This window comes from Ambystoma mexicanum, chromosome 12 (genome assembly GCF_040938575.1).
Source record: "Ambystoma mexicanum isolate Mex_15411 chromosome 12, UKY_AmexF1_1, whole genome shotgun sequence".
Lineage (NCBI taxonomy): Eukaryota > Metazoa > Chordata > Amphibia > Caudata > Ambystomatidae > Ambystoma > Ambystoma mexicanum.
This window is the reverse complement of record NC_090936.1, coordinates 912,584,202-912,728,380: the sequence shown is the minus strand read 5'-3', so window position 1 is coordinate 912,728,380 and position 144,179 is coordinate 912,584,202.

Below are 144,179 nucleotides of genomic sequence, written 5' to 3'. Positions count from 1 at the left end.
GTGGGGGTGCATGGGGACATGAGTTGGGACCTGCCGGCAGGTGCCCGTCACTGCTGGGTGGGTGGGGGTGCAGGGGGACATGATTCTGGGCTTGCTGGCAGGTGGCCATCACTGCTGGGTGGGTGGGGGTGCAGGGGGACATGAGTCTGGGCCTGCTGGCAGGTGCCCATCACTGCTGGGTGCGTGGGGGTGCAGGGGGACATGTGTCGGGGCCTGCGGGCAGGTGCCCGTCACTGCTGGGTGGGTGGGGGCACAGGCGGACATGAGTCGGGCTTGCTGGCAGGTGCCTGTCACTGCTGAGTGGGTGGGGGTGCAGGGGGACATGAGTTGGGACCTGCCGGCAGGTGCCCGTCACTGCTGGGTGGGTGGGGGTGCAGGGGGACATGAGTCGGGGCTTGCTGGCAGGTGGCCATCAATGGTGGGTGGGACATGTGTTGGGGCTCACAAATGCATGGTGCCATGTTGGCAGCCTGCAGGGCATGCCGAGGGTGGATGGGCTGCCTGCCGGGCATACCCGGGGTGGATGGGCTGCCTGCAGGGCATGACCAGGGGTGTAGGGTAGTCCCCTGTGGTGTGGGCTACATGCAGGGCCTGGGGAGGGGGAGGGGCACATCCGGGAAAACCCACACTGCCAAATTGCGTGTAATACTCCAAGCACACCCCTGTAATACAATAACCCCTCTTGCGCTAGCGAAATCGTGTGTAAAACTCCCTGCGCACCCCTCAGAATACACGTACCCCTCTCGTGCTAGCGAAAATGTGTGTAAAACTCCCTGCGCACACCTCAGAATACACGTACCACTCTCGCGCTAGCGAAAACGAGTGTAAAACTCCCCGCGCACCCCTCAGAATACACGTATCCCGCTTGTGCTAGTGAAAACGCATGTGATACTCTCCACGCACCCCTCAGGATACACACATGCAGCCCATCCGCCCTCCCCCTGCCCCACAGGCAGCCCATCACCCCAGTGCATGCCCCACATGCAGCACACACCACAGGAGGGACTTTTCCCACGCATTTTCGCTAGCGCGAGAGTGGTACGTGTATTCTGATGGGTGCACGGGGAGTTTTAGACGCGATTTTGCTGGCGCAAGGGGGGTACGTGTATTCTGAGGGGTGTGCAGGGAGTTTTACACGCAATTTCGCTAGCACGAGAGGGGTAGGTGTATTCTGAGGGGTGCGCTGGGGGTTTTACACACGTTTTCAGTAGCGCAAGAGGGGTACGTGTATTCTGAGGGGTGCGCAGGGAGTTTTAAATGTGTTTTTGCTAGCGCGAGAGGGGTACGTGTATTCTGAGGGGTGCGTCGGGAGTTTTACATGCGTTTTTGCTAGTGCCAGAGGGGTACGTGTATTCTGAGGGGTGCACAGGCAGTTTTACATGCGTTTTCGCTAGCGCCAGAGGGATACGTGTATTCTGAGGGGTGCGCGTGGAGTTTTACATGCATTTTCATGGTTGGTGGGCTGTATGCTGGTCCACTGGCCTTTGTGCCATGTACTGGATTTGTGCAATGTTTATGGCGCACGGGGCGGGGTTGGGGGCGTAACTGGCGCTTCTGCAGGATCGCTGCGCCACTCTGTGCCACGGCTGGTTCTGGATGTTGAAATCCATGAATACGCTGTGCGCTGAAATGGGTTTTGGCGCACGTGGATGGGCAGGCTGCCGCACGCGCACACTGTGCGCCCGCCGTATGCGCCACTTGTGCGCTGATTTCAATTAATTACCCTCTTAGTTTTTCTAATGTATGCATCACCAAACTCCAACACATGTTTTTAACAACTTGAGCTGCGAAGATGAGTGGCCAAGTACCTAATTTGAAGGCTATGCTGAAATTCTGGCTTCGCCACTTAACCAAAATGTATGATCCTGAATAAATCATTTAGGGGGTAATTCATGGAATTAAGCGCAGAAGTGGAGCACACGGCTGGCGCACAGAGTGCGCATGCGGCAGCTTGCACCAGCCGCGTGCACCAAAACCCATTTTGACGCACAGCGTATTCATGGATTTATACATCCATAACCAGCCGTGACACAGAGCGAGCCTGCAGTAGCGCCAGTTACGCCCCCATCCCTGCCCATGTGCCAAAAACATCACACAAATCCCCTACATGGCGCAAAGGCCAGGGAACCAGTATACAGCCCCCCAACCATGAAAACACGCTAAAAACGCCACTCAGCCCTCACATGCCAGCGAAATCGGTTCTAAAACTCCCAGCGCACCCCTCAGAATACACGCACCCCGCTCGAGCCAGCGAAATCGCGTGTAAAACTCCCCGCGCACCCCTCGGAATACACGTACCCCACTCGCGCTAGCTAAATCGTGTGTAATACTCCCTGTGCACCCCCCGGAATATGCGTAGCCCGCTCGCGCCAGCGAAATTGCGTGTAAAACTCCCTGTGCACCCATCGGAATACACGTACGCCACTCGCGCTAGCTAAATCGCATGTAAAACTCCCAGCGCACCCCTCGGAATACGCGTACCCTGCTCGCGCCAGCTAAATCACATGTAAAACTCCCCGCGCACCCCTCGGAATATGCGTACCCCACTCGCGCCATCTAAATCACATGTAAAACTCCCTGCGCACCCCTCGGAAAATGTGTAACCCGCTTGCGCTAGCTATATTGCATGTAAAACTCCCAGCGCACCCCTCGAAATACGCGTACCCCGCTCGCGCTAGCTAAATTGCATGTAAAACTCCCAGCGCACCCGTCGGAATACGTGTACCCCGCTCACGTCAGATAAATTGCATGGAAATAGTACCCCCTGTGGTGTGGGCTGCCTGTGGGGCATGGGGAAGGTGAATGGGCTGCCTGCGGGGCATGCCCAGGGGTGATGGGCTGCCTGCGGGGCATGCCCAGGGGTGATGGGCTGCCTGCGGGGCATGCCCAGGGTGGATGTGCTGCCTGCGGGGCATGGGCAGGGTGAATGGGCTGGCTGCGGGGCATGCCCAAGGGTGATGGCCTGCCTGTGGGGCATGCCCAGGGGTGATGGGCTGCCTGTGGGGTATGCCCAGGGTGGATGGGCTGCCTGTGGGGCATGGGGAGGGTGAATGGGCTGCCTGTGGGGCATGCCCAGGGGTGATGGTCTGCCTGCGGGGCATGCACAGGGTGTCTGGGCTGCCTGCAGGGCATGGGGAGGGTGAATGGGCTGCCTGTAGGACATGCCCAGGGGTAGTGGGCTGCCTGCAGGGCATGGGGAAGGTGAATGGGCTGCCTGCGGGCCATGCCCAGGAGTGATGGGCTGTCTGCGGGGTATGCCCAGGGGTGATAGGCTGCCTGCAGGGCATGCAGAGGGTGGATGGGCTGCCTGCGGAGCATGGGGAGGGTGAATGGGCTGCCTGTGGGGCAGGCCCAGGAGTGATGGGCTGTCTGCGGGGCATGGACTGGGGTGATGGGCTGCCTGCGGGGTAGTCATGGTGGATGGGCTGCCTGCGGGCCATGGCCAGGGGTGATGGGCTGCCTGCGGGGCATGCCCAGGGGTGGATGGGCTGCCAGTGGGGCATGGTCTGGGATGATGGGCTGCCTGCGGGGCATACCCAGGGGTGATGGGCTGCCTGTGGGGCATGCCCAGGGGTGATTGGCTGCCTGCGGGCATGGACTGGGGTGATGGACTGCTTGTGAGACATGGTCATGGTGGATGGGCTGCCTGTGGGTCATGGTCAGGGGTGATGGGCTGCCTTCGGGACATGCCCAGGAGTGGATGGGCTGCCTGTGGGGCATGCCCAAGGACATAAGTGATGTGACGCGTGGGGGCGTTTCCCTCGGCACTGGTTAAAGGTGAGCGGGTCCCGGCAGTTCGCTGTACGTGCCTTTCGTGGAGACCGACGCATGTGTTGCTACTTCTGGTTGTTTCACATTGGATCAAGGACTGTCTCTTCTTTTGGCGGGGGTATTGGCTAGGCGTGTTTTTCATTACCACGCTAGTCAGACAGTGAGTCGCGCACGCTATTTTTCCCACTGCGGTTCCCCCTGTGTATCGCGTACCCGTTTTCGAGATCATAGTAGTTTGCATATGTGTTTTTCGTGTCCCTGGGTGCCACTGGATGCTGCGGGAGGTTAATTCCACACATGTGGTCTACCGGGGTTGCGTGCACGGTTTTACTGCAGTTTTGGGGTGCCTGAGCATTGCGTGACCCGTCACTTCATCACCGGGGTCACATACAGCCTTGCAGGTGCACAGGGGTGCTGTCAACATCTAGTATCCCACCCGTTTCACCCCAATTGCCCAGGACAATTGTTGTGTACACCTCCCATTGGCACTACTACATCTGTGCTGGCACTGCTACATCTGTGCCATGGTTGGGAGGCCACAAAAGGAGAGGGGCGCCTCAGCTGGGCGTATTCCACCTGGCGCGCAGGTTCAGGGACATGGCCGGGGTGTCCAGGGTGGCTGCAGAGGGGGAAGAGGCAGGGGTGTGCGCCACTTTGGCACAAGGTTGTGCCACGTGTTGGTGCAGTCATGCCACCACCCCCTGTGGTTCCCGGAGATGCAGCTCTTGCATTTGGCACTGGCGCCCATGTGACCCGGCAGTCCGTTTCATCGACTGACACGGGTCCAAGGGTAGTGGTAGCTGCAGGAGCAGCTGTGGACACCTCCACCCAGGCTCAGGGTCGGCCAGCGCATGCTGCGTTGGCACCTGAAGAGTCCCAGGATGATTTCCAAGAGGTCAGGAGGCACACGGTAAGTGCACGCAGGGCTGCCCTGACCGAGGCACAAGCCCCTGGGGCAGTATTGTCATCTGCTTCCCCGAGCAGCCGGGTGTTGGCAAGTGCATGTGCAGATGCAGCCGACACCACCCCGGCTGTGAGTCTACCATCCAGGACAGACCCGATCAATGACCTTGGCACAGTGGATGTTGCTGCGCAGGGTCCAGTCAAGGGCACCATCAGCCACCAACGCAAGTCAGGGCTTCCGTCCTTGTTCCACCTGCCACTCCCTCGGTTCAAGTCACAAGCGCCACTGCCCCTACTGATCAGGGCGGCATTTGCCAGTCAGGGTCTGGATCACTACCCAAGAGGAGGAAGGTTGCACCTGCACAAGAAGCTGGGACCCTACACACGGCTACAGGCACCGGCACATCGAGGAAGAAGCCTTTCTGCAAGCAGGAACTGGACTTCCTTGTGGACTACATGTCGGGACGCAACCGTGATATACTAGTGGGCCCGAATTGTCACACTACGGCTGCCGAGCGTTTGTCCCACTGGAAGCATGTTGCAGAGGGTGTCGGTGCATTCGGACATGAGGTGCGCACAGCTCAGGAGTGCAAAAAGCTTTGGAATGACCTCCAACGCTGTGCTAAACTGAAGCGTGCCTCCAATTATGCCATGCCTCAGGTGACTGGCAGTGGGTCACCACCTGAGGAGGAAGATCTCACTTCGCACAAGTTGATTGCTGTGGAGTTCGTACCGGCAGAATTGTACGAAGGATTGGGATAGATGCTGTACTTTGATACCCTGTCCATTGAGTGTTGTCACGTGTTTGTCCAGCCCATGTGTGGTTTGCTTGTGTGATGTGTTGTGCTTGACTGCCACTACATGCTATGTGTACATGGTTCTCATGTGCAAGTCATGCAATGCTTCACTGATGTGTGCCTGCTGTGCAGCATGCTGAACATGTAGAGCAGACGGGGACTGTCCTCCTCACCACACTTGCACCCTACTCACATGCTAGTCACCCGGCTGCCCCTCCATGTTCCAGCTCACAGGCCCTTCTGCATGTAGCCTGGGGTGTCTTTCCACTGAGCACTGGGACTATGTCATCGCATGACTGATGTGCATATGTGTTCTGCCTGCATGTGGGTACTCCACGTAGGCATGCTCCCTTGCCCCTCCACCCCCCTGCACCCTAATTTCACCATGGCACTGGTGGGTATCATGTTGGACTACTGCAATGGCCTGTTCAATGCTCCTGTGTACATGCACACTTCCCCCTGCCAACCTGCCAGACACATACATCCTTTGTCCTTTATGCAGGGTGTCTCACTCAAACTGGCAGATGGTAGATGCTTCGCAGGGACATGAGTGCCCATTCATGCTCCATGTGCATTCAATGCATGCCCCTATGTGTCCTTGCCAGGATGATCATTGTAGTATGTGTCCAGGATGACATACATTTAATGGCATTTGATCATCCATTCCATGCCCACTCAGTCCTGCATCACGCACATGTTTAGGCTGTCATAGTGTGTGTGGGGAAAAGGCCTCCCCCTGTTTCAGGCCCCCTGACTCTGTTCAACTGGTGTAGTGTCTTCTGCACAAATAAGTGTACTACTGAGGGTTCATCATGTGTCCTGCTTACTGTCCCATTATCTTCTGCTGTGTTGTCAGTTGACTCAGATGATGCAATTGACTCTAGTCAACACTGTCTGCCAACACATAGTTCTCTGGTCAACCTTTCACTGCCATGCAATGCCTCCCTGCATTTTCACTAAGGGGGTGGGGTGTTGCCTGTAGCCATACAACCCATTGCATGCACATTGCACGTGATGCCTGAACTTGCCTTTACACTGCCTTCATGTTTATTGATTGACATCATAATGTACTTGTTCATGTAGATAGTGGGTAACGTACAGATGTTCTGCACTGCACCAACCCACTTCTGAGCCATGTTACACCATTCTACATGCCTACTCAATAGTGCAATGTCAAAGTGACCTGGCATGTATGGTCAGATTGTCATCCCTTCACTATTATGAAAGCCACTGGCACAGGTGCATCCTGTGACACATGTACTCAGTATTGAACACACTAGTGGGTGTTTAGCAAAGTTGATTGGTCAATCTGCGGCCTTTACCAACTTGTATAGGCCGCAGATTGATTGTAGCCTGCCAATCGGGTTGTAATGACTGTGGAGCTGTGTACACTTTCACATACATCGAAGCAAGCAGCATTGTAGCTGCTTGTTTTGCTCTATAGGTTGCTGTTCATAATCACCATACGGGTGTATGTGGACACAGGTGTTCTTGAACACTTTCACATGTACATATGCAAGCAGCTTCAACGTTGTCTAGTGCAACATTGCAGCTACTCACTCATGTGTGTGTGAAGGTGCTCATTTACACATGTGTTCTCTCCAGCTTTTTTGTTGAATGACTAACATGTAGTTGATTAACGTTAGTGCTGCTGCGATTTCAGCATTGTGTCCGTTATGTTCAACTGGCACAATCCTGAAGGTGCACTATGGTGCAGTTTGTGTACGCCCAGGCCCACTTAGCTAATCTGGTGGGGCCTGGCTGTGATGATTTGACACACTGAATAATGTTTTAGGGCACAATCAATGCACAATGTGCTCAATCAGGCCCTGAGGGGTGTTCTGGAGGCTTCATGGCCGGCAGCTCGGACCGTACTGTGCGTTTTGGTCCCTCATGGCTGGTTGCAGGCCCTCTCTTTGCTTGTTAAATTCACTATGTCTACATGGCCCATGAGGCTCGGTACGGGCCGAGCTGCAGATGGATGAAGCTATATTGGTGATGATGGTTTAGTGATGCATGTGTACATGCATATTACGTGTGTCATTGTGTGTTTGGATTCACTTGCAGCTGTGGCCATTTTGCAGTTCAGACATGCTTATGGTATGTGCCATCTCTTTGTTGCCATCTGTCTTTTCTGCCTGTGACATGTGCCTGACAGAGGCGGTGTGTGATGGAGGTGATATACTACATTCTGTAACATGTGTATGCTTTGTTATTTAGACACATCCATTTCTGCTTTTGGGATGAGTTTGCATATCAATGCCACTGGATGCATGCCGGATTTTCATTTTTGTGTGACATGTCTGCTTCATGTGTTGGCTGTCGATGTGATGTCTATGTGTGTGTGGGTTATGTGCTTCTGACATGTGTACTCATGTTTGTTTTTTCCACATTGCAGATGATGACGCAATGGAGCCAGAGGATGGTGATGTCATTCCAGACACAGGGCTGCTATTACATCAGCAATCCGGCACAAGTGGGGGTCGTTGGGTGGTAGGCCACGAGAACCCACTTGTGCTCCAGACCATCGTGTCTGGGTCTGGCAATGAGTCTAGCCTGGATGATCACTCTGATGACAATGTTGAGTTGGATGTGCGTCATGTCCATTCGTCGACGGTGAGTGATTCTGATGCGGACGATCTTCTGTCCGCGACACCTGCACTGAGGGGCCAGACAGTGGTGGAACCTCCACCTGTGGTGGATCGGGACGCATGGTCACACTCCACACAAGTTGATGATGTGCCTGGGGCATCACGTCAACGGAGGGATGTAGTCCTGCAGCCGCGGGCAGTGCCAACCCAGCAAGGACCGCGGCTCCTAAGGCCCCTGGGTTTCAAGCCCGGCAACATGATGGCCACCGGGGTACACTGAGTGGGAGCGACCCATGTGTGCCAATTCAGAACAACAGTGGGCAGCAATTGATAAGATCACTCAGAGCATGGAACGTGTGGCCCAATCTGTGCTCCCCCTGCCAGGCAGGTGGAGCTCCAGCAGCAGGCAGCACAGTCCATGGCCCGCTCACTCAGGCTGGGCATGGCGGCCTCAGAGACGGCACGCCGGGCTGAAATGATGTCTCTGCATCAAGCACTTGCTGCTCATGCAGAGGTACACAGGGAGACCCTGAGGGATGACCATGATTCCCTCAGATCTACTCTGGGTGTGCCCTTGATGTCCCAGAGGCAGCGGACAGAGGAGAGGTTGGAGCAGCTTGAGAATACCATCTCGGCTGAGCTACGTGCATGCCAGGAGGTGCTCCAGATATAGTACCAGGCCATGCAGGAAGAACTCTGTGTTATACATGCTACCTTGAAAGAGGAAGCAAGAGTATCACGTGTGGTGCTGCATGCTGACCTACGTATCATCGCCGCACAGAACCAGGCTCACCAGTCCCGCAGACTTGCTGCTGATGAGAGGCAAGCTGCGCATAGGCGTGGTCAGGGTACTATGCGATGTCCACCCTTTGAGTCAGAGGGTGAGGAGGACGACACTTTTCTCACACACAGGTCGGGCCGTGCAGGCGTTGAGCCCATGGAGGTTTTTTTTTTATCTTAGCATCATCACATGTGGGTGTTGAGGTGCACCCTGTACCTCCCCCCTCCTGGGTGCCCCCCCTGGGTCGTATGTGGCCATTTTTTATTTTTATAGTTAGTTTAATTAGTTAATATAGTTTAAAATGGTTTGCCTATTGTTCATTCATGTGACAGTGTGGTGCTTTGTGGCTTTTGAAAGCATCCACTGTCTGTTCCAGCTTGGCCCATCAAGCTTGTCTCGTGTATGTGTTTGCGGCTTGGGGTCCTGACTCACATATGCCACTTCTGCTTCCCCTATCCATGGGCTCGCAAGGATTGTTCAGTGTTACAACCATTTACACAAGGACATTGGACTTTCGTCATATCTGTGGCCTGTCTGCTGCTGTACTACTTGTGTTAACACCCCTAGTGCGGATTATGGATGTTTTCTCCACGGCATGTCTGCAATCAATTTTGGTGAGTACATTATTGAAATGTCCATTTATTGATGTTGATTGTGATGTATGTTCTCTGCTTGCTGTATATGTGATTGATGCATTTCATCCTGTAGACAGTAGCCTGCACCGTTTGGCTGTCAAAGTCACACTGTTGGTGGGAGGGGGCCGGATGTTGACAATGTCAAGTTGGTACATGTTGAGTTCAGCCCCTGGGGATTGTGGCAAAGGAAGATGCATTAGGAATGTGACCCAAGAGGCACAAGTCACGGTCCAGTCCTCACCTGAGATGTTCGCCTATACTACTACTACGCTCCGTTCCTTTTGGACGGTACGTTGTGTCTGTCTTCCTTCTTGGACTTTGATGCTGCCTGAGAGTGCAGTTTTCCTACTGGACTACTGCTCTTTTACTTGTTTTTCACACTCTGGTGCCTTTAGTCCCTGTTCTTCTTCTTGCTACTGTCCTTGTTGCATATCTGTCCACCTGTATCTCGGGCTGTTATTTCCACATACTCTTGCACTGCCTCGGTATACCTCTGTATAATTCTGTTCAATAGCATCTTTCGGTTGCACCTCCTCTCTTTCATCTATTACATCCATGCCTTTATGTTGGCTGTTGGCTTTTACCAATGCTATTCAACTGTTGTGGCTCTTAACTTGCTGTCAGCTGTTTCCAGCTATCTCGCATTCTCTGTGCCTTTCAAGACTTCTGCTGTCTCTGCCTTTCTTTGTTCACACTATCAATGATTGATTGGGTTTCAGCTCAGCCATCCTGTTGTGCCAGCCTCCTTGGTTATTTTCGACTCAAGTTCCAGCTCTACCTGTCAGGGTACAGAACCTGGGGTTGTGGGGGAGGAGGTCGGATGTAGGTCTCAGACATGGCCCAGTGACAACCAGCATGAAGACACACACACAGGAAACTTTCCAGCCTTATTAAAAGCTTTTATGCCCTTTCTGCAGGAAAATGAGCCTCCAGAATACCTTTCCGAGCAGACACAGGGCCAAGAACTACAAAAACCTGGCCACGTTCGGTGGTGCACACGTGTGCAAGCAGAAGCACGGGGCTTGTGTTCAGATGTCTGACAGAAGCAGACGTGTTTCCAGGAGCTCCAAGCAAGGTGAGCCGCACAAGGGGCCACGCCCCAGCCAACCTTCTTCCAGGCCCCTTGCACATGCAAGCTAAGTAGCGCCAGTGCTGGTGAATTTAGCCAGGCATTTGGGAAGATGCTCACAGTACAGCTAAGCCGCACGGAGAAGCAAATGCCAGGAAGCTTTCACAGTTGTTGGGGCACACGCAGGGGGCATCGGCCATATCCTCGTGTCCCCTCTGATCCATAGAAGCTAAGTTATTAGCCACAAACTAATACAGCACAAGGGGGGGCACAAACTCGAGTGTAGTGCATATCATTAGCATATGCAATTAGCCCCGTGTGCTGCCTATAGAAAGCCGTGGGTGGCAGACCCCTACTTGTACTGAAGTTGCACCTCACCACATGTGTCTAGCAGCCATCCAAGGCACATTCTATCATGTGTGACTCTTAACACATGGTCTTTCGTTTAACGCGGGGCCACGTGCGGCTACCTTACCACATAAACAGTGTATTAACCATCACAGGGGCAAACAAAACTATACGAACAAAGCAGCAGACAAGAGTGCTTGTTTGGGGAGGAGTAACTAAGTTCGAGACATGACTGGTGTTATGTGTGTGTGGGAAAAGCACACACAGAATAGTAACTCAGGCTCTCTTTGCACCATTGAACTGCTCCTTTTACCAGATCTGAGAGTACGCAGGCAGGAGGCCAGCACTCACGCCAGAGATAAGTCTCTCTTTTGCTTGCCTTTGAGCCATATTGTACAATGTGCATGAAGTACATGGTATCTCTTATTGAGTATGTGTAATTGTCAATAGTTGTATTTCGTATTTTCACTTCTTTCCCTTGCCCATCCACCTCCCCTCTCCTGAGCCTATTTCCGGTTATCCTAAATACCTGTGCCTATCCAACCAACGGATCCCTAATCCTCTTTCCCCGCCAAGGTCTTGGAGGCCTGTGTAAGTTTTACCTTGCAGTTCGTGCCACTCCTGCACCTGGATTCTGGAGCTGTGAAACTAACCATCAGTTGTTGCATCCTCATTGATTATTGAGTACTGAAATTTCTACCCATCCTGTTGAGCCATTGTTAAGCTGTGCAACCTTGGTAGTTATTCTATCATTCTGCTTGGACATTTGCTTGGCCATATTCAGAGACTTCAAGTCATCTACTGGAGACTCTTCCAGGGTTTTTTGATGCCGACAGGCTTTTTCCCTGGTTTGGGGGTTTGGCTCCTTGGAGTTCGCTGCGATTTGGTCTTTTTACCAGTCAAGGTGGCCTCTGAGGGGGCTGGACCCTATTTACACAAAAGGTAGAACAAGGAAACCAAGGGGTAGGGGGATCCTGAAGCCAGGTAGACTAGAAGGAATAAGCCAACGGACCCCAGACACAGTTCTTCTGAAGGTCATGGTGATGAGTAAATGAGGGAGGGCCTTTTGTTGTCGGACAGTATGCTTGGGCTACAGTGTTTGGGCACTCTCTGACATTCTCATTGTGGGTACTATGTACATGATGTGTTCTGCTGGTCAATGGCTGTTCCTGTGTTGGGTTTACTTTTCAGGTGTCAGGAGATTGTTGTGGTTTGACATACTGGGGTGTACACATGGCCAATGTTCACATGTGATGTGTACAGGGCACTGAGGGTCGCTTGATTTCACAAGCATGTATTGAGTGCATGTCCCTACTGACACACACACACTTACACAATGCTCCACCACACATACAACCACCCTTCCATGCCCACACGTGCACACAGATTGCCTTCTCTGGCATGCTTTGTCCCTGCAGCGCATGATGACTTACCATTTGGGGATGGTGTACATGCATCAGTAGGTTATTTTTGTTGCTTGTCCTTTTTATATGATGCTCAAGGTGTATCCCCAACACAATGGCTGCTCACTGTGCTGTGTGCTGAGTGGTGTGTTGCAGGAGACACACACAGCACACAGGTTAGGGATTTGCGGATTTGGATTGTCCAATGTGCATGCCAGCAGGCATTCTGTCTTTTGTTGATGGTACCGCTGGTGGCATGCATTTGTGTGTGACTTTGTATGTGTGGGAGGTTGTTGGTCAGTCATTTTATTGATTCCATGTCAGGTGTGATTGTCTCAGCCCTATTTCCATTTATCATGTGTCACTTAGTATTTTTGGTGTGTGCGCTACATGGTGTGCGCTTTCGCTGTGCGCGTCGCGCACGACGTTCGGGATGTTGCAGTGACGTGTGCACCCATGTTTGCCACGCGCTGATTTGGTGCACATCCCAGGGAAAACACGCGCAGGGCCGTCCATGAATCACACGCATGCACGTGCACTTGCTTTTCCACGCTTGCGCCAGCTTGCGCCACTTATTTCGGCGCACATGTTCCATGAATCGGCCCCTTATCTCACTGTGCCTTACCTGCCAAAATGAGGGCCCCCCTAGAATAATCTATTCTAAAAAAAAGCCTCACTGATAGCACAGGGTGCAGGGTCTGCCAAGGAGACACACACACATCTTTCTTGGAAAAATATGTCTACATTTATTGGACAAAATTGCATCATTCAAAATCAAATCAAAGCAAACATATCAAAAACAATGTCATCATGGACAATTGCATATTACACACAGAATGTACTAGACAATGACATAAAGGCCGCCTCCTCCTTGCCAAGCCACATGTGAAGCAATACCAGGAGGACGGAAACCCCTCAACCTTCACCATCTGCCCCCTGATCCAGCACCACCGCCCTGGCTCTCTCACCTGCATTTTAGCACTCCCTTAGACCCTCAACTCAACTAATTGGTGCTGCAAAAATGCAACAAAAACAATTATGTGATTCAAAATGTCATTTATAATTATAATTACACACTTAAAACCCTGAGGTTTCTAAGCATGAATGCGGGTTTCAAACCAGTGTTTCACCGCGTCGTCTTGTTTCCAAGCCAAGCACGTTGCCCCTCAGCTTTCATTCCAAGATAATTTGTAAGTATTAAATGCCCTATTCCTCGCTTCAGTATTCTGAAGGAGTTCTGTCTTTCACAACAAGATGGCAGGATCACAATCACCACCTCCATTGCCTGCAGGGAGTAGCCGCAGTGTTCAAGGAGGCATTGTTGAGCATACACCATCAGAGATTGAATAAGTACTGGGAGCCTCATTGCTCAGCCCTGACAGAGGAGGAGGTGGCATTTTCCTCATTTCTCCCCAGCCAGGCCAAGAAGGCATGGTGAGAATATGCGGGAATCGTTGGGGGGGGGGTGATAGAAGGTGACTCGGGGTGAAAAGTGGAGGATCAGTGGATAGAATAGAGAGGGGAGAGCAGATGAGAAGGTAAGGGAAGCGAGGTACATTGATGTTGCCACACTATTTTGCTTGCTCCTCTTTTTTATATGCACTGTTTTATAGCTCATTTATAGCATTTTTTTTAAATAAGATGCACAACCTTTGTTCTTAGGACATGATTAATTGGGATTTACCCCTCAGGCAATTGTTCAGGGGTCTACACTAGAGACAGTTTATTATTTTGCAACAATGGAGTGAGAGGGGAGCAGAAGACTTTGGAAGGGTTACTGGAGAGCTTGTGATTATGGAAAGGATCAGCATATGGAGGGGGAGAGCAGATTTCACACTTGAACACATTGAGTGATCCTGGGCAACTCACATAATGTCAGGAAAAACTCTTAAGCATGGAACATGTGTCACACTTGTAAAAGCCATTAGCTACTATCAACCTAAGCTCCACCCACATTTGCCCATGAAGTCCTTTACCTTAAACATGATACTGAGTGCAATCCTAACAGGCATCCTGAGCAGATATTCAAGTAGTCTTAGGGATAAGTGTCTTGTACCTGGTCCTAAAAAACGATAATTGAATCCATGCTCCTGCACCTTTTTTCAAAGCAGATCTGCCTGAACCAGTTGATGGGTGCAAATGGATTTTTTCCAGATCTAGGAACATTTTTTTGCTGGATCACAGATCTGGGGAAGCTGGCTCAATGTGTTTAGGGTACTCATACACCCACTCCCAAAGCAGATTGACCCCTCTACCACCCTGATCACAAACCTGGCCCTCCCAAATGGAAACTCCGGGAGCTAAGGAGCTAAGGGTGAAAGCTTAGTGAAAGCATAGCACTGAGACAGTACACAACTCCACTCTTAGGATAATGCTGTACCACCTGAGTAGTTGGTAGCACAGACAGAGCAGCCAGGCATATCCTAGGAGGGAGAGAGGGCTGTAGGAAAGTATAAAGAACCTGTTGTATACCAAGGGTTCAACAGAAACACTTATAACCAGAAGTATTATACAAAAACAAAGGTTTATTATAAATACAGTTAGGCCAAATTAAGTCTTGGGTTAAGTACATTGTCATTGAGCCATAAACACATTATAAAAACACCACACAATACTTGTAAGGTACACAGATCAAAGACAAAAGCATAAACCTTGTTTAGAAATCTAACAGTATTTATATGCAAGTTAGACCTTATTAAACACATTTAGTATAGGACACACCTATTCATGGGGCTTAAAACCATCAGTTATTTTTATATTGCTTTCAGTAATACAGGCAGTAGTGCAGTGACACTCAGTTGAGAAATCACTTAGTAAACCAACTAGCAAGCATTTTGTTCTGAATAGTGGAGCACCAATTCAAGGAACAAGAGAAACCTATAACCACATTTAGTATAATACACAGTTATACTAGGTAAGACATTTTTGTGTAATATACACTTACAGTTGCTTTTCAGCTCAGTGGAACACATACTATGGTAAGCAAGAACACTCTACACTAATTTAGGATTGCACAATGCAGGCGAAGGTCAGCTAGACCTACAGAACACACTTTAAGCCATTCTAGGCAGGTACAACCTAATGTTGTGATATACTATTACAGTTGCTTTTCAGGTCAGTGGAACACAGACTAAGGTAAGCAATATCTCTTTAACTTATATTAGGATGGCACACAGCTATTTAAGATAAGTAAAACCCATATACTATTTAAAGGAGCTACCAGCAACCTAAAGGTAAGTATGAACCTAGGACAGTTTTAGATACTGTATAAAATAGAACAGCGAAAGCAAAACCCAGTTGGTGAACTTAGACAATAATATTCTGAAAGTGAAGACAACAACATTGCTTTTGGGAAGAGGCACCACCAATTCACAGGTGGGTAAAATAACCTTAAATATACTTTTCAGAATGGCACAACACACATTCAAGATAAGTACATACTTTTGTAAGTGCTCACTCTCAGAGTTACAGTTACCAACCAACTCGTTCACAAGTCTCGGGAGTATAGCTCTGCGGCAATGTGCTCTTCTTGGAAGCAAGATAATGTGAGCAACACAGGTCCCATCCCCGGGTCCGTGATTAGAAACCTCTGGGTATTAAGCATGTTATAAGTAACCAATCATAATTCTAAGTAAGCAACTTTTAAACACTTATTATACTTTTTAAGGAAGAATCCTTTTCTCATCCATTCCTTCCCTAGTCTATTGCATGAGTTCTCTCAGAGGCAGAAGGGGGACTCTAGTGGCCTAGGAGCCAGCGCTAGGCAGGGTGAGATAGGGTTCAGTTGGGAAAAAGAGTTCCTGTGAAAAACTGTTCAGACAAGAAAGTAATTCATTTTAAAGTTAGTTAGGGTCCAGGGACTTCTGAGAAGACACCATAGGAGGATTCCAGCAGTGGGCCTGGGTGAACTGGATGAGAGGACTCCCAATCACAAGAAACATTGCAAAGCTATAAAGAAATCACAAAAGCTTACGATCAGCAAATACCCTAGCCAATATAGTACCTCCGCACAGAAGAAGAGTTTTTAGCAGGGGAGACTTCGAGGCAATTAATTCCTTGTCATGAAGACTGAAGACAGTACTCTGGAAGGGATTGTGCAGTAGGGATCAATGGAAAATACTCCAGGCAGGAGTTTCTTTGTGGCTGGATGGGGCTATGTGGTTTTGGTGGCCTTTTGAGGAGCCAGAAGAAGACATAATATCTCTGATTGTATTTGCCTCACTAATATGGTCCAGCACTCTAGGCGGGGAAGGACTTCAAGGATTTGAATCATGTCTTTGGAGAATGCCACCAAAGTTTCAGCTCAATTCAGAATTTGGAAGACCATGCACCGCACAATGGCTCAAGGTCCCAGAGTATTGAGGTATTGCGGCCCTGCAAGGTCGCAACACAACATGGGATGGCTCAAAATGCTGGTCTCTTGAGTCTAGTGGATCTCACCAGGCTCTGGTTTATGGTTGTCATTTTCAGAGTCCCCAGGTTACTTGGAAGGAAGGGTAACTGCAGGCTCTGGTTACACAGCAGGATCTCTGGTCACTGAAAGTCATCTCAGCCGTGGTTTCTTGATCTTCATCTTCAGATTCAGGTACAGTGGTTGACTACCTCTTCAGTTTTCATGATCAGACTTTTATACAGGAACCCAGCCAATCAAACAGGCATGCAACATTTAAACCTTGGTGGTTGTCAGTCCTTAAAAGGACACTATGGAGACTCTTACAAATTACACCCATAAAAAGAGTATAAGGATCAGTGAGTGGAGAAAATGGTTCCTACTCACTGAGGTATAGGGAAAAATAATATAATCTACAAGTCCAGCAACAAGTTCTGGGGTTCTCACAGGTGAAGTAGATTTTGCACTAAACTCAACATACCATTGCTCACAAAGAAGTACAATTCTAAAATCCTATCAAATCAAAAATGCTAGCAGTATTTATAGGTAAGCATTTTCAAGTACATCCTCATTTGTTTCTATATTGTGTGAAACTTTGATTAACTTTGCTAGACATTTTGTGGTGCATATGAGCCCACTACAATCCCATTACATGTATGATTGAATTCATATGTTAGTTTCTTAACAAGTGGAGATGAGTTTATGAGGTTATTTTGCACCGGATGAATGCATCACCAAATGGATCATTTAACATTTTCTTCAGAGCATTTTCCTATTCATAGATTACTGCATCATCAAGGCACAGCTCAATGAGCTCAATGAGTCTTGTTTCTGGTGCTCCCATACCTAGGAATTAATTAAATATGACAATCCTTCACAAGATCTTTACACTGTGGTGTATATAAAATGAAAGTGATCAATCGATCGGTGTTAACTAAATTTAATTGTAAATCAAAATATAGCGCCAGGAAGATTATTATTTTACATCTTATTAGCAAATATGTAAAGAATTATAATGGGGAATGTTTGGAAAGGTTGAATGAGAGCAAGTTTGCATCGGATGTGATCATGCATTGAAGGTTCTCAATTGCTACTATGTGGCAGATTTGCAAAGGTTTGCACCAGGTGGTGAGCAACACATGTTGTACAGGGGAACTAAATGAACAGTCATCAGGTAGGACTGTTTTATATGACATTTTTTCAATGGGGAAATGTTTTTATTTATTTATTTTTATTTTGGTTGGTTAAATTAAATTAACCTTTCAAAACATTTTTTTTACATAAGTAGACAGTTAAGATAGAAGTATAAGATACGAGAAATTCATATTACATTTAAAAAAACACATTATGATTTTGGAAAGGGAAGCATAAGTACAAACCATCATCAAATTAGTAAACCAAAAAATAACATTCATTAGAATATTTAACTAACTGATATCATTCGTAAAACGACACATGGATTAAAAATTAAATTTGTGCAAATATAGTCATCTAAAAACTAAGGATGAGAAACACTATGCAAAACTAGTTAGAAGATCAAATTGTGTACAATACTGAATTTAAAAATTGCATAGTGGCTATTCTTAGATAAATTTTAGGTGTGGCAAATAATTCAAACCATAATTCATCACCATAATTCATCAGCAGAGCGGGTTATGTAGTGTAATTGAATTAACTTATGGAGGATAGTTTCCCTTTGCTTCTCCAATATGAAAGTGTTATTCCATTAAGGCGGAACGCTTTCCTTAAAAGCTTCACATTCTAACAAAGAAAGCATGTGGTGCATGGACATGAAAGCCTCAGCATTTGCATGTGTCTGATTTATGGCCTGACAACGGCTGTGGTAACCAATGCAAGGCAGGGGCTGAAGAGGTTTCTCTCCTGGCAGAGGCCTGCTTTTGGATGCCAAAAAAGAGGAGTTAACATGTAACTCCTGTTAGGTGCTGCTCACCTGCACTGCACATGTTTTCCATTTCTAAAAATAGCAATTCCCAGACTGCAGCACACCTTTTCTAAATTGCTGAAATGTTGAGGACCCTTTCACAAATCTAGAACATTGGCAGTCTGTAAAGAAATGCTTGCAGTGCCACTGGTGCACATGATTCTCACACAGCAAGATATTTTATCAGCTTTTACAGCTGGAAAGCACAACATCTCTCCTCCACCCGTCCACCCACCTCAGACTGGTGGTGATGGAAACTGGAGGGGAGAACGTCTGCTTTCCACACGACTTTCATCATAAGCTCAGAATCAGAACCTCAGTCATAAAGATGAAATACACATTTCTAGAGGGCCGCAGAAGCAGTACAACACAGTGCAATTCTGTTCCAGTGAGTATTTAAAACTCAAAGACAAGAGACAGATATTTAGATCAGTGGTGGCAGCTGCATTTTTAAATAGGTGGGGTGTAAAGGTTTTCAGGGACCTCATTTCGGGGTCACCAGAGGTAGCAAGTGCGACCTCTGAGGTCTCCCTTGCAACCTCTGTGGTCTCCCTTGCGATCTCTAAAAATAAAAAACTATTTTTGGGGTTATTTTGCAATGCAAGCTCCTGGGCTATGGCCAACACCATGTGGCTCTTTAATTCTGGAGTGGCTAGCTTTCTTGTTCAGGCCCCTTAAAAAAGAAGAAAAGAACATGAGGGCCACAAGTCTCACACTTTCAGCATTGAACCTAAATAAGAAAGAATAAGAATGCCATAAAATGTGTCTTTCTGGAATTCTATACAATAATTGCTAGAATCATTAAAGGTTTATTTCAGGCACACTTCAGGGGTTGAGTCACTGATTTAGTCTGCTCTCAAATGCCTCAACTCAGCCTTTCATCCTTCTGAGGTCGATAAATGGGTACCAACACAGGTTGGGTGATATTGGGTGTATATTTCTTCTATGTAAAGCGCTTAAGCTTAAGTGCTATATAATAACACACCATTATCATTTGGTCATGGACGTCTGCTTGCAATCACAGCAATTTGGTAATATTGGCCTATACACACTGATCTTAACGATACACATGGCGATCCATTCAGGTATGAAATGTACATCACATTATAGTGATATCGTAACCATATTTTTCGTAGTGTATAATGGTATGTGATGCCACTTCCTGTTTTGTCAACAGGTGAAAGGTCGTGTTCCATCGCTTCCCGCGATATCACTTTCGGGTGGGGTCAAATGACATCACTTTCTGTGATGTCATCAGGGGTTAAGGGTCGTGTGATGTCACTTCCGCTACCCCTGGCATTTTAGTGAAATTACGTCCCAGAAGGTTTTGTCTGAATTTGAGTAAGAATGTACGCTTTTAAAAAAGGTCAGGAAACACCCACCGTGATTTGGTTGGTTGTGGGATCTCACCCCAAGAAATCTTTTTTTAACACACTGGGTGCCGATTACAGACTTTGCACCAGTGCAAGTGCAAATGTGCATGTTTTTAGCAATAGGGTAAAGTTTGCCCTTGAACAAAACTCTTTTCTATAACGCATCGTTTGCCCTACTGTAATATGGAATGGAATTAGCGTTAGGGCAAACTTTGTCCAGGTGCAAAAATGCATTGACATATATGTGTGTTGACCTAGTGCAATTTTGACCATAGGGCTAATAATATGCAAAATTGCACTTGGTCATGGTGGAAGCTATTATAATATTGCCCCCAATGGGCCTGATTTAGAAAGCAAATTCCAATGTGATTGTGCCATTGTAAAACACTTTTGTAAATCATGCCCGATATATTTTGCAGTATGGCAAACTTTGCCCTACTGATAATACCGTGCACAATTGCACCATTGCAAAGTTTCTCTAATGTGGCCCAAGGTCGAAATGTTGCAATGTACAGCTCAATGTTCGGTGGATGAAATTGCATAACTTGCAAATGGTTTACTTTATTGCTTTGTTTCCTCCTGGAGAAGGCAAGACATATTTACACAGGTCAGGTTAACAGCAATACCCCTTAGCATTTAAACACAAAAACGCACGTATGTATGTGACAATCAATTTAAAAACACTCGATGGACAAAGAATTTCACTGAAGCAATGTATGATATAGTGTGCCACTGCCAATCGTAATTCATACACAATTAAACATTACCCATTTTGTAAATAATGTACAACTTGATGGATCATTTAATATGCATCACGGTTCTTGTGCTAACAATGCAAAAAGAAGTGACAGAACATACATTGCCATACACATGCGATGCAAATGTGCATCACAATTTTTAGGGGCAAGCAAGACACATCTATTTTGCATTTCGAAAATTGTTTTGCCAACTTAACTTTAAATGGCAAAGTTATTTCTCTGAAGCACACTTGCACAACCATGCCAATTTTGCGACAATATTAATATCAACACGTGCACCATGATACCATGACGCTGTGTTTTATTGAGACAACACTGGAAAGGCACAATTTGCTGAGGCATTGAAAACACAGCCATATCCCATGCACCTCCTAAAACGACCTTGGTACTCCATTGTATACCTTGAATTGCCCTGTGCTGCTTACATTGCCCCTTAACCATCACATGGGTTACCACATTGCCTCTGAATTCACCCACCTCATTTCCTAGACGCCAGAACTAATCCATGCTAAATGCCTTCACATCCTCAATTGTCCCCAGGTACTCACACTGCTCCAAACACTACTTGCAGTCATATTCAATTGCCCTTGCACAAAGTCACTCTCAGCACCCCCACAAGCCCCATCCCAGGATAATGGCTCCATGTCTCATCCCTTTGCCTCCATGCCTCATCCATTTGGCTCCTTTTTTAGTACTCACATTGCCCCCACAATTGCTCACTGACACATTGCTTTGTCCAATGGCACTGAAAATGTTGCCAGACATGCCACATTTCACATCACTTTGACCGCTGTGTTTCCTCCTTTCACTGTCATGGCCTCCACATCTATTCCATGCTTGATCTATCCCTCCTCCAATTTACCTCATATCCAACTACCTGTCCTTAAACATCTTCCACATTATTGCACACCATATGCAGGTGCAACCGCCCCTCTCCCTTTTTTAAAACACATCTTATCTGCAGCCAGGTTGCTCTTCTCAGCACGGCAACGTATGAACTATGGCTGATGTACCCTAGAAGATATACGTAAAGTAGAGAATGAGTTTTCACTGACCTCTTTCCATGTGTCATGCCCCCTCCTTGCACCAGAGAAAGCATTATGAGAGCGAGATCATAGCCTCAGGCATGTTCGTTTTGCACATCCCTGTTGAAGTATAACTCTGGTGCCCCCAATTCGTCCACCGAGAAAACTTCACAAGCCCACCCTGTGTTTGCACGTTCATCAACCTGCAAGCTACCATGAATTTATAAGCCTGCTTTGTGCTTGCGCGCTATGGGACTGCAGGTATATCCTCTGTGATTCCTGGTACAGGCTAGATGTCCTGGGCCATGCATGACAGCACTCTACAAACTTTGATAGCTGCTAGGTTTAGTGGTTGTCAGGCTTAACAGCTTGTCTTTTTCAATGCCGAAACATCCATTATAGGTGGTGAGAAAGGCCCTTTAACCCTGTGTGAGGAGTAACTTAAAAATGCATTGGTTCCTATAGTCACCGAAGGAGAATGGCTGGTGCTGATGACATCTGCACGTCCCACCGCTCCCAGACAAACCTTTGAGTATGGGAGTTCAGGGGCCAATCATGTGGAATAACAGAACATTGCTATTCAAAACTAAGGGATAGATATGTATTAGTAACACCATCAACTCTTCAGTGGCTCGTACATCAGTTGAGTGTGTGTCCCAGATAGCTATGTTCAGCCTGCAGGGCATAGATTTAAGACCTGCAGAGCAGAACTCCCCTTTAGCCATCTGAGATGTATATATTATGGCCCAATGCATAGAACAACTATAGAGTCCCAGCAAAGCACTCTGCACATAAACCCCTTTGCGCCTACCTGCACGCAAAATCATGTTTTGTGAGTTCTGCATATTCATGGAATTTGATCCGCAAAGTAACCCGAGGTGCAAGTAGCGTCCGGAATGCCCACGACACACCCCATCGCAAAACAAAACCAGCGACACATACCCTTTACGCCTACCTGATCCCCACCATCAAGCATGCCGGCAATACTGCAGGCCGCCCCACCTCAACCAGCACCCTGGTGACAAACCCCCATAGCCCAAAACTCCACCCCGATAATCTGCGTACCATTTAATGTAACTCAAGACAGCAGCCGGTAAACCTGCGTGTGAACCCCCGTAATTCAAGGCTGCACCCTACAGCATAAGCTCAGCTATGTGCTGTCACCAGTGGCTTATTTAGGGTTTCTGCTGCCCTGGGCCCAAATAAATACATGCACCCCGCCAAATTTTACTCTACCTCTGCCAGACTCTGCACCTTTACCAGATGCCACCCCTTCAACAAACTCTGTCCACATTGTCCAAATGGGGCCCTCCATAACACTATAAGGACGTTTTTAAGGTTGCAGGGATTAGTTGAAAGAGTGTCTTCCCAGGATTTTAGGTTTTAGATTTTAGAGAAGGCAGTGTGTTCTACAGTTGAGTGCATTAGAGGTAATTGTTATGGCTAATTGTCTACTTTTGGTTGGGTCCAAAAACAATATTTTAGAGGAAGCAATGAGAAAACTGGACACAAGTGAGAGAATGTTGGAATGAGGAATTTAGTTTTCAATGTGAATATCTGGTTTCTCTCACAAATTGCCTGCTGTCACTTTATGAGGAGTACCTAGACTGGTCTGTAATATTGATGTAACACAACAACACTTCTACATCCGCTATTGTCAAATGGTAAAGTTTACATATGAAATATATGCAAGTGGTACAGGCATATCTATAAAAGAACTTGATCCCTTTCTCATTGTTACAGCCCGGTGTTAGAAGGGCACAAAATGGAAATAAGGCAGGTTACCTGCTGCAGCCGATGTACCTCCAATCCATTAAGCAGGAACACCATTAAAATATGGCAAAATCACAAGTGAAGTTTGTAAACTCTTCCTGGGCATAAACACCTCAGTAGAGTAAAGACAGTTGGAGAACGTTCTTGGGATCTTTGGCTGTGCATTCTCACGCTGGAGTAATGGATAAGGGTGACCCTGAACATTCATGTGTGGGACGCAACAGCCTTCCTTGGAGCTGCACAATGCAGGCACCTTTTATAACAAATGAAGTGGTACATACTATTTACATCATTGCTGTTTGTGCATTTGTTCAAAACTCCCAACACTCCAAGAGTAAAATTGATCAATGGACTGGATGTTGCAGCACAATATTACCTTTGTGGGTGTGGTTTAGGCTATGGGTCTTGCAAGTTTGCATTTAAGGTAATTTAAAATCTTTGTTAACACTGTAGCATTGGTTGGATTGTACAATATATAGGAACATTTTTAAATTTGTGGGTATAGATATAGCTGTCCTGTCGTTTGAAATACTATTTCACAGTAAAAGACCTACCTTCAATCCAAATTATAATTAAAGTAAAGTTTACTTACACACATCACAGTTATGCATTGTGTGACATACTTTGCAGTTGGTTCTGCTGGTAGTACTGAACGTTCAGAAGAATGTCATCAAAGACACATGATACATGCAGCAGGGTTGCCATTTGCCTGTTTAGCACTGAGCAACTTCTGTAAAGATGGCTGAATGGATATCTTTATTGGACTCCTTTGCAGCTTTGAAACAGTGGGGGTTATTACAACCCTGGCGGTAGGGGGTTAATGGGGCCGGTAGAGCTGCTGGCCCCGTTTACCCCCTACCGCCTCATTAAGAGGTCCGTTCACGGGACCCGCTAAGGACGCCTGGTAAAACCAGGCGTCCTTAGCAGTTCCCGCGAGCGGCCAGCATGCTAATAACAGGCCTGTCATTAACAGGTCCGTTGTTAGCATGCTCCCCATTCCCATTGAGCCCTATGGGGGCTCAAATGGGAATGGGGATGCACAGGGTCTGGGTTCCCTGAATGGGGAAATACCAGGCCCTCCGAGGTCGGAATGGCCTGGTATTTCCCCATTCAGGGAACCTGGACCCGTTACCCGGTATGGAGGTAGCCATGCTGCTAAAAGCGGCATGGCTACCTCCATACTTGGAATGACCTCCACCGTGTACCTAGCCACACAACCACATAACCTTCTATGGTTTTGGGTATCCTTTCAGAGGTTTCTTGATGCACCTGTGCGTTCAGATTTACTCTTTGCCATTTCAACCTCTCTATGATCTATTCCTGTGGGTCCAGGGAGGGACATTAGTGCTTGCTTCTGAACATTAACATCATTTTTTTGCCACCCATGGGAACTCTGTGCATGACTTAAGCATAAGCATACATGTAATATTGTAAAATGATGCATCATTTTTTACCTTTACTTATCTGAAGGGAAACCCTCATTTTTGCAACGTTTAACAAATGCATGTCATGTATTTAAATATAAAAGTGATTGGTTAACACAGTTTCTATGTGTATTGATTAGAACAAACACCAACGATAATGTTAACTGGCACTAATAAAACCAATGGTGTTTTGGCTGTTTTGCATATTAAAGAGCATTTTGGGAAGATAAGAATGCCCAAAGAGCTTTACATCTGACTGGATCATTACATACCTAAAGCACACTGTCTTCGGTACTGTTTCCTTTTCTTTGTTTCTTTTTTTTTTAATAAACAAAAATCTTCCTAATAATAAAGCTTTAGTAAATATCAAGCATATTTACAAGTTTGGCCATCAAAAAACGTTATCTGTCAGAGTGCAAAGACTGCTTACAGCTCAAAACTACTCACAGTGTTGTGGATCAGCCAGACTTGGAGAAATAAAATTGGATTTACATTTGAAAATAACAACCAGTAAATTGAAAATAAACTGCAATAAATGCCACTCCTCTGGCAATCTGTCAGCCTAGGCCTCGGCCTAGCAGGCCATGTTGTAAATATCTCTAAGGCCTGCCATCACCCCTAAACTGCTTTGTAAACCGAACCATTGCGCGTTGGAATCTATGCGTCCAGTTTCATGTGGCGGTGAGTCCACGAGGTTTGCATGTAACTTTTCCCGACATGACATTGCACGTTGGGTTGCATGAATTTGGTTAGGTTTGCGCTTCACTAGACATGCAATTTCCCTACATGGCCCTTCCCTCAACACACCCACATTATTCCTAATTTTGCCGGGATTTAAGTGTTCTAAGAAAGTATTTACGTCACATAAAAGTATTTCAAAATGTTCTGTTACTATACAATTTGTGGTTGTACTGGCCAGTTATGGCCCTGAAACCACATCAAAGAATGCCAGTCACTTGTGCTTGGGCTGGCAATCTATGTATTACTCCCCCTGTTCACCCCAGAACACAGTTGTGGTCGCTATAAACTACAGTGGCTCTTGTGAACCATTCTAATTCATCCCAGGTGGCCCAGAAATTGTGAAAATGTCCTTTGACCACCTAAGACCTTGAACAGTCCTTTTCTTTATCTGTATGTATTATTGTCAAACTTAGGGGCAGTTCCATGATAAAACCAGGTTGTATGTCCTCGAGTGCCCACACCTGATGCTTTAGCTGAATATGTCTGGGAATATGTTATGCAGGCCTTACAATGGCTGCATGATATGCTTGATGATGTATGAATATGAAGTGCTGCTGTAGCTTAAATCTATAGTACAGAAAGGTGTTCTTGGTTTGTTGACTCATGCTTGTCCTTTATTACCATTGCGATGAAGTCCCATGCTTGGTGCTGGGTGCTACCATAGCAGTTGTTCTAGGGCAGCATTATTAAAACTGTGGGGAGTGACTCCCTGGGGGGCAGCAGCCTTATGTTCAGGGGGTCGCACACCCACTGTCTGAAAAGAAAATGTAAATGTACGTATTTATTTATTTTGAGTCCTTCATTTCTTGGAAAGATTACGTGTGTTATAAAAGATGAATGAATATGTAGCACTTGGTGCATTATAACACTTCAGATTAACTACTGCATATGATCAGACTTTTTGCTTAGGTAGAAGGAACATCTTTTGTCGCCTGTCAGCAGTGCATTATGTATGGAGGTTTACAATATACCAGGAAAGGGGTCATGTGTCCATCCTCCACCACCACACCCCAGAAAAGGTGCAATGCAAGGGGTTCTGCAGGCAGCATAGAACACCATTGGTAGTGACCATTGGATGGGTTTGAGGTGGCAGCAATTCCTTGTGTCTGTAATGAGGTTTAATTGTCAGTGTGAGTGCTTGAGTGCTAGAATCACAGAGCACTACAATGGGAACGAGAACAATACTACGAGAAATCTGATCCTTTGGTAAAATGGATGGGAGGTGGAGTGTATAAGAGTGAGGCAGGGCAGCACTCTACTAACATGACTCATATTGTTAAAGTTTTTAAATGTTGAGGGGGGCCTTTTGACTATCACGTGTGACAAACTGGCAGATAAAGACCTCTCCTGTAACATACGGTAGCCAGAAGATAATTCACACACATACATGTCAAGTGTCTTGAGTTCCACTTGACATGTATGTGTGCGATTTATGCCATTTGCGTGGTCTTCAGGCACACACTTGTATCTGAAAGGAGAAAGTGTGGGATTGTTTAGGGGAGGAAAGGGAAAAGACAAGGTGTTGTGCTTAACTGTTGGGGTGTATAGAACCAGGAGCAACTGTCGTCTATGTGAGTGTTTTTTCAAGGTGGAAAATTGCTTCAAACAGTTTCTGTACATGTAAATGATGGGGTACGAGTATAAGTTGGTGAAGCGAGGGGGCATTGTTGCTTGTTTCCTGTCATCATTATTATACCTGTGAACACTGCTTAAGTGCTTTCACAGAGCTATCAATGGTACCTCTTTTGATATGGACCAGGAGGTATCAGCTCTCAGAGTCTGGCAGGATAGGACCCTAGCGTTGGCTCTCATAAGGATAACACGATGTGGGCAAGCACCAAGTTCCAGGAGTTGAGTCTCCTGGCTGTTGGAGCATTAGTTTCTTAGGGGTCCAGCCTGCAGCACGTTTTAGTTACATATGATCCCATATGAAGTTTTCCCATTAAAGGTGTTTTAGGGTTATCCATGAAGGGACGACACTGTTATACCCAATGTCCAATTTCATAACACATTTAAGAAAAGGCTCGGGTGTAGGCTATGTTAACTCTGGCAATTACATTTGACAGGGGCAAGGATACTTGTTTTCTTGTTTTAGGTGTTGAGCAGAGTATATTGTTTATCAAATGAGTGTACCACATCCCAATGCATATATGGAGAGGACTTCTGTGTTCTGAATATGTGCCCTCATTGCACGTTCAGTACTGTCTCACTCTATCTGGATTTTCAGTCAGTAGTCTTGGGTAGTGACCTGAATTTGGCACTCCCAGAAACCACTCATCAGCAATGTGCTTTGTGTCCCCGCATAGGCGCGGCGCAGTTTACTCTCCTTTCTCCCACACTTGCACCAGCGCATGGTCCAGTCTGCCGCTGCGGCCTCAATGGAGCTCCACGCCTGCTCTTCTCTCCACCCACTTCACTCCTCGGAACACTGTGCCTGGCCACGCAGACCTCATGGCTATATACCCAATTTAGAAAAAAAAATTGTGCTCTAAAGTTCAGCATTTTAACCTATTACTTTTTTTTAAATCCTGACGGGAGAACCCCCCCCCGAACAACCCATTTCATTGGTTTAGGCTCCCTTGCGATGCTCAGACGCTTTGATATATCTGGGGGAAATCTTTATGACCCTTCACTTAAGCAATTCACCAGCCACCACTGGCCCTGGGACTGTGCTGGGAGCAGGGTGAGGGCAGCCCATAGACTTTAGTGGGAGCAGGGTGGGGAAAGCCTAGGATCTGTGGTGGGGTGGAGAGAGCCCAGGCACTGGGCTAGTAGTGGGATGAGGGAGTCAAGAGACTCTGATGGGAGCAGGTGGGTAAGCCCAGGGTCTATACTGGGAGTAGGATGCAATAATGGCACATGATAGTTCATAGCCATTTGGATTCACTGTCTCTTTGGCATTTTTTGGGGGGCCGGGCCAGCCCACATGTTTGCTCAGGGGGTACAGGGCAAAAATGTTTTAAGACCACTGTTCTAGGGCCCCGCCCCCATGCTTCACAATGGAGTCTGCAGATGTATAATTCATACATCTCCAACTGTGGCATGTAGTTGCCTCTCTCTGGGGCCAAAGATTGTGAAAAACGTCTGGAGAAATCATAGTCCTGCACCCACTAGTAACTAAATCCAGAATGAGATTATTCTGTTGTTGTTTACGTGCCTCGCAGCATTGTAATTCCTGCATCAATCCTTATCTTTCAGTTCTGCCGGCACTAGTAACTGTGTCCACGGGCGAGGCTATATGAAGTAAATCTCATGCTCCTAAAAAGGTCTGAGAAAGACCTGGTCCGGATGAAGAGATGGCACAATGGGCCTCATTCCGAGTTTGGAGGTAACCACGCCGCTATTTGTGGCATGGCTGCCTCCAAACTCTTTCAGATTCCGCCCTGGTGAATGGAGTAATTACCGGTCCATTCCAAGGTTCGAGGGACCAGTAATTCCCCATTTACCAGGGCCCTTCCCGATTCCCATTTGAGCCCCCATAGGGCTCAATGGGAATGGGGAATGCGCTAATAACGGTACCGTAAATTACGGTACCGTTATTAGCACTAAAGTCCCTTTGCGGGTCCCGTCCTTAACGCCTGCTAAAAGCAGGCGTTAAGGAAGGACCTGCAAAGGGAGCTCGTAGTAGGGCGGTAAGGGTTAACCGTCACCGGTAACGAGACCGGAATGAGGCCCATTGAGTTTTACCTGAATATGTCGAAACTAGCATAGTGCATGGAACAGCTGGCAGTTTTACAAAGTGAAGACAGACTGTTTTTTTGTCTCAGCTAGAATTCCACTGGCTATCTAGATTATAGATATGATAGTTTGCCTTGCAGATGATTCATTGAATTGTGTACAAATAATTATCAAATTGATTGTGAACTGTGTATTTATTGTTATTATTTTAGAGCACCTGTCACTTTATTATGGACTTTATTTTCAATACTCGTTTTAGTACTACACATTTGAATTATGCAGTTTGTTGTTATGAGTGTTCTTGCTCTATTGATATGAATAATTAAGTTAGCTTACGCATCATTTTTTAAATCATTTATAAATGTGGTGTGGAGAGTACTCTGAAGCTCCCATTGTTGGTTTAGAAAAACACTGACGCAGTTGGGGGCATGGTCATGGATGTCTTTTGGGAAGAATTTGTGCTGTGTGATGGTGTGGCAGAGCGAGTCTCACCCTATTTCGTTTGGTACGGGGGGCTGTGTATAGAGACAGAATGTGATGAGGGCCAACTCTACAGTACTTGCATCATTGTCCAGCTGTTGCTGGTTCTGGTGGACACTCGCCTCATGGACTGTGGACTTCTGTCCTCCGCAGCACCAGAGGAGGTTGCTGTATATCATCATGGGTGAGTTATATGCCAATGGTGAGATTTGTTATGTGACCTGCAACATTGTCTACCATTTAGGTCGGTATGATGAGGTTGTTACTGTTAATGGGGGTCATTACGAGTTGGACGGTAAGTACCGGTCATTACCGGCATGGTGCAACTACCGTGTCCGTGCTGGCAATAGACCGTTAAAAGCGGCCTATTACGAGTATGCGGGCACAAGCTTTGCGCCATGCCGGCAATGACCCCACCGCCATGCCGTAAAAGGGTGAAAAATCTCCCTTTCCGGCATAGTACGAAGTGCAAATAGCTCCACCGGCATTCAAGCCATCGGTCACCGCTAATAAAGGGAACCGGAAGTAGCATCATCGCACAGGAACAGGAAAGAGTACGGTGGCCATCTTTAAAAACACAATCCATTGCCATCCACCACAACCAGGAGCCATCTGACCCCCAGAACTTTACACACCTCCACCACTACCTGCTGCATCTTACCATGCCGAAAGCAGTTAAAAAAGCACAGATCGCCTGCGCAAGGAGCACTTCTCCCGAGAGGAGTTGACCATGCTGGCAGAGACACTGCAAGAACATGCAGATGTGGTGTTCTCCACCGACATGTCCTGACCTGCACTGCAGCGCAAGAAGCAGATTTGGGCGGAGGTTGCGCAGAAAGTAAGTGCCGTTGGCACCACACCCCGCACTCCTAAGGATGTCCATAAGCGCTGGGACAATCTGCGTTTACGCGTGCGTAGCATCCTCTCTGCCAACCGCAACCTGGGGATGGCAACAGGCGGAGGTGGGGACTCCCTCATCAAGTTGCAACCATGGGAGGAGATCTGCACCAGAACCATAGGGACGGAGTCAATTGATGGAGTGGGGGACATGGAGCGAGGAGCCCCGTCATCGGCTGATGCAGGTAGGTGTCCCAAATGAAACAATGCTAATACCAACACGATGATGTCCACCTGAACTGACAGTGCAATGATGTAGAGCAGGCTCCACCAGACACAGATGTACAAGACTGCCTACAGGCAGTGCACAGCATCATCTTGTCCACATGCATAATGCACCGCATATGTGTTTCAACCCAGATGCTTCCATGCATCACCCACCCAAAAGCCAAGCAACCCGTATGCCAAACCCCCAATGTCAATCAACTGCCATTCCATATGAATACAGCCACCCCAATGCATGACTGATACCTGTAGTCCCATCACTAACCCTCTCCCTCTATTGGTCCCCCACAGGCACGCATTCAGACAGTGGTGACGAGGACACTAGGGAGGATGATACCACACCACAAAAGAAGGCCAGGGGCAAGGAGGGAGAACACCGCCCCTCGACTTCAAGGGGTAGAGGACAACCTGCACCAGTGCGGAAGGGCAAGAAAACCCCAGAGGCCACAGCACCAATGTGCACTATGGCCCCCACAACAGCACCCACACCAGCCACCAGCACCCAGGAGCCAGTGGCAGAAGGCACTGCATTGGCTGCCAGCTGCCGTGTCGGACGATGAGGCAGATGTTCAGCCGCATGGCGCAACTACCGCCACAGACCCCCAGCATTCACCACAACGGTCCCCATGCAGCTTGCACAACAGCAGCATGCACGGGCTGTCTCCTGGGGATTCATGGCCCGGCTGTTTCATCCCCATGCCAACTGTGCCAGAGGAACAAACCATGTTGGAAACCCCTCACACATCCACCACTGTTCCAACCAGCCAAGAGGGGATCAGGGCTATTCATAAGCGTCAGGAGGAGCTCACAGGGCTGTTGACACAGCATATCAGGGAATGTGGCCGGGCAAGGGATGACATTAGGGAATGTGCTGCATCCCTGAAAACAGCAATTGAGACCACCTTGAAGGACATTTACAGCGAATTGGCAGCAGTGCGGCAGGTCCTCTCCGAAATAGTGGCAGCAATGCAGGCCATGCGTCGGCCACAGTTGCCAGAACAACCTGGGACATCTTCCAATGCAAGCTCAACTAGGACCAGCCCTGTGCGTAGGTCTGGCCGGAATCTGCGCAGATTGGACAGGGGTGCACCTGGTGCTGGAAGAGGGGGAGGGCTGTAGGTACAGCCAGGCATACTGGTCCCATGTGGACTAATGGTGCACGCCAGTGCACACCATGTGTAGGGAAGTCAAGGGGGAGGCGGAGGGGGAGAGGGTGTGTGGGGGAGTTCAGGGGGGAGGGGGAGAGGACGTGTGGGGGAGTTGAGGGGGGAGGGGGGAGAGGGTGTATGGGGGAGTTGAGGGGGAGGGGGAGAGGGTGTGTGGGGTGGAGGGCTTGTGCACTTTGTTATATTTCTTTAATACACCTATTGGGAAATCATAATTCACATGTGCGGACATTGCTTATTGTGTACGTGTGCTTTATTGGTGAACAGTCTACAGTGTCCATGTCCCTGACACACCCAGTGCCCTGAGTGCCACCGCCATGTCACACTCCCTGTCCATGTGTGCTAGAAACATTGGTTGATCAGAGTCTGATGCATGGCACGTCCCTCCTGTGCATCGCTGCCTCCCTGAAGTGCAGCCCCATCTCCAACCTCCTCATCCTCATCGTCAGGTGGTTGCAGTTCAGCGTCAGGGGGCAGAGGCACATTCCGTCTGATGCACATATTGTGTCGCATGAAACATGCCATGACGATCTTGGCCACCTTCTCATGGCCGTACAGGAGTGCCCCACCAGACCTGCTGAGGCAGCTAAACTGTGCCTTCTGTTAGGCGGAAACCTGTGCAGTTCCCTCTGGGACCACTGCAAAAGATTTAGGACTACAGGTGTTTGTCAGTAAACCCACTTGGTAGCAGTCTGTACCACACAGATTCACTTGGTAGCTATGGCTGAGCAGTCAGACTTCCCTCAAGAAGAGTTAGGCAGTATGTGGAGTATACAAAATAGGGCAATTTACACAGTAGAACAAGCAAACACGGAACAAGGCTTCGGTGTAAAGATATATAGTTATTTATTTATACACACACATCTATGAAAACACACTGGCACTAATACGGTAAACACTTCAAGCACAATTACTATAAGAAAAAAAAATCCCCCTAACAATAGTTCGACAAGTCTAGATTCAATGGCACCACTTATTTGCAGACAGAGGTGAATGCTTTAACCTAGATGGCACTCTAGTATTCGTTAGGACGGGAGAGAAAAGGCAGGGTATGAAATCAACTTGGTACCAACACTTTTACGAACAAATGCAAGGCAAGTAAGGCAGGGTCTACTGTAGATCGCAAAGTTCACAGGCCAGGCCCACTCGGAGAGAGGCAAGGCGATGTGTCCAAAAAAGTATCACAGTGGAAATGCACTTCGAGTCTTTGTCGCAAATTGTTATAGAAAGATTGGACCAGTTCAGAACAGAAAGATGAGAAAGCTTGGAGGCGACCCAATGGAGAGGCGAGGATTCAGACACCTCACACTAACCGACACAAGGGAAGCCAGGCGGACATGGTACCTTGTTTGTGGAGAGACAGCTCCGGCGGGGGCAGTTGTTCCTGGTGGTGGATGCCCATCGGGTCTTTGCCAAGAGAAGAGATGATCTCGTCGTCGAAGGAAAGTTGAAGATCGTTGCACCACCAGGGAAGAGACCAGCCGCGGAGTGCTCCGTCACAAGGCACCACCTTTTGGTCGCGGTACAGGGGTAGTGGCTATCCGGTTGCCGGGGTGCTCTGCACGGGCAATTCGACCACTACGTCCTGGAACGAAGAAAAAGCAAAGGGGACTGGTTGTTCCCACCAGTCAGGGGAAGAGACTCTCCGGCGGGGAGATCTCCTCTGTCGTCGGGAAGTGGTGAGCGATTCAGCAGGGCTCCACCGGAGGTGTCATCGTTGCAGGTCGGCTCAGCTTTACCCTCGTCGGATTCTTAGGTCCTGTGGCGACTTCTGAGGATCCAGTCCCAAAAGCCTTGCTTTTATGCAGAAAACCCCCATTCATTCAGCCTAGCGGTCACTCAAAACAAGCTAAGTGGTGAGCGGGGTGGCTCACCACTTGGGCCAATCACACCAGAGTGCGACTTGAGTTGGCAAGGCAACTCAGACCAGGGTGCCTAAACCCCCTCCCACACTCCCTGTGGTACCCAGACAGAATGGCACCACTTTGGAGGGCCTCTGTGTAGAGGCCCGCCAAAAGTGGAAGAAAGGGCTCAACCTTTGGTTTAGGAGTCATAGAGACGAACACAGACGCCATTTTACAAACCGAGTTCTGGCAGAAAATACCAACCGATAGATTTATTTAAGATAAATAAACCGGTGGTATGTTAGAGATTAACGAGAAAAAGTATTAACCTCCAACAATGGGAAGAATCCCATAGGGTTATATTCGGGGTCGAATATAACAAGTAGTTTCCACTGCCACCAGCCAAAACTTGACGAGGGGGGACGGGACAGTGCCCCCTCGAATAACAGACCCAGGAGTAATCGAATTACCCCTACTAGTATGTCCACAACAGGATGGTTTGTACTAGTTCTGTTAGTAAATTTAGGTCTAGTAAAGCCAATGGTGACTTTACATGCCCGGGGAGACAGTAGTCAGTCCCCGGGTATGGAGTCTATGATGGAGGTCCGCTAGGATGCCCCAGTGCTACGGCACGGAGGGTGCGGTGTAACACACATAGTAAAACATATGAGACCCTATGGAGTAAAAGACCCCATAACCCATAGAACACATTGACCTTCAAAGGAATTACACACATTCATGTCCAAGAGTGGGAGAAAAAGAGTCTCACTCTTGGCAGGATGGAAAAAAACAAACTCCAGAAATCCAGCAAAGCTGCTGGGGGACTCACTAGGTTAGGAAATTCAGCCTAAACAGAGAATTCTCCCTAACACTCACCCCCCCCCCAGACTAAGGGACAGGAGGATTTAATTCACTCCTGGATGAATCTCATACCTCTAGTCGATGACATACATCCTAGAGAGGCCATCAGCATTTTGGTGTTGACACCCTGACCTGTGCTCAATGGTGAAATCAAACCCTTGCAGGCAGATCGACCATCTCAGTAGTTTTGGGTTTTCCCCTTTCATTTGCATTAACCATCTCAAGGGTTGGTGGTCAGTCTGAATGACAAAAGTAGAACCATACAAGTATGGCCTAAACTTCTCCAGAGCCCACACAATAGCAAAGCACTCTCTTTCGATTGTTGCCCACCTTGTTTCAGGATCCTTTTGTTGCGGCTGATGAGGCAAACGGGGTGCTCCCTACCTTTCCCATCCAGTTGACTGAGTATGGCACCTATTCCTACATTTGAAGCATCTGTCTGCACAATGTAAGCTTGGCGGTAATCAGGAGCTCTGAGTACTGGGGCTTGGCAAAGAGCCCTTTTCAGGTTTTCAAAAGCCTGATTGCACTCCTCGTTCCATCTAATCTTTTTAGGAAATTTGGGCGAGGAGATGACATTCAGTCGAGAAGCTATGGTCTCATAGTTCTCGATGAAATTCCTGCAATACCCAGTGAGGCCTAGGAAGGCTCTCACCTGGGTCTGAGTAGTAGGTGTTGTCCAATTTTGCACAGCTTCAATCTTACTGAGCAATGGCCTTATTTCTCCGCCTCCTACCTCATGTCCAAGATAGACTACCTTACTCTGTCCAATTTGGCATTTACTCGCCTTTATAGTCAGATTGGCTCGTCCAAGAGCCTGCAAAACATCTCTCAAGTGGGTTACATGCTCTTCCCAGGAATTGCTGAACACTGCTATGTCATCCAAGTATGCCATACAGAAGTCCTCCATCCCATTCAGAACCTGATTTACCATCCGTTGAAATGTAGCAGGTGCATTCTTCAATCCGAAAGGCATTACCTTAAACTGGTATAAGCCAACGGGGGTAGAAAATGCAGTTTTCTCCTTGGCATGGTCTGTCAAGGCTATTTGCCAATAGCCTGACGTCAAGTCAAATGTGCTGAGGAACTTGGCTGCGCCAAGTTTGTCCACCATCTCATCTGTTCTTGGCAAAGGGTGGGCATCAGTCTTGGTGACTGCATTAAGAGCTCTATAATCCACGCAGAATCTAAGTTCTTAAGATCCAGCCTTTGGTACTAACACAACTGGGCTAGACCATGGACTAGTAGAGGGCTCTATTACCCCGAGATCGAGCATCTTGCTGACCTCACCTTTGATGTGGGTTTGTACATTTTCTGACATTCGGTATCCTCTGCTTTTGACTGGCAGACAGTCACCAGTGAGTATGTTATGCTGGCCCCAAGGGATCAAGCCTGGTGAAAGCGAGAACAGGGAGGCAAACTGATTCAACATAGATTTGCACTCTTCTCGTTGCTCGGGTGTCAGATTTGAAGAGAGATTTACTCCTTCAATTTTTTCGTCTAAAGATAAGCCTCTGAGGAGATCCGGAAGAGCTTCACTCTCTTCTTCTTCCTCGGATGATGCTAGAAGCAACGCTCCCACATCAGGTCATGAGACATACGCTTTGAGTCGGTTGGTGTGGAAGACTGTCAGAGCCTCCTTGGGATTGCCCAAGTCCACCAGATAGTTGACCTCTCCGAGTTTACCCACGACTCTGAAGGGTCCCATCCATTTGTATTGCAAGGCCCTCTGCCTTGTTGGGATCATAACGAGAACGAGCTGGTCTTGAGCGAACTCAACCATGTTAGCCTTTTGATCGTGCCAGTGCTTGACCAATGCTTGTCCAGCTTTCAAGTTATCGCTTGCTTCTGTCATCATGTGCGACATTCTCCTCCTGAGACCTATCATGTAGTCAGTCACTCTGACTGGCTTGGGGGAAGGAGCACTCTCCAACTCCTCCTTAATCAGGGCCAATGGACCTCTGACGGGATGACCATAGAGAAGCTTGAAGGGAGAATAACCTACTCCCTCCTGAGGGACTTCTCTATAAGCAAATAGAAGACATGGCAGTAGAAGGTCCCACTTACGCTTAAGGGGTTCCTCTAAAGCACCTATCATGCTCTTCATGGTTCGGTTGAACCGTTCAACCAACCCATTTGTTTGTGGGTGGTCAGCTGTTGAGAACTTGTAAGTAACTCCACAGGTTTTCCACATGGCGTTCATGTAGTGGAACATAAAGTTTGACCCCCTGTCAGAGATTACTTCCTTAGGAAACCCGACCCTTGTAAAAATACCAAGGAGGGCCTTAGCCACAGCCGGAGCTGTAACAGTCCTCATAGGAATTGCCTCAGGATACCTAGTAGCATGGTCTACTACAACAAGTATAAACCTGTTGCCTGAGGAGGTTGGAGGATCAAGGGGACCAACAATGTCAATCCCTATTCTCTCAAATGGGACTCCCACAACGGGGAGAGGCACTAAAGGTGCCACATTCTTGGAGCCAACCTTACCAGAGGTCTGGCAGGTGTGGCAGCTCCTGCAGTGTTTTTCTACTTCGGCCCCCATCTTCGGCCAATAAAAGTAGAGTGAGAGCCTTTCCTTAGTCTTCTTGAAACTCAATTGACCAGCCAAAGGAATCTCGTGGGCTAACTGCAAGAACTGTGGTCTGTTCTCTTGGGGTACTACAAGTCGTTTGTAGTCTCCAGGTGCAGACTTGGTCGGTTCACTGTAGAAGAGGCCATCTTCCCAGTGCAACCTGTATTTCCCAGGCTCTTGCCCTTCAGCCTGAACTTCTGCCTGGTTGCGAAGACCTTCCAGAGTTGGACATTCTCTCTGTCCCTTACAGAAGTCTGCCCTGCTGGGTCCACCTTCTGCCAGTAAAGACTGCAGCTCAGGATGGTCAACAGGATCCAGATCTCCAATGAGTTCCTGGCCTTCCATTAGCTCTTCGTCAGAGTCTAATTCTACCACACAGGGTTGTACCTCCCTCTCAGCCTCAGCTGGAGGTGGAGTTACGGGTGTAACTTTGGACAACCGCGGGGAAGTCCTTGTTGGCTGCACTGGAATGCTGGCGGCTGGTTTCGGGGTAGAAGTCTTAGGTTTCCCTTTCGCTTCTGATTTCTTCGAGACAGCGGCAGACAATTCCAGTGGAGCAGGAGTGATTTCTTTCTTCATCATCTCCTGGAGAGTACCGCGCATGGTCCTCTCTCTTGCAGGTCTGGTTAGCTCCTGTAACCGTTTACTAGGAGGTCTGGGGGTATGCGATACAACTCCTGTATGCTGACAGGGATCTTCACAGTCATGTCGTTACACTGGATGAGAACTGGTAATTGGGGAAACATCTGCACAGGCCCTCCAGCTAACTTGGTGAGGCGTTTGGGTGCCTTAGCATCATCCTCAGCCTGAAAAAACAATTTATCCACCACAGTTATGCTGGCCCCAGTGTCCCTAATGGCAGGAGTCTCCTGACCATTCACCTGGACACTTTCCTTATAATACTCTTTAGTATTATCGGGGATAGAATTATAGACGTCTAAATTCTGTTGTTCCCACAACCCCAGAGACACTAAAGAAACGCTGGCTGAGACTCCAATGAGTTCATCAGCTAGCAGTAGAAAGTTTCCACTTGCCATTTGGACTTCCTCCTCTGGAGCGAAGGCTAAGGAGACAAGCTGGACCCCTGAAGGTTTACCCTTACATCTGGGATCTCCTTTCACGTGGTCAGTCGAGCCACAAACAAAGCATTTACCGAATGCTTTCTGGAATGGTGACTTGTTCTGGCCTCCTTCCGGTTTGGCACAAGAAGACACACTATTCTGCTGCGGTTTTCCTTGTGGCTTAACCTTCTGGTTTTGTTTGGGGCCCTCTTTGGAATTTGAGTTATTTGAATTCTCTTTTGAGTCTTTCTTAGGCTGTTTTCCCTCATCCTTTTTCTGAGTTGCCCCAGAATCCTTATGAGGAGCCCTCTTGGCAACCCACAAGTCAGCAGCCTTAGCTAGCTTCCTGGAATCCAATTCCTTCGAATCAGCCAAGTGCTGTCTGAGCTCAGGAGAACAGGCATCATAAATAGACTCCAACATAAAATGATTCTTCATACCCTCATAAGTGTTCACTTTGTAACCCTTAATCCATCCCCCTAAGTTTTTCAACCCTTCACTCACCCAGGTAGCCCAAGGGGTATCATCATACTTTTTGAGGGTTCTAAACCTCTTAAGATACTGGGAAGGGGTCTTCCCGAATCTAGCTATCAAAGCTAGTTTCACACTTTCGTAATCCTTCTTATCTGCCTCCCCCAACTCCATTACCACATCAGTCGCAACAGGGGGGAGCCTAGAGAACAACCAGGGAAGTAGATCATTCCCGGTGAGGTCCTGGAGCCCATGATTGTACTCAAACAGTTTTAACCAATCCAAAACATCCAATCTCGGTTCATACATACCCACTAATTCCTTCGGCATCTGGGGTCTTTTGGGACTGGAGCTTCTGGAGGAACCAGAGGAGAGAGAAGCATTTTCCACAGACAACTTTTTCATCTCTAACTCGTGATTAAGTTCTATTTCTCTGAGTCTTAACTCAGCTTGCTTCTGCTCAGCATGGGCATTCATCCGTCTGAACTCGAGCTCTTGGTTTCTTTCAGATTGAGCCAAGAACCGTTTGTATTCTAATTCGAGCTTCATTTTTTCAAGTTCAAAATAAGCAGGGTTAAATGTAGGACCTGATATGGCCCCCTTAGATACAGTAGGTAAGGCAGACAGAGGCTCAGAGTGGCTAACTTCATTAGGTTCACTTTCCTCTTCTGACTCATTATCAAGACGTTGATTCAGATCAATACCATTACTGTTTTCTACATTCGCTGGAGAAGTTGGTTCCTCTGAACCAGTACCCAGACTTTGGTTTCCCAGCAATCTCGCTATCAGTTCCACTTTCTTTTACAGAAAGATTCTCTTGTCTGCAGAGGGCTCGTAAACTCTCAGTATTTTCACCTGACAAGGATTCTTGACTGTAAACTTCCATAGTAGACATGTTTTTGAAAGTTGCTTTTTAGTGCTAAGCTTTGTGGTTAGTTATCCTAAAGTGTTGAAAAGCACTCTAAACTGTATACTCGATACAAATCCCACCGCTGTACACCAGTGTTATGCAGAAACCTGTGCAGTTCCCTCTGGGACCACTGCAAAAGATTTAGGACTACAGGTGTTTGTCAGTAAACCCACTTGGTAGCAGTCTGTACCACACAGATTCACTTGGTAGCTGTGGCTGAGCAGTCAGACTTCCCTCAAGAAGAGTTAGGCAGTATGTGGAGTATACAAAATAGGGCAATTTACACAGTAGAACAAGCAAACACAGAACAAGGCTTCGGTGTAAAGATATATAGTTATTTATTTATACACACACATCTATGAAAACACACTGGCACTAATACGGTAAACACTTCAAGCACAATTACTATAAGAAAAATCAATCCCCCTAACAATAGTTCGACAAGCCGAGGTTCAACGGCACCACTTATTTGCAGACAGAGGTGAATGCTTTAACCTAGATGGCACTCTAGTATTCGTTAGGACCGGAGAGAAAAGGCAGGGTATGAAATCAACTCGGTACCAACACTTTTACAAACAAATGCAAGGCAAGTAAGGCAGGGTCTACTGTAGATCGCAAAGTTCAGAGGCCAGGCCCACTCGCAGAGAGGCAAGGCGATGTATCCAAAAAAGTATCACAGTGGAAATGCACTTCGAGTCTTTGTCGCAAATTGTTATAGAAAGATTGGACCAGTTCAGAACAGAAAGATGTGAAAGCTTCGAGGCGACCCATTGGAGAGACGAGGATTCAGACACCTCACACTAACCGACACAAGGGAAGCCAGGCAGACACGGTACCTTGTTTATGGAGAGACAGCTCCGGCGGGGGCAGTTGTTCCTGGTGGTGGATGCACGTCGGGTCTTTACCAAGAGAAGAGATGATCTCGTCGTCGAAGGAAAGTTGAAGATCGTTGCACCACAGCCCATAGCCCATAGAACACATTGACATTTAAAGGAATTACACACATCCAATGGAGACACACGATGTGACTGCTATGTGTGTATTCCTCTTATGGACAGGTGTGCGTGCCATCGTCTAGTGGGCGCAGGGGGGTCCTATTTCTTGTGAGTGCTCATGCACTGCGTTAGTTCTCGCTGGTTGTTCCAATGATCTGGCTGATGTGCAGTCATTTTTATGCTTTCATCCTGTCACCGTTGATGGCAGCCTCATGATGATCTCACTATGCACAACAAATGGTGTCATGCAGTTTTGTTGGACCTCTGTGTCAGTGTAGTGGTGTATTAATGTATTTGGCCCTTATGTGACTCCTTTGTACGCAGTCATGGAGGACTGTCCTTTCTGTTGGTGCTGTGTATTGGCCATACTATTTGCTTGTAGCTGCATTGTGTTGCGGGGGATACGGTCTGATTGAGTACAGTGCACATGTTGATGGCTATGGAATGGTTGTAACATTGCATCATTTACATGGTAGGGTAGCTTACATCTTGCATTATGTGGTCAGGTGTCAGGTCGGGTCTGGCCTGCTTTGGGGTATGAGCATGGTCCATTCTCTCAGGCACTCGCAGCCAGGTGAAGTATGCATCTCCCCCCCCATCTCAGCCAGGTGAAGTATGCATCTCCCCCCATCTCAGCCAGGTGAAGTATGCATCTCTCCCCCCCATCTCAGCCAGGTGAAGTATGCATCTCCCCCCCATCTCAGCCAGCTGAAGTATGCATCTCCCCCATCTCAGCCAGGTGAAGTATGCATCTCTCCCCCCATCTCAGCCAGGTGAAGTATGCATCTCTCCCCCCATCTCAGCCAGGTGAAGTATGCATCTCCCCCCCATCTCAGCCAGGTGAAGTATGCATATCTCCCCCCCCATCTCAGCCAGGTGAAGTATGCATCTCTCCCCCCCATCTCAGCCAGCTGAAGTATGCATCTCCCCCCCATCTCAGCCAGGTGAAGTATGCATCTCTCCCCCCATCTCAGCCAGGTGAAGTATGCATCTCTCCCCCCATCTCAGCCAGGTGAAGTATGCATCTCTCCCCCAATCACCTACCCACATCGCATTTCATGAGCCTAACATGCAACTCAACGAGAAGCCAGGATCTCTGCCTTGCATGTCGCTCCATGTAACGTGGTATCGTGGAGTTCCGCATGACCATTGAATCATGGGTTGATCTGGGGAATCGAGCACAACAATGTGTGATGATTTTGTTTGAGTCACATACCATTTGCACGTTGATGGAGTGGTATAATTTACGGTTGCGGTACCCTACCTCCATGGCATGTGGGACCACCAATTCCACCTGGGTGCAGTCGATAGAGCCAATGCAACCAGGGATACCGGCCAGTGAATGGAAACCAACTTTGGTGTTTGAGATCTCCTGGGCTGTCCGTGGTAAGGAAATGTGGTCGCCTGTGTGCTTCAGGAGGGCATCAAGCACTTGGTTCAACTTACGTGAGAATAATGGTTGTGATATGCCATGCATGTGCCCCACTGTGTGCTGGTAGGTGCCTGCGGCAAGGAAGTGGAGCACAGACACTACTTTCAGTAGGGCTGGGATGGCGGTGCATATTTCAATCAGGCTGACAATGTCGTCATGTATCATGTTCACAATGGTGGTGATGGTGTCCCGGACCAGACGGTACAGGGTGTGGATCTGCTCAGGGGTTAGGTTGTATGGACTGGCTCGGATGCGAGGGATTGGGGGCTGCCTGCGTGGTATCACTGGCTGCAATGGTGGGGCATGCAGGGCCTGCCTAACCCTCATTCTCCTCCTGCGTCTCCTCTGTGCTGCCTGATGTTGTTGTTGTTGTTGTTGTTGTTGTTGTTGTTGTTGTAGCTGGAGTTCCACTGCAATCATGTCCTCCAGCCCCAGCATTGCTAGTAGTATGGGAATCATTTTGGTGTGTGACTGGGTGTGGGAAGGGGTGGGGTGTGCTCCTTTTGTACTGGCCCACTCTATATGTCCTCCACCTGTGCTGATTGTGTGCACCTGTGGCAGTTGGGAAAACTGCACATGGCCGTTTACGGTGGTCCGCGATGCCAGTATTTACTCCATGGCGGTAAGGTACTTTTCGGCCTTCAGTGTTTAGTGGTCGCAGACGTTCTACTTTGGCATGTATGCTGTGTTGACTCTGAAAACATGTGTACATATGTGTCTGTCATGCTGTTCCTTAAGACAGTTGGGAGTGCTGATTTGTGGATAGGAATGCCATACCTCTGTGTGGAATTATTTTCCAATATGCTGTAAATGCTGGAGGTGATTCAAAATGCACATCACATCCCTTTAGTTGCACAATAACTGTGCCAGTGGCCTGCCAGCTCCACCTGCCCACCACACCTTGCTCACCTGCTAAAAGTCTTTAAAGCACGTCAACAGATACTTGTTTTTATTGGTTGAGAAAGACCCATTGGCCACTTCTTTCAGCGATACTTTGGCCCCAATCTGTTGACAATGCTGTTTCACATTTCAACACTGTTTGGTTCATTGCCATTGAATGGTGCCTGAACACCCACGTTTTAATGGGCTGGCTATGGGGGTGGTGCAAATTGGAGGAGAGTGTGAATAAGGCATCAATTCAAGCACATAGGAGTTCAGACATCATGCATGATAGCAGTGGTGGTAGTGGTGGCAGCTGTTAGATTTAACTGATTTGATCCATGCAATCAATTGGGGAGCGAGGGCTCAAGGCTGCTGCTCACCAGTGAATTGGAATAGCACCTCATACGTTGTGTGAGCAAAATCAATTGGTTGTAGTTCTTGATGAACCCCCATCATTTTAATTTTATTTTATGTTTACATACTTTTATGGCTAATTCCCACAGAAGGCCATAACATCATCATACGGATCAATTTCTGTACAATTGGTACAATATGTATTTGTTGTCAGTATGCTTACTTCATTGTTGGAGCTAGGATTTCTTGTGGGCCTTTTCCATGTAAAAGAGGGGAGATAGTGTACACTGCATATTGCACTTACTGAACAGTATTTTTTAGGAACCTTAATGTAAAGAATCCATGCTGTATGGTGGCAACGGCCACTTGCTACCGAAATGTAAATCCATATTGTAATTCATCTTCAGATGGTCAGGCACAACCCCATTTATTACTACTGTACATCCTAGTTGGGGGCATTGAAGCTCTTTGTTTTCATGGGCATCATCGCAAACAAATCCCCCAGCATTAATAAAACAGCATCATATAACCCGCATTATTATGACGGGCTCCACAAGAGTGGAGGGCAGCATGCTACTCTGTTTACTAGATGCTAATAAATGATCTCTTTCGTACGGCGAGTAATACATTCATACAGGAAACAAGAGCACAGAATGAATACTGTTTGCCTAAGATCACATCTTTGCACTGCACTGTATTCTTTCCACCCACCCATTGCTACTGTTAATACTTTCTCACAAATACAGAGAAGGGGGTCTTGGACTCTAGCCTTAAGTGGTATTTTGAAGATACTGATGCCGAACAGGCTCTGGAACAGCATGACATTAGAAGACTTCCCATCAGGGGGTGAACTAGGGCATGATAACACAGCTCCTGTAAACATCTGGAAGGTGCGCACAAGATGGACTGGTCGCTGTGGCCCCTCCAAATGTGCAGCCAGGAATCCTCCCTCTTCGCAGGGGAGTCTAGGATCACATTGGGGTCACAAATACTATAGGGTAACTCCACAACAAACAGACATAGAAAAAACAACCCACTAGGGAAAAAAGCTAGTGCACCCTTTTTCGAGAACTACAAGAGGTTTATTTTGCATACAAAAGCAAAATGTATACCGGGTATTATAATTCCACTGCCATAGAGCTCTTGCCTCTCATCAAAATAGAGTTCACCCTATAAACACAAAAATCATCATTCATGACGCAATCAATATACAGGGCCTCATTACGACCCAGGCGTTGGACCATGGTGCTAGTAGCACCATGGTCCATGCCGGTAACTTACCGACTCCGCCATGGCAGAATGGGGAATTACCACCCCATTCGAGGTTGGCGGGGCGGTAATTCCCCATGCCGCTATGGCCCTTCCCCATTCCCATTTTTGCCCCATAGTGCTCAATGGGAATGGGGAAGGCGCTAATTACGGCACCGTAAATTACGGTGCCGTAATTAGCTCCTAGGTCCCTTTGCGGGTTGGTTTTTTAACGCCTGCTAAAAGCAGGCGTTAAAGTGCAACCCGCAAAGGGACCTCGTAATCAGGCGTTAAGTGTTTAACGGCACCGACACCTTTTACGCTGCTGTTAACCCCTTAACGTCTGGGTTGTAATGAGGCCCACAGTGTTAAACCCCTACCCTCACTTGCTGCCGCATATTTACATGCTAATGGTTACATATAGACCCTTTGCTGATTGGTCATCTCGTCTTCTTCTCTACCTTCTCCACACGTGTGTAGCAAGCTCTTCACCTCGAAACACTGTAAGGAAATTGGTTAAGCTTAAAATACACCAATCTATCTTCGCTCCGAACCACGTGAGGTGCACCTGTTCATCAGCATGGACTCAGTGGATAACTTTGAGGTGACCATGTTCTTTACAAACAAAGCAACTCTGTTTCTCATCCCAAACATGTAGGCACCGCCATCATGCCTCTCTGCTGCATTCTATATAATTCTGCATCACCCTTTGCTTTCCAAGGTACAAATCATCGATCTTGTTCAGTTACCCCATCTGGAAAAAATACCTGGTGCCCCACTAATCCATCCAATTCATTGAAGGATTTAAGAGCCCTATTCCTGTACATCTGGTAGTTCAAATAGAATTACCATTCTTCTGGGGTGCGCTAGTGCTTAAAATCTCAATTCCTGTTTGGCAGCTTGAGACATCTGCCCCTGCTCCCATGAGTATGGCCTTTGTACTGGGCTGCAGCCCGTCTCCCATTCAACTTCTGACATTCCTACCTAATTGTTTAAGAGGCTAACTTGATATATTTATATGTGGGTGTACGTGCGTGTTCCTTGCCGCGCCTGGGAACGGGAATGCGATAATCAAGCAAGAGATGAGGCCTCGTTGTTCTCTGTCTCCAACATGGCCTCTGAGGATTCAGGCCTACTCCTAAATGCAGCACTAATTTGTGTTGTAAATGTCTCACACAAGCAAGGTATTCTAAGTGGCACTATTGCAAAGCAATGGCTAGTCTTCCCCTGTATACTGTATACCCCCCTGAAGTACATAGTTATCCCTTCAACTGCATCCATCTGTAGGTTCCTCCCTTTCCTCTACCCCACCCTTTCCGAAATATCCACGTTCTGATATATTTTCTGCAACCTGAATTGTTTGGGAAGGGCGGTGATCTGAACATGCATCCCAACAGGAGCATCATGGTGCTGACGATGGCTATAACCCTGACTCTAACTTTGAAACCCCATGCTTTCTCCCCACTGGACAGACCAGAGATCGCCCTTGCCCACCAAAATACACCCAACTTGTTCCACAGTGGTCCCAACATCGAGGTGGGCCACCACCATTCCTCCTTTTGGAGCCTTGTCTTCAAACCCATGGATGGGGGAGGGACTATAAAAGAATTGGCAAAGAGTTCTGTTGGGAGCTAAATTGCCTTCATAGGAAAATACTTTGACGATGAAGAGGGATGTAGAGGTAATTGAAAGTTAAAGCAGAGTATATTAATACGGATACATGTCTACAAGAAAGTACTTTATATACAATAATGACGAACATCATCAAAATAGATCACCCATCTGAAAATGAGAGAATGCTTGCTAGTATGGAAAAGTGGAGACAGTAAGTAGAATGAATTTGAAATATCAACAAAGGGTTAATTGAGAGACTATGGAAGGAATTTGGAAGGCTAACGATGAATGCATATGATCACGCACACACACACTGGGCCTCATTACACGGTAGGCGGTAACCATGGCGCTATTAGCGCCATGGTTGCCGCCGGTATTTTACCGTGTCCGCCTTGGTGGATGGCGGAATTACCACCCTACTCCAAGGTGAGCGGGGGCGGTAATTCCCCATTCACCAAGGCCCTTCCCCATTCCCATTTCTGCCCCCATGGAGCATAATGGGAATGGGGAAGGCGCTAATTACGGGACCGCAAATTGCGGTACCGTAATTAGCACCAAGGTCGCTTTGCGACACCCAACTTTAACGGTAAAACCAGCCGTTAAAGTCGGGTCCCGCAAAGGGAAGTCGTAGTAAGGCGGTAAGGGTTAACGGTCACCGGTAGCATTACCGGTGACCGTTAACCCTTACCGCCTTCCGTGTAATGAGGCCCAATGTCTGGTTAAAAAAGGAAAGTTGATTGCTTATGTTATTGTATTAATGTTGTGTATACATTTTAAACCTTGAACCTGCCAATCTTATAAGAAACATGACAGCCTTAAAAAAACGAAAAGATACAACGCTAGACATAGCAATGAAAGATTCCCGTTCTTTGTTTATATTTAAAATAATGAAGTCTAAGGTTACATAAAATAATGTTGCACTATGTTGTCCGTCACGTATGTTCATTCGTTTCGTATTTGTATTTAATGAAAAATGGTCATCAATATCAGGTTATTGTTTTCATCCCCTGCGTTAGAAATGAGCGCAATTTTCCTCACATGAAACATTTCCATTATGTGGAGTAAAATCACATAGTGGAACATCATCAAAAAAGGAAGTTGCGTGGAATAAGGATCTGTCAACAACTTAATTCTATTCAGTAATTCAGTTTATAAAGCAATAGCGAGCCCATGAACATGACGGGATGCTTCTAGAATCATGTACAGTATTTGCTTCCCTTCCCATAAGCTGGTCAGGACAGGGTAATTGTAGCTATTTGGGAATGGGCTCAGGCAGCATGATGAAATGATGAGAATCGACACAAACAGCAACTAATCTTGTAATTGGAGCCATTACAGCTCGTTCTATCCCCGGGATCTTCCTGTTGCGCATTTCTATTTTATTTTTCAGGCACACATTACACCGCCTGCTGTTTCCAGGGCGTTTTTTATTTTATTTTTTATACCGGAATTGAAGAATGATCTCTAGAAATAACGCGAGTATAAATGGAAAACACAGTAAATGAACAGTAAGGCTGACAGCTGTGGTAATGTGAGGGTGGCGAGGGCGTCAGGAGAGACTTTTTCGCCGTGGACTGGAGACGACGGAACTGTGCCTCTCATTTGGGAAGAGGCTGGTGTGAAGGAGAGTTAAAGCGAACAATTACTTTAAAATGAAAACACGTTCATTATGACTTAATTTCATTTTCATCGCTCGACTGTATTTTAAGAAGTCTTTTTGCTTATTGGAAACTGTTGAGTGGCGTTCTTCATTGTAGTGAGCATAACCTTATGTAACATTTGATCGCAGTTATTCCAAAACATTGTTTTTTTTAGTTGAGCTCTCCTCAGTGCAATGACGAACATCGGAAAAACTGTCCTGGCAAACACACTAGAGTGCAAGATAGCACTGCCATGAGAGCAGAATAAAACAATAATAATAATAAAGTTTAAGTTCATCTGCGGGTATTCAATAATTTAAATAATGTTTGGCTGGGGTGCTTTTGCCGGACTTGCCGGTTCATGCAAACTTTACAAGACCCTATGTAGAAGTTCACAAATATTTTAGCACATGACATATTGGCAAAATGTGGTTTTGAAGGTATTTAAATGTAAGCATGCACATACCATACTAGCTGAATTAAAGTTGCTGGAGAGGTGCAGATAGTTTCCCCCGTCCGCACACATCTGTAACCCAAGGAACCTGCCAAGCTATTAGTTATTTATGCATTATCTTTCAAATCCAGGAGGTCTGTGTGGAGAAATGTGCTTGCAAATCACATGTAGGCGAATGTAGTGGCTTTCAATGATCACAGGACCCGTGTGTGATAGAAAGTGGTGTTTATTTGACACCTGGTACATAAGAGTAACAATAGTGTTTGAGTCCAGGGGTGAGGATGGGGAAGTAGTCCCAGTTCAGTTCAGGTGCCCAGAGCAGTTGGCTTCACTGCATGGTAAGTGTGCTCAGCATTTAATATAGCCTGCTAACTAGAGCTCCAAGGATGCTGTCCTCAGCCCTGGTATTACGTTCCAGTTCTCAGGGGTCTGCAGCTGTGTCAGACTCCACAGGAGGGATGGATTCGCTCAATACAGATGAGCACCGAGGCACAACCTCTTCCTCTGCTTATCGCCTTCTTCTGGTGCAAATCTGAGCGTGTGAACTCTCGTGGGATCTCACTGTGAACAAGATCCCGTGTGATGAGTCCCCACACACCTCCTTTCGTGGGAAAATCTGGTTCCTAGTTCATGAAAGAATCTTTGAATCTGTTAGGCTTCCTTCTTTCCCGTTGGGGCTGGTTGTGGTCAGTGGCTGCATTGGGGATTGGGTGGTTATGCGAGAAGTGTTGCAGGTGGCTTGTACGGTTCCCTCGATCGAGGTGTGGAGCTCATGTGTACATGTTCATTATGAGTTCTTTCTTCCCTTATGTCCATCTCCTGTTGTTGAGGGTTGCTGGCTGAGTCCCATGGCTCATGTTTGTCAACTACTCCCATGGAGGAGCAGGTGGTGGGTGCTCTTTTCTTGTACACGGCAGACCTTTCCAGGTTCCTTTCCAGATTGCACCTTCTACCATCACTGGTGTGGACATGGTTGGTTCCTTTCCATGTGACTTTTATGGCCTCGCTATATTTGGAGCCTGTCGCTGTGTCTTTGTGTGGGAGGTGTATTTTCAGTAAGTATCCTTCATTGACTTCTGTGCAATATGTTGCTCTGCATTTGTCGCCCTGAGATTTCAGGATTTCTTTGTTCTTTTGCAATCTGAAGACAATGGCCCTCATTACGACCCTGGCGGAATCCGCGGTGCTAAATGCGCCGCGGAGCATGGCGGAAAGCCGCCGATAGCGCCATGGGGTTTGGCGGATTTACCACCCCATGCCGACCTTGGCGGAGCGGTAAATCCCCAATCCCCATTTTACCCTTCCCCATTCCCATTCTTGCCCCATAGGGTATAATGGGAGTGGGGAAGGAGTTAATTACGCCGCCGTAAAGTACGGCGGCGTAATTAACAACGAGGTCCCTTAGCGCCATGGTTTTCTCCGCCCGGTAAAGCCAGGCGGAGAAAACCTCCATGGCGCTAAGGGAACTCGTAGTACGGCGGACGGGTCCGCCGCGATTACCGCTGGCGGAAACCCACTCCGCCAGGGTCCTAATGAAGCCCAATGTCTCTCATGTCGATATCCTCGTCCTCTCTGGCTTTGTGTAGCCATGGTGGTACCAGCATGGATGCAGCTCTTCTCCCTCTCAACAGTTGAAATGGAGATACTCCTGTGATGGCATTCTGTGTCAAGAGATGTGCTGCCATGGCCTCTTTGACAATTTTTCATGGATCCATGTCGCAATGCTCCTTTGATGAAACGGTTTGCTCTTTCTTCTAGCCCGTTGGCTTGCGCGTGGTACAGGCTTGCTCTCAACTGGTGAATATTGTGCTTCTTCAGAAAACTTTCTATCTCCCTGGAAACTAGTTGCACTCCATTGTCTGTTACAATCGCTTTGTGAAGCCCTTCTCTTTGAAAGACTGAGCTGAGTACTTTTATGACTGTCCTTGTGGTGATGTCCAGCACAAATTCAACTTCGACCCACTTGGAGAGATAGTCCACCATGACTACCCCGTACCTGTTGTCACTCATCATGCCATCTAACAGGCCAATGAAATCCAGCCCTATTTTGTGCCATATGCCCTGTGGGATTTCTGTGGGTACCATGGGTGCTTGCCTCACTTTTAATCTTTTGTCGCTGTTTGTGCACTTGTAGCATCTTTCGATCATTGCCCTGACATTTTGGTCCATTCCAGGCCACCAATATGTGTCGCGAACTCTGCGTCGTGTCATATTGCTATCTAGATGACCAGCATGTGATCTGCACAATATCACCTTTCAGATGCCACTTGGAGGAATGACTTGGTCGCTTCTCATCATTAGACCATCCATTTCTGTGATTTTGTCGCTAACTTTCCGGTATGGTTGCAGACCTTCTGGGACTGCTCTCTCATTGGGCCACCCTTTGCGGGTCCATTCTATTGCTCGGCCCAGGACTTCATCACGTACCATTTTTTTCTGCCTATGCACTCACTCATCTCCATAAAGTCTTTGTTCCTTAGATCTCCTATGGATGCTACAACGCATTAGTCTTTGAGGAATGTGGTGCCCAGGGCAATTTGATCCATTAATCTGTGCATGCAGTCCTCTTGGGCGTTATTCCAGCCTGCAGTGTGGGTGATCTCATATGTATACTCCTGCAGCTTGGCTATGATTATTGGTAGGCTTGGTTTCACCGTGCCTCCAGAGCTCAACAGCAGTTTGTGGTCGGTGACTAGGTGGAATTTGGTTTCCCAAATGTACGACCTGAAATACTCCATGGCCCAGGCGCACACCAGCATCTCTTTTTTTACAGTCGAGTAGTTTCTTTCTGAGGTGGAAAGTGCTTTCGATGCAAATACGACAATATTTTTGGTGTCTTTATGTAGGTTTCCTATCCGGGATTGAACGGCTTTAGGCACGGTGCATGCAGGATTATTTTCTTGATTTCAGCGAAAGCCTCGACTTATTGTGATTCCCACCTGTACTCTGCACCTTTCTTCAGAAGCTCTATCAAAGGCGATGTGATTTCAGAGAACCTGCAAACAAATTTCACGTAATGCTCGGCGAGACCCAGGAACGACCGACGTTCATCTTTAGATATCGGGGTTGGGGCATCGACTATAGCTTGTAGATTTTTCTTGGGGATTACCCTTTTCTTAGAGATGCGGTAAACCAGGTACTCTACTTCACCTGCTCCAAATATGCACTTTTCGTGATGCAGGTGGACTCCTGCGCTTTGTAGTTTGGCAAGTACTTCTCCTAGCACTCTGTCATGGGTTTCTTTGTTCTTGGCTGAACAGGACGTCGTGTCGTCTTGGGAATACGACACGTTGTTGATGCCGTGCAGTAGTGAGCTCATCATTCTTTGAAAAGCTGAGGCAACGGATGACAAACCGAAAGGCATTTCTGTATATTGCAATGTGCCGAAAGGCCAGATGCATGCTGTGAGTGGGTGTGTGCTTGTGCAGATCAATCTGATGGTAGGCATCACGCATATCAAGTTTTGAAAATACTGTTGCTTCCTTCATCATCAATATGATTGTGTTGATGCTGGGCAAGAGGAAGCTGTCCATGACCACTTCCAGGTTGAGGCTGCGTAGATCTATGCACACTCTCAACTTGTTGGAGCACTTCTTCTTAATGAGGACCACCGGGCTTAGCCATTCAGAGGATTCAACAGTCTCAATCGTACCTTCCTTGAGCAACTTCTGAAGCTGGCATTTGAGTGCCACTCTTGCTGTCACTGGAACGGGCCTGACCTTTTGCTTGACTGGTACTGCGTTGGGTTTTAGGTGAATTTTGTGCACATCATTTTTTATTTGCCTGGGTGCTTCGGAGAATTACATGGGGAATTCACTTTTGAGATTCAGCGCTCCCCCTGAGGAGACCAGCAGCACTTTCTCAGTAGTTCTGCGGTCTAACCGAATGCTCAATCTATGCTGGTTGTCCCATCCCTGTACAGCTGGACCCTCAGATGAAAAGTAGACTTTTGTTGTGGTGCACCTATCCTTGAATTCGAGCTTGGATTTGATGCAGCCCAATAGGTCAACAGTGGCTCTAACGAAGACTAGGACCATTGCTTGGTGCTTCTGATCTCGACAAAGTCACGTCCCATCATGTCTTTGTATGTCTAAATGGGGAGGATGGTCAGGTCGGACCCCGAATTGGCCATGACTCGTGTTTCTTTTCCATCCACTCTCATGACGCAAATGGGTTGCTCCCTCCTTGATTGAGGAACGTTAACCATGATTACCATTGGCTTGTCACATGAACCTTCTTCATCACTCTTTCCTCTTTCTCCGTCAATGTGGGTAAAGCTCTTTCCCCGCCACGTGTAGGCTACGGCAACATGGCCAAATCGTCTGCACTTGGAGCACTGTTTGTTACTTGCAGGACAATCTTGATGGTTCTCCAGGTGCTTAGTCCTGGCGCATCTGTAGCACTTGGGTGCTTCTCTCCACTTTGGCCCTTTCTCTCTGGTGGTGTCTTGCGGTTGTCTCTCTCGGCGCCACTTCCATTGCACCACAGACATTTCGAGTGTGGGCGACGGCCACCTTACTTCTCTGTGCTTACTCGAGGTCTCTTCTTCAGCCCTTGCAATTTGTATGGCTTTATCTAGGTCCAGTTCTTTCTCTTGTATGAACTTATCCTGGACTTTTTTCAGGAAGTAGTGTGGACCACTAACATGTCGCAGATGACTTGTTCCACACTGTCAACAAATCCACCCAAAGCCAATTCTCTCATCCTGGTGATCTAGTCGTTGATAGGTTCGATACCCTCCTGTTTCCTCCTGTAAAATTTGAGTCTGCAGAGGACCACGTTTTCTTTGTTGGAGAACCTTTTGATTATTCAACAAACTGCCTCTTTGTAGACGTCATTGCGTTCATTTGCGGTGGGCACGGCCTTCAACCCTACAAAAATTCACTTCCCTTCAACCCCCATTGCGTTAAGTAGCATGGCCTTCTTTCTGGACGGGAAATAGCCTGTACTTCCTAACACTTCCAGATACATGGAGACCAGGGGTTCCCATTGCTGCCACAGAATTGCCAGCCTGCCAGGGGACTAGAGGAAGGTGGGGGGTGGCGTGGCACCATGCATGGTAACTGCGTGGGTGAATTCTGGTCCTCGTCGCCAATTATGTAGTGGCTTTCAATGATCACAGGACACTTGCGTGATAGAATGAGGTGTTTATTTGACACCTGGTACCTAAGGAGTAAACATTGGGTATTTTAGTCCAGGGGTGAGGTTGGGGCAGTACTCACAGTTCAGTTCTGGTGCCCAGAGAAGTTGGCTTCAATGCATGGTAAGTGTGCTGGGCCTTTAATGTACCCTGCTAACTGGAGCTCCCATGAGGCTGTCCTCAGGCCTGGTATTATGCTCCAGTCCTGAGGGGTCTGTAGCTGTGTCAGACTCCACAGGAGGGCTGGATTCCCACAATACAGAGGAGCGCCGAGGCACTACCTCTTCCCCTGCCTCTCTCCTGTTTCTGGCACAAATCCGTGTCATTTTACACGCAAACTTTCGAAAGATCTCGACGTGAACGAGATCTCATGTGACGAATCGCCACAGTGAACTTGTTTCAAATCATGAACAAATACTTCTAAAGGATTATACATATGAGTAGGCCATGCACTGTAGGCAGTCTCACAACAGAATTCCAAGTCCACTTCCTTTTGTTCTCTTGTGACGTGGCTTGGGGAGAGAGGATCATTAGCACTGGAAGAATGGGGATTCCTGCTTAGTCTTCCACATTTAATCATACTAAAAAGAAGTCAATACTAATTAGTTTGTATTTGCTGAACTGTTTTAGTTAATTTTGGAGCAGTGGGGATGGAGCACTGGAACACAACATATATATATATATATATTTTTCATTTTACCTATCCAATGGGCAGGAAGTCTCTCAGAGATAGAATGGGCCTGATTTATAAAGTGTTTTTCAATAGGATTGATCTGCTGTGAAATGTTTTTGTAAATCATGCCTAATGAGACTAACACTAGAAAAGGTGTAGGGAGGCTGACACATGTCACAGGGACTCAGATAAGCTGTATGTGTACATGGACTTCTCCCTACATCATGCACACATAACATGCATACATTTCTACAAATGGGGTTACGTTTTTTCTCATGTTAAATATATTTTAGTCAGTAAATGTCTGAAATGTTATGCATATTTTCATTCTGATCACAACTGTATTTTTGCAAACTTCACACGCAAAACTGTGCATGTTGATTATTAGCTTAATTGAACATTGGTTGTAAACATAATCCATTAATTGAATGATGGAATGGTGTGGGCAAACAACTTTGTTATCAGTTTAACTGTAAAATGAAGCAACAAAGCAAAGCACAAAATAACACTCCCAAAAATATGGAGAGGGCACAGGAGTAAATAATAAAGCAAGGGACGAAGACCCCCGTTTCTAAAATATTTTTTAATAAAAATGACAAAATGAACGTACATCATCTAATATATTGCATCTTGGATACACAATGATCGGGTTTTGCAACATTCTCGATACACCTCAGGGAAGTCAGAGAATGTGTATCAGTTATTTTAATTAAAATGAGTGAACGAATCATACAAATCTAACTGACTGTCTAGATAACATAAAATAACAGGTGTATTTGTAGAGCTCACATTCACCCCCAGAGGGGCATCCTGGCGCTATTGACAGAAAACAGATGTTTATTGTTACCCAACTTAATGGTACTCATTTTATTGACCTCGAACCTGTGACCATGAGGTCAAACACAGGCCCCTGTAGTGGATACATTTGTCCACTGAGCCATATACCAGGCTAAAACTGAGAACACAATGTGTGCACTCTTCAGACATCTAGGCTGCCACTGAACCGCTCAGTTAAGACATCTACAGTGTGTTTTTTAACTTATGCAATTTATGTACACATATTAACTGGAAAAACCTGGGAACTTTGTGTATTCAGTTGCAACTTGATACACACCTAATAAAGATTCTGTATTAAACCACATACTAGGCACCTGCCATATGGGCCCATGTCCTATGTCAACTGGATGGAGGAAACATCCTGCTCACACGCCTACTCACCACCAACATAGCACCTATGACAAGTATCTTAACTTCATTTCACATGACTGGACAGATCATGGTGCCATCCCCTCCCTCCTTCAACTTTAAACCCTTTCCATTAGAGGAGAGGGCAATCCCACCATGTTCTTCAGTCACTCCTTTAAGGACATCTTCTTGGAAGCACTAGAACACAAACTAACAACTCTGGCCAACGTCACCACCATCAACACCTCTCTTTTATTAACACTCAACCAAACCATAATGGAACTGGTTGACACATTTTCCCCCTTGAATCTGTGTCACATCAGGCTTAAACCGCTGCCCCCTAGGACACAGAACAACAAACCAACAGTAAGCACACCACCCAGTCACTCAAAAAATGCTTGTGTAAAATGTTTAGAAACAAAGAACTTTTCACTTTCAAGGCCTCAGACAATATGACCATGTCTCTCATGATTGAAGTCAAAACTGCATTTTACAGATCAACTATGTCAGCAGCCACCAACTTGACCTTTGTGATGTCATCTTTGTTGTCCTGGGTGTTAGTCTTAGCAGTGCAAAGTGGTGGCGTGAGTTATGATTGCGTACCTTACCATAACTCGGGAATTTCTGCTATTTTCGGTTTTACTTGTAACCACAACGTCCCTATAACAATGTTTTTTCATTGAATTTCATAGGTTTTTATTAGTGCAACTTCACCATAACGTCCCTTTAACAAAAAATGTTCAGTGAATTTCATAGGTTTTTACCAATGCATTCTATTTTCCTGCAACTTACTAATATGTCGCGCCTTGAAACACTTGTGTATAGGCGCGTTACAAATGCCATATCATATCATATCATATATCATAATATCATACTTACCCCAATATAACAACATTTTGTCCAATTTACAAAGTTCCACCTTCTGGCATCATTTTTAACACTTCTATGCACATTTTGCGCAAACAGGTCTGTGCTTCAAGGACTCTTTGGAACTGCATTTTCTACAGATCAAGGAACTTTCAAGCTCAAATGTACCCTTGCACGGCTACTACACCTAAACCTACTCATTATCCCTTAACAATCTAGTACAAAGCACATATTTGGAAGAATATTAGCAAAACTGCTATTTAACTTAAAAATGGCATCCGCTATTGCCATCCCTCTTCCCCAAGAGCCACCACCACCACCTGCTGGAGGACCTACACAACAAAACAAGTGCAGTTCTTCTAAAGACAATGAAGATGAACACAAACATGAGTTAGAGGAAGTGCCTACCTGTAGCACCTAGAGAGAATCATGGGTGTGGCAGTTCTTTACCACTGTTGGGAATGTAGAAAAGGCTAAAGCTATCAAAGTGAAATCAAAGTGAAATGCCCTGACTCAACTTTGTACTCAGTCACGGACTACCTGGACAGTACTCTTATGGGACCTCCTCCATGCACCGCCACACCAAATCCAACCACCGCAATTCTCTCAGAAAGGTTGTTCCTTTCTTAGCAGGTAGTAGGCTGTCTCCCTCAACCTCATCTTACTCAACCAATACTATAACCACATAGCCTACTTCTTCTGTGGAGCACAAAATCTCACCAGCTACCTTGCAAGCAATAAAAGAGACTGTTGATCCATATTTTATGAACACAACAGTCCTCTTTATATACTGCAACACACCACTCTGCAGGGGGAAGCAATTTCAAAGTGCTTTAGAAGCTATAATCAAGGAACTTGACAAACACTGCCTGGCCATTGAACTAACACTCGCGTAACATCTTCCCCTGTCACCTGCCCATCCATATTAGTGCTTGGTGCCTCTTCCCTCATTTCCCTCCCCACCTTACGTACTAACCTCTCCTGCAAAAATTAAATATATCAAACAACAAAAAAAGAAAGGTTCCTGTAGGAACCACTGTTCACAGTTAGAAAATAGAACAAATAGAAATATCTTATAGACTCCATCTACTTTACATTTCTCAGTAAAGTGCATAAACTCAATTAGATGTTCCAACATTTCCATTAGCATTTTGTGTTATGATAATGGGAATACAATGGCGTTCATCCCCCGTTCATAACGGCCCGGCAGCCCAAGTTATCAGCCCAAGCGAAGCTCCGGACCGCTATCCCCCGGTCCAGCCCCTACCATGGGGGATGAAGACCATTAGCACCCCAGGTTCCCAAAGAGGTAACTGGGGTGCTAAAAAAAATAAAGGATTTTTCTTCTCGCTGTATGAAGGAAAATCATTTTTCAAGATGGCCACCATGGAAAGGGAAGTCGGGGCTCCATACAGACAGCTTGCAGAAGGCGAAGAGAGAACCATATGACCATATTACCACAAGCACATTTTTTTTTGCCCTTTCAAACCTATCCCACTTTTGATTAACTTTACCACATAGCCTGCCCCAGGTGGATGTGGCCACTTTAATGCCATTTGTCATCCCTCGTGGTCATGGCCATTAGCCAGATTGTCTGGGTCATGACCTTATGCCATGACCTGGACAATCTGGCCACTTCCCATGGCCACAGACTATACCTCAGTCACCAAAAGTATATCACTATTTTTTGTACCTACATTATGACAATTGTCAAAAAATAAAACACAGGCACATTTGCAAAACCATGCGTTAAGGTCCTTCCCAATGCTCCTTACATGAGTTTGCAGGAAATACGCCCATGTTTTATTTTTCAAAAGTGTCAAAATGTATGTAGATACAATAGGCATATAACTTAGCCCCCACTTGACAAAACCCATTCAGACGTTACACAAACATTCAAGGTTGGATCTATACTCTTTCTGGAAACCTTTGTCTACATTTGTCAAATGGCATCAAAGTTATAAGCCATTTAAACATGTTGAGACCCCCCTCTAATTTAGCCCCCTCTAGACAAAATCACACCAAACTTTACTAAAACATTTATATCGAGATGTAAACTGTTTTTGCAAACGTCTGTGTAGATTCATCAAATAGCACCACATTTATAAGCCTTTACAATATTTTGGGACCCCCCTCTAATTTTGCCCCCTCTTGACAGAATCCCACCTTTGTAAGGCCATTCAGAATCATGTCTGGAATAGAATCCCATAATTGCATGCAGTTTCATTGAGTGACACCAAAGTTAAAAGCCATCCAAAACTGCTTTTCATCAACCCTGTAATTCATAAATAGGCATAGATGCGCCCGAACATCACAGTATTGTCCCCGGAGATTCGGACTGTTCGCAGACTTTGGGGGTGAAAACACCCATTTTCTGGCTCCTTACATCCATATCCCATCCTCATCACCCCTCACTTCCCCAGAGATTGTCTGATAAGTTTGACATGCAATGTTGTGTTTTTTAATATGTTTTTCCTTCAATGTCCATGGACACCAGCCGCTTTCTGCGAAACCAACATTGCAGGCATCTCCAAAAATCTGATGCACTTCACGCTTTTCACCATCCAATCAGTGGGTGAGTCCGATGCCCAATTTTCAGCCTACAAGGGCTCAGGCAATGGTGAGGTGATTGTAGATAGGAAAGGTTTGCTAGCTTGTATCATTTTGCTGTCATAGGCTGTGGATGAAGTGATGTGACTGATTTGCCGTGACATGTTAAGTGGGGCATCAAGGTAAATGCCCAGGGGTTTTACGGCTGAAGAAGCGAGATTTTGTGCATGTCGATGATAAAGAACCTGAAAGCTGGTTCAAGCTGTGCCAGGTGGGAAGGTGTCCTAACTATGAGAAATTCTGTCTTCCCGTTGTTTAGACAGCGACTGTGTTGGGCCATCCACCAATGGATCAGCTTGTAGATCATATTTACATTTGCGGAGTCGTGGACATGGTCACCTGACTGGGGAATCTTGGTGTTGTCTGCATAGTTTGTGTAGGAGATGCCCAGAGAGTCAAGATGATTGAAGAGAGGTTCAGCGTAAATATTGTATAAGGTGGGAGAGACACAGGATCCTTGGGGTACACCATTGGATATGAGGGTAGGGCTGGCTGCTGCTTCATCAGAAAAGTCTCTAGAGTTTCTGTTGTGGAGGAAGGAAGCAATCCAGTTGGTTGCTTCAAGGGAGAAGCCTGAGACATTGGTGAGGGGGTTACAGAGGGTTTTGTGGTTGCCTAAGTCAATGGCCGCCAAAATGTCCAGATGAAGCAGGAGAGATAACTTTAAGTGAGGCATCAAGGTAGACGCCCAGGGTTTTTATGGCTCAAGAAGCGGGATTTTGTGCATGTCAATGATAAAGAACCCGAAAGCTGGTTCAAGCTGTGCCAGGTGGGAAGGTGTCCTAACTATGAGAAATTCCGTCTTCCCATTGTTTAGAAAGCGACTGTGTTGGGCCATCCACCAATGGATCAGCTTGTAGATCATATTTACATTTGCGGAGTCGTGGACATGGTCACCTGACTGGGGAATCTTGGTGTTGTCTGCATAGTTTGTGTAGGAGATGCCCAGAGAGTCAAGATGATTGAAGAGAGGTTCAGCGTAAATATTGTATAAGGTGGGAGAGACACAGGATCCTTGGGGTACACCATTGGATATTAGGGTAGGGCTGGCCGCTGCTTCATCAGAAAAGTCTCTAGAGTTTCTGTTGTGGAGGAAGGAAGCAATCCAGTTGGTTGCTTCAAGGGAGATGCCTGAGACCTTGGTGAGGGGGTTACAGAGGGTTTTGTGGTTGCCTAAGTCAAAGGCCGCCGGAATGTCCAGAAGAAGCAGTAGAGATAACTTTCCTGTGTCACTGGCTTCATCCAACTGTTTTTTTAAGTCAAGAAGTGCAATTTCTGTCCTATGTTGGGGGCGGAAGCCAGACCGGCGGGTGCTGAGGATGTGGTGGGTTTCCAGGAAGGCCTTAATTTGAATGTAGGCCACTCTATCAATGATATTCAAGAGGAAAGGCCCTGTGGTGATGGATCTAGTTAGTGTGGAGTGATGGCTCCAACAAAGGCTTTATGAGGAGGGGGCGATCCACGACTCTTTAAGGTAAGCCAGGATGATGCAGGAATCAAATGAGACATTGACGATGGCAGTGGTAAGTGGGATCAGTGGGTGTGCACATTGCTTTAACAATGCAGCTGGGAAGATGTCACCCTTACAACAGGGTGGCTTGAGGCCTTTAATGATAGTAGCTAAGTGAGACTCTGAAATGGGTTTAGATTTCAAGGGTTGGGAGTGTTCTGATCTATTTCTCTGGAAGGTGGCAGATTTAGATTTGATTTTGTCTTGTAGCTGTGTGACTTTCTTGACAAGGGCTTCGTGAATTTTGTTACACCAGGTTGTGTCATTAGTGACGTCCGAAGGTGGGGTAATGGGGGATTCTAGTTTGCGAAGGATGGAGAACAATATTCGGGAGTTGAATGCTGCCTCAGTGATCCTTTTGTTGTAGACTGTGGCTTCAGGGCTTCATTCTTGCAAAGGGATTTTTTTATATTCGTCTGATACATCTTTGAAATGTGCTTTGTTAGGGATGGTCAGGGATTTCGGTGAGGCAGCTTCTGCTGCTTGTTTTTAGCATGCAGAGTTTCTAGTTCAGCAGTAAACCAGGTATTTCTGTGCCTAGGGTTTTTAGGTTTACGGGGTTTGAGAGGGGTGAGGTTTCTCAATGGCTTTGGCAACCATAGTGTTGTAGTGTGCTACTAGTGCGTCAGTGTCTAGGTTGGTTGGTGTTTGGTGGCTGAGCAAGGGTAGTAGGTGCTCTTTAGTCCGGTTGCTGGAGCAGCGTGTTATGGCCGGGGGCATAAGAATGGTCCTTTCTGAGCGATAGGTGGAGATGGGGATAGTGAAGCTAATACAGTGGTGGTCAGTCCATGGGTGAGGAGTGTTGCACAGAATCGAGTTGTTACAGTTGTGGTCTAGGATCCAGTTGAGCTTACGGCCAAGGACATGAGTAGGGTCAGAGATTTGTTGGATGCAGTCGAACCAGTCATGGCTTCAGCGAGGGCTGCTGCCTCTGAGTCTGCAGGGTCATTGTGTCCTAGATTGAAGTCGCGATAGGAGCTTAGTGAGGTTTCTTCAAAGGACGTACGATCTATGTATCGAGAGATGAGGGGAAATGCAGTGGTTGAGTTTGGTGAGCAAGCTAGTTTAGCTGAGATGAGTTCACAATGTGGGATGGGGAGATGGCTGTATGCCGGAGAGCAGGGGAGTTTTTATTAATGAAGTCGACAGTGGGCCTTCTTTTTCAGATAATGGCGTTTCCAGGTGGTATCACGATGGAGAGGGCTGGGCCCGCCGTGGGGTTAAGCTAGGTTTCGGTAATGCTGAGGTTGTCAGTGTTATTTGATGTGATGAGGTCATGGATATCCATAGCGTGGACAGCAATGGATCTGGCATTGATCAAGATGCATGAGAGTTAAGAGGGGAAAGGTTGGCGAGCAATGGTGGGATCTTGGTAGGTGGTGGTTGCTTGCACGGTGAGTGGTGAAGTGTGGCTCAGAACACTAGTTCAATAGCGTAGGAAGGAATTGCAGGTTTGTGTTTCACAGGTGTAGGTCACAGGAGTAATAGCTGAGGAGTAAGTCTGGGCTGTCAGGTAATGCAGGTCGGTGAAAAATGCTGTGTAGTGCGAGCATTCTGTGGTTTGTGGTGGAATCCCCTAGCATTAGTCATGGAGCTTTGTGATGCTGTGGCTGTAACACACGGTCCGAGTTAGCTGGTGTGGGGTACTGTGCACCCTTCTTAGCGTATTTGTGAACAGGAGGTGCCGGAGTAGTAATGATCGCGATGCATGTGTCTTCTGAGATGGGGGCGCATGTTTAGCTGTTTTCCAAGACACATCCATTTTGTGCCACAAGGTAAGTAGTAGGTAGGAGGGGGTAAGGGTGACACACGGGGTGGTGGTGATGTACCAAGGAGGGAGACGTGATTGTGGTTTTCTGGGGTGGCAGGGAGGGGTGGAATGCGGTGTGGCAGTGTTGTGTGCAACCATGAACTGTGTGTGCAGTGGAGGTAGGAAAGGGGTAGGTGGCACATTGGCTATGCAGTTATTGTGGGGCTTGATGTGGTTTGCTGCAAGACATCGTGACGGAGTTACCCTGTTTTCTGGAGGTCTAGGTAGGTACTTCATCTATGATAGCAGTGCCCTGATGTAGAGGGGAGGTCTGTGTACTGAGTTTTCAGGCTGTGACTAGCATAGAGAGGCCTGGTAAGATTCTCTGTGGTGGCGGTTTGAGGTGAGTGGGGAGGAAGCCAGTGGGTGGGATTTGTGGGCTATGTGGTAGCATTTGATTATACATAAATGTAAAAGAAGTACAGAGAACACCACAGCAGACTGCTTAATGGCACTGTTACCTTGATGGTTTGTATGATCAGCAGCGGTTGTGGCTGGAGTGTACGCAATGTATTCAAGGCAGTATGGCATGGGACCTTGCAGTTGCAGTTGTCCAGGCATGGACAGGCAGAGATGGGAATGGATGGCCTTAATGCGGGCCTTGAGCTGCCGGCCGGATTCGCCCTCCGGCTCAGGTCTCTGCGGGCCTTTTCATTGGTTGCCTGGGGTCAAGAGTGTTGGTCGCTTCTTTCAAGGGGACAATTTGGAATTTTGTCCATTTAAGGGTGCTGCGTTGATGAGCTGAGGGTTTGACGATTGCTTGATGAGCAGTTGGAAATGTGTCAATGTTATCTTGTGTATTTGGTATAGAAGAACTCATTGGCAGTCTTGCCATTATCAATTGATTGTGAGATTATTGGTTCTGGTAGACAGGTGACTGAAGGTTTGATTGCTTTGAAGGTAGCTCCAATTACATTGGAAACCTTGGCAATAGTTCCCTCTTGGTTTTACTATTTCTGATCTCTGCGTGCTGCTTTTCCCTTTGTACTAATTTGCTTTTTAATTGTTACCCCTATCATGCTCTTATAGGTGCCATTTTCTGGGTTTGCTATGATGGTTGACACCTTCTGACACTTCCATTGGTATGTAGGGCTTTCTGGAGTAAGTGGATTGCTCACCCTGCCTTCTCCTCCACCCAAAATGAGATCATTGTCCCTGGAGCTGTTCATGTGATTGACCTTATGGTGCCACACTGGTTTGAAAACCATTTAGCAGTGAAACCCTTTTCTCTCCTTGGTTTGGTCCTCTGGACCTCTACATTCTGATCTCACTTTTATGCCACTAAGGACATCAGATTGCTGCTGATCCTAAAGGTTAAAGACCTGCTTTTGCCCCTCTTTAGTATGACCAACCGCTGCTGACAATTATCCCATATTAGTTTACTCATTCTGACCTTCGCATATAGATCTCCAATTTGTCCCATTGAGTGACCAAGATCTGATTTGTTTCTCCTTTAAGATGGCTGCCACACACTGTCTCTTCCATCATTCTGCAGGACTACCAGGTGTTTATGGAGCCCTAAACCTGTCTAATTTTACACTCCAAGTGTGCCTATTGGCTTCGGAGCTGGACACTTGGCTCACTCTGCAAGCACTCAATAATGTGTCCATTAGGGCTGACTTGCTCTGCTGCTCATCTAAGGGAGGCGTGGCAAAGAGTAAAGCCGATTAGTCATTTAACCTTGCTTACATTGACTCTGCCCTGGATCCTGGCTTTGGTGCCTTCCTGTCCTGGCTCTATTTAATAAGTAACCTTGACTGCCCATCCTCCCTGTTCTTCCTCTATCTTGCTCCTGCTAGCTTCCCCTTTGCTGCCACCATCTCTTTGAGTTCCCTGACTAGAATCCTGCATACTCTCTATTGACTCCCTCTTGCTGTCGTATTTGAGTGAAAGTCACTCTGCACTCTCTTGCACTCCCTATGAGTCTCTCCCCTCTCCCACACTTTCTTCCCTTTTATGCATGCCTTTTTTTGGCCTGTGCTTCCACACTCATTTCGTCCAGCCCCAGACAATTTCTCTTGCTCTACCCCAACTTTGTGTTTTTTTGTGCACCCCATTTGTCATTGCTTATAACCTTCCCCTCTGTGGCCTCTTCCCCATCTATGAACCTCCTTTCTTACTTCCCATTGGCATGTTCTGCTCTCAAAATATTTTTTTGTGTTTAGTTGTGTTCCCCAGTCTCTCAAGTCACCACTCACTTAGTATTTATTTTTTATTAGAAGGCACAAACCTTCTTCAGGTGTGGTTGCATGCTCACTGAACGTGGTACCTTCCAGATTTCATGAAATGCCATTTGACATCCTTGCAAAATTAGACCACTGTTGCCCTCTTGCACTTGTTCTCACCCCCAATCCTACTGCCTTGCAGTTTTCCACTTTTACTTCTCTCTGGTCTATTAGCTATATTCCACTGTTGCATCCATTTACAGTAGCTGTACTCTGTACTTTCTGTAACTTGTGTCTCCTTCTGGATGAACTGATTATTCCCGAGTATTCCTAATCTCTATTCAATAAGGCTACTCCTCTACACCTTTCTTGGCTTAGTTGCGTTGTACCTACTTGTCCACCTTTAATTGGTTCTATAAAGATTCTCACTGTGGAGATTATTGTGTTGTGCCAGTTTGCTTACGGCACTTCTTGCTTTCCACCTGCACAAGTATCCCCCACAATTCACTATTCTAATGTGACTGCCCTGTCTACTTTCATGAGTTGCGCTATGTTTCAGCTTACTACACATTTGTGTTAGTACAAACAATACATATGAAGACCAACAATGCATACAAATCAGAGGCACAGAAAATGCAAATAACATTGAAGTTCATCATCATGTATACAAATGAATTGTGTGTTTGAGGCTTGCTTATTGCCTGTGTTTGTGCACCATAACCTGAGACCAAACTCTAAGGAAAGTACTTTAAGAACATACGACAAGCTTGATGTCTAGATATATAGCACCTTTTGAATTTCCATATTCTGACTGTCAGTGAACAAAAACACCTGACAGATATGTCAGGGAACAAAAAAAAGTGGCCTCAATATGTGATGTCATCAGTGATGTCATCAATGATTTCTTTGATGTCCTGAGTGTTAGTCTTAGCAGTGAACAGTGGTGAAAGTTATGGTTGTTTAGCTTACCATAACTGTGAATTTAAGAGGGGTTTCAGTTTTACTTGTAACCATAACATCCCTTTAACGCTTTTCAATGAATTTCATTGGTTTTTACCAGTGCATCTTTAATTTCAGTGCAATAGTCCACAGACAGAAGGTAGCATTCACAAAGCCCAGAAGCACAGGGGGGGACAGAACATGTTCTACCCATCGCCCAACACACACATATACTACATAAAACAACATTACATTTATTTACTGCAACCAAATATACCTTTTTGTAGAAACCAACACATCAAAATGTACACATTATTTTTCCATTTATCACACCAAATAATGGAATGAAGCAAGCACAAATCACAACTGTACACCTCATATTATTACTTCAATGCAACACTTCATACAGACCCATGTACAGCAGGTGCTCATTCCAAAACAATCTCTCACCAAAGAGTAAGTACACTGAATTTATTTCTCTATTATTACCATTTATTATGTAAACATTTCGTATTAAGAAAACATTTCAATTTTTTATTTTAACAGAAATGGCAAACACACTTGAGTGGTTTGAAGAACACTTTCCAAAGGAACTTAGTAATGACTTTAATGAACTATTAAATTATGTTAAAAATCATGTTGTTACAAATGTTGATTACCACTGTCCTCCTTGTACCTTTCCCCTTCTCCCCAGCAATCATCCACATCAAATTACCAAAATACAAATGAAAGATGCTTTGATGAAACTTCACTCCCTCCCTCCCCTGATCATCATAGTATACAAATTCCAAATTCTCACATTTCTGTTTCCCACTCCGATAACCCATCCGTTTCATAAATACATTTTTTATACTATAAATATCTTGTGTACATTATCCTGTCATAATTTTTTTTTAAAAACCTCAATCAATAGTCTGCAGACTTTATGACTGTTGGGGCTGTCCGGTTTATGAAATAGGGTGCCCGTGGACGACATGCTGTGTCCGGACATGTCCGTTATCGCATGATTCACTTTTGATTAGTCTGCAGACAGTGCACCTAATTGCGGACATCCATGCACATGCGTCTGGCCGTCTTGCGTCCAATGGTGTCTGCAGACAGCCGTCAGCACTGGATACGTCCCAGGATGTTATAATGTGACTGCACCTGTGCAGCTTGATGGCCCGCCCGTGAACGGTGTCCATGCCCCGCGGGCAGTTTAAAACTGCATTTTCAGCCAAACTAGGGTGTTTCAAGTTGAAAGTTTACCCTGCTAGAGCTCCTAGACCAATTATTTGTTGATCTGTCAATCTTATACAACTTTCCAAGGCTTATTTTTGGCGCAGTAGTCCTTGGACAGTCACGTAGTCTGTAGACGTTCACCTGAAGGGACCCACCCATTATTTCCAGTCATTCTCAATCTGACTATCCAGGAGAGAGCAGCTGACAGCACCTGCTTTGCAGAACAGCTGTATTTGAAACAATGGCATCAGTTATGGCCATCCATCCTCCACAGCCAACCCCACCACCATCACCATTTGGAGGGTTTGGAAAGGGGAACAGGTGTGAGGATGCAGAAGAAGATGAAGAGGAAGACTTGGATGAGGTAGAGGAAGTACCCACCTTCAGCACCCGACGTGAGTCCCTCGTGTGGTGTTGTAACACCGTTGGGAGTGTACCAAAGGTTTGGGCAGCCTAGGTCAGATTCACTGTTTGCAGAGACATACTCAGTTGTGGAAAACCTGGGCTGTTCTCATATAGCACCATATCCATGGGCCGACACACCAGATCCAACCACTTGGATGCTCTGAGAAAGGCTGTTCCATTTTCAGGGAGAAGCAGGTTGATGATCTCTACCCCATCTTCCTCAGGCGCTCTTGCCATCACACAAAATACTCCTCTGGGGCACAGTATCCCACGGCGGCCTCGTAGGTCATTCAGAACACTGTTAAAAAATAGAACTGAAAACAAATCACAGGCCCCTTTGCAGCCAACATAATCCCCAGACAGCGTGGTAATCCGCAGACACCTAGACATTTCCAGGCATGGGGTGGGGGAGTTAAAATCATTTTAATTGTTTTTCATTCAAAAATGGTGGCTCTTGAAATAACCTTTTTTTCTCTTTTTTACTTTTATATATTTTTTGATTGTTTGGTTTTATGTACTAAACTAAGAAATATTCTAAAAAACGTAAGTATTTTTTCTAACTATCACAAAGAGCGCTTCTAATTATATTTTCTCTTTTTCCTTTTTGTTTCATTCAACTTCTAAAGAATACTTGAATCCATATGGTATGTGTTCACAGAAACTGCTTCAATGCATTTTTAAAGTTTTCAAGAAAAATCTGATTGCTCACATCAGTTAGATGCACTCAAGCGCCTTGAAAAATGTTGACAATATCAAATTTGATATTTTCATTATGAAAAGATGTCATGCTAACATTCTGCAAAAAAATACATACAACTTTGTTCACATTGCGTCTTGCTTTCTCAATTTGTGGACAAAATTAATTTGAACGCATACACAGTTGTCTCTGAGCTATCCGTGATTTTTTTTTTATTTTCAAATGTGGAAACAGTTTCATCAACTTTAGAAATGTATCATCCATTGCAAACTGTAAATAATATTCCGGTAACATAACCCAAACGGTTGCCTCCACAGTGAACTACAATGATGTCCTGAGGCTGAAAGTGAACCAAATTCTCACAGAGTGGGAGGAATTCCACCCACTTCATTCCACGAAGGCCATACCATGAAACTTGAAATTCACTGTTTCCAAGACTCTCAAACAATCCATAGTACTCAAAATTCAGCCAATGGATCCAAGAGTCTTGCATAATCCATACACTCTGATTCTTCAAACATACAGCCATATCCATCTTCAGTGCTCTCACCAAAATAAACTCCTGCTACCCTCTCTTCCTGTACACCACATCCAGGAAACCTGATTGGCTGCTCCCCTGATGTCCGCTTACATCCATGACTGTCCCCGGTCACCGCAGTTCTATTTCCATGCCAGGCATCCTTAAAAGACTCAGATGGCATGTGAGGACACTCCCTCATATGCTTCTTTTGAACAGTCACACGTTCATCCACCAATCACATCCAAAAACCCTAAATATAACGTTTTCATCTCAGTTCAACACTTTAGATGTACTCTTGAACTCTCAGAGTACATTTCTCCTGTTACAGCCACCTGCATCAAAAACTAATGTACAACTGTTCGGAAAGATTCTCTTTACTGCACCTTTCCTTCCATCTTTATGGAACCCCCACACTTTTTGCTTTTATTTTTCAATCTGACCTGCACTTTTTGCAGTGCAGTGAAGCCTTAAGCTTTACTGTACTGGCCATTGCTCACATGTTATGAGACAACTGATATGTCCTTAAGGCTAATAATACTGGGAAACAGTGTTTCCCTTAGTCGTGTGACTATGTTGATACTTGTGATTTCTTTTGTATCACATGTGGTAACGTTTTATCATTGCACACAGCAGCTTATACTGCAGTGCAATGGGGTTCATTTTTGTTTTGCCCTAGACTAACACTCAAAGGATTTTTTGGTTACTACTTGGTGCTAAAAAGATGGACTGGTGGCAGCAGTGACTTTTCCCCACTTTTTGGGGAATTTCGTTTTAGCTAACCGCGTTTACCGCGTTTAGCTACTTACTGTGGCTACTGGTCAAACATGGCCGTGCCACAAGGTTTTTTGCCCGTTCTTTTTGCATCTTGTTGTTTAGCCTTCTTCCTGGACTCAGAGGCCAGAAAGATCATTGTAAGGACTTCCAGTGCCCGGGAAAACAGCAGCTTTTGGCGAGCTACTGGTGGGCTTTGTGTGTTTGCAGGCAGGATGTGGGTTGGGTCAGTCTGACCTAATACACATCCTGGTTTCTGTGTGTCTGAGTGGTATTCATGAGTGTTCCTGCCAGTGGTCCTGATTGGACCACTGTGGGGTGTATGTGTGGGCTAGTTCTGCCATTGGCTTGTGGGAGTTTCGACTCCTACCAGGCTTTTAGGATAAAAAGAGGGCCCCTGTATGCATTTCGGAGAGATCCTGGAAGAACATGAAGGAGCCAAGAATCCTTCCAGCTGAGAAGACCCGCAAAGAAACCTGAAACCTGTCTGAAGGAGGCCTGGCAACCAACTTCTGCTGCAGTCCTGGTATAGCCCTGTCTGTTTCATGATCTTCAGTAGCCCTACAAAGGTGCTATGACCCCAGGAGTGGAGGGACCATCCATTCCCGAAGCCTACTCGGTGCCCAGCACGAAAACCACCTTCGGAAGTGCCCGGGAATCGTCCTGTGGCTGACCAGCTTAGTTTTTGGGCTACCGGGTTATCTTTGTTGCCGTTCTGAGTTTCCGCCTGAAACTTGGCACACTCTCAGCTGCAACTGCAATGACACCTTTTGGCGCCCTAGCACCAAGGGGACCCGAGAAAGACCAGAAAGTCAGACCGCGGCTACTGAGTCCTGCTGCATCGCTGTGTGCGGCGTGCACAGTCCGAAACCTGCTTTTCTGACCTGCCTCCAGTCCCGAGAAGGGTGCTGCATCATTAGTTTCTGCATTTCTTCATCAAGAGTCCTTGCGCCAGCAAAACATCCTAACCGGAGAATCTCTCAAACCTGCAACTTGTGAAAATAGCGGACTGCGGAATTCAGCGGGAAAAGCAAGCCAGGACACCCTTCCTTTGTTCTGGAAAGACGGGGAGATTTGGAGTGAGGGGGTAAGTTACTGAGCTTTTAACATACCCCTATACTCCCATTTTAAGTAAATGGTCGTATAATAACCTTTATTCTAACACTATTGGCTTTGCCGTTACTTGTTTTGGCAAGACTTCTGACTGTTCGGGTAATTTTTGGCACTTGTCTATATTGAACCCTGACTCTAAGAAACCATCACTGGACCCCAGAGACCATACATACATTTTTTCCTGCATCCTAAATTCTGTGTAATTTTATCCTGAACAATAGGGCACAAGGCCCCAGACTTAGGGTTGGACAATATCAGTTAGGGATCAACTCTGCAGACCTTTTTGTGTGTGATACTCACCTATTCATTCCCTCGCAGGAGTATTTTGATTTGTACTATGCACTTGAACCTGTGACTGTATATATGTATTTTAGTTTGATGGTATTGGTTGGTAAGTCTACCTGCTTGTATTCTTTTTCCTTATAGTGTGTTTGGCCATAATTAAATAACTGTATTTTTATACATGCTGTCTAAGAGTAAATTGTGACTCCCATTGTGTAAGCTCATTGTGGACCCTTTATACTCTCACCCCTCTGAAGAACTTAGCCTAGACCGCCTGTCACTGCTATCTTAAAATGGTTTGGCTACAGGTTCCCAGAATTGTCCCTGTCACAATATAGTTTGGCTTTCTATACACCTGTCCACCAGGCCAGAGTATAGAAAATCAGTCTTAACAAATTGGTGTACAGCGGTGGGATGACCCTCTCCACATGACATCTGGGTGTTTTGTGAACAGGATCTCTATTGGGTACCACAGTGTAGATCACTGGTGGTGTGTCCAGATTATACTTACACAATACACTATTTTTCTTTTAATTATTTATTTGTTGTAGTTGTTTTAACAACTTTTCAAATTTTAACAACGTGTATATACATTTACTTACAAAATGTTCAATCTTACAAGGCTAAAAGATAATAAATGTTTACAATTCCCATATCAACACATAATTAATAACAATTCATGCCATACTAATAATCACACCAATTCATTCTATTTACAAAGTTTCACCTCCTTGGGCTAGCTTGACTAAGCGTTGCCTCTTAAGACCAATGTCTTATGACATTACCCATTGTGTGTCTCTAGGCCAGGGAGAACAATTTGGAAAAACTGCACTATGGCAGACTGAATTCTTGGGCGAGTACTAGAGAACCTTTCATCACTCTCCATTGCTCTCTGTACTACCAGGGTCTTTGCGAAACATCTAGATCGTACATTACAGAGTGCTACGCATTCCACAAGCAGATGTTGTAAAGTCTCTCTTTGTTCTGGCACAGTACAGTATCTGTAATAATTTTGTTCTTTTGACAATTTTTTCCTTTTGTAAAGGACATCTCTTGTTTACCATAAATTTAACCGGAATCTTAAATACCCCCTTCTCACTTTTGGAGAAGGACTTTTCAGCAGATATTCTGACATCATCCCATATTTTTCAACACCGAATAAGAAGATATCAAAGTCCTTATATTGGGAGCACCGTGACATGTTCGCAGCCCAATCAGCCAAATATATATTTTTACTTTTGCTCTAACTGGATTTGATAACAGTGTCATAATCATAATATCGGCATAGGCTAATTCATTAAATACATGTTTTCTCCATTTACTCGCAAAAGGGTTTAAAGATTTCAGCAGATACTGGGCAATCACTTTCAATATATTGTTACTTTGCCTTTCCATGAGGCACTTACGGAGCAAGGCACACTGTTTCCAAGTTACGTGAGAATACATGGAAGTCAATCCTAATTCGTATTGCAATATTGCGATCGGAACAGAGTTGGGCAGATTTAGGATCTGTTTCCAGTAACTTGCTTCCAGTCTATCCCAAAAACACTTTTCTTTTGTCATAGAACCTTAGATGCCATATAACACAATCAAAGTACCTTCATTTTGTAAAATACAACAATGTGTTTCATAGAAAACTTCCAATACTTCCTAATTAACAGTCGTGATTGTGAAATAAGCTGTTTTTTCAGATAATGTGCATATTGTATTGCTGATAGCACCCCTAGGTATTTGTATTGGGATGTAGTCTGTACACTTTCTTTCTCGATATTCCAGGAGAAGTTATTACTCCGTGTAGACTGCTGTGTTCCACATCTTGAAATTTGGGTCTTTGCAATATTAATTTCTAGGTTATTTGCTTGTAAATAAAGGCCCAAATTTATTAGCAAGTTTTGAAGACCCTTTGGGTTTGAGACAATAGCACAAGGTCATCAGCATAAAGCAGATAAGACATTTTTTGGTCTCCTAGTTTAGGCGGGTCTCCAGAACAATTGTTAAATTCGAGCCCTAGATCCAGGATAAAGAAATTGAATAGAAAGGCTGCTAAAGGACACCCTTATTTTAAACCTCTCTGTGTTTTAATTAGAGGAGATAAGTTGTCATCAAGGGAAATCCTGACTCTCACTGACGTGTTTGAATGAAGAAGAATTATCAGTGAGAGAAGGGTGTCCGGGCAGTCATGTTTCTTCAATTTTATGTGAATCAAACACAGTTTGAAAATCTATAAACCCTAAGTATAGCGGTTGATTCCGGTTTATTTGTTAGGCTTGAATCATGTTTATCGAAATAATGTTCGGGATAGTACCTAGCCCGGATGTGAAAACCGCTTGAAAAGGATCAATCAGCCCTTTTGTCTTCAGCCAGGCCTGTAGCTGTTTAAGGATGATTTTGGAAAATAGCTTCCCTGGGATATCTAAAAGGAAGATGGGTCTATAGTTGGAAGGTGACACTCTCTCTCCCTTTTTATATATTGGGACTATGATTGCTTGAGTCCAGGACTCAGGTAAGGCCTGCGTGGAATTCACCATAGAGAAAATATTAAACAGAATCGAAGTCCAAAATACCAGTTTTTTTTTTTTACTGGAAATTGGACAACCCATCAGGCCCGCTAGCTTTAGAGTTGCTTGCAGATCTGAAAAGGTCTAACATTTCCGCCCATTCAAATTCCAGGCGGAAGGTAGAGAGTAACTTCAAATGATCTGTTAGTATATCTCCCTTTACCGGTGCATACAGCGTGCTAAAGGGTTGAACCCACAGTTGTAACGGGACAGCCGTTGATTGCCTGGCTAGCTGTGGGGCTGAAGTAGACTGGTTTATCATAGCCCACATTCTCGTGATGTTCTTGCTAGCTAGCGTTTTTAGCACATTAGAACCGTCCTGTTGGTAAATAAAAGTTTGATGAGACTTCAGCCAATTTCTGTAGAACGTTTTAAGGGTGTTTGTTATTTGTTGACGTTTAGGGAGAGATTAATTTCTTATATGTCTGAGATCAGCCCTAAATTGCGCTTTACGAACCTTGATTTCAGGGTCAAAATGATGTAAATGTACCCGCTTGGGGTTTGCTTTAAACCTGTGTTGTTGTATAGTTTGAATAGCATTGGTATACACATATTGCGACTTACAGGCCCAAGTGTAAGGCAACTCAGACATATGACCGAGCTTACTATCTAGTTGTCCTAACTCAAACTCTGACCATCAGAGGCAATTCCCCCCTGTGTTCACCACGCTAGTACCTCGAATAAGATCTATTTTGTTGCGTACTGCTGCGCTCATCCTCCATTCAGTTGTCAACATGTTATGGTCGCTTGCATTTTTTGTTAATACAGAGAACTTTGTCATTAAAGGCCAAAGCTCTCTGCTCACATATATGTAGTCAATAATCGACTTACTGTCACCCTTGTGCCATGTCTCAACTGGTGGTATGTCTGGGGATAGCGCACCATTAGGCATTAACAACCCTCTCGCCTTAACTAGCGAATCCCATCTCCAATACCTTGTCCGATTTTTAATTTCAGGGTGCTCTATACATCTCAAATTTAGACCACCTGCTAGAATTAGTGCCTTTACTCTGGTATCAACCGAGATCAAATCTAGTAAGGAATTCAGGTCAAGGAAGAACTTATCATCAGACATGGCGATCGGGTTCCAGTAGATATTTAGGACCGCCACTTCATCTTTCTCCAACAATACTTTAATCAAAAGCATATATTTATTCGGGGATGCCTAGAATTGCAAAGTTAACCCTCTACCCATTTTTACTGCTGTTAGCAGTCCAGAACTGGGACGTCCACTAGTTGGATTAATTGCAGCATTTGTATGGATTTCATGGTTTTCCCAAAGTGGGGTTTCTGAGAGCCACGTCTCCTGTAGAAGTACTATGTCCCATTTATTCAACTGACTTTGATCAGATTAATCAAATGCTTAAACCCTTGCGTGTTCCAGCTCACAAAAGATATTTTCCCTCTATTCTTGGTTAATTCTGCATGCGGCGATTGCAGCATACACACATGGCATTGTTTAGGTTACTTTTCGTGCCAATATTAACATGGGCAGGAGGCTGGCCCTCAGATCTTACACCCCCATCTTTCACGGGTAATATAGTGTTCCCCGTTGTTTCCAGAGTTAGAGCAAACCCCAATTTGGAAAGATCTTCTTTATTTTGCCAGATTAGGTTTTGGACAACTCTGGATTTAATCCAAAGCCTTACCGAATTCAGGGACCCCTTTATTGCAAACTCAACCAATGCAAAATCGGAAGACACAATATCCTCTAATTGTGGAATTTCAGAGAATATGGCCATCACTGCTCTCCTATTCAGATCGTATTGTGTGATCGGAGGAGGTTTACAGGCTAGTATCAAAGAGTAAGGCGCAGGGAGTTTTCTGTCAACATTCCTTGCCATTCGTTCAGCCCCATTAGGCAGGCTTGTCTTGGAAGTTGGTTGATTTGATGGTAGGTTCTTTGCCATCGCCTTACCAACAGCATTTTCGATCAAGGTAATAATGGAGCTTGTTATATTCTTCTGCGGCCCTTCACAGTCACCAAGACAATTAGTGACTGGTATTTTCAAGGCTACCTGAACAAAATGAGGAGGCAGGCCTAACCACTGTTTTCCTCCTTCTGCACAAGCAGATTTGCTCGATACACCCCCGCTTTCACGGCTTCTTTCGGGTACAGCTTTCCCAACCAGCACTTTTCTGTTAGCCATGGAATGATCTAACTGCAAAGTGTCAGCCACCTTCTCAGCAATATCGACTGTATGGGGAGCAACAACATTGGTATTACAAGTCTCCAACATGTATGCATCAACTGCCTTCATAATTTCGGCTCTTTGGGCCATTAGATGGACATCATTTTTCTCATTTTCCTGAGAGAGGGGAGGCCTATGGCCTTCTTGAGGGCTCTGTTACTCTTGGCTAGGCAAATTCCCCTGCTCAGCGTTCTCAACATTCAGTACTTCCATTAGCTCTTCCAATGGGGAATAATCCATTGCTTGAACTGGGATAAATTTAAGGGTATCCAGCCTTTTCGACTGGGCTAGTTGATGATATTTGTCTTTAATTGCTTGCAAAGTTATTAAGCTATTTCGTTTGGGCAGGGAAATCATTTTAAAAAAATGTTTCACAGATGCATTACCGGTACTCTTCAAGGCCGGTTGGTTTTTGGGGAGCTTTTTCGGTGTTTCTTTTAATTTCTTCTTAGCTTTTACCCCCGGGAGGTCTACGACCTGAGGTTTCATTTGTGCTATTTTGTTACTCGATTTAATTTTGTTTTTCCCCGCTAGTTCAGGGTTCCCTTCTGAGGTGTCTGTTGGTTCCATAGGTCTATCATAAATGAACTCCAGAAAACAGGGCAATAGAGGTAGAATGACATCAGATGGTTTTTCAGAGTTACAATTATTACACAAATGACAGGTCCCCACAGTAGTTTCAGTTTGGGTGGCTGCTAGAGCAACACCTGACTGACTCTTATTAGTCTTGGCTTTGTTGCTATTAATGACCTCGTCTCATTCACATAACCATTGGGGTATTTTTTTCCCATTTTTCATCTAATGCAGTTATTTTACGTTCACATAGTTTCAACATTTTAAATAAGGCATGCATTGTTACATTCATTGAGTGTAAGGTTATATTCAACATATTATTATTTTCATGATGGCAGGAAAAGGATGTGTTTGTGCTATGGTTAAGCATTAAAACATGAATAGGATATGGAGGCATATTAATTGGGGCACATTTCGCGAAAGGGGTTCCTCGCAACTTTGTTCACTGTCGGTAAACATTACGGGGGAATTTGAAAGATTTTCTGACATCAGGCTATTAGAAAACACTGAATCTTTTGGATCTAGGTCAATAATAGCTATGTCCGTTTTACTTGCTGATTTCTTTCAGGTGACTTACAAGTCGGACAAGTGGTAGGCAAAGATTTCAGGATGGCAGTATCTGTTAGGGACTGGTCAATAAGGAGAGACTTATCACCAACAACCCTAGGATGATCAGTTCTCTCCTCTTCTACAGGGACTGGACTACTATTTATACAAGGATCCACAGCGTGTATATCAAGCTCCACAGTTTCTCGTCGCTCAACCTTTTTGCTCTGAAGGCAGATAGGGACCCATTGCAAAAGCGGGTGCGCAGGATTATGGATATTTAAAGAAGTCTTGTGGAGTAACACGAGTCCAGGGGCGGAGCCACAATCCAAGGGAAACCTTAAACAATAAAAACAAATGAGGCACTTTTAGAAGGGCTATGTCAAAGGTAGGGCTTAAGGAGCAGCACGGGAGCACACAGTCAACTTAGGATGCACACAGTCACCTTTTGTTTTGTGCTTAAAGGGGCCCAGGCAAAACGGTGTTGCAGCAAAAACCGCCCTCCAGGTGAAATTTCGGTCACCCAGCACCAAATGCTCCAACCGTGAAAACTGCTCAGAGAATCCAACAGAGCAGCGTAGCAGCCAGACAGTAAACAGTACTTGATGTACTTGCCACTGCGCGCGCAGGTGCGCAGGATTATGGGTATTTAAAGAAGTCTTGTGGAGTAACACGAGTCCAGGGGGCGGAGCCACAATCCAAGGGAAACCTTTTGTTTTGTGCTTAAAGGGGCCCAGGCAAAACAGTGTTGCAGCAAAATCCGTCCTCCAGGTGAAATTTCAGTCACCCAGCACCAAACGCTCCAGCCGTGAAAACTGCTCGTAGAATCCAACAGAGCAGCGTAGCAGCCTGACAGTAAACAGTACTTGATGTACTTGCCGGTGCAAAACACTGTAATATTTGATTGCCTTGCAGATATACGTCACCTGCTAAACTAAGTATCATGCAAACAATCACTTTCACCACTTTGAGTGCCTTAAAAGTGAAGCAATTGAGAACGTTATGTGTTGAAAGATGCTTGACAGTCTGTGGAAACAGAAAAATAATATGAGGCCGGGAAGCCCAGAAAGAAACACACCAACACAGGTTACAAAGAACATACAAGTGCCCTATTTAAAAGCTACAACAGTTACCAAGTCAATTGACAAACGGATAGCTATTCGGCTCTCAGAGTAACATAAAGAACTTCAACGAGGGTTCGATGTGTTAGTGAGAGACCGTACATTGGAATACCTGGGCCTTTTATACAGTTTGTCCAGCCCTTGGCCAACCCTCTCGCGGGTTAGCCATTCTATGAGCCGGGCCTATGGGTTCCTTGCCAGGTCAATCCTGTAATATATGCATTTCGATTGATTTCACTGATATAGTTATACATTTACATATAGGTCAATGGTAGGACAAGGTCTCAGTTCGCGACCCCGACAAGTGGCCTGCAGGCATATTAATTATTCATGTGTACAGAGGTCAAAACGGCCAGAATCTTACTCAGAATGTCAGTCGGTCTCCATTTTGATATTCAGGGTGACTTCCATATAACAAGAGAACCTAAAATGGCGGCTTAATCCAAGATGGCGATTTACATTGCTTTCTCTAAGGGCAAGACCTTGCCGTGGAGTTTGTTCGCATATGATGTTTAGACAACTTGGCATAGGCCAATACACATACAATTGTTACGATAGGAGGCATAATATTGTTTCAATTCCGACAAGTCTCTGGCTTGAAAGCTGAATTAGTTGTAAACATTCAGGATTTTGAAAGAAACAAAGTTGTGCCTATCTTAACTAATAGTCCTGATATTGGAGCTGGGGCTAGACACAGCACCAGTAATGTCATTGCTGTCACTCCAGTGACTGGTGTTGAAGATGCAGAGGGAGAATGTGCATCCTCTGAACTTCTGTTTGAGGCCTACTCTAATGCTGAGGCATTGTTTAATTTGAAGAAAGACACCCTCAGGTTCAAGGAAAAAGAACTTGAGTTTGCCATGGCCAAATTGGAAATGGAGAGGTTTGAAAAGCAGAACGATAGGGATCACCAGCTGGAGCTTGCCAAGATTCAGTCTTCACAAGGTTCTTCCAGAGGATCTGGAGATTGTTCTGGGTCCTTTTCACATGCTAGGTTTTCTAAAGATGTCCTGAGTATTTATGAGGACAAGAATGATGTAATTGACTGGCTTGTAACTTTTGAATATGATTGTGAGGTACAAGGAGTGAGTAAGGCTGACAGAATTGCATGGTTAATCAGCAGACTGCTCCATTATGGCTGTGGTGCCATTATGGAAATGTCAAAGGCAGATAGGTTAGACTTTGTAAAACATAAGCAATCTCTTAGCCTCAAGTATGGGAATACTCCTGTCGAATAATTGAGGAGGTTTAGAGAATATAGAAAGAAAGAATGTATGACCTATGTACGCTTGGTTGGAGATTCTCTGAAAAACTTGAGTGGCTGGATAGAAGGCTATCAGGTAACCACCTTTGAGGGCATGGTCAATTTGGTCATGCATGAACATATTTTTTCCTCTTGTTCCCCAGAGCTTAAGCAGCATTTGGCTGACTCAAAGGAATTAAACCCAAAGAGGCTAGCCATTGTTGCTGACTTATGGATTTCACATAGATTGTCCCATAAGGACAAGCCTGTTTCAGGTATGCAGGAGGGGGGAAGGAAGCAGAAAGAGAAAGAGGGTGGGGATACTGATAAAACTATGTCCAAGAAGGCCCACAAAAATGTTAATAAGGTGAAGTCACCAGAATCAGGTCAGGGTAGTGGGACTAACCCTCCCAAGCAAGTGAGTGCCTACTCTAAGCCTCCCTATGTGTCAAGTGCCAGTGGGGCTTGTTACACTTGTGGAGCAAGTGACCACAGGAAGGGGGACCCCAGATGTAAGGGTAAAACCTGGGGGTCAACTCTTCCAGTCTGGCCTTCTCTGAGTATGAGGAAGAAGAGATGGCAGGGGTTCCTTCCCTTTAGACTCCCTTCCCTCAGTGGAAGAGTCTGAAGTTTGTCTAGAGCCTTGGCTCCCATTCCTGTCCTATTGCATAGTAATAATTCTGTTGAGGATAGTGTTCAGGTAGTAGGTGTAAGTACCTCTACTGTTAGGAACACTGGGCCCAGTCCTACTGATGTAGCTTCCTTCATGGTAAACCCACAGGTTCTTGCCAGAGTGCCTGTGGGGTATACTCAGTTGGCTGATAGGCCCTCTGTTAATGTTCCAGTAGCATCTGTCATTCAAGTTGTGAATAGAGAAATGGTCAGGGCATCTGCCAATGCCAGGAGAATGGTTCCTAGAAGAGTGCTGGGTGAGTCGAGCCTTCAAGACTTAGGTCCTGATAGGCCCTCCCCAGATCCTTCAAGCACTATGTCTCAAAATCAGGCTGTTTTAGCACCAAGCCTAAGAGAAAGCCTAGGCCTAATGGGAAACCCATGGCCAGTGGAGTCCGACAAACAGGCAGAGGAAAGGAGAATATTCCTCCTGCCTTACCTACAACTGATGTTAGGGTAGTTGGAAGTGTCCCCACTCCTAGTTTGGAAGAGGGACCCCCAGAAAACCTTGCATCCCATGGGCCTCCTCAGCTGCCTAGTATACAGGTAGAGTACAGTCCTAGGAGAACAAGACATATGGGCCAACAGAAAAGGAAACCATAATGGTTAGGCCTATGGAGAAAGGCCTGCTTTCAATTGGAGGAGTCTCCTCCTGTGAAGCAAATAATTCACCAGGAAGGTGGGTTACTGCAAAGTAAGCCCAAAGAAGCCAAGAGAGCAAACCGTGAGAGGTTGGAGGTTGCTCTGGTTGTGAGGACCTTCCTCCTACAGTTGGTGTGTGACATTCCTCTTGTGATGCATCCTAGTGTCAGGATATCGCCTTTGTGGTCTAACACACATTTCTGCTGGCCCATGATGGGATCCCAGAGGAAAACCAATGTAGAGGTCTCACTCTCTGTTACCAGGTTGATAGGAGTGAGACAGGAATTCAGTTACTCCAGTGTTCACTTTTAGCAGTGAACTCATTATTACCAGAAACAAGGCCTAATTTTACTAGCCCTTTGACTCTGGAGACCTTGGGCAATAGGTTGCAATCAGAGATTGCTGATCATAGTCCCATATGCCCTTATGCCACCCCATGGGGAATGACTGCCAAGTCAGTCATTGACACCATGCTGAATGACAGCTACAGAGGAAACTCCTCTGCTGTCATCAGTAGTGGTCAGACCCAGTGGAGGGATGGTGAAGTGACCTGTCAAGTGTCACTGAGTGGTCATCCACAGGATGGTCTGAGAGAGAGATCTGTCAGATCTCTCAGGAGTTTGATTGGAGCTCTCAGTGAGCCCCAGAGAAGGAGATGGGATCTTCTCCTGTCAAATCTGTTCTACAAATCCCTGACTACCTGTCAGTGGTTTGGGCCTTGCCATGTTTCACAGCTTGGCAATGTAGACTATTCTCAAGGCTTTGGTGAACTTGGACAGGTTGCCATGCAGTTTCCTGTGAATAGTATGGTGGATTTTATCTTGAGAGATACAATTGGAGCCCTGCTTATGGTTATAGAGTGGGAGCCAGAGAACTATGTGTGTCTCCCTACCCTGTGTCAATGCAGCCTTTCTAATGGTTTCAGTGAGGATGGCCTAGTGTTTCCTCACCTGACCCCACATCAGCAAGGTGAGCTGGAGAGTTTGCAGAGGCAACCTCCCCTCTTGTTGGCACTGGCACCCTTTATAACAGGATGGTGGAAACCAGACTGTATACTGGGAATAAGTGAACCCACCAAGATTGGGTATTGTGGTGGTTCAGAACCAAGACAAAGTTCTGACAGTTGGTGTGAGATCCACCCTGTGTTGGAATAAAGAGTGTCTGGGCATTCTAGCTGTCAAGAGTTCAGTTCTGAGGAACTGAAAGGATATACAGGTAAAGCCAGTTTTGGATTCTGTATGGACACTAGAGCTCTATGTTCTGTCCCCAAGACAGAAGCACACTCTTCACTAAAGGGTAACACCTTAGTGGGTCAGCTCTGTAATGAAAAGTATAGAGGCTGTTATGATCTCTCTGCAGGGTATGGCAACATATCCCTGTCAGTCTGTGCTGAGGAGGAGACAGCAATTTGGGCCTTTTCAGAGCCCTACTTCAGTGTAAGGTCTTCTGGATTGGTGGCTGCAACTGACACCTGTGAACTGAATTTAGCCCCTGTTCTGAATGGGAAAATGGATCTCAGTAATACATGCCTGGATGAAATGGCAGATTCAAACCCCACTTGGAAGGAACTGGGTCTGACGCAAGAAACTGGGTGTCAGTACCTTCATCAGGCGAAATTCTTCAGGAAGACAGCCAAGTGTCAAAATGAACAGGAGCCATTGGCCTTCCTCATGTATGAAGTTGGAGTATGTGGGGACAAGATGCAACCTCTTGTTATTGATGTACTCCATGCACTGAACTGGGCAACCCACAATACCCAAGCCCTAGTGAGGAATTTCCTGGGCCTCACTGGGAAACACAGGAGTAAAGTGGCAGCCTATAGAAATATAGCTGTCCCTCTGACTGCCCTCACTTCTCAAAGGGGACCTAAAGAGTTTGTATGGACTCCTGAGTGTGAGAAGGCCTTCACTGGCCTGAAAGCATCCCTAGGTCAGGCCCCTGGTCTATGGGCACCGGATTGGAAGAGACCTTTCATAGTGCAGACAGATGCCTATGACACTGGGATAGTTGGAAGACGTTCACAGCTAAATGACAAAGGTGAGGAACACCCTATATGTCTAGTTAGATACCAGTTTAGGAGTGGAGAACTCAGTTGGCCCAAGGAGGAAAAGAGTTGTTTTTCCATTTTATGGTGCCTTAGGGAGTTGAGGTCCTACCTCTATGGGACTCACTTCACTGTGTATGTTCCCCCTCAAACCTTGAAGTGGTTGATAGATGTTAAGGGAGAGAATCCAAAGTGGCGCAGGTGGTTCATGAGTCTTCAGGCCTTGAACTTCACTATTGGGCATAGGCCTGATCCCAAATGTAGCAATGTTGATGGGCTGTCCAACAGGGTTAACTGACTGGAACAGAGAACCCATCCACGGGTGGATTAGTTCCCCCTGTCCCTTATTCTAGGGGGGGGGAGTGTTAGGAAAGATTCTCTTTTCTGCACATTTCCTTCCATCTTTACGGAACCCCCAAATGTTTTGCTTTTATTTTTCAATCTGACCTGTACTTTTTGCAGTGCAGTGAAGCCTTAAGCTTCACTGTACTGGCCTTTGGTCACATGTTATGGGGAAACGGATATGTCCTTAAAGCTATCAGTACTGGGAAACAGTATTTCCCTTAGTCTTGTGATTATGTTGCTACTTGTGGCTACTTTTGTATCACATGTGGTAACTTATTATCATTGCACACAGCAGCTTACACTGCAGTGCAATGGGGTTCATTTTTGTTTTGCCCTAGATTAACACTCAAAGGATTTTTTGGTTACTCTAGAGGTTCTAAAAAGATGGGCTGGTGGCAGCAGTGATATTTCCCCACTTTTTGGGGAATTTTGTTTTTAGCTTAACCGCATTTACTGCATTTGGCTACTTACTGTGACTACTGGTCAAATATGGCCGTGCCACGAGGTTTTTCACCCATTCTTTTTGCATCTTGCTGTTTAGCCTTCTTCCTGGCCTGAGAGGTGAGAAAGATCTTTATAAGGGCGTCCAGTGCCCGGGAAAGCAGCAGCCTTTGGCAGGCTACTTGAGGGCTTTTTGTGATTCCAGGCAGGATGTGGGCTGGGTCAGTCTGACCCTAATACATATCCTGGTCTCTGTGTGTCTGAGTGGTATGCATGAGTGTTCCCACCAGTGGTCCTGATTGGCACCATGTGCGAATCACACAAGTGCAATTCATGGAAGGCCCTGCGTGTGGTTTTCCTGGGATGTGTGCCAAATCTGAGCGTGGCGCACACAGGTGCACATGTCACTTCCACATCCCGAACACTGTGCACAATGCGCACAGCGAAAGTGCACAGCTTTAGCGCACACATCAAAAAGGGGGCAGAACACAGGGTGGAACACACGGAATGGGGAACAACGTGTGAAAATAAGGGCGGAACTGGGGAAGTACTGCTGGGAAGTACATGGAATGCACACATGCATGCAAACTACACGTATTCATGGAATCGAATAGGGAAAACCCACGCACGTCAAAACACACGCACACGCACAATTACGTCGCCACATGAAAGCAGGTGGAAATGCCCCTGCACAGCTTAAAAGTGCGTGCAAACAACAAACAAGCATATACAGCTACGACGAATGTCCCGCTCCTCGCAGCAGTGATCGTGGGACACTGCAAGAGGAGGAGAATAGCCAGGCCCCAAATTTTTTTGCCCATGACCAGCCTTTTTGGGATGCCTGATGACCAGGTCTATGGCAGGTATTGGTTTCCAAAATATAAATGAGTGACAGAGCTACATGTACAGGTGCTGATCACAAGGGGAAATGACCTACAGAAGGGACCTGACACATATACAAAATTATCATACAATTTTTAATAATAAATCGCCACGTTAAAAAACAGGATTAAATTTAGCGGTCCACAATTCATAGATAACAAAACTTCACAAGAAAAACATAGGGATATGTAGTAGGCAATCAATTGCTAGCTAAAACACATTTTAAAAAACAGTATACACTTCGGCAACCTATTGTGTATCAAAATGCATTTGGATTAGTATGCCATTTTAAATAACGAACATTCATCAGGGGAAAACAGTTTCAACGGAAAACCCAGTTTTTATAGATTCACAGACTTGATCTGAGTCAATTTCATAGCACCTGTAGGTTTAAAAATAGAAAAACAAAGGGTCAGCTGATGAATAGCTACTTTAGATTGTTGAATTCAAATTAATAAACTAGAGAACCAAAAAGGAAATTACCTTCTGGTATGCTCGTGGGGACTCGCAACTTCAAAAAATTCAGTTGAAGATTAAGAAGGAGAATTAGTCCTACAAAATATAAATATACGAAAACCAGCTCAGTCAGCCTTCCTAGAAAGCAATATCGATGTTCACAACACTATCACTGAACACAACAACATGGTAGCAAGATGCCACTCATATGTGTCTAGAAAAAACATGACACTCACCTTCCAGAGGGACTAGAAGTCCGGTTGTGAATGGCTAGGATCAGGGAGCAGTTCCTAATGTCCTCATGAGGTGCAGCACTGTACATCTATGGCATGTTTTACTATAGGGGATGCCTTCCAATGCCACAAATCACCACACTGTCACATGTATGCACAATAGACAATAAATGCAATAAATAAAAAATCTGCGGAAAAAAAAATCTAAATAAATAATAATTTTAAAATAAAAAATCAATAAAAAAAAGAAATATAATAGAAACTATAATTTATAGTTAAAAAAAATTAAAGTAAAATAAAAAAAATGGAGAAAAGAAAACTAAAAAAAAAAACTTACCAGAAACTATATCATTTGGATGAAAAAAAAGTATTGCAGAAAAAAGAATTGCTGGAAAAATAAATTGCAGGATTTTTTTTTAAAAAAATGCCCATATATGACCCCATGGGGTGGGGGGGCACCCAGGAGGAGGGAGGTACAGGGTGCTCCTCAACACCCACATGTGTAGATGTTGAGATTAAAAAAAAATCACTGGGCTCAGGGCCTGCACGGCCCGACCTATGTGGGAGATAGGTTGTCATTGTCACCCTCTGGATGGAAATCAGAAGGTGGACGTGGCTCAGTTGACTCACCATGCCTAGCCACGCCTTGCCCCTCAATGGCAGCAAGCATGCTGGTCTGGTAAGCCAGGTCCTGGCTGGCAATGAGACTGAGGTCAGCATGCATTACCTCACATGTCACACGTGCTTCCTCCTGCAAGACTGACATGTGAGACGGAGTTCTGCCTGCATGGCCTCACATGACAAACGGAGCAACTCCCGGCTTGCATGGAGTTCAGCTGAGATGGTTCTTTCAAGCTGCACCATCCTGTCTTCTGCCCGTCTACTCTCGTCCATCATGAGCAGAGCCAGAGTAGATCTGAGGGATTGATGTTCCACCCTCAGGGCCTCACGGTGTGCCTCTGCTTGAGCATTAAGTGCTTGATGCAGAGCCACCATTTCAGCCCAGCACGCCCTGTCAGACGCCGCCATGCCCAGCCTGAGTGGGCGGCATGTGGACTAAGCAGCCCGCTGCTGGAACACCATTTGCCTTACAGAGGGGAGGATGGAATGGGCTACACTTTCCATACCTTGAGCAATCATCTCAAGTGCTCCTCCTCTGTTGCTGTGCTAAGGCAATCATGGAACGCTCCTACTCAGTTGACCCTAGTGGCACACGGCCACTGCTTTGCTGGACCGTGCACCTGTAACCACCACAGGCGGACATTCCAACCCTGCCTGGCCCTTACTGCAGGTGTCGCAGACAGAAGATCATCCAACACAGGATCACTTACCGGCGACGACAGGTCATGATGCAGATCCAGCTCAACAAAGTGGTCAGAGGATATATCAGAACCTGACTAAGAGTCAGCTCTGGACCCGATGGCCTGGAGCACTCGTGGGTTCTCGTGGGCTGCCACCCCACGACCACCACTGGTGCCTGGTTAGTCATGTGAACTGACCACCGTGTCTGGGATGACATCTTCATCCTCTGCTGCCAGTGCATCATCACCTGTAACATAAAGAAAAGAAACAAGGACACGCATGTCAGTAGAACATACCACACAAATACAGTTCACACCATTGACAGCCAAATAATGAAACAGCCATGTCAAAGGCAACTCAAACCCCAACATGCATCCAGTGGCATTGCAATGCAAGGGTATCCCAAAAGCAGAAATGGATGTGTGCAAAATGTGAAGGCAACGCATGTATTGCATGTTGCATATCGCCTGCATCACACACGACCTTTAGCAGGCACATATCCAATGCCAAAATGAGAGATGGCAACAAAGAGATGGCACCTAGCATAAGCATGTGTGAACACACAAATAGCCACAGCTAGAAATCCAACCAAACACACCATGATACATGTAACATGCATGTTCATGTGCAGCATTCAACCACCATCAACTATGCACAGTACATGTATCACAGGAGGCACCTACGCTAGTGCCTTTCCATACAGTGAAAGGAGGGACATGGATACATACATGTCAGGTCAACATCACACAGCAGCATTGTGTTTGTATGTTGAAGGGCTTAACTTGGCACAGGAGTGGGTGTGTGCGGTGCAGTGCATGTGTAGCCCCTCAACTTACAACATCAACACGTACGTAGTGATGACAATCTCCAAACATTACAGCAGTGTAACGGCAATTGCAGCCATCAGGTGCAAATGGCATGCACCATGTAGCATGGTTTCTGTGAAACACCCACCCTCTGGGCAATAGCAGGGAGGCACTGCATGTCAATGACATGTTCCACACATAACTGTGCACTGCCAGACAGTGTAGGCATGCGTATATTGCATTTCGTCATTCAAATGTCACTACAGCCGATGAGAAGTGGACATGATGGAGGATAGATGAGGAACCATCAATAGTACACCCATGCATGTAGAAGACAACACCAGTTGAAAAGAGGTAGTGGGCCTGTAACAGGGGGAGCCATGTGCATGATACAGATGTGGACTGCCTAAAGTCGTGCGTGATGACACACATACAGTGAGCATGACATGGCTATCCAAATGGGATGACAACTGGATCATTCTGGACACATACTACAATGTGCAGGTGGTCAAGGACACCTATGGGCATATATGGAATGCACATGGAACATGATTGTGCACACATGTGCATGGGGAGCCACTGCCATCAGCACAGTCAGAGTGAGACACACTGCACCAAGGACAAAGTTTGTAAATGACATGATATGACATCTCATCAAGATTGCACTCGTGCACAAGTGGCTCAGAGCGCAAACAAGCTAAGGGAGTGGGAAAAGGGAGAAAAGGAATTCAAAACAACTGTCATACTGGGCATAGTGACATTGAGAACATGCAACTGCATGGAGAAGGGATAAAGGGCTGAAGGCCCTGGAAGGGGGAGAAGGGGAACATGCCAAACAGAGGAGACCAAAGAAGGAAAATGAAGTACAATGATAGAATAGGCATTCAAAAGGTGGCAGTGCAGCCAGCAAGTGGCAAGTTCAAGTCAATTTGTATAGGGCAAATCTGATGAGTGCAGAAGAAGAGTGGGGGACTGTATGGGTACACACACAGGACCCATTGCAATTGGAGGCATGGAGGCAGTGCAGCAGGGAGGCAGGGTGAGCAGGTACCTTGGCACGAAGGACAGAGTGTGTGCAGGGGCACAGTGTGGACAGAGGAAACTGTTCAGCTGGGGAGAAGATGGGCTAATGCAGGAGAAAATAGGAAGGTCTTGAGTTGCTACCAAAAACAGAGATGTTTCTCCTCAATTTTCTACATGCCCAGTTGGCTGTTCCAAAGGGAGTACCCAACCATACACACAGATCTGCACCCAGCTAATCTATTCAATTAACAACTGACCTGGAAGGAGTCTGAGGTGGAGGAGCAAAGGCATGGGTGCAATTTTAGGGGGGGGACAGGGGTGTTTGTCCCCCCCAACTTTCATGGCACACCATTTTGTCCCCATTCATTTGGCTGGGGCACCTTTTCTTCAGCTGTCATATCCCCCCCCCAACATTTTCAGCAAAGTTACTCCACTGAGAAAAGGACTCAAGAGTGGCGGAATTTGCAGTGGGATTGTTGCAGTTATTTCACACCAAGTCCCAAAAAATCATTGTGCACAATGCAGAGGGTCTGAAGTATCATCCTTGCATCCACTGATAGGCAATGAATGGATTACAGAGCTGTAAAGGTAGGATCCAAGGGCATGAGGGCAAGGTGGTTTGTGGAGGCAGGTGGAATATTTGAATAGCCTGTCACAGCACTCCAACCTTGAGTAAAACCTAGCATGAGAGACATTGAGCATTTAGTTGAACGATAGGAAAGTCACAGTACCCCTGAGGATGTGAAGAAGTTAATATATCTCAAGATACTTCAGAAACATATGTGGAAAAGGAATGTGTTGAGTCAAAGGTGACCACGAGGGTGTTGGCCTTGCAGGGGAAGGTAAGAGGAGGGCCAAGTGTGGCTGGCCAGAGAGTGAGACGAAAGGTGTTGGTATGAGAACAGAAGGTCTGGCTTGGGTCTGACTCACTGCCAGGGTGGCATTGGCAGCATCTGCACATGCAGTTACCTCCACCCGGCTGCCTCGGCCGCAGATGTCATAACTGCCCAAGATACATGTGCCACAGTCACAGCTACAGTGGGCACATGTGGCCCCAAACTCCGGACAAGATGGAAATCGTCCTGGGAGTCCTCGTCATGCAACGCAACATGCGCTGCCTGACACAGAGTACGGGTGGAGGTGCCCATAGCTGCACCTGCAGCTACCACAACCTGTGGGCCCGCGACAGCAGATATAAATTGCTGTTGTGTGATATGGGTGCCAGGTTGTGATGCAACAGCTGCATCAACAGGAGTCACAGGGGGTGGTGGCATGCACATGGCTGGGCATCCCGCCCCAGAGGGGCACCCCTGCCTCTCCTCCCCGTAGCAACCCTGGACCCCCTGTCCTCCCTGGTCTTTGTGCTCACATGCCCGACCACGGCCAGCCCTGGGAAAATGCCCAGCTTTTCCACCCTTAGCCTTTGGTGTCCTCCCAACCATGGCACCGATGGAAAATAGGCTATGGGAGGTTCACTCAACAATTGTCCGGGACAATTGGCTAGAATGGGGCAGGGTACTTGATGGAATAGGTACCCCCGTGCTCCTGCAAGGCTGTCTGTGACCTCTGGGGAAAAATGACAGGTCACGCAACGCTCAGGCACCCCCAAAAAATAGTTTTTTAAAAATTTGAAAAGTGACAAAATATAAGAACAAGAAATTGAAAATGTAAAAAAAATGTGCACACGACCCTGGTAGCCCATGTGCGTGGGTACGGTGTGGCACCCAGGGACAAATAAAACACGTACGTGGGGAACACGCGGGTTACTATGACCTCAAAAATGGTACGCGATGCACAGGGGGAACCACAGTGGGAAAAATAGCGTACGCGACTCACCACTTGCCTTGCGTGGAAAAAAAAATCAAAAACACACACACTTGTGCACGTAGGCAACACCCCACCAAAAGAAGAGGTACGGACTTCAGCGCTGTGAAGTAATCGCGTGTGATTCCAGCAGAGTAAACACACGCATCAGTCTCCATGAACAGCACGTACAGTGGTCTGCTGGCCCGCGCTCACCTTTAACCCATGCTGAAGGCAACACCCGCGCGCTTAACGTCATTTACACGCTAAGGCCCTTTCCTCGAATTGCACGCATTCACACGCAGACGTGATTTTTTTGCACGTGCGGATGAACCCGTGCTGAGGGAAATGCCGTGCATGTTACATCACATATGCACTTAAGCGCTAAGGGCCTTGCCTCGAATTACATGCTGATGTGCTGTTTTTTCACGTGCCAAATAACTCTGTATCACGCTGGCCATGCAACAACACATGGAAGACCAAACTCCTGCCCAGAAAGCCATTTTCCTGCCCCCCAGAACCCTGAGCAGACTCCAACCAGCCATCTTCTGCTGCCTGCCTGCGTGCTGGCCACCTGCCCTGCCATTTGGTGCCTGCACATCAGCCATCTGCAGGGGTCCAGTTGCTGTGACCACCCCTGCTGGAACAGAAGACTCCTGACTGAAGTTCCATCGCTCCACAGCCAGCACCAGGACACAGTTGCCCACCCACACTTGCTTCGGGGCTTGCCATGTCGCGGGAAACACTATCCGACACCACTGGCAATCCCCAGCCAGAGAGGCAGAGGGCTGCCAGCTTCACAGCAGGAGAGGTTGGCATCCTGGTGGAGCAAGTCCTGGTGAATTATGATGCCCTCTACCAAAGATGGCGCCCCGACAAGGATGGACGGGAGAGGATCTGGTTGGACATTGTGGTTGCCATCAACGCGGTGTGGGTGGCAAACCGCGACATAAAACACTTCCGTAAGTGCTGGGAGGACTTCAAGTCCAGGACACTCAGGAAGGCCCGGCGCCTCTTGGAAGCAGCGGATGCAGTGAGGCGCCGGGTCCACCTTACCACCGATGACATGAGGGTCCTGGAACGCCTTAACCCAACACTTCACAGCCAGGTCCTCGGGAGGGAGACCGGTCCAGAGTCGAGTGATAAGTGTCTTATTGGACTCAGTGAATGTTGAGGTGTGCCAGGAGTGTGCAGCTTGGACATATGTCTGAAAAGGTCCATGTATGGATGTGTATGTGCAGGGACATGACCGAGCTGCATGTGAATCCTGTCATGTGTGATGCACATGAATGGTGTATGTGTTCCAAAGCATGATGCACAACTGCATGTGGAGATGCACACATGTTAGTATTTCTGGGTATGCATTATGGCATGGTTGGGGTGTGACACATGGATGCTGGTTCCACCTTCAAGTATGTGCACGACATACATGTGCGTGTGTGTGTTTCACATGTGTGCAACAGTGATACACCATGGATGCATGTGAAACAGACATGTAGGAACCTGATTGGCAGATGTGACATAGTTGCCGATGATTGCACTGTGACAGGTGGTGGAGATGTACAGATGCAGGTCTGTCTGTTGGCGTGTGTGCATGGGTTCGGCACTATGTTGCTTGTGATGTCATGCCAAGCTTCGGATGTTCATGCTGGTGTGTGTGTATGGATGCTGCTGCACGATTCCTGTCCTTGTGTGCATGTGTGTGGGTTCAAATGATATGAGTGTTAGGGAGTGTGATGCCATCTGTGAAGTTTGACACTGCCACTCATGTGCAACTGTCACGTGTGTATCTGACCATTGTACAGTGCCCTTATGCCTGTGTTCTGTCTCTACCCATCTGCAGCGTCGACTGATGAAGAGGGCGGAGACGGTGCTGTGGAGCACAGAGGACAGGGATCCCACCGCCAGCCGGAGACGCAAGGCCCAGCTCTCCTCCCACAATGTCATCTCTCCCTCTTCCAGGAGTGAGGAGTCTGGTGCCCCGTTCATGCCGCAGCTGCCGGCAGAAGGTCCAAGAGGCGGAGGTTGGAGGTGGACTCCTTGGCAGTAGGGGCAGCGGAGCCCCCACAGGGGCCTATGGAGGAAGATGGCACGGAGTCATCCAGGTTGGTGGTGGTTTTGGTTGAGGAGGAGGCCGTGGAAGCCCAATGCACAGGGCCAGAAGGGGGGGTTTCACTGGTGCTAGTGGTGCAGCCCAGGGGCAGGGACAGGAGGCAGCACAGGCCGCCGCGGAGGTGCCTGTGTGTAATCCTGTCCCCGATCCTGTGACTGCATCATCCCGCACCAGCAGGGATGCCTTCATCCAGACCCGTTTTCAGGGAGGGGATGTGAAAACAACAACTGGCCTTCCTCTCCCTGCGGATGTGGCAATCCGTGACCGGATTGAGACTGTCCTAGCTGGGGTGGCGATGCGTCAACGTGGTATTCGGGATGACGTGCAGAGTTCTCGTGTGGACAATGCACGTCATTTCGAATACCTCATTGACCGCTTCAGCCTACTTGGACAGGTCACCTGCATTGGGTTCCTCCGTTGCTGGATCTTCTAGCGACCCCCTCCTCAACTGAACCCCCTATGCACCAGTCATCCTCCATGCCATCTTCCAGTCCAAGTATCGACTGGGCACACTGGGCAGCTGCCCTTGCCCCAGCGGCCAGGCTGGTGGAGGACACATCCCTGCCACAGTCGGAAGTCGGAGGTCCAGCAGGGGTTGGCACCCCACCAACTGGACCCCAGCAAGAGGAGGACGTGCAGGCATCGACAAGCAGTGCACATGCACGACAGCAGCCTCATGGTGGGAGCGATGATGGCTTGGGGCCAACAACATCACAGGGGCAGGGATCGGCCGGAGGGCAGGAGGACCCTGGATTGGTAGTGTCTTCTGTGTGGCAGCGGGTGGGCCAGCAAATTGATGCGGAGCGGCGGCGGGCGGAGGAGGCATCGCTCACTATGGTCAGGGTGGAGAACTCCATGCGTAGGGCATTGAGGTGGGCTGAGTGCCTCGAGGCAACTCACAGGGAGTTGGAGGAGGCCATGTTTGCATCCCTGTGAGACCTCGAGGCCAGGGAAGAGGCCCGCTTCCGGAACATCAACGTGGAGTTCGATGATGCCCTGGCTCGGAACATCAACAAGTGAGCCTTTGGACTTGCCCGCCGCCTTTGTACATGAGTCGGGCCTGCTGGCAGGTGCTTGTCAATGGGGGTGGTTGGAGGGTTGGGGGACATTCGTCGGTGCCTGGCAGGTGCCCATCAATGGGGGTAGTTGGGAGGTGGGGGGACATGAGTCAGGGCCTTCTGGCAGGTGCCCGTCAATGGGGGGGTTGGAGGGGTGGGGATACATGAATCGGGGCCTGCTGGCAGGTTCCCATCAATGGTGAGGCGTGGAGATGGGGGGATATGAGTCGGGCCTGCAGGCAGGTGCCCGTCAATGGGGGGGACGTGGGGGTGGGGAGGGACATGTGCCAGTGCTCGCGAGTGCATGGTGCCATGTAGCCTGCCTGTGGGGCATGGTCTGGGGTGATGGGCTGCCTGTTGGGCGTGGGGAGAGGGGGCACTCCGGGGAGGGCACACACTGCCAAATCGCATGTGAAAGTCCTAGCGTACCACCGGAATACATGCAGGCAGCCCATCCACCCTCACCATGGCCCACAGGCAGCCCATCACCCCAGTCCATGGCCCGCAGGCATCCCATCACCCCTGGGAAAGCCCCGCAGGCAGCCAATCACCCCAGTCCATGGCCTACAGGCAGCCCATCACCCCAGTCCATGGCCCGCAGGCAGCCCATCACCCCTGGGCATGCCCCACAAGCAGCCCATCACCCCAGTTCATGGCCCACAGGCAGCCCATCACACTTGAGCATGCCCCGCAGGCAGGCCACACCACAGGGTGGACTTTTCATGCATTTTACATGACGCAGCGGGGTACGTGTGTTCCGAGGGGTGCGTGTGGACTTTCACACGTGATTTTGCTGGCGTACGTGTATTCCGGGGTTGCGTGGGGAGTTTTACACGCATTTTCGCTAGTGCGAGCGGGTACGTGTATTCCGATGGGTGCGCGTGGACATTCACACGTGTTTTCGCTAGCGCGAGTGGCTATGTGTATTCCGGGGATGCGCGTGGACTTTCACACGCGATTTCGCTGGCGCGAGCGGGGTACGTGTATTCCGGGGGTGCGCGTGGACTTTCACATGCAATTTCGCTGGCGTACGTGTATCCCAGGGGTGTGCGTAGACTTTCATACGCGATTTCACTGGCGCGAGCTGGGTACGTGTATTCCAGGGGTGCGTGTGGACTTTCACACGTGATTTCGCTGGCGAATGTGTATTCCGGGGGTGCGCGTAGACTTTCACTAGCGTTTTCGCGAGCGGGGTACATGTATTCCGGGGGTGCGCGTGGACTTTCACAAGCCATTGTGCTGGTGTATGTGTATTCCGGGGGTGTGCATGGATTTTCACACGCATTTTCGCTAGCACGAGCGGGGTACGCATATTCCGAGGGGTGTGTGGGGAGTTTCCCATGCGTTTTCATGGTTGGGGGACTGTATGCTGCTCCACTGGCCTTCGCGCCATGTAGGGGATTTGTCTGATGTTTTTGGCGCACGGGGCGGGGTTGGGGGTGTAACTGGCACTGCTGAGGGTCGCTGCGCCACTCTGCACCATGGCTGGTTATGGATGTAAGTATCCATGAATACGCTGTGTGCTGAAATGGGTTTTGGCGCACGCGGCTTGCGCAGACTAGCGCACGTTCCCTCTGTGCGCCAGCCGCGTGCGCCACTTGTGCGCTGATTTCTATGAATTACCCCCTTAGAGTGTCTCAGGTATAAGGCAAGAATTGGACTACAGTACAGGAATGGTAAAACGTACCATAAACACACAGGAAGATCTACAAGAATTCCTAATTTATTTAGTACAAGTACTGTAAGCCAAAAGGATGCCTATAAATGAAATGTCCTACGTGGAAAGATACATGCACTATCTGAAACCACTTTTCATAAGAGCACATCCATAATAAACGATATGTATATGTATCCATACCACATTGTGAATCCATTCCATTTCACCAGCTTCTGCAGAATGCAAATCATGGCATATTATGCCCTTCATGCAATTCAGACAATTGTTCCAGCATACAAATAAACAGATAGCCAGAATGCCATACTAATGCTTCTAAGATAAAATGCAGGTGGTACCAAAAATAACTGTAAGCTCACTAGCTTTACATACAGCCAAGTATCTCTTGGTAAGAAAACCTTCACAAAAGTAGGCATAATTTACCACAATGGCACCACAACCACTTCAGGCCAGTATACTGCATATGTATAAAAAAAAGTGGCTGGTTTGAATGTAACGACACACCCGTTACTCCAAAACGTAGGTTACCAGCAAATCTAACAAATGCTTACTTAATATTCCTTCAACTCAAATGTACTCACTAAACTGTAGCACAATAAACAGAATACACCAACAGGTATCTAACAACAACCATAACACAACAATAGTACTTATAAAAATCCAGACAGATAGAATACACTAACAGGCCCTTCATTGCAATACACTTCAAATATGTCATCACAGTTCTTGTTACTGCAAAACATCTTGTAAAGTCTAATATAGTTAGAATACGCTATCCGTTATCTAACAACTTTAAACATTCCCTCAATTACAACACATTTCAAACAAACATACTATCACACTTACACTTACATAATTGTAACAGATTTTTTTTATCCTCTATGGATTTTTGTTTCCCAATGACCCAATGATTATTTCACGTCAATACAAAACAGTGTATCACACACTAATGTTGTACCGAACATAGTACATAGAATGTACTGTTTATGAGGGTGAAAGAATTAAATGTATAGGTACAATGGTATGCAATTCAAGCTTTTCAACTATCCTGCCTAACAAATTATACTTTATTTTACAGAAAAAGAACCAGAGATTCCATCTTTATTACTGTATGCAACTAAGTAACCATACATATAAAAAATATATATTCCATAAGAACTATCCTCAATTGCACTACAATCAAAAATGCCAATACACTTCAGATATATAATTCCAACCTATTACAAATACTGTATACTCCCACTGCATTACCTATAATTACTATGCACATATTACTGTAGTGTGTGTGGACAGGGACCAATTAAATGGGGGCATGGCCATAGCAATATAATTAAACCATATAGCAAGTACATACAATGAACATTCAAATAACAAAACTCGGCTTGAGCCCCCTGCAATTGAAATGATGTCCGCGGACACCAAAATTGACTGCGAACTCGCCGGTACCTGGATGCCCTTTTGTCACCTATAAAAACAGCTCCATATCATCTTTATCCCACTCCCCCATCCTTTCCAGGCCCTCTTTCGGTCACCAAATAGCCACAAATATGTTTTCAAAGCTGGTTGTTCACAGCGTTGTCTGTGGACTACTGTGGTGTCCCCGGACTCAGTGGCACCTGCATGGCCTTTTTCACCTATAAAAATAGTTCCATATCATCTTTATTGCACTCCCCCACCCTTTCCAGCCCCTCTTTCAGCCACCAAATAACCTCAGATGTGTTTTCCAGACGTTTTCCCCAATGCGCTATCTGAGTTCACCACCCGCTGTCCGCAGATCCAACATGGCGACCGTTTAAAAAAAATATGACGCACCTCATGCTTTTGAGCATCCAATCAGTGGGAATGTACAATAGTCTGCGGACTTCACACCGGCCCAGATGTGTCCATGGACCCTCAATTGGGAAGGGAGTCTACCCATGGGCACAGATATACAAAACAAAATGTTATTTTACCTACTTTATGTCAATTCATTTTTAGCAATTGGATGGATTTTCACCAAGTTTACAAAAGTACATTTTTGGGACCAAGCTTCTACGCCTCATGCATATTTGGTGAAATTCCATCCAGAGGTTTGGCCTGTAGGCACGAGCAAACATGTTTTCAATTGCACTTATGAGGATTTGCACACATTTTGGGAGCTGCCCTATAACTTTGCTACCCCTTAACAGAACCATATCAAACATCACAGAATCATTCCATAGATTTTTTTGTGCACATGGCCAGGGGCCACGATCTACGGTTGTCGGCAGTGCCCACTGTAGATTTCAGAACACTACCAGATCACAAGCCATGGCCTTTGGCCATGTCTGCTTTGTAATGCCTTTGGTTGTGCCCTTTGTCCATTGTAGAACACTACCAGACCACTTACCATGGCCTTCCATGTCCACTCTATATTCTAAAACACTTTAAAAGTGTGGTCAAAGTCAGGCCCATCTGCACTCATCCTTGCTGCAGTCGGGCTATGGGCTACCCCCTACGGCGGGGAACTCCTTTAGTTATTCTATCAGTTTTCTTATGGAGATGGCACCTTCAAACACTGTGTGCCCACCGGGCTGGTGTCATGATGCTCGGGACATACCGTCTGCAGCAGACTCAGCTGATGCTCAGGTGAAATATTTGCTTTTTAATGTGTATTCGCTTCCCATGAATGCTGCTGGCTGTTAAACTCTGCTGCAGGATCACTCTCCCAACCTGGCATTTGTTACTGAGACGTGGCTTAAAGCCTCGTCGGCTCCTGCTTTGGTCTGTGCCCTGCCCTCCGAGTACCGGATCCTTTATCTAGATAGGGCTCTGGCTAGGGCAGGTGGTGGGATCGCTATGATTTACCATGTAAATGTGGCCTGCTCTGTATTCCTGAAATGAATCCTGACTCACCAGCGACTCGCTTATGAGCCTCGAGCTGGAGACTTATTATTTTCAGATACTGCGTTTTACAAACACATGCACCGACTCTGTTATCGGAACATAGGATCTTAAACACCTGCAAGAAACAATTGGTTTTCATCCTTATGAACAGCGGGCAGTAAGATGAAGAAGGCTCAGCCCTGATAAAGGAGTCAATCACTCCGAAATGCATTGGCACCATAGCTCTCTATTACTTTTCAGGCCACAGCTGGCCTCTCCTTCTGTTTAAACATTAAATTATTTATTTAATTAAGTTCTTTGGAGAACATTTGTATACTTTCAACATAAACTTCTGCCTGAAGACAGTGTAACTACGTATTGGAAGAGTTTTACCCCTGCCATTGCAAAAGTTACAGTAACCCTGTTGGGGGTACAGCATGAGAGTCACTGTTTAGCGGAGTGTTCCACTCAGTTTTCTCCCTGTGGCCTGCTCTGTATTGCCTTTTCAACACAGCGCTGGTATGGAGGCTTCTTTATTCCATGCTCTGGGGTCCCCCACTTGTGCCCTTCACTTTTTATTGATTTATCGTCCCCCCCGTACCTGATTCTTGTTTCTGCTTTGTCTTATCCAAACTGCTGGCTGACCTAAGACTCCAATTTGGGGTTCTGATAGTCTTGGCCGATTTTTATTTCTATCCCAAAGTCCCCACTAACATTGAGGCAGCTCACCTCATCTCAGCTTTTTGAGAGCTGGGCTTTACCTAGTCAGTTGTTTGCCTGACCCACTGTTTAGGTAACACTCTTGATCTTATTTTCTCCCTGTCTTCTTTGGTGACTTCTTTTGCTCATCTGCCTGTTCTGTGGTCTGATCATGCTATCATTCCTTTTTCCTGTCCTTTAAATCTACCTTGTCCTCCTAAAAGGCAGTGGGGCAATGTAAAACATTCTAACATCTCCTCGGCTATCATTCAACAGCAGCCAGGGGATGCCCTCTGTAACTTTCAGACTTTTGCTCTGGCCGCGTCTTCTGCAGCGGACTCTTTGGCACCCCTTAAAGTTTGCAAACCACGGGGACATGCTTTTTGACCGATATGGCCAAACTGCGGCTGGCTCGTGGGCAAGCTGAGTGCAAGCGGCGTACTTTCTACTGCGCTTCATCCCGTCTGGCTCTCCGTCAGGCTACCGCTTCTTACCAGCTGGCTATTACTCAAGTGAAATGTATGTTTTGGCTCCCCACGTGGAAGCCGCTTCTAATTCTGCTGAGGAATTATTTAAGGTAGTGTGTTCTCTCTCTTTGCCTTCTCACACCTATCAGGTGGCTCACAAGGGCTTTGTGATTCCTTGTCAGTCTACTTCGATGACAAAATCTCCATCTTCTGTCAAAATATCTCGGATACCACCTTTCTGTTTTCATCCCCTCTTAGCATGGCTGTCCCCTATCCTCTGCCATCCGACTAGTCCTATTTTCCAGTTTTTTCTTTGTCCGCTGTGGTTTTGGCCATGCTTGCCCTTAAGTCGGCCTCCCTGGCCGATCCTTTTCCACTTAGCTCCCGCAGGATATCTGCCCCAGCATTTTGAACCTCCTTACATTGGCGGTCAACAGCTGTTTTTCATCTGCCCACATCCCTACCTCTCTTAAGCATGCTCTTATTGTTCCACTTCTCAAAAAGCCCAACCTGGATTCCATGACTCTCTTCTATTTCCGTCCTCACTTTTTCTATGAAGCTCTTGGAAGTTATGTTCACTCCGATCCTCTGTTGTTTTCTAGAGGCTTCTGGGTGTCTTGACCCTTTCCAATCCGGTTTCCGTCCCAATCGAGGAATCAATGGTGGCAGTGGCTGATGAGCTGGCTCAGATCGGGGATCAGGGTGGCACTGCCTCCCCCTGATCCTGCTGGATCTTTCCTGCTGCATTTGACACTGTGGACCACGGCATTCTGCTGCAAAGGTTGTCCTCTGATAGATTCTTGGGCCGGGTCCTGTATTGGTTTGTCTCATTTCTTACTGGTCGGTTTCAGTCTCTTTCTATTCCTCCTTATATTTCTGCTGCTAAACTTCTCAAGTGTGGTGTTCCTCAGGGTTCTGCTCTCTCTCTCCTCGCCTCTTTAATCTGTGTATTCAGCCTCTGGTTCACTTGTTTTACTCTTTTGGTTTCTCCTGTTTCTCCTATGTTAACGACACCCAGATTCTGGTACGGGTAGACCTGTCTCTCCCTGCCTCTGCCAAATGCTGCCATTCCTACCTCCTGCCGATCCATCTCTAGATGGGCAGGAACTGGCTCTGATTTAATGGTGTTAAAACATAGGTGTGTATTCTCTGACTCATTCCGGTTGGTCTTCTGCTTTCTGGCCTACTAAACTTGGCCCTCTTCCTGTGCCCTCTTTAGTTGTTACAAACGTGGGGGTCATTCTTTCTGACTCACTGTCTATGCAGAATTATAGTAGTGGGGTCTGTCGATCGGTTCATTTCAAACTCTTCATTTTGAGTAAAGTCCTACCCTATCTTCCCACTCATCTTCGGTCACTGGTGGTGTCTTCTCTGACATCCGGCTTGTTAGAAAACTGCAATGCATTGTATATGGCTCAGCCGGTTTATCTTATTCAGCGATTGCAAACATTTCAAAACTCTGCAGCTCGTCTAGCAGTAAGATCTCCTCGGTTCTGGTTGACCACTCTGATTCTGTTAAAACTGCACTGGTTACCAGTGGCCAAGCATATTAAGTTCAAGGCGCTCTGTGTGGTCCATAGTGCCTTCTACGACAAAGGGACAGAATTTCTGCAGGATAAATTATTTGCATATGGTTGGACTCCTTTTGCAATGGCACAGACGGGCTTAAAAACTGTGGTGTGGAAGGTTGCTCAGAACAATGCCAGTGGTTCAGATTGATCCAAACCTTCCACCCATCACTTTTTTGGTTTCAGTTTTTCTCCTTATGTGAGAGAAGATATGCCCAGACGTGGGTCCCTTGCTCGCTGCGCCATAGGGAACCAAGCTGCACCTCACTGAGGAGGCCCAACAAGGTCTAAACATGTTTGGGGTTGCTTGTGTTTCTGTGCAGAAGGGACCTGGCCTAGCAGTTCGGACAGGACTGCTCCCATTGGTGGCAGTACCTGACTGATTTACATATGGTTGGACCCCTTTTGCAATGGCGAAGACGGGCTAAAAAATGGCAGCGTGGAAGGTTGCCCAGAGCAATGCCAGTGGTTCAGTTTGATTCAAAACCTTCCACCATAATTTCTTTGGTTTCAGATTGTCTTCCTATGTGAGAAAGGCTATACCTAGACGTGGGTACCTTGCTCCCTGTGCCATAGGAAACCAAGCTGCACCTAACTGAGGCCGCCCAACCAGGCCGAAACATGTCGGTGTTGATTGTGTTTCTGTGCAGAGGGGACCTGGCATAGCAGTTTGGGCAGGGTTGCCCCCATTGGTGGCAGTATCTGACTGATTTGCATATGGTTGAACCCCTTTTACAATGGCACAGATGGCTAAACACGGTGGTGTGGAAGGTTGCCGAGAGTAACGCCAGTGGTTCAGATTGATTCAAAACCTTCCACCCATCACATTTTTTCTTTCACTTTTTTGGTTTCACTTAAGTGCACATGGCCATGATCCCCTCTGTATAATGAATGTCTAGAATTAACATGACCTCCTGTGTATTTCGAACCATGTAAATGGATCATGGCTTGGTTGTCAGTCAAATTCATTCATGAACATAAACACGCACAGAATAAATTGTTGCCTGCAAACTTTGACCAATATGTAAATAGTGGGTTTGATTTGGCCTCTGGAGGATGGATTTGTAAGGTGTAAGGCAATGCATTTTTCAAAATTATTTTGGAGAATTCTTACACTGACATTTCATCCGTGTCTGTTTTGGATTGTGTTGCATTTGACAACCAGCTCTCTTTATGTGTGAGGCCTTTCGATTATTTATTTACTCAGCATGTTGAAACTATGCAAAGATTGAAAACTACTTGGAAAATGATGTTAAGATTTTTGAAGGATTTTGCAGGAAAACGAAAGGGCCAGCATGCTGGTAGTTAATATGCGTTTACCTTTAAATATGGAGTGGCTTGTTTGTAGTCTCTGTAAATGATCATCACAAAAACATTCTGACGGTTCTACCTTGGATTTGGGTCATATTTATCATGAATATGAAGAAGCAATGTATATGCAGATGAGTGACAACTTATTTCTTTATATTGTAATTTAGTGATTTCAATACAAAGAAGCCTATGGGGGAAAAGCGTGCAGGTCTTTGCTCCTGCAGGAGCAGCTGCGGAGTTTTTTTCGTGGCACTTTGCTGCCACAAATAAGCCCCACCCACTGACCAGAACATTCTACAAATACTCCCACCGCCCCGTGAGGGTGAAGCCTGTGGGGGGAAAGGGTGCGGCTGTTTGCTTCCACAGGAGCAGCTGAGGAGTTCTTTCATGCCACTTTGCCACCGCCTAAAGGCCCCTTCCAGCCACCGGAAACTTTCTACAATAACTCAAACCACACCCCCCCCCCCACGCTCCCCGTGTGAGAATGAAGGGATAGAAGGTTTTCAGTGCTTTATTTAAAGAGGAAAGCAATGGCACTGAATGTAGAGTAGGAGGCAAATTATTCCAATGAGATCACACAGGGGAGCATGCAGCAGATGCTTTGGCTGGACCTAAGAACCCGAGCCGATTCATTCCAACCAAGTCTCTGCTTCAAGTAAACTGGGCTCTTCCCAAACAATGATTTATGTCCAACTGTGAGCAGTCTAAACTGGCAACGTCCCCTCACCTGCAGCTAGAGAAGAGCCCTTCTGGCCTCAGTAACATGGGCTCACCATTTCAGACGAGCTACATTTCAGACGAGCTACTATCCAAACAGCATTATTCTGTACAACTTCTAGTTTGGATAGGTTGTCTTTAAAAGAAATGCCAACAAGTAAGCTACCACAATAATCAATACTGACTTCCACGATTGCCTGGGCCAGCGTAGCACAATTGGCTGAGTCCAGTTCAATTGCTTCAAATAATAGGCTGAAGAGGAAGATATACAGTTGCATGCCCTCAAAGCTCAGCGCTGTAGATGGCAGAAGTGTTAGGCCTGGCCAATACATTTCCCAAGTGGAGGAGATTGACAGTCCACCAAAATAGTTGAAAACGTTTCTAAGGGCTGTTCCATGCCCAGATGACAATAAATCACTTTTGTTTAATTGTTCTCACTGGGAGCCATTACAAAATAAATGAATGGCCAGATAATCGTATGAACCATTTCAATCAAAGCACCACCATAGTGCTTGATTCAATGCTTGCCTGTAAATATTCGTGGGTGGCAAGACATACCTACTGTTTTGCTGATCTTAACCTCTAGACCCATCTTACTATATACATAAATCATCAAATAAGTCTAGTTCTTTCCGTAAGCATGTTTTTCTGATTAGGACACCATTATCTGCGAAAAGCAGAGTGCCTATATGTACTACCCACAATCTGGGGGCATTCAAATTCCTGTTCTTCTGCCGATCAACTGCCAACGCATTAATACACAATGCCAACACTGGAGGCCTCCCTGTCTGCATCCCCTGGTGACTGGGAATGGGTTGGCACATTTGACTCCCATTCTAAATGAACAAAAGCAGAATGATTTCATTCAAAGTAGCGAAAAGCTACTGAATCTGCACTGCTTACCTGGCCACCCCCTGTTCTCGGGCCCAGGTGCCCTCCCCCGCCAGTCACACACCTGCACTGCCTTCCTGGCAACCCCGCGCTTGGGACTGTTTCTGTATCCCTACAGTCCCAATAGCAGCACTTACACCTGATGCCTGCACTCACCCTTGCACTTGTCACCTGATGTCTGCACTTACCCTTGCACTTGCCACTAGTTGGCTATACCTTACTTATTTATTCTAACATCCTATGTACTGCACTGCCCCTTCCTCCTTCCCATGCACTTGCACGATCTGACTGACACCTGGCCTAGTAGGATCATTGTCTGTCTTCCCTCTGTTCCCCCTCCCTTGCCTCGTCGCACCTTGAAACACTTGTGTATAGGCGCGCTCTAAATGCCATATCATATCATCATAAGGCAGTACATTGGTGTTAGGGAGAATTCTCTGTTTAGGCTGAATTTCCTAACCTAGTGAGTCCCCCAGCAGCTTTGCTGGATTTCTGGAGTTTGTTTTTTTCCATCCTGCCAAGAGTGAGACTCTTTTCTCTCACTCTTGGACATGAATGTGGTTGATTCCTGTGAATGTCGATGTGTTCTTTGGGCTATGGGGTCTTTTACTCCATAGGGTCTCATGTGTTTTTGCTATGTGTGTTACACCGCACCCTCCGTGCCGTAACACTGGGGCGTCCTAGAGGATCCCCACCATAGACTCCATACCCTGACTACTGTCTCCCAGGGCATGCAAAGTCACCATTGGCTTTACTAGACCTAAATTTACCCTTTGTTCCACTTTTGGCGGGCTTCAACACAGAAGCCCTCCAAAGTGGTGCCATTCTGTCTGGGTACCACAGGAGGTGTGGGAGGGGGTTTAGGCACCCTGGACTGAGTTGCCTTGCCAATTCAAGTCGCACTCTGGTGTGATTGGCCCAAGTGGTGAGCCACCCCGCTCACCACTTAGTGTGTTTTGATTGACAGCTAGGCTGAATGAATGGGGGTTTGCTGCATAAAAGCAGGGCTTTTGGGACTGGATCTTCAGAAGTCGCCACAGGACCTAAGAATCCGACGAGGGTAAAGCTGAGCCGACCTGCAACGACGACACCTCCGGTGGAGCCCTGCTGAACCGACTCACCACTTCCCAACGACAGAGGAGATCTCCCGGCTGGAGAGTCTTCTTCCCCTGACTGGTGGGAACAACCAGTCCCTTTGCTTTTTCTTCGCTTCCAGGGCATAGTGGTCGAATTGCCCGTGCTGAGCACCCCGGCAACCGGATAGCCACTAGCCCATACTGTGACCAAAAGGTGGTGCCTTGTGACGGAGCACTCCGCGGCTGGTCTCTTCCCTGGTGGTGCAACGATCTTCAACTTTCCTTCGACGACGAGATCATCTCATCTCTTGGCAAAGCCCCGACTTGCATCCACCACCAGGACCAACTGCCCCCGCCGGAGCTGTCTCTCCACATACAAGGTACCGTGTCCGCCTGGCTTCCCTGGTGACGGTTAGCGTGAGGTGTCTTAATCCTTGCCTCTCCATCGGGTCGCCTCCAGACCTTCTTAACTTTTTGTTCTAAACTGGTCCAACCTTTCTGTGACAATTTGCTACAAAGACTCGAAGTGCATTTCCACTGTGATACTTTTTGGGACATATCGCCTTGCCTCTCTCCGAGTGGGCCTGGCCTCTGAACTTTGTGATCCACAGTAGACCCTGCCTTACTTGCCTTACATTTGCTTCGTAAAAGAGTTGGTACCGAGTTGGTTTCATACCCTGCCTTTTCTCTCCCATTCTAACGAATATTAGAGTGCCATCTAGGTTAAAGCATTCACCTCTGTCTGCAAATAAGTGGTGCCGGTGAACCTAGAGTTGTCGAAATATTGTTAGAGGAGTGAGATACTTATAGTAATTGTAATTGAAGTTGTTTGCCGAGTTAGTGCCAGTGTGTTTTTCATAGATGTGTTTTTATAAATAAATAACTATATATCTTTACACCCAGGCTCTGTTCTGTGTCTGCTTGTTCTACTGTGTAAATTGCCCTATTTTGTATACTCCACATACTGCCTAACTCTTCTTGAGGGAAGTCTGACTGCTCAGCCACAGCTACCAAGTGAATCTGTGTGGTACAGACTGCTACCAAGTGGGTTTACTGCCAAACACCTGTAGGCCTAAATCTTTTGCAGTGGTCCCAGAGGGAACTGCACAGGTTTCCGCTTAACACTGGTGTACAGCGGTGGGATTTGTATCGAGTATACAGTTTTGAGTGGTTTTCAACACTTTAGTATAACTAACCACAAAGCTTAGCACTAAAAAGCAACTTTCAAAAACATGTCTACTATGGAAGTTTACAGTCAAGAGTCCTTGTCAGGTGAAAATACTGAGAGTTTGAGAGCTCTCTGTAGACAAGAGAATCTTTCTGTAAGAGGCAAGAAAGTAGAACTGATAGCGAGATTGCTGGAAAACCAAAGTCTGGGTACTGGTTCAGGGGAACCAACTTCTCCAGCGAATGTAGAAAACAGTGATGGTATTGATCTGAATCAAAGTCTTGATAATGAGTCAGAAAAGGAAAGTGAACCTAATGAAGTTAGCCACTCTGAGCCTCTGTCTGCCTTACCTACTGTACCTACGGGGCCCATACCAGGTCCCACATGTAACCCTGCTTATTTTGAACTTGAAAAAATGAAGCTCGAATTAGAGTACAAACGGTTTTTAGCCCAATCTGAATGAAACCAAGAGCTGGAGTTCAGACAAATGAATGCCCAAGCTGAGCAGAAGCAAGCTGAGTTAAGACTCAGAGAAATAGAACTTAATCATGAATTAGAGATGAAAAAGTTGTCTGTGGAAAATGCTTCTCTCTCCTCTGGTTCCTCTAGAATTTCCAGTCCCAAAAGACCCCGGATGCCTAAGGAATTAGTGGGTATGTATGAACCTAGATTGGATGTGTTGGATTGGTTAAAACTGTTTGAATATAATCATGGGCTCCAGGACATCACAGGGAATGAGTTACTTCCCTGGTTGTTCTCTAGGCTTCCCCCTGTTGCGACTGATGTGGTAATGGAGTTGGGGGAGGAGGATAAGTAGGATTACGAAAGTGTGAAACTAGCTTTGATAGCTAGGTTCAGGAAGACCCCTTCCCAGTATCTTAAGAGGTTTAGAACCCTCAAAAAGCATGATGGTACCCCTTGGGCTACCTGGGTGAGTGAATGGTTGAAAAACTTAGAGGGATGGATTAAGGGTTACAAAGTGAACACTTATGAGGGTATGAAGAATCTTTTTATGTTGGAGTCTATTTATGATGCCTGTTCTCCTGAGCTTAGACAGCACTTGGCTGACTCGAAGGAATTGGATTCCCGGAAGCTAGCTAAGGCTGCTGACTTGTGGGTTGCCAACAGGGCTACTCATAAGGATTCTGGGGCAACTCAGAAAAAGGATGAGGGAAAACAGCCTAAAAAAGACTCGAAAGAGAATTCTAATACCTCCCAACCCAAAGAGGGCCCCAAACAACAAAATAACCAGGGTAAGCCCCAGGGTAAACCACAACAGGCTAGGGTACATTTTGGTCACAAACCAGAAGGAGGTCAGGCCAAGCCACCCTTCCAGAGAGCATTTGGAGCATGCTATCTCTGTGGGGCAACTGACCATATCAAAGGAGATCCAAAATGTAAGGGTAAACCTACTGGGATCAGCACAGTCTCCTTAGCCTTCACTCCTGAGGAGGAAGTTCAAATGACTAGTGCTCACTTTGAAGTCTTTGCTGAAGAACCTTGGGTTCTTCAAGCAAGTTTATCCGTAGAGTCAATGGATCTGGTTAGTAATCAGAATAGGAGTGTGTATGACTCTATACCCGAAAATTCTAAATGTTATTATGTGGACAGTGTTCTTGTCAATGGCCAGAATACTCCTGCCAGGCGAGACTCTGAGGCCAGAACAGTAGTGGATGAACGCTTTTTCAGTCCTGAGGATGTTGCTAAGGCACCCAAGGTCCCACTAAGATGTCTGGAGGCCCTGTCCAAATGGTTCCAATTCGACCCACCCTCATTCAGTGTAATGACATGAGATTGTGGAGATTCCTGTCAGTGTTCAGACTGAGGTGCCTGGGAGAGTCCTGTTGGGGAATGATCTAAGAACTCTAGGAGTAGTATCCAGTACCCCCAGGCCTCCCAGTATGGAGACCCAGAACCAAACCAAATTGGCTAGAGAGGCCACCTTAAGGAACCACTCTAAGCCTGTGGGAACATCTACTGAGAACCCCACTACAAGCCCTGGTGTTGGTAAATTGACCTCTGACCCAGGCACATTTCAGGCGAACATGTTAGGGAAATGGGAGCCCCAACCAAGCTCCCTCACTGTTCCCCCAGTTATAGAGTCTGTGACTCCCCCTGCTGCTGAGGAAGAGGCGGATAGACCTACTGGAACCCTAACTAGGCCTAAGAGAAATGGTAATTCTCAGTGCTGGTGGAAAACCAGAAAAGAAAAGTCTAAGGCCAAAAACCTTCAGACTGTTGGACCTTCCCCAGAAGACTCCAACCCAATTCCTAGACTTAAGGGGGAAACACCTAAAGTAGGTAAAGGTAGATCTAAGAGGAAGGAGAAGCATGTACCTTGCTTATCTCCATCCCCTCCAACCAAAAGGCCTACAACCCAACCTTTTTCCAACAGAGAGGTGGTGAGGACCTCTGGAGGCCCCTCTAGATCTAAGGGAATCCTTTATAAGGACCCCTTGAAAAAGCCTAACACAGGTTCAGAAGTTGTACCAACTTCTGAGGGACTGGTCAACCAGATCCCCTATAGTTTCAAAAAGACTGATGTTCCTCAAAGGATTTGTAGGTCATATAGCTTGCAAAGGAAAACCTTTGATCTGACCATAGGACATAGGTCAAGGTGTCAACACCAAAATGCTGATGGTCTCTCTTGGATGTATGTCATCGACTAGAGGTATGAGATTCATCCAGGAGTGGATTAAATCCTCCTGTCCCTTAGTCTGAGGGGGGGGGGGGCGAGTGTTAGGGAGAATTCTCTGTTTAGGCTGAATTTCCTAACCTAGTGAGTCCCCGAGCAGCTTTGCTGGATTTCTGGAGTTTTTTTTTTTTCCATCCTGCCAAGAGTGAGACTCTTTTCTCTCACTCTTGGACATGAATGTGGTTGATTCCTGTGAATGTCGATGTGTTCTAAGGGCTATGGGGTCTTTTACTCCATAGGGTCTCATGTGTTTTTGCTATGTGTGTTACACCGCACCCTCCGTGCCGTAACACTGGGGCGTCCTAGAGGATCCCCACCATAGACTCCAAACCCTGGGACTGACTACTGTCTCCCTGGGCATGTAAAGTCATCATTGGCTTTACTAGACCTAAATTTACTAACAGAACTAGTACAAACCATCCTATTATGGACGTATTAGTAGGGGTAATTCGATTACCCCTGGGTCTGTTATTCGAGGGGGCACTGTCCCGTCCCCCCTAGTCGAGTTTTGGCTGGTGGCATTGGAAACTACTTGTTATATTCGACCCCAAATCTAACTCTATGGGATTCTTCCCATTGTTCGAGGCTAATACTTTTTCCCGTTAGTCTCTAACATACCGCCGGTTTATTTGTCTTAAATAAATCTACCGGTCGGTATTTTCTGCCAGAACTCGGTTTTTAAAATGGCGTCTGTGTTCACCTCTGTAACTCCGAACCAAAGGTTGAGCCCTTTGTTCCACTTTTGGCGGGCTTCAACACAGAAGCCCTCCAAAGTGGTGCCATTCTGTCTGGGTACCACAGGAGGTGTGGGAGGGGGTTTAGGCACCCTGGACTGAGTTGCCTTGCCAATTCAAGTCGCACTCTGGTGTGATTGGCCCAAGTGGTGAGCCACCCCGCTCACCACTTAGCGTGTTTTGATTGACAGCTAGGCTGAATGAATGGGGGGTTTGCTGCATAAAAGCAGGGCTTTTAGGACTGGATCTTCAGAAGTCGCCACAGGACCTAAGAATCCGACGAGGGTAAAGCTGAGCCGACCTGCAACGACGACACCTCCGGTGGAGCCCTGCTGAACCGACTCACCACTTCCCAACGACAGAGGAGATCTCCCGGCTGGAGAGGCTTCTTCCCCTGACTGGTGGGAACAACCAGTCCCTTTGCTTTTTCTTCGCTTCCAGGGCGTAGTGGTCGAATTGCCCGTGCTGAGCAGCCCGGCAACCGGATAGCCACTAGCCCATACCGTGACCAAAAGGTGGTGCCTTGTGACAGAGCGCTCCGCGGCTGGTCTCTTCCCTGGTGGTGCAACGATCTTCAACTTTCCTTCGACGACGAGATCATTTCATCTCTTGGCAAAGCCCCGACTTGCATCCACCACCAGGAACAACTGCCCCCGCCGGAGCTGTCTCTCCACATACAAGGTACCGTATCCGCCTGGCTTCACTGGTGACGGTTAGCGTGAGGTGTCTTAATCCTTGCCTCTCCATCGGGTCACCTCCAGACCTTCTTAACTTTTTGTTCTAAACTGGTCCAACCTTTCTGTGACAATTTGCTACAAAGACTCGAAGTGCATTTCCACTGTGATACTTTTTGGGACATATCACCTTGCCTCTCTCCGAGTGGGCCTGGCGTCTGAACTTTGTGATCCACAGTAGACCCTGACTTACTTGCCTTGCATTTGCTTCGTAAAAGAGTTGGTACCGAGTCGGTTTCATACCCTGCCTTTTCTCTCCTGTTCTAACGAATATTAGAGTGCCATCTAGGTTAAAGCATTCACCTCTGTCTGCAAATAAGTGGTGCCGGTGAACCTAGAGTTGTCGAAATATTGTTAGAGGAGTGAGATACTTATAGTAATTGTAATTGAAGTTGTTTGCCGTATTAGTGCCAGTGTGTTTTTCATAGATGTGTTTTTATAAATAAATAACTATATATCTTTACACCCAAGCTCTGTTCCGTGTCTGCTTGTTCTACTGTGTAAAATGCCATATTTTGTATACTCCACATACTGCCTAACTCTTCTTGAGGGAAGTCTGACTGCTCAGCCACAGCTACCAAGTGAATCTGTGTGGTACAGACTGCTACCAAGTGGGTTTACTGCCAAACACCTGTAGGCCTAAATCTTTTGCAGTGGTCCCAGAGGGAACTTCACCGGTTTCCGCTTAACAATTGGTCAACAAATAGCAAATATAAGGACTGATCAAATAATATAAAGTATTTCAAACATAGCAACTAAATACAAAAGACTTGATCTACGGTGCTTACGCCTCACCTAAAACCAGCTTGCAGGTCAGATAATTACAGACTCATCGACCCATTCTTTACGATTAGAAATGAAAACCTTTTCATGTACCTTTGCTACCCATCCAATAAAGAATGAGGGCGATCATTTTTAAACTTATTGAGATCACAATTTTAAAATATTGGAATGAGGTACTTTTGTAAAATAGTTTGCATTAATATGCGACCCAGACTACCAGTTCAGATTTATATACTGTATTTGGATGTTATCAATAACCGGACCTCCGTTAAAGGTTTGGGTGGGCGTAAGAGACCACTTCTAATATTATATTTGGAGGAGGAAAAGTCACTGAATTATTGGGAGTAGAGAATATATATCCTTCATGTATTATAAAGACAGTGGCAGAGCGGCGTTTGGTGTGGGGGGAGGGAGGGAGATAGCTTTTGAAGTAGCAGCAATATTCTAAATGATTCGCCATCACAAGGGTGGTGAATGTTTTCAGTAAATAATTCCTCAAATTAGCATGAGCAACAGAGAGTGGCGATGGAGCAGAAAAGAATTAAGAGGGATTCAAGGGGATATCTCCCAAAATAATTCTTTGCAAAATAATATGTTGAAATTATGCTTTTTGCAGCAAATCTTTTGAGAACAATGGGCTAAAAGGCCATATAATTTACAACTGTGTCTCTAGGGAAACATGACCCATATACAATAAATGTCATGATTCATGGGCAATCATGCCTGGTGTATATAGAGAGAAATCCGTTTTAAATAATGTGCTGAAAGTATGTATTTTGAAGCACAATGTTTGTCAGAAATGATGTAAAAAGCCATATAATGTAAAGTTGGTTTGCTAGGGTTAAGCATTACACAATCCAGTAAATGCCATGTCACCAATAGTAGCCTACATAGGTGAATCTAATGCCATTTTCAGGAGGCTACTGACAATGGTCAGTGTAAATTGCTTGCATGAGGCTTCTGCCACAGCCTATGTAAGCCAATAATGGTAACTGTAAATCGCATGCATGATGCTGTCCACACAACCTATCTACACCATCATTCTCTGCAAGGGATTTCCAGTGACCAATCACACAAACGCATGCACACACACTCATACACAGATACATGCGCAGACACACTCTAATCCTAACATACACATACATACATATACTGCTACAGACTCGCTCAACTAGTCTTAAACATGCTGCACACATTCAAACACACTCACATTCAAACACTCACAAACTATACATACACTATGCATACACGTAACACAATCGCACAACACAATCACAAAACAAAGAAACACACACCTCTTCTGTCTTCTCTGCAGGATAGCAGGGACATGGCCAGGCAGCAGAGCCATGCCACACTGCAGCCACAAAATGGGCTAGCCGTGTCGGAGAAACAGGTCATCCATGGGTTGTTGTGGTACAGTGGAAAGCCGCCAAACAGTGCAAGCTAGCACACACGTCCTGTGGCACCTTGACTGGCACATCTACAGACCCTCTATTAGTTTAGAAGGCAGGTGTGGCCAATAAGGTCCCCTGTGGGCTGGTTTTGTGTAGTGTGGGACAGCCAAACTGCGTGACTTAGAACTGACCTTAGACTGCCTGGCTGCACCTGAAGGAACACTTTGGACTTAGCAGGGGTTTTGGCCAAACATGTCGTCTATTGGCTGCTCTGGGGAAGTAAGGAAATGACAAACATCATGATTTAGTATGGCTTTTACTATTAACTAATACTTAGCTAGGCACCCATGTTTATGAAGAGGAAACTCCTTATGGAACAGATCCTGTTTTACAGATGCTCCATGTGAGTGTTCACTCTCTCAGTCTTTGCGTCAAGAACCACTGTCATACAATGATGCTGCGATGAGTCAAGTGATTTCTCTTGTACTAAAATGGTACTCATAACTAGTTGAACGCATCCATCAAGTTGCAATGTAGATGTGAAAGCTGGACTACAGTGCCAAGAGTCAATCTGGTGGTGGTTAATTAATTACCGTCTTAACAAATGATAATGTACTAATGCGACTTAGATGAACAGATGAAACACTATCCCAACCCTACAGTATCAAATATATTTGTTTGTGCAAGAAATTGTACCTTTCCTTCAATGAACGGTTCTATAAATCTTAAGGTGGATTGCCTTTTCTTCAGTTGTATTCCTTTCACAAGGCCCCTTGAACAGGTCATCTTTTAGGGAAAAGTAAGCACAAATAGTTTCACAGTTTATGATTGGCTAGTTGGGTAATACACAATAGGTTACATCTGTGGCCAGTAAAGACTGGAGACTGAAGTGAAACAGCTGAATTCTGTCTGGAAGAAAAAGAAAAAAGCCTATCAGCCCTTTCAGCTGAAGAGTGGAGAATTGTAGTTCATTCATCTTCCACATTCGATGGGTATGGTTCCTCAAAGCCTGAGAGGAACTTGGGTTGCAGGTCCAAATTGCAACTTTGTTCCCATTTAAATGGCCCAGAAAACTCACCAAAGGCTTCCTACATTTCCATCCATAATCAGGAGCACATTAAAACCATCCAGGATAATTACTGATGAGGATAATAGGTATTCACTAAAGGAAATTAAAGGTTTCTCAGCGAGACACCTACCCTGCCATCCAGATATCATAGTCACGTGGTATGCACTAGTCACCCAATGCCAGTGGCAGTGATGGTCTCTCTCTTCTGATCATATACTGTTATGCAACTATGGTCTGCCCAGGTCTAGTCTATTCTGCTGTGGTTTTGGCTCAGTAAGGGTCCCTCCAGGCCTGAACAAGCACAGAAATACAACTTCTCTTACCGGCTAAGATAGACTTGAAATGGTCCTGACCCCTGCTGAAGCATGGATATATTTCCTCCCAATGCTATTCCTGTGCCTAGGTCTACAATATTTCAACAGATTGGTCAATAGCCCACCATGCTGGGAATTGGGTCCTTAATGTGCCAATATAACCAGAGCCCTAGCATGACATCCCATTGCTCTCTTGTGCTTTATCTGGAGATCGTGAAGCACAGTAACCTCTTTTGAGGTCCCCTGGCTGAGGCCCCCCACAACCATTGGCCTCCTCAGTGAATTTTCTCAAACGAAGAGGTGCATTTTTCTCTCTTCCACTAATCTTGCATGGTGGCTGTGGGAAGATTGCATTTCACAGCTCATTTTTCCTCAAGAAGGAGGAACTCACAGAGGGGCACTTGGGACCAATGGGTGACAAACAGGTGTGAATCACAGTCCCAGTCCTCTACAACATATTCAATAACCATACTTATTGCTGTGCACATTGATTTGTGCAATTTTATCTCCACTCTTAACGTGGTAAAACTGCTTTCCATTGTTTTGCAGGAGAATTTTAACATCTCTCCTATAGTTGAGATTCATCACCCAAGCTAGTACATCCAAACCATATTTTCAAACTAACCCAAACTTGGACGTTAACCTAATGTAGGTACCATTGGGAGCTGACAAGACTAGACCAGTAGATATAATGGGCCTAATTCACAGAAGCATTTTATAATGGCAAAACCCCATTTGAGAATGTTCCGTGAATAAGGGCCAATGGGCCTCATTACGAGTTGGACGCAAAGGGATACCGGGCACCGGTAAGGACACCAGTGCCGGTAATCCCTTTGCGCCCTACTCCAAGTTCCCTTAACGGGTCCCTTCCTTAACGCCTGGTTTTACAAGGCGTTAAGGACAGGACTGTTAAGGGACTTTAGAGCTAATAACGGTACTGCAATTTGCTGTACCGTTATTAACACCTTCCCCCTTCCCATTGAGCCCTATGGGGGCTCAAATGGGAATTGGGAATTACTTTTTCAATGGGGATTTACCGGTCCCGCAAAGGTCGGAATAGACCGGTAAGTCCCATTGAACAAGGGCGGACTCGGTACCGGTATTGGAGGTAGTCGTGGCGCTAATAGCGCCATGATTACCTCCAAACTCACAATGAGGCCCAATGTGTCTGTCCCCTGGTTCTATAACAAGATTTTGACTACCAGATAAGTAAAACCAGATTGACTCCAAAATAGCAACTGAGGGGTTGGAGGCCCTGTCACTGAGCTTGGTAAACTTCAGGGTTCCCCAGTTTGGGTCAGCATGGTCAGATCATATAGCTGATACCATATGCAAGGGTGCATAAGTACCAACCTGACACAATGGAGGCATGTTTGTTGGCAGCGACTTTTAATTCTAAAAGTAAAAGAAAATGAAAACCTAGCTTGCCCTTTCTATATGGGGTGTTGCCCTACCTCTGCATAATGTGTATAGAACCACGGGTATATACCAACTCTCGTAGCATTACATAATTAATTTTGTTATAATAGAACTCTCCTTGCATAGAAACCCGATATAATTTTATTTTAGCAAAATATTATTTCTTTAATATCATACATAAACACCTAATGAAAAGACCTACCTCAACAAAATACTAATGACTATGGCAGGATGTCTTAAAACTAAGTTTCCACCATCCTGTGTTCAAACCTATTTCCATCCCTTACACTCTAGACTAGGGAATACTGGGAATCTTCCAAATACAGAAGGATGCTTTTCTTACTCTGGATATGGATTTTATTGTTCAGTTCTTGATGAGAAAACAAAAAGGACTACATCTTCAATTAAATGTTTTTGCTATTAATTGTTCCTGCAAAGATATACAAAATACAGTTTTGAGGCATAAATGCCTCATTCTCTTCCGGAATCATTCCAAACAATCTGAAACAATCGTGGGTCCTCCATCTTCTAAAAAAACAAACACTTGACCCGACCATTCCCACAAATTATCGATAAATTACGACAGTGCCATTCCTGCTTAAAATTCTGGACAAGGTAGCGTACCTCCAAATTCAACAATATTTGGAATGCAACCACCTCCTTGGAGTACGCCAGTCAGGCTTTAGACCGCAACTTGGAACGGAAACAGCATTGATTGACCTTAAAGCTCAAATTGACAGCCTGAGAGACAATGGCAACACAGCACTACTCCTGCTGCTTGACCTCTCAGCAGCGTTTGACTTGGTTGATCATAAGACTCTCTGTCACCACCTAGACTCGGCCACCCACTTCTCACAAGAAGCCATAGGCTGGATTCAATCCTTCTTAGACAATAGAACAATGCGGGTCTTCGCTCCCTCAGCAGCCGCAAACCCTATTCCTATCACTTGTGGCATGCCTCAGGGCTCATGTGTTTCGCCCACTCTGTACAATATCTTCACAAAGCCCCTTTTCGATGATCTAGATGGCCTGGGTATCACCTACACTAACTACGCAGATGATACACAGATCCTCATCCCGTTGATGGGAGATTACGACAAGGATTTGGCCTTTGTGAACAGAGTATATCTCATCATCCAGGCATGGATGGCCTCTCATGCACTATGCCTGAATGATGATAAAACGGAACTCCTCATTCTGGGCACCACAGCTAATCTCAATAAATTAGGCAATCTATATTCTAATTTCCCCATAGAGAACATCAACATCCCAGTAGCCAAGGAAGTGAAAACCCTCGGCGTCTACCTAGACTCCACTTTTACTTTAAAAAAACAAGTAATTTCCATGGCCTCGGCCACCGCGTACACGTGTAAGCTAATTAAAGCAGCTAAGCCATTCCTTACACCTAACAACTACATCACCCTAGCAAGAGCCTTGATACTATCTAAATTGGATTATTGCAACACCCTATACTTAGGCTGCAATAAATACATTACCAACAAGATCCAAATCCTTCAAAATAATGCTTTAAGAGCAGCCCTCAACATTCCTGAGAGAGCCCACTTATTCGACATCAGAAGAGCCAACAACTGGCTCTCCACCAAACACAAAATTCTCCTCAAATCTGCCTCCCTAACCCATAAATGCCTTCATATGGCCAACCCCCTGTACCTTACTTCCAGATTCAGGAGACAATCCACCAACCGCCCCTCCAGAATAGCCAATACCAATCTACTCCAACTGCCTAGATTCAAACGTATGAAGACTGGTGGCAGCAGCTTCCCGGTCAAAGCTGCCCAAAATTGAATTCTCTTCCACCATCTTTAAGAGAAGATATGCCCTACCCACGCTTCAGATCTAGCCTCATCCAATGGATTAAGGAACATGACATTTGACCCTATACTACACTGTCACACTTCCTCCCAGTATCACATATAACTGTATACATATTTGTATCTGTACAATTGTTTATATTGTTTATAACTGTTGCTCGATGTTCTCTGATCATTTTTGATCACTTGTATGTCATAGGCTAACACTGTTTTTAATATTTCGTACTGTAACGCACAGCAATGTAACCTAAGCTGAATAACCCTCTTTTCTTTCTCCTGCGCCCTAATACCCCTGGGTCTGATGCGCACTACAAATTAAATCGACAAAAAAACAAAAAACAGTCCCTTCCCCTGCTCTTTCCCACTTTCAAATATAATGTAAAGTCTGGTTCACTACCCTGCCAGACTTGACAGAAGATTTCCAAAACACAAAACACAGTTCCCAAGTAATAGGGTGGGGGGTCTATTCCCCTGTTCCTACTGTAGTTCACAACTCCAGTCTGGTTCACTTTCCTGCCAGACCTGACTGCAGATCTTAGAATTCCCAAAAATATCTCTTCTTGTTGCACTGGGTCCTTAACCTCTTGGTTTGGATTCCTACACCTCTCTCTCTTTCTTATTTGGGTCCCAGTCCCCTCTGGGCTGTTTCAAGATGTCCCTGATTCGCTCCACAGTTTGTTTCTATTCTGTGTGGGGTCCAGACCACCCTTAGATTATCTTGGGTACACTCCAATTTAGCCATGGTCCCCTTCCAGACATTTGCCCAAACATATATCTTGTGTCATTTTTAGGTGAGAGGACAGACATTCTTGGCTAGCACTAGAATGTGCGAGGTTTGCTGATACCTTGGAAGGCAGATTATTAGTGGCCTGGGTGCTGTTCTCTTGTCTGGGTCTTTCAGCCTGACCCATTGAGCTCTTTAAATCTCTATTGGTAGCTGGAACTTAATGGTTAATGGTTGTGTTACGAATTTGATTGTGTCAGTGCCACCTAATGTTTGCATAACCACAAAAAAGGGGATGTTGTCACATGTGTTTCTGTCCTCTAAGTCCTCTAAGTCTGTAAAGAAGATTTCTGGCTCTCTAACTTTGATCTGAAGGTGTTCTACACCCTCAAGTCTTTCTTCCTGCAAAGTCATCTGCTCTTTGATAATTAAAATCCTTCCCGCCACAGATTTCATTTCAGTTTGTATTCCCTTGATATCTTCTTGTATATCTCAAGTTCTTTTATCCACTGATGAAGTGTGTGTCTTAATGTCTGAGAGATCTGTCAGTATCCTAATAATATCAGTTCTTAATAACACAGTGAGGGATTAAAGGTCCAGATGCTCTGGGGTGGGGTCTTATGCATTGTTTGTTTACTCATCACAGGGTTCTTTTCAAGGACAAGGTATTTTTTCAAATGAGACTTGGTAGGCACAACACAGCTTTAGTCATGGAGTGCACTTTGTTGTTTCCTGTTGCACAGTGCATCTAGTAGGACCCATGTGGTACTTTAAAACACGTTTGTGCACATTAAATAAGTATATATACAGTATCAGGAAAAACTTGTAAACACTAGTAAATTAATCTTCACCTTCAAGATGAGAATGTAAGATGTTAAAAACTTAGCAAAGGCCAGAGGCATAGCCCAACACTGAAGCAGTTTAAAATGGGATTTAAGAGTAGCCTGGTAGGACATTCACCTGTACTGGGTACAACCATTAGATGGAGGTAACCACGTAGATATTAAACCTACAAGCAAAGAGGCAGATCCCCCCCCCATCTCCTGAAGACATCTAGGCATTTATTTTGAATGCCAAGGCATGCTCAAAACAGATTCTTCCTATGTACCGAATACAGTCAACCTCATTGACATAGAAATAAACAAGTAATGAACATGTATTCGTTGGACCCTGTCGAGTACTGCACCTGGGATGTACCCTATTCAAGGTTTTCACACACATCAAGTCTCAGGTAATGCAATCAAACAGAAGGTTATACAAACAATAGTTTTAATTATTTTTCCCTCAGTGGGGTTCTTTTGGTGGTATGCTGTAGAGAGGAAGTTGCCCTTGCACTAAGGTGTTTGGATAGGTGCAGCATGTGTGTACTATTATGGCAAATGGAAAGTGTCAACTTTATTATTTCCTATGTCATATAATATCAGTTACTAAAAAAGTGCTGGTGGATCTCCCTCGGCCAAAAAAAATGGAATTAACAAAAAAAGTGGATAAGAGGCCCAGGAGCATCCTTTTGATGACAATTCCAAAAGGGACAATATAATCTTCTGTATTGACACTCCATATTATACTACATGCAGAGAACAAAGAGAGCTCTGTACTCTGTGGTAGTACAAGCAGGGATTTCCTAAATCCGAGACAGGTCGGTCACTTGCCGGTGGCAGTCCTGACTAGGAAGATTCACACGCACTTTTTTAGTAACTGATACTATATGACATAGGAAATAATAAAGTTGACACTTTCCATTTGCCATAATAGTACACACATGCTGCATGAAACACAACCGGTGTTTTTAAAGTCAATGGGCCACATTACGAGGTTGGAGGTAGCCATGGCGCTGTTAGCGCCATGGCTGCCTCCAAACTCGTTCCGACTCCGCCCTGGTGAATGGAGCAATTACTGGTCCAATCCAAGGTTGGTGGGACCGGTAATTCCCCATTCACCAGGGCCATTCCCCATTCCCATTTGAGCCCCCATAGGGCTCAATGGGAATGGGGAAGGCGCTAATAACGGTACCACAAATTGCGGTACCGTTATTAGCTCTCGAGTCCTTTTGCGGGTCCCATCCTTAACGCCTGAAAAAACCAGGCGTTAAGGAAGGACTCGCAAAGGGAACTCGTAGTAGGGCGGTAAGGGATTACTGGCACCGGTGCCCTTACCGGTGACGGTAATCCCTTACCACCCACTTTGTAATGAGGCCTAATTTCTTTTGCACCTATCCAAACACCTTAGTGCAAGGGCAACTTCCTCTATACAGCATCTCGCCATTGGATGTACGATACACCAACACACCACTGGGAACAGGTAGCCACGGGGACCCAAAAAAATATGCTAATTATGACTTTTTTCTGACTTTTATTGAGGCTCTATGTACCGAGGTGGCGAGCCAACCCGTAGGTATCAGCCCGCCACCCAACCGAACGTGTCGCCTCGCCACAAAGGGGCATATCACCATTAGCACCATATCACCATTAGTGTGTTAAGAAAACATTAACACACATAGCAAACTACGCAGGTGCTAATTGGTGTAGGGGAAGCGGGGAAGGGAAGGGCGGGGTGCTGCCCACCGCGGCTACTCAGATCGCGGGCTTGTACTATAGAATACAGCCCACGGTCTGAGCATACTGCTTGGACAGTGCCTCTTGAAAGGGTGCTAATGCCTTTTAAATATACTTTTAAAATATACTACTCTGAACATTTGTCATGATTTGTTTCCTCGACAAAGTGGAATTGAAAGGTGTAGTTTCATGGCCACATTTACAAATGATTTTTATTTCCAAACATGTAAAAAAAAGGGCCGTGGGCCTTTTCACGGGACAATGGGCATGAAAAGGTAATGGGTAATCATTGAAACACAATAATTACCCGTGCTTCATTGTGTTTCATTACCGCTGCAATAAAAACAGCCTCGCATGCTTCTGACTGATGTCAAAAGATAATTACTGAATCAAGAACCGATTTGCCAAAATTCAATTTCAAATAATCGACTTCTCAAGAGAGGACATTCCAGAAAACTATAATTATTGTCAGCTCCGTTATTGTCAGTGTACTGCACATCATTGCATCCATTCTAAAAATCATATTAATTTGATGGCCTGTTGGCAAAGAAAATATACTTTCACAATAAAACAACAGCACCGGAGCACAGCATTGCTTTAGTTTGAGGCAGCAGTAATATTCTCAGAATCATATATTTGTGTACATAAATTCCTTTCAGGATGTCTGTACATTGGGAACTGAGCATGTGCTCGCCATCCTTACCCTCAAATCCAGCTAAAACTCTGTGGAGGGAAAGGAAGGGAAGCATTCTATCCAGATAGCCCTTGAACCCCAATGGGGCAACTGATGTCATAGCCAGTCTACCAACCCCCCAAACTGTCTCCATCAGTACATATAGCTCAATTTGACAAACATGTAAATGCTGTGAAAGATGAAATGAGCACTAATCCCAGTGTGCAATATGTACTTAGTGATTCAAGCTTAGAGGTCTTTTATTGTGGATTGATGTGCCCATAATGTCCTCAGACATAATGGCCCCAAATATGATGGCTCCTTTATCCACCTCCCTTGGCTGCATCTCCCTATGTACCCTTAAGCATGGAATGTGAGGGGGTCATCTCTGATGACTCTCTCTTTTCAAACACAAATCTCATGTTTAGTCCTGTCCTGTCACTTTCACCTGTTTAAAATCAGGAAAATTCATCAGTTGCTCTCCTTCTCTTCCACTAAAACTCTGATTCAATATGTAGTACTCTCTCGCCTGTATTACTGCTGTTCATTTTTTGTTGGGTTGCCAAACTATTCCTGACTGCAAGATAGAGCGTAGATGAAACACATCTACGGTCTATCTTGCACTCAGTTGTTTGGATTCTGTTTGGTTTAGCTCCTTTGCTCATATTTCACCTCATCTTGTTTGCCTTAAATGGTTTCCATTCCATGTGAATTACAATTTTTATGTCTAGACTTTAAAGGCATCCGTGCACTTGTCCCTTCCTACCTCTGCTCTCTGATCTCTTATTCCTTCCTGCTCGAAATCTTCAGTCCTCTTGTCAATGTATTCTCTCTGTTCTCAGAACCCGGAATGCGGTAAGGCGGTAGCCATGGTGCTAAAAGCACCATGGCTACCTCCTACCTCGTAATGAGGCCCATAGAGTGAGGCAGAGAGAGACTGAGGGCCTCATTATGACCCGGGTGGTAAGGGATTACCGGTACCGGTAAGGGCACTGGTGCCGGTAATCCCTTACCGCCCTATTCTGAGGTCCCTTTGCGGGTCCTCCCTTAATGCCTTTTTTACCAGGTGTTGGGGACAAGACCCGCAAAGGGACTTTGGAGGTAATAACGGTACCGCAATTTGCGGTACAGTTATTACCGCCTTCCCCATTCCCATTGAACCCTATGGGGCAAAAATGGGAATGGGCAAGGGCCATGGTGAATGGGAAATTACCGCCCCCACCAACCTTGGAATGGGGCGGTAATTGCTCCATTCACCATGGCGGAATCGGTAAGGTTCCAGCGGCAATCATGGCGCTAATAGCGCCATGGTTACCGCCTGGGTCGTAATGAGGCCCAGAAAGAAAACAAAACGAGGGAGAGACACACACACATTGCATGTGTGAGTGAGAGAGAGTTAAAGAGGGAGAGCGATAGCACTCGTTTGACATGATACGCCGTGCACACTTTAGAGTGCAATAGTTTTGCTATTTTATTCAACATACACAATTTCACATTACAGCACATTTACCTCAACAGGTACATGCTTATGTACTAGATTAAAAACTAAAGTGTGAATGAAGTCGGACTGATATCTTTTCCAGAATGTAACATATACCATAGTACACAGTCAAACAAATAGCTATAAACAAATGTGTGTTTAGATATATACATACATGCCTTCATGTGGGAGTAAACGTTGTGTGCTGCACTTATGGTGCGGGGCACTGATTATTCAGAATTTCCCTGAATATAAGTAGTAGTAAAATACTTTATTGGGGACAATCTTCTATCTATATGTTGGTTTGTGGCTTGGTGAAGCATTGTTCCCTATCCACCTCCACACTGTTTCACCAATCTGCACTAAATGTTGCATAGTTATCTATTAGTACCCTCTGAACATTACAGACTACATTGCATTTGGACACCCCGCCTCTTTCCCTGGAATTAAAAAAAAGTCTGTGAGTTTGTGGATTTGTGACTTTGTGTATGTGCCCTATACAATTCCACACTGTTTTATCAGTCTGCACCACATTTTGCTCAGTCACCTGTTAGGACCCTCTGGACATTACTGGCTACATGGCATTAGGATGCCCCATCCCTTTCCTAGGATTTTAGCAAAAGGGAACATGTGTGTGGCTTTCGCGTATGTTCCCTATACAATTCCACACTCTTTCACCAATCTGTAACAAATTCTGCACAGTCACTCGTTAGCCCCCTCCCCGACATTACTGGTTACATGACATTTGGACAACCCACTCCTCTTCCTGGATTTCTGCAAAAGTTAACATCTGTTTGTGGGTTTGTGGCTTGCAAAGCTTTGTTCCTTATACAATTCCACACTGGTTCGCCAATATGCACCACATTATGCAGGGTTACCTGTACCAATGAGGGAATGAAAGCCCGGGCAATGCTGAGTATCTCAGCTAGTAATTCCATAAAGGTGCAAAGTATTTTTAATGTACATAACAAATCACAAATATACAAATCCAGCTAAAACCTAAATTCATATAAAAATGTATAATATATCTTTACATAAAGGATTTTTTCTAACCCAAATTGTCTTCTTAAAACCTGGCTTAGGGAACAGGAGGTAGCTGTAGAATTGGCCGAGAGCAAATAAATAAAAGATGGCTGCCATTGTTTAAAACCATGAAATCTTAGAAAAGGTGTTAAAAAAGTGTGTTCGAACTTATTTATATTTGCCACAGAAAAGCAGTACATGAAAATTAGATTTAAGGATATTTGGACAGAATGGACATGGGAATTCTAAATGTGTGCCATTACAATTTTGACAAACCGACTTCAGGGAATTCATGTTCTCACAATTAAATCTTAACCTGGTTAGCAGACACCTATCTGGCTTATATAGGCTATGGGCCTCATTACGAGGTTGGAGGTAGCCATGGCACTATTAGCGCCATGGCTGCCTCCAAACTCGTTCCGACTCCACCCTGGTGAATGGAGCAATTACCAGTCCATTCCAAGGTTGGCAGGACCAGTAATTCCTCTTTCACCAGGGCCATTCCCATTTGAGCCCCCATAGGGCTCAATGGGAATGGGGAAGGCGCTAATAATGGTACCGCAAATTGCGGTACCGTTATTAGCTCCGGAGTCCCTTTGCGGGTCCTGTCCTTAACGCCTGGAAAAACCAGATGTTAAGGGAGGACCCGCAAAGGGAACTGGTAGTAGGGCGGTAAGGGATGACAGGCACCGGTGCCCTTGCCTGTTGGGTGGCTTTATCCACGTTCAAGTTATTAGGCTACAACATTTGTGCTGTGGGCTTAGGAAATCCAAGAGGGCGGAAAAGCCCACATTTGCGCCAGAATCCTGGAGAACCGTGCAGTTTTGCGCACAGCAAAATGGTCCCCTGACCTGCCATCCATCAGTGCTAAGGAATCTGGTGCTGTTCAAAATCCGTTGTTATTAATGTCAAAAATGGATGCAATACTGGTGCTCACCACTACCAGAAAGCCAGCGTTTTAAAACCACCAGACACTTGTGTAAAACTGAACAAATGAACCAAACCAGGCCAAAGAAAGACTTACTAAGAGGTGGATACAATGTAAAACTATATTATGAAATGACTTGAAGGAAGTAATTGTCTAATGTATGTATTGAAAATAGCTGGGGATGTCAGCAGCTTAAGTGAATTTGGGTTTAAAGCCACAAAATCGAAATGTTTAGAATAAATGAGTGACCTACTTTTGAGTGTCACATAGGTTGAAATTGTTTAAATGTCATAGTTTTGAACTTAGAATCAGTGTTCTAGCTGCATGTGTAAAAATTGCAAGTTTGGTTTGAATGTAGAAAACTGGGAACCAAAGTGACATTTGGCTGAAGCCTGGCTTGAAGAGAGTGAATTCTGCCCGGCAACTACCCCCGACAGGAGTTGAAACTTGATCAGCAGCTGTGTTCCCAGGCCTGGCTGCATTCTGCTGCCCCTGCCAAAAGGAGATGACACCACTCTGATTGAATAAGGGGAGTGGCACCTGGGGACTGCAGGAAACTAAACAATGAGCCTTCCTTGGCCCAGGCAAATGTTAAATTAGGGGGGTCGTAAATGGCTTAGTCTTGGAAGGAAACGGGGAGGGGCACTGCATCTGTGAGCAAGCTGAGTTGGGGGAAGTGGACAATCCAGAAATTCCACCATGCGCTTTGGAAAACCACACCCCTTTGGGGCCAGAGCATAATTTTAAAAAGATGGATAATTCATAGTACGGGCTTGTCAAAATTATATAATTAATATCATTATTCTTGTGATTTTTTTGTGCACATTTTAAGAGGTGTTAGGACTCTGTGGTATGTTCTTGGGGATAGTAGCAGAAAATAGGTTGTTACTCCAAATGTATGTATGTTAAAAATCTGACACTTTATCATCTGAAACCCATATCCCTTGTGCACATTTGCGTAAAATCTGGAAAAGTTTAGAGGTTGTGTTCTTGATGAAAAGGGCAGAATTCTGTCATAAGTGGACACGACATCTTACAAAGACAGGGATTGGATGGTTTGGTGCTACAGAAAATATGTTAACTGGACATATAATATTAGAAAAATGGTACATAGATAAATGGGTATTTGGATCAGAAATAGATTTGTGTGCAATTTGACGAGGGGAGGATCCTCTGACCTACCTCATCATTCTGACTCATTGTTCCCTTCTCAAATCAGGTCAAAGAGAAATCCTTGACCTATCAAATCGTGAGTGGGTTGGGCAAAGAAAGTTAGCATCCACACCCATTTTCAAAAGACATAAAAAGAACCACTGGAAGCCAGGCAGGACATTCACTTTCCACTTTCTTGCGGGACGGTTTGCTGGGAGACTCCAGACTTCAAATCCATCAATCTCCAGAGACCAGAGATCCAGAGAGACCAGAGATCCAGATATACCAGATCGCTGTGCAGTGCTGAGAGCTGACCCAGATCGCTGTGCGCAGAACCAGTACCGGAGTCCAGCCAATCCTGACCCGATCCGTGATGAAGTCGCATTCCTGTCCAAAATATAGTGTGAGTACTCAGCCAGAACTGTGCAAAACCAATCTCTTAGTTTAAAATAATCTAATTCAAACTATTTTAACCTATTGAGAACTGCATCATAGATATCGTGTCCCTTCTTTTGATTCAAAGCTGCAAAACTGTCATCTGTCATTCTGAAACTTTAAAATTTCATTTCTGAAAAACTACCTTCACAAAATCGTCCGTATCTCTTGAACCGTGATTTAACTTGTATTCTATAGCTGAGATGCTAAGCTTTCTGACAAGCTCTAAACCGACTTGCTACTCCTTATACTTCCTCCGTAATTGCGCTCGATGCAAGCGAATAAATTGCCGCGATTTGACATTTTGCTTCATTTCAGCCACGTGTAAAAATATTTGTCTTTGCTTCCATTACGGAATTCCGTTTTCAACCTGGTAACCATCCCTGAATCATTGATAGGGCTGGCCTGAATCGATTTAAAGTATCTCTCACTCACCCTGAACCTCTAGAGGGAATTAAAATCATTTTAGCATATTTTTCCCTTCATTGCATACCACCTTTAAAGTACTTTGCCTGTGTTTAAAATCATCCCTGTTTCTCTAAGCTTGCTAGGGGGGAACTGAATTTGTATTGTACTGTGATTGTATTCCTGAGAACTGTGTGCTCTTCCTTCCATCTTCTAGTGCATAGGGGGTGGGTGAGTTGCCAAAAGGGGAAAAGTGATTCTATTACCTTTTGCTGAAATCATATCAAGTTTATTCCTGTGTTGCTTCTTTTCCACCTTGCATTTCCTTGTACCATATAAAGCATTCTCAGCTACCTTATCCTCTATACTACTCCTAAGTAATTAAACCGGTGTGCTAGTATAACATCATCCATTGTTGATCACTCACTGTCATATGTCTAAGTGTGATATCAAATATTAATTTATTATAAAAGTGTGATATATATCTATTGTTTAATTTTTCAAATAAACCTTTTCAATTTGCAAAACAAACCTACTTCTTGGCTCAGTGGGGTCAGGGGGATTCTCAGAGAGGGGCGTGATACAAGGGTTCATCATCCAGATTATAACTTGTCATAAAAATATATAAATAAGGGCTTCCTTTGAGCAATCCCAGACAAGGCACTGACCTAGTGGGAATGCTTGATTGGAGTCTTTAACATACCGGTGCCGGTAATCCCGTACCGCTCGCCTCATAATGAGGCCCTATGAATTAGGTATGGCTGAAGCTAGGAAATTGTTGCAATGGAATAATTATTTGGCTTGCCAAAGCATCGACCGCTCTTGCCATCTTCCGCTTCTTAATTATACCTAAACAATTTGTCCTTTCATAGTTTTTTGGGAGATAATTGGGTGCTGCCAACAAACTTGCTGCTTCTCCTGGAGGCAGAGTTTCTAATATATGCTTCAGCCAGGGAATCTTTACACCCACACTGCAACTATGTAATGTCTCGAAATGATGTTCGGTAATCACTCTGTGCTATTTAGTACAATGCGATAAAAAGTGCAATTGGGACTGTACTAATATTATCTTCTGTGTAAGATAGGCCTGGCTGTAAATGAAAGCAAAGGTGAATGTTGAATTGGGGAGACACAAAAGCCTTGTACAGAATTTGTCCTGCACCTTTTGTGGGAACTGTCTCAGCTGGCAATGCCCCACACTCTAATTATATAGATTAACAGCTGCATCTTAAAATTAGCAGCAAACAAGAATGCAGATCTGATCTCCTATGACAATATGATTGCACCGGCTACACACAGACATGTTAGCGGCACTACAAAGCTCCCACACTTAAAACCAAGGTAAGCCACCGTACAGTTACACTAAGAAGATATCAATTTGACGTTCAATATGAAGAGCCACTACTGATGCTAGATTGTCTCTCTCGTTCTTCCTTTTCCCATAGTTTTCCCCACCGTGCAGACATGCCAGACATTAAAGTACTCCGCATCAAGCACTGAATTAGAAGTCACGCGACCACAGGACTTTGCTGTAGAACAATAGCGCTTGGCTGTACCACATCAGGTTCTTTCATTTCCCAACATTTCCTTACCTTTGCTTAATATCCATATTTGCCTCCCATGCTAGAGTTGGGCAACTTGTTTGTTCGGAGCGCACCATCCACTCAACTCATATTTATTCATTGAACATTTATATTTAAGAGTTATATACCAATGGATTCTGTTATTTGTCACCCTCACAGAATGTACACCCAATAAAGCAAGGGCATACTCGTACTGCGCAGCAGCCAGCCAAAGAAGATTTTGGAAATCCACCATGCTTCACTATTAGGGTAAGTTTCATCGGGGGAGAAGTTTAATATTAAGCAGTTGTTAATAATTCAGGTACAGTGGGTAGATTTCATTCACGCTAATACATTCCCATTTTGTCTGCTTCCCCGTAGGGTGTTTCCTCTTGCCCTGGGGAAGTCTGCATTGGTTGTCAACTTACTGGGTCCTGCCGAAACATGAAGCGGAATCCCTATATTTCAATAGGGGTTCACCAACACAGTATGGTTGTTCAAATCCACATAGACAGACCCTAATATGGGCACGCAAATAACATGCCCATAAGACTGATAACGATGTTTAAGTTGTCTCAATAGTTGCTAAGGTAACCATAGTCACTGGTTTGATAGTTATCTTCATGCAGCAGCACTTTTACATATGTAATGTCTCTAGGAAACCACAGAGCCAACAATGTGAACCATATTTACTATCATAAGTGAGTAATAAACTGTAGCCAGATCCATGAAGGCCACGTTAAGTTTTTCACCTTTCACAAATAAAGAATGGGCCACCATCAAATACAAATTTAGACTGTGATGCTCTGTCCCACTACCTTTTCTGAAACCCAGTTGAGTGGGCAAGAGAATGCTATGTTCAATCACCAAATCCTGCAACATTTCTAATATTATTCTGATGAAGATCTAAAATGAGTGCTCTAGTAACAATATGGGACTATAATTGTGTGCACAGGAATGTTCTGTTTTCTTGTAAATTCAGCAAATTCTTACCTGTTTCCAGCTCTCAGGAATTTGATTTTTATGATCATCGCATTTAATGATTTAGTTAACTTACTTCCCCATATATCTTGATGGAGCTTAAACTGATCAGAGAGAATAACCTTGGGCCCAGAGCTTTTGTCCACTCTCAATTTAAATATAAATATCATAACTTCTTAAAGTATAAATTGGAAAGAAGCATTGATCTGAATGACCATCTGTTGTGTCTCGATTTGTTTATCACTGCATAGGGCCATACAATGTTGTCACTATGTTTCCTCTTCCAGTGGCATAATACAGAATGAGGGGACCCCTCCAAGCTATGCTGAGGTTCCCTGACCTCCCCCCAAAAGTGTCTTCTGCGCCAAAGTCCCTGGTGCCTAATTCTTATTATAGTCATGTTGCGGCAGCAGCATGCTGCAGAATGCACTAGGTAAAAGATGCAAGGGTTTGAATCAATATTACATCCTACAGCTAACAGAGAAGCAAGGGGGCTGGCGCATAGCCCTTATCACCCAAATGTTCCAGTCGTAAGTGTGTGTGACCAGTAGAATTATTATACACATGACCGTAGCGAAGGCAACCTTTGGTGCCAAGCGGTTGGGTTGCTCCTGACAGAGCACTTGCATTATAAATGCTTCAAATGTCAGTGGCGGCAGGTGAATATCTTTAGTGCAGGTGCATTAACATCTTTTCCAAATTAGCGCACTCGAGCAGGAATAGCAAGAGATCTCCAAGTAATGTAAAGGGATTCAATGTTTCTTCTATGAACATTTTAAAATTAATCTGTTGATATGGTTCATTTGACTGCATATTTTTAAGAAAAATGGGTTGAAAAGCCATGCAATTTTCAATTGGTTACTACAGTCACTTGAAAAAATCTAATAGATGCCTTTTCACCAACAGTACACACAAGCATTTGACAACATTTTCATGATGCCTAAGTGCCCAACATATGCCAGTGTGGCCATTGTAAGTTACTTTTATGGAGCTGTAGAAATTATATATCCCAGCATTGCCAGTATAAATAATTTAATGACACTGAGACTATAATAAATGTCAGTATTCTTAGAGTAAATCACTTTGATTTTGTGTCCACAATCCATACCTTTATGGTCACAGTAAATAACTTTTAAGAAGCTGATAACACAGTCTCAGATTGTATAGCTGTGGCCACTATCTAGGCCAGAATAGTCACTGTAAATCGCAGTGATGGAGCCACAGGCACACTCTTCTCCAAAATTCCCCATATAGCAAATTGTATGATGTTGTGCAAACACTATAAGGCAGCATTGTCACCATCAATAACTTTCAGCAGGCAGCACCCTGCCGTCAAACACAGGTATGCTTGTACACATCTACATATCATCCACACACAAACATCCCTCACACAATAAATCAAAAGCAAGAAGCAAAAGCACATGCAGACATGTACTCTGGCAGTGATGGAGTGAAGGAACCAGAAGACAAGCCATCTCTATTTCTGCCCCTAGACTATGGAACCTCCTCCTCATTAATTTCAGCTGCACTCTTTCGCATCTACATTTTAAGAAGGAGCACATGATACTCTTCTTTAAGGATTGGCTTTCGCCTAGCACCTATATCCACACACCCTCCACTCTTACCTAACCTGGGACTGGATGATCTGCTCAGCACTGTTTCTTCCTCTAGTTTCTTGTAGATCCCTTGATTCCCTCACTGTGTACCTCTCCCTGTGACTTGTAAAGCACTCAATTGCTTCCCGAAGCTAGGTCTGCGCTCAATAAATACTCTAATAATAATAATAATACTAATAATGTTAATAAAAATGAGACATTGCAAACATGATCACTCAGTATATAAACAATGTATTAAGTGAGTAAATCTACCTTATTCTGTAAATAAATCACCTTTGTAAAATTGAAGCGCTCAACCATTAGGCCAACCCTTGTGGACCCTTCATGTGAGTCCAGAAATTACCCTCCCATAACATAGGCAATATATTCTGTTGGCCGAAAACCAACCGCCTCATATGTTCAGTATTATTAGTACAGACTCATGAGCATGACCAGAGAGTGTACATTTTGATGGAATAGAATTCGCCATTTTTACTAATTTTCGCTTCTTGCTTCCTGTTCAAACTGCTTTGCCGTAAGCATATTCTATTCCATTATTCTGTTGTTGCTCTTGCATAGAGCAAGGCCACAAGATACATGTTGAAACACAACACAGGCAACCCAGACAGCAATGCCCGGTCTGCTCCCTCAAAAGTCCTTGGAAGTAAGCAACAAGGCATTTAATCACTACGCAGGTGCCAGCTAGTCTCGCTGATGCGGTAGAAATCGTAGAAACGAACAATTAATGGCATGAATTATGCTCTCTTTTATGGCCCCCTTCACTGAGCCCTGTAGAGTGAGTTGACCCCTAGCACACGAATAGAAACTGGAAGATAGTGAGGCCTGGAATACGTCTTTCCCCTGCACGCAGCTTGCTTGTAAGAACAGGAGCAGTGTGTTCCCTAAAACAAAGAATCATGTCTGCAAGTCCGCAAATTGCAAACTGTTGCTAAATTAATTTCTGAAGGTGTCATATTCGTCACAATTGTCAATCATGAAATCCATTTCAAAAGAAGTACAAGTACATTATGGACGGTATTGAATATGTCATTACTGATAATAAGATGTTTGTTTTGGTCGAGCCGGGGTCAAGAGGTGTTCAGGGGCGCCCCTGTGAATGTGATGAGAGACTCCTTTGCAGATCTGTACACAGCTGATCCCTGATCGATGTGTCCGGCCAGAGAACAAGGAGGCGGGTCCCGAAATGAGACAGAGTGAGCCAAGATACGCAGACACGACGATTTTTGGTTGCGTCAGTATACGGACGAATTGCGTCTTTAAAGATGATTTGGTTGATCACACGGATTCTAAATAACCCTGATATTGGTGGAGAGTTGGTTTTGCAAAATCATACGCCCAGGGTAAGGTTAAAACATGCCTGGGGTATTGTCTTCCTGCCTAGTGGGATTTTTCCACTGCGGTAGACAATCTTTGGAAACAATGGCCAAAACACGGTTATGAGATTGCGAGGATAGATTATTTGGAATCAATATTGTTGAAGAAGAAAGCACGCCCTGCGACATTTGACGTTATTAGAGACTGGAGGAAGGAAGCTATGCTTCGTTGGAAAAGTAGGGAGAAAAATGCACGCACGCACAAGTCAAGAACAGAGAGATTGATGGAGCAGGATGAAACGGAGTGGGATGATAATTTAAGAAAGTCAAACAGATGTGTTCAGATGGAAGTAGACAAAATATATCCTCAACAAGAATTGCATTCATCAGATGAGCTGATAAATGAAATATTAACTGAGAAGAGACAAGAGCGCCCAAAAAGAGAGGCTAATAGAATTGCACCAGTGCCCATTGCTCAACCCCCTTCAGTTGCCCAACCCATCCCTGCTGCTCAGACCCCAGTGCAGCCACAGATCATACAGCCAGCAGTGCCAAGGCCCGCAACTCCAGCGCCGCAGCAGCCACTCCCCGTTCCCGTTGTTCCATCCGCACCTCCGTCTGAAAACATTCCCCTTCCCCCTACGCCCATAGAACTTGAATTCACTGTGATAAGAGAAGACGATACAGGAAGAGAGGGAACGGCACAAAGTGGGTGCACTAGAGTAACCGGTAGTGCAGTCAGCAAGGAGAGAAAACGGGAGTTGAAAGAACAGGCAGAGATGTATATAGACGGAAATGATGAAACATCAATACTGGATTCGATGTATGATTTCAGAAAGACTGGTGAAAAACAGGTACTGTTGGAATGCATGGGAGAATATTTAATGGAGAGATGGAAGCAGTTAATTGGAATGGTACCGCCGCAGAAGTTGCAGGATTTGAATGCGTTGGCACGATGTAGAGAGAGAGATGTAGAAATAAAGGAACACGTGGACAGGCTTTTTGAATTTAAAAATTAACTTGATGATGCATATGCTGAAATGTTTGCCATGCCAGGATATAGGAATAAAGATATAAGAAGGGATAGGAAAGAGGCAGTACCATATGTGCAGCAGCGATTTCTTCCGCCGTCAAGACAGGCTAGTGAAAAAATGAAAATATGTACACGAGAGGCGCTAAAATAGATTACAGATCCTAGTGTTCCCACGATGGAAATGCATGAAATATTTGATCAATATACATTGCCAATGAAGAGAAAAACACTGCAGGTGATGGTTGAATATTTGCAGGATAGAGATATAGAAAATAAACAAGTTAGCCCCCCAGATTAATGGTAATATATAAAATAGCAATTGAACGCGGAACGGGAGAAACAGCCTTATCACTTGATTTGGCAATAGTATGGCATATGAGGGGGGGGGGGGTAAGTGCGGTATTTCCTATGAGGCAAGTCCCACCTACCATAAAGCGAGTTTGAAGAAATTTCAGTATTGTCGAAAGGAGGTGGCTTATTTGGGCTACCTACTTTCGAGAGAGGGAGAAGACTGACACCAGAAAGGATAGAAAGTATCTCTGGTATGCCTATTCCAAAAACACAGAAAGGAGTCAGAGCCATAATAGGCATGGCTTCCTATTGCCGGCAGTGGATAGTAAACTTTGCAATGATTGTGAAACCAATGGTGGCATTGACAAAAAGGATGCTGTGATGCCTTTGCAATGGAATGAAGAATGCCAGAAAGCATTTGATGTGCTCAAAACTGCATTGTGCTCTGCCCCAGTTTTGGGCACACCAAACTATGGAAAAAATGTCAGATTATTTGTGCATTAGAATGAAGGCTGCGCGTTGGCTGTTTTGATACAGGAACAAGGTGGAAGAAATAGACCATGCGGCTATTTTTCTTCCGCGCTGGACCATGTAGCATGCACGTTACCATGTTGTTTGCGAGCTGTTGCAGCGGCTGCTGCATCAGTGAAACAAACTGAAGGAATGGTGCTGGGACACACTTTAATTTTAATGGTGCCACATGCCATAGACGTTCTATTGAATAGAACGCAGACGCAACACCTCACGTCCGCAAGATTGACTAGATACAAAATTGTCCTATTTGCACCACACATTCAAATTATGAGGTGTAGCGCTTTCAATCCTGCAGAATTAATGCCGCTGCCCAATGAAGAAATAGGTGAGAATTAATCACCTCCCCATGATTGTTTAATGGTTACTGAAGAAGAAACGAAAGGAAGAGTTGATTTAACAGACACCCCACAGAAAGAGCCAGATGGAGAACTGTTTTGTGACGGCTCCTGTTTCAAATTACCTGATGGCACATCAACTGCTGCCTATGCTATTACGACACAAAGAAGTATTGTAGAAAGTAAAAGAATCCCCTACAACTCTGCACAAGCCGCAGATATAATAGCATTAACCAGAGCATGTGAAATATCTGAAAATTTGAGTGTAAACATATATACCGACAGCCAATACACCTTTGGTACATAACTTTGGCCGACTCTGGGCTGAGAGGGGTTTCTTGATATCACATGGAACCAGGATACAACATGGCCCTTTGATTGTACGGTTGATGTCTGCACTTACGTGTCCAAATCGCCTAGCAATAGTGAAATGCGAGGCGCATAAGAAAGTAACATGTAAAGTGCGAGAGGGGAACGCATTTGCAGACATGATTGCGAAACAAACTGCCACTGATTTGAGTACCAAGATGTTAACAGTACAATCAGAAGAAGTGCCTTGCATGATAGAGAATAGGATTGCCACTGTCAAAGAGATGCAGGCAGAAGCAACTACTGATGAAATACAAGAATGGGCTGAGGACTCTGCAGAACTAGGTCTAGAGGTTTGCTGGGTGGACAAGAAAAGTAGAAATTGGATGCTGCCCAACTCCTATGTAACCGCAATGGTCACTATGGCCCACAGTCCCACGCACATTTGTGCAAAGAAAATAGTTCAGCACTTAGCTACAGTATGGCAGAACACACACATAAAGAAAAATGCAGAAAGACTGGTACAGAATTGTATATCGTGTCTGCAACACAATCTTGGAAAAGGAACAGCTACTCCAACAGGTAGCTTTGGCACCCCCTCTATGCCATTCGAGGTAATCCATTTTGATTTTATAGAAATGGAAAGGTGTCAGAACTTAAAATATGTTCTAGTGGTTGTGAGTGCGTTCAGTAAGTGGGTAGAAGCATATCCATTGAAGGACTGTACTGCCATGAGCACTGCAAAAGTGATGTTAAAGGAGTAATTTTCACGGTTTGGCTTGCCCCGGGTCATATGGTCAGACAATGGCCCGCATTTTGTGGGCGCAGTGGTATTACAGATTTGCGCAAGTCTCCAGATTGACAAACAATTCCATTGTGCCAGACATCCATGAGTGTCGGGCTTATTGAGCGCCAAAATGCCACATTGAAAACCAAAATTAGAAAATCTGTGCGGGGAATAAGTTACGTTGGACAAATGCATTGCCCCTAGCGTTATTGTGCATGCGCACATCTGTACAGGCAAGGACTGGGCTCTCCCCGTACGAGATTGTGATGGGAAGACCTGCGAATATTTGGTGTGTGCCACAGCCAAGGCGATTAAATGAAGTCCAATACCCTGTACTCAGTACATACTGCAATTTGTTAATGCAGAAATTGCGTTTGAATCATCAGCAGGTGCAGGAGGCTCTTCCCATCAGATACACTGGTCCGGGGCAATCTATGCAACCAAGCGATTGGGTACTAGTGAAAAACTTTGAGAGGAAATCATTGCTTCCACCCAGATGGTGTGGACCCTACCAGGTACTTTTGGCAACACAAACAGCAGTCCGTGTGGACGGTAGGAAGGCGTGGATACTATACGAAGAAAGCCCCATCACCATTGAAAGAACTGCCCGATCCAGACGACCAGAGAGAGACAGCTGCTTCTGAAACAAAGGAAATTGTTGCCAGTTCTTTGTCGCAAAATTTGTCTGATCCTGAAACAAAGCCTGGAAAGATTGCTATAAAAGAGAAAGGGCTAAGAGAGCCCCAACGTTGCCCAGCAGAATCTGCATCACTGCTGGCTGACACGAAGCCTGCATTGTCACTTTGGTGCCCACCACTTATCGTGGCACTGCAGGCTGACTCTGAGCCTGAGTCTGGAAGTGCACCCGCACTATTCATTGATCAAACAGTACCAGGAACAAGGCGGTATAACCTACGGCCTCGAAACAAGGAGTGATCAAATCTTCGTATTATTGATCTTTTTTGCCTCTGTTTCCCATCACGGATGAAGTGGGAACCGGAGGCCTAAGGGAGAGAAGCATGGGAGTTATGCAAATCCGACAGCTCAGGAACGCGGCTCCCCGGTGCTATCTGTGAAAATCCATGTGTAGATCACCCCTCACGGACAAGAGGGGCTCATATGGTACAAAGGCAATTGATAACTGCTCTGGAGTTCTTTGAGCGATGTGCAGAAGCACGACAATCTTGCCCAAAGTATAGCAATCCAGGCTGCTGAGAACTGGAAAAACACTTTGTTGACATTCCTGAACTTATTAACATTTGAACAAATGCAGCGGTAAGAGATATTCACCATGAACATTGTTGGAGAAGAAGGACCACGAGAGAAAAAATGCCTGCACCAGCTTTTGCCCCGTCCTGCACCGCTGCTGATAATGAGTTAACTGTAGAGACTGTAAGGTTGCAGAAAAAACGTTGCCGAAATAATTGTATGCTGATCTTAACAATAGTCATGTGTGTTATGAGTATATTAGCACCAATACTGGCAGTACTGGTATTATGGTATTTAGAAGAAATACACCCATTAGAAGTGTTCTTACCTATTAGAAATATTTCTGCCACTGAAAGCCCAGTCCACGTAATTTCCTGTACTTTGTCCCCAATGGAAGAGAGACACAGGGAAGGATATGGAAATAACACATTACTACTGATAATGAACATGACACACTCAATTCTGAGAAAAAAAATTGTTGGGTGTGTGCTCACTTACCACAGCATGGTGGTAAGGGAATAGGTTGGTATGTGCAGCCACTTCCATTGAGTTCTGCATGCTACACATCCTTAAGTGCATTGTACTATGGGAAATGGAATAAGAGTGAAACGGGTCAATTAGATAAAACAAATATGGATGAATTCAAAGGGGGTATTAATGAAACCTGTAGGTTGTTCTATATTTCGCAAAGCAAGATTAATAAGACCAGCAGTTACGCCGCAAGATAGATTTTATATGCCATATAAATAATCTGTAATCACGTTTCATATGAACCTAGAAGGAAATAAAGATACAGTGCCCCCCTCCTATGCAGTAAATCACAGTCCACACTCTGTTCCATTTTGCTTAAAGAAAAAAGGCTCCTATTCAGTAGGGACATACACCAGGTGTATGAACATTGCAATCCTTGACAGAGAGGAAGAACCAGTGTATGTAGGTGACCTTGTTTATTTCATATGTGGAGAAAAGTTTATCCCTGGTTACCTAGAAACTGGGGATACACTTTTTACTTGGGGATTCTGTTTCCAGGGGTGTTTCTTTAAAAAAAACAGACATAGCCAAACTATCCAGATCAAGGCCACAACGAGATGAGGAAGGAGGATTAATTGCAGAGGACATATCAAAATCATTTATACCATTTTGGGGCCAAGCAATAAACTCCTATAATATAAGACAACTGTCCAGAATATTAGAGAAAACGATAAATGGGACAATGGACATATTATACAACATGACGTTGGAGGAAAAAGGGATTAGATTGATGACACTCCAAAATAGGATGGCTCTTGACATAGTTTTGGCTGATTGTGGGGGGGTTTGCAAAATCGTGGGATCATCGTGTTGTGTATTTGTAAGTGACTCCTCCCCTACGATTTTTGAAGCTATAAAAAAGTTGCACGTTTCGAGCTCCGACCTCCATCCCGCAGAAGGTAGTTGGGAATTAAACATAAGCTCCTGGTTCTGGGAAATATTACGCTCATGGGGATGGAAACTAGTTGCAATCCTAGTAACAGTGCTAAGAATATTTATGACATGTTGTTGTTGCATACACTGTTTACCAATAATTTGCACTGAAGTAAGTGAGGAGTGCGCACACATGGTAACACAATAGAAAACTCCCAAATTGGATACTAAAATGAATTATGAAATGAAGACAGTAAAAGAATATATGTCAATTAATATCAATGATAATAATGACGCTTATAGTAGAATGCAAAGTTCAGAATCAGATACTTGGTCAGAAGAGGATACAATGTTTGGATGAGGCGTTTGGCTTACGGCCAAGAGGAGGGTTTGTGAGTCCAGAAATTACCCTCCCATAACATAGGAAATGTATTCAGTGGCTGAAAACAAACCGCCTCATATGTTCAATATTATTAGTACAGACTCATGAGCATGACCAGAGAGTGTCCATTTTGATGGAATAGAATTCACCATTTTGACTAATTTTCGCTTCTTGCTTCCTGTTCAAACTCCTTTTCTGTAAGCATATTCTATTCCGTTAGGCCGTTGTTGCTCATGCATAGAGCAAGGCCACAAGATACATGTTGAAACACAACTCAGGCAACCCAGACAGCAATGCCCGGTCTCCTCCCTCACAAGTCCTTGGCATTAAGCAACAAGGCATTTAATCACTACGCAGGTGCCAGCTAGTCTCGCTAATGCAGTAGAAATGGTAGAAACGAACAATTAATGGCTTGAATTATGCTCTCTTTTACGCCCCCCCTTCACTGAGCCCTGTAGAGCGAGTTGACCCCTAGCACACGAATATAAACTGGAAGATAGTGAGGCCTGGAATGTGTCTCTCCCCTGCACGCAGCTTGCTTGTAAGAACAGGAGCAGTGTGTTCCCTAAAACAAAGATTCATGTCTGCAAGTCCGCAAATTGCAAACTGTGGCTAAATGAATGTCTGAAGGTGTCATATTCGTCACAATTATCAATCATCAAATCCATTTCAAAGGAAGTACATTATGGGCGGTATTGAATATGTCATTACTGATAATAAGATGTTTGTTTTGTATATATGTAACTGTTGTAAAATACTCGCTCTCTTGCGTCCCTCGGGGTCTGGAGACACATGTTGCAGGACGTGAGACCCAGTTGGCCAACTGAGATTATTTGCTTTGCAATAAACCCTAGATTTTGGGAATTGAACCTTGTGTCTGGCGTATCAGTTCGTGTGGCGATTGTGCCTTGTTTCCATACCTGAGGGTCCGCTAGGGGCTCCATCATTCGGACTGCACTGTTCTGAGACTGCATCAAGCTGTGCTGAGCTCAATTTCAAACCCGCTTACCACTCGACAAGATTCCAACTGACCCCTTGAATCAATGCACCTCTCACAGCACTTGAAACCGATTTGACCCACACGAACAACACAGAGAATCCCAGTTCATTGCTGTTGAACCATCCAAGAACCAAATAAGGTACCTTTGAGAGGCACAGAACCCCTGTTTTCCTTTTATGACCATAGTGATTGATAAATTACCCTTTTGCACCTTTTTCAAAGACATACTTTTCAAGTGGAATTATTGCAATTGCTTGTCCAGTCACCTCTGCTCCAGTAGCCAGACTGCTACTAGATATATGTTCTGATTTTCAGTGGTCTTTTGACATGGGTGTTTTTAGTGGGTGTTTTTCTAGATAGTTAATTGCATATTGATTTCTTTAATTAAAAAATAAATATATTTGATAGAACCTTGATTGGATATTCTTTGGATTTGTAGTCTTTGTACTATCTCACTGTTTAGCTTTCTACTGTTATCACATTCAAAACCCCTCTTAAGAGGATAGCCTGTCCTCGGCCCACATTACCAGGAAAAGGAGGTATATCTCTTGACTGTGCATCTTTCACCTTTATGATTGGATCACGGTTGATTTATAGTAAAATGAGGGTAAATAGGCTGTTTAGCCACTACTTATACCTGTGCCCCAGCAGAGCAATATTAATTTCTTCACAGACATACCTCTTAACCCTGACCTATTAGCCTATTGATGAGTTGTCAGATGCCAATTTCTTCAATCCCTTTGACATGAGTGATGCCTGTTTGGTTTAATGGTGTGCATTCACTTTTTAAAGATTGTTGAACTAGGCCCTCACTGGAGTGTTAAATTGTTGAGCTACGTTCCTTTGTATTGTTGTGTTCAGTATTCATTGGACAGACAACCTGCTACTTCTCAGGAAAGTACACTTACAACTTAAGTGAGCTAATCTTACTCTCAAAGCCAGTGTCTACCTGATAGAATAGAATTATATTGTTTATCTGTCCCACTAAGTACTTAGTGGGAAGAAAGTCTTTCAACACACAATCCAACGTTTGTCAAGCTCAGGTGACATCTTCTTAGCTTTAATTAGTGATTAGAGTGCAATTGTAAATGGCATGCGATCCTTGTAAGGACAGCAAATTAGCTATTTCCAAAAGGTATCGTCTCTAATAAAACCCTTAAGTGCCAGAAGACCTTTACTTGATAAAGCCAGATTATTTTCATCCTAAATTTACCTTGTTAGAACTCTTGCTGAATATGAGGATCAATTGCCAACATGCGGTTTTCAATACTAGGAGTGTACTGTTTAGAGAGTAGACATGGGGTCTCATTACACGGAAGGCGGTAAGCCATGGCGCTATTAGCGCCATGGCTGCTGCCGGTACCTTACCAGGTCCGCCTTGGTGGATGGCGGAATTAGCGCCATATTCCAAGGTGTGTGGGGGCGTTAATTCCGCCATCCACCATTGCCCCTTCACCATTGCCAGTCAGCCCCATAGGGCTCCATGTAAATGGTGAAGGTGCTAATTACGGTACCGCAAATTGCGGTACCGTAATTAGCACCAAGGTCCCTTTGCGGGTCCCGTACTTAACGCCTGTAAAAACCAGGCGTTAAGGGAGGACCCGCAAAGGGACCTTGTAGTAAGGCGGTAAGGGTTTACCAATACCTGTGCCCTTACCGGTACCGGTAAACCCTTACCGCCTTTCCGTGTAATGAAGCCCATGGACTTTTATTAAGAGAGAGATAGAGCAAGAGAGAGAAAGATTGTCAGTGTGTGTTTGTGTGGCAGAGAGAGAAAGAGAGGCAGAGAGGGAAGGAGAGAGGGAGAAAGAGATATAGAGAGTGAGGGAGAGAGAGGGGGAGAGAGAGAGTAAGTCACTATTGTCTGCGTTTATTTTAGCAAGTACATTCACTGCCATTTTCTAGAATTACGTCTAGGTGAATATTTACAAATTCCCCTCAAATCGCTGAGGGCTCAATCACAGATTTATGTGAATCCGGTGGAGTTCATTGAAGAATTGTGAATTGGAAATTCCCTCACAAGTTTAGACACGTTTCAGATGACTGTACGTAGATTTTGTATGGTGCAAGAATTAGTCTGCGTGACGTCAGATTCAGGTATTCTCGCATGGATTTGGGTGAGCTTTTAGGCATAAATTGAGTTCAGAAGCTCATATAAAGAACCTGCAACTTTCCTCTGGGTTAAGTTTAGTTAGGAGTTAGGGAAAGAGAGATATTTTTGAACGGTTGAGCAGGTTTCTTGTGCAGGGGGGGGGGGGGGGTTCTGTATTTGGCTGCGCCTGCTATACGATTTTGCATTTCAAAACATTGCTTTTAGCTGAGAATACTTTATTATCTTTTAATGTTTTTTTAAAAACATTTCAATTTTGTGAATTGGAATATTAGTACAAACACAAACACACAAGCATGATTATACAGAAGAAAATAATTACAATACCATTATCAAACAATCGTCAGTTTAATAACACCATCATTCTAATTTTCTATCCCATTAAACTGTATTTATAAAAAATGACTTTTCCTTTTTTAGTTTTTAGATTTATCTCCAAAAAATGTGACATAGTTATATAAAAACACGTAGATCAGTATTTCACAAAATCACCATTTCAACTTAATCAAATTAATATGATGCAAATATATAACCAGGGCCACTGTCAGAGGTAATTCACGGCCTGCCAATAGTCACAGCATTATTAATTAATATAGGGATTCTCCAGTGGACTGCTCACAAAACCTCCATCTCGGATTCTGCTCTTTTAACTTCGAGCGATTTCACCCATGGCTAACAGGTTTAGCCTAAACTGTACAAACTGAGCTGGGCATTTGGAAACCTACATAGGTATCGATGGAGGTTTCCCATTTTCTTTTACCCTGACTGGGAATGTCATTCTGATCACACCATAACAATTGCCAAAGTGTTAATATTGGATGGAAATCGGTACCATTCCTTCGACATCAGCTGCTTTTGCATTTCTAAAACTAATCTAAAATGTTTTGTCAAATCAGATAACATTAAATGGAGCCACATCCATGGAGAAGCAGAAAAGGTATAAGATAGACCAGCATGAAAGGAGGGCAATCGTAAATATCCTCACAGAATGGATACAGTAGGAGCTTTGTTTAGGTTTTGTTAAACTTACGTGTCACAAGTGCAATGAGTGCAGTTGCAAGCAGAACCTGTGCTGCCAGTTTGTGTTTCACGTGGGACCCAATAGCATGTGACACTGAGAGAAAGCTTTTAAACTTCATCTAGGTGCAGAGCACCGTGCAGAGCTAGTGCAACAAGTGCAGTTGCAAGCCGGACCTGTGCTGCCAATTTGTGTTTCCCAGGGGACATAATAGCGTGTTACATGCTGAGAAGGTTTTCAAACTTCACCTTTGCGTGGAGCGCTGTGGGGCACGGGAACAACAAGTACAGTTGCTAGCAGTTGTGAGCAGAAGCAGCACTGCTAGAGCACTACTGGAGGGTAAACCGGCTAGTTTAGCAGAGTGCTTAACAACAAGTAATTGAAGACCTACTCCTCCAGCCTGATTTCACACTCTGTAATTTCAAATGTTTAACTTGCGTTGCAAGAACACAGAGATAGGTGGTCCTAAAACCTTGGTGGAACCCTCAATCGTAGAGGACCTGGTTAGCATTACACCCACTTCTATGGTCCAACTGGGTGCCACCCACACAGATTCCTTGCATGGCTTGCTCGAGTCTAGCTTTCCAATACTGGTTTCCAACTACAAATTGGTCTCTTGCTTTCCTCCTTGTAAGGAGTACAAGCATTCTAAAATGGCCGCTGTTAAGGTGCTTGATGTGAAGCAAATTTCAAATGGCAGATAGATGCCAAAAAAAGATTACACATTTCTTTAACGGCAGACACTTCAGTGCATAGGCACAAGAATCCTTACTCAATAATATGAGCACTGCAGAACAGCTCCCTCAGCCTATGCCTGTGTTTGATGAAACTAGCCTTGTACCTAGCAGTGAACTAAATGAGGAACAAGAGTGTATAGAGCCTAAGAGAAATATTATGAACACAAAGCATTCTAAGTAGAAGGAGCCCTCGCATTTCCTATCACTAAGTCCTCCTATCTTTGTCAATCAATCAAGTGAATCATCAGTCAATACGTCCTGTCTCCACAGAGAAATTAGTCCCTTAATAAACCTCTGCATCCTGGTGAAATCAGGCATCTGGGGCCAGCCTCAATATCTGCCCTTACCTTGGTCCTGACTTCACTGGTGGACATGCATGATAATTTAAGGATGGAGGTTAAACAACACACCATACTCTTCAATACCCTATTCCAGCACTTGGGAACTTTGGATCTGTGTCACAGTGTACATCAGCAGTAGGCTAATCCCCCAGATGCCAAGGACAACAACACACAGTTTGGATCTCTCTCAATGATGATATGAGAAATTAATGAGGGGGTTTATATCACAAGTGCATCACCAAATCCAGTCACTGCAGACCGAGACCCTGAAACTATGGCTTAGAGCCCTAAACCAGGGGGAAATAAAGTCTATAAATTGGGAAAAAGCTAAATTAAATCAGTATCCTTTTGGACATTTTTGAGAGAGCTCACCCTACCGAAAGCAGGTGGAAATGCTACCCTGTCCAAACCTATGAAGCAGACTAATATCACAGATTGCAAAGTTATTAACCCAAAGAAGCAAAGGGCAGACAACCACAGTTTTGATGTGAGGATGAGACACTCTTGAACCAGATGCCAGACATTTCATCAGAAATTCTAGTCGCCTCTACCAATGAGTCTCTGGTGTGCTTTAGGGAAGAGTTGGGTACTCAAATAATTGAGACAAACGTCACCCTACTATAAATGATAATTCCTTTTTCCATCATAACAAAGGAGCACCCTCCCAATTGCAAGTTGGGGCACCAATTGTATTGATGCCTGTAGGTCGTGGGAGCTGTCCTGGGCCCACAAACTGATGACAGTAAGACATGGCTCCTTCCCTAGTCCTTACCTATGGGGGTCGCAGCTCCTGCAGCGATGGTGGCAGCAGCAGCGGTAGCATCCCAGCAGGGGACTCGCCATAGCATCTTTTCTGCACATGCGTGGGGCCACTGTCTTGGTTCTGTGCATGCTCAGTGCGGTGTGTTTGCTCAGTTTCCACGGCAGCTTCTCTTTAGAATATGTCAATCATACAATGTGGATGTCATTCACATCCATCTATATGGCAATGACTCACAGCTATACCTCAAGATCAACTCCATCAAGGAAATCCACAGGCTGAAAACCTGCCTATTGCTGATCCAGTCTTTGATGTCCAGTGCATACTTGAATCTCATCCCCCACAAGACGGAATCTCTACTCCTCACCAACAACACCAAATATTCAGATATATAGACCTGGCTATAAAACATGTACCTTGAAGACTTCACACCCAAGCTCACCTCTTGTGCCAAGTCCCTCTGGTTTCACATCGACAAACACCTCTCCTTAAAGACACACTTAGCTAAGAAAACTCAGACACCGTGGTATCAGCTATCCCTCCTGCAGAAAGTCAAGTCCTTCCTCTCACCAGACAATTTTAGATCCACTTTCAAGCACTGGTCCTATCTCACCTGGATGGGGGCAATGCCCTCCTCAAAGCCCTCCCGTAGTCCTCCCTTATTCCCCTGAGAAGTGTCCTACATGCAGCTACCCGCCTCGTCAATGGTCTATGCAGATATGACCACATCACCCTGGCCCTCATCGACCTTCACTGGTTCCCATTGCATGCACAAATCACATTCAAGTATTGCTGCATCATGTATAAGGCAGTCACACTCATGTGACCCAGCTATCTCACAGAGAAACTCAGCATCTCCTTGCACCATGAGCAGCCAGGACACATGCAGACTTATAATCTGCCACTGCAAAAAGGAAAGGACCAGAAAACAAGACTTCTCTGCCTACGCCCCAAGAGTATGGAACCTCCTCCCCATCAACATCAGACTTGCCCTCATGCTCCTACAATTCTGAAACGTACTCTCTCCTCCTCAACACCTCGGCCATCACATTACCCTTTGCACCCCACCTGCTAGGCACCATCCACCCTCTCCAGCCACCCTGTACAGCTGTACCCCTCCTCTGTGTCCCTCTGTATTCTACCTCTGCTGTATATATGTTCTGTTGTTACCTCTGAAAAGTGCTCTGTATGCATCTGTATACATCTGTAAAGTGCTCTGT